Source organism: Chelonus insularis, unplaced genomic scaffold (assembly GCF_013357705.1).
Source record: "Chelonus insularis isolate UGA/USDA-ARS -01 unplaced genomic scaffold, ASM1335770v1 contig_95_pilon, whole genome shotgun sequence".
Classification (NCBI taxonomy): Eukaryota; Metazoa; Arthropoda; class Insecta; order Hymenoptera; family Braconidae; genus Chelonus; species Chelonus insularis.
In genome coordinates this window covers 18,131-162,309 of record NW_023276784.1, presented here as the reverse complement: position 1 = coordinate 162,309, position 144,179 = coordinate 18,131, and the positions used below count along the sequence as shown (strand labels likewise).

The 144,179-nt window shown below is 28.9% G+C and overlaps 8 protein-coding genes, 1 long non-coding RNA gene and 2 other non-coding genes across 16 annotated transcripts in view; 5 read left to right on the top strand and 6 right to left on the bottom strand.

Annotated features, from left to right (window-relative positions):
* Positions 1-44,402: 44,402 nt before the first annotated feature.
* On the bottom strand, positions 44,403-88,842 carry LOC118073055 (uncharacterized). The gene is made up of 3 exons (XR_004691067.1): positions 88,752-88,842; positions 88,383-88,660; positions 44,403-44,529 (listed from the first exon to the last, which is right to left on the bottom strand). It is a non-coding gene; the product is annotated as an uncharacterized lncRNA (long non-coding RNA).
* On the top strand, positions 86,122-86,194 carry TRNAF-GAA (transfer RNA phenylalanine (anticodon GAA)). The gene has a single exon. It is a non-coding gene; the product is annotated as a tRNA-Phe (tRNA).
* A 595-nt stretch (positions 88,843-89,437) lies between the features above and the next one.
* On the top strand, positions 89,438-94,170 carry rump (rumpelstiltskin). Of its 3 annotated transcripts, none has more exons than XM_035093367.1 (7): positions 89,438-89,680; positions 89,896-90,259; positions 90,531-91,209; positions 91,754-92,190; positions 92,689-92,824; positions 93,569-93,662; positions 93,800-94,170. In XM_035093367.1, exons 1-6 carry the CDS (start codon positions 89,667-89,669, stop codon positions 93,622-93,624), a joined length of 1,686 nt encoding a protein of 561 aa, XP_034949258.1. In that variant the 5' UTR covers positions 89,438-89,666; the 3' UTR covers positions 93,625-93,662; positions 93,800-94,170. The 3 variants fall into 3 exon arrangements, with proteins under 3 accessions (XP_034949258.1, XP_034949259.1, XP_034949260.1); XM_035093368.1 differs by having other exon boundaries at positions 93,756-94,170; XM_035093369.1 differs by having other exon boundaries at positions 93,724-94,170.
* A 6,491-nt stretch (positions 94,171-100,661) lies between these two features.
* Positions 100,662-100,733, bottom strand: TRNAD-GUC (transfer RNA aspartic acid (anticodon GUC)). The gene has a single exon. It is a non-coding gene; the product is annotated as a tRNA-Asp (tRNA).
* A 2,534-nt stretch (positions 100,734-103,267) lies between these two features.
* Positions 103,268-106,006, top strand: LOC118073075 (transforming growth factor beta regulator 1). Its single transcript, XM_035093371.1, has 5 exons — positions 103,268-103,677; positions 103,750-103,999; positions 104,080-104,356; positions 104,546-104,765; positions 105,768-106,006. The coding sequence occupies exons 1-5, from the start codon at positions 103,558-103,560 to the stop codon at positions 105,936-105,938; spliced, it is 1,038 nt and encodes a 345-aa protein (XP_034949262.1). The 5' UTR covers positions 103,268-103,557; the 3' UTR covers positions 105,939-106,006.
* A 920-nt stretch (positions 106,007-106,926) lies between these two features.
* tank (EI24 domain-containing protein tank) lies at positions 106,927-109,393 on the bottom strand. Of its 2 annotated transcripts, XM_035093373.1 has the most exons (7): positions 109,058-109,393; positions 108,832-108,963; positions 108,439-108,614; positions 108,107-108,362; positions 107,414-107,757; positions 107,209-107,283; positions 106,927-107,130 (listed from the first exon to the last, which is right to left on the bottom strand). In XM_035093373.1, the coding sequence occupies exons 2-7, from the start codon at positions 108,844-108,846 to the stop codon at positions 107,043-107,045; spliced, it is 954 nt and encodes a 317-aa protein (XP_034949264.1). In that variant the 5' UTR covers positions 108,847-108,963; positions 109,058-109,393; the 3' UTR covers positions 106,927-107,042. The 2 variants fall into 2 exon arrangements, with proteins under 2 accessions (XP_034949264.1, XP_034949263.1); XM_035093372.1 differs by having other exon boundaries at positions 108,832-109,393.
* A 1,294-nt stretch (positions 109,394-110,687) lies between these two features.
* Idh3a (isocitrate dehydrogenase [NAD] subunit alpha, mitochondrial) lies at positions 110,688-115,021 on the top strand. Its single transcript, XM_035093370.1, has 5 exons — positions 110,688-110,852; positions 111,025-111,150; positions 111,521-111,693; positions 112,522-112,756; positions 113,709-115,021. The coding sequence occupies exons 1-5, from the start codon at positions 110,826-110,828 to the stop codon at positions 114,225-114,227; spliced, it is 1,080 nt and encodes a 359-aa protein (XP_034949261.1). The 5' UTR covers positions 110,688-110,825; the 3' UTR covers positions 114,228-115,021.
* Positions 115,022-120,894: 5,873 nt separating this feature from the next.
* On the top strand, positions 120,895-121,548 carry LOC118073064 (uncharacterized). The gene is made up of 2 exons (XM_035093358.1): positions 120,895-121,152; positions 121,247-121,548. Exons 1-2 carry the CDS (start codon positions 120,958-120,960, stop codon positions 121,481-121,483), a joined length of 432 nt encoding a protein of 143 aa, XP_034949249.1. The 5' UTR covers positions 120,895-120,957; the 3' UTR covers positions 121,484-121,548.
* A 104-nt stretch (positions 121,549-121,652) lies between these two features.
* On the bottom strand, positions 121,653-136,483 carry LOC118073060 (uncharacterized). 3 transcript variants are annotated; one of them, XM_035093354.1, is made up of 3 exons: positions 136,432-136,483; positions 123,380-124,480; positions 121,653-122,128 (listed from the first exon to the last, which is right to left on the bottom strand). In XM_035093354.1, the coding sequence occupies exons 2-3, from the start codon at positions 124,458-124,460 to the stop codon at positions 121,956-121,958; spliced, it is 1,254 nt and encodes a 417-aa protein (XP_034949245.1). In that variant the 5' UTR covers positions 124,461-124,480; positions 136,432-136,483; the 3' UTR covers positions 121,653-121,955. The 3 variants fall into 3 exon arrangements, with proteins under 3 accessions (XP_034949245.1, XP_034949244.1, XP_034949246.1); XM_035093353.1 differs by lacking the exon at positions 136,432-136,483 and adding an exon at positions 131,775-131,960; XM_035093355.1 differs by lacking the exon at positions 136,432-136,483 and adding an exon at positions 129,231-129,319.
* LOC118073063 (uncharacterized) lies at positions 130,044-131,205 on the bottom strand. The gene has a single exon (XM_035093357.1). The coding sequence runs from the start codon at positions 131,091-131,093 to the stop codon at positions 130,452-130,454; it is 642 nt and encodes a 213-aa protein (XP_034949248.1). The 5' UTR covers positions 131,094-131,205; the 3' UTR covers positions 130,044-130,451.
* Positions 136,484-142,747: 6,264 nt separating the features above from the next.
* The window catches only part of LOC118073062 (G kinase-anchoring protein 1-like), a 1,753-nt gene continuing 321 nt past the window's right edge, over positions 142,748-144,179 (bottom strand). Inside the window, exons 1-5 of the mRNA XM_035093356.1 lie at positions 144,002-144,179; positions 143,825-143,890; positions 143,458-143,680; positions 143,098-143,355; positions 142,748-143,014 (exon numbers count right to left, since the gene is read on the bottom strand). The exon at positions 144,002-144,179 is cut by the window's right edge and continues 321 nt beyond it. Coding sequence (XP_034949247.1) covers positions 142,833-143,014; positions 143,098-143,355; positions 143,458-143,680; positions 143,825-143,890; positions 144,002-144,178 — 906 coding nt within the window. The 5' untranslated portion in view covers position 144,179 and the 3' untranslated portion in view covers positions 142,748-142,832. The remainder of the gene's footprint in view (positions 143,015-143,097; positions 143,356-143,457; positions 143,681-143,824; positions 143,891-144,001) is intronic.

Below are 144,179 nucleotides of genomic sequence, written 5' to 3'. Positions count from 1 at the left end.
AAAAAACAGATGTCTTTATTTTTAATAATATAACGTTTAGAAAAAAATACACATCCAAGCAAACAAAGCTCATAAGTTTCCTGGAATCAGAATTCCTTTAAAGATCGATGGAATTGAAATTGATTGATCGGTGTGTGATAGATCGAAAAATCGGTAAAAAGGAGTCAGAAGAATTTTTCCAAGGTTTTTTTATAAGTAACTTTCGATTTTTATCAAAATGATTTCTCTAGTGTCATTGAGAGATCTGACACACATCCACCCAATCTTTTGATTCCGGCTATTTTTCACGGTACTTTTGAATCTTAGAAAAACCTTTCAAGACCTTGAGTAATTTTCTATCATTAATTATGGTTATTGTTATTTTCCAGTAGCATAGAAGGCAACCACTATCAATAAAATGAGATTAAACGGTCGATTTAAAATATTAAAAGCCTCTAGAGTACTTTTCTTCTCTCAAATTTTCTTTAATAAAAATTCTATTAATTTTTTTTATATCGAGTAAAAATGATTAAATAAATTTCCTTTATGCTGATTTAATCCAATTAATATTATCAATTCACCCTAGATATCTGTCATCATTCATTAAGTCGATTACTTACAGGCCATTGGACTCTCGAAGCTTCTAGATATCATGGAGCATCTTATTCTAAGGTTTTATGATCGTTCGGATATGCTCCCTAGTCCTCTTGCCCTTTTTGTATAATTTTTAGAATAGATATCTTCACGCTCCCTCATCATTTCTTCACCGGTTATATGAATTGTTATGTTTTTCGATAAATTAAATGTTCTTCCGATACTTATCGGAGACAATAAATTTGATAAATCAATTTTGGCGGTAGGGAAAATGTTGTCAGTGTAATATTGATATCAGGAAATGTGTGAGAAAATAGTTGGATGTGTTTTAGAGATGATCAAATTGATTTTTATTGAATAATAAAGATATCAGTTAGCGTTTTGAAATTATTATTATTTGGAATTTAATAAGTTTGTTGAACTTCAGGGTAAAATAGAAAAACGACTTTGGGTACAGTAAAAGTTGCATGAAAAATTAATTTATTGAATAAATACAGCAGAGTCTATGTATTTTCAACTTTTCAGGATAAATTGATTTATGTATTCTCAAACTTCTCCTTTGCGTTATTATTATTAATTCTTTTCATTTTTAGGGATTTTTCTGAGTGATAAGTTGGTAATAAAGATAATGTAATTTTGTTTAGGCCTATTTTCACTAATTAAGAATAAAAAAATGTATTCATTTCATTTAGAAAAGGACATAACTAGTCAAAATAGAAGCAATGTATTTCTTATGGGATAAGTCTTTTTTTAGCGGTTAATTAAAAAAAATTTTTTTTTAAGACAAATATAGAATATCATTCATTTACTTTTTTTCTACTTTTGACATAAATTTTTAATTATTATTGTTTACATTATTATATATCATTATTATATAATTTTTTTTCAATATCATGTGTATAATAATGCAAATAAATAATTTCTTACGTTTTTCTAAAAAAAAATTAAAAAATCAATCTGATGATATTCTGACGTTGAAAAAATTAAAAATAGTCTATTGTAAAAAAAATATACCCACAAATAGAGCGAAGTGCCCTGTATTAACTGCACTAATTAGACTACTGGTTCAAAAATGTGCACGCAGAGAAATGTATAGTAAAAATTACCCTGAATTTTATAGTAATTTGATGACACTGCAGGGTGAGAGTAAAAATTACTATACACATTGTAATTTTTAGGGTAAAATTAGGGTAAAAATTACTATGCAATATGGTAATTTTTAAAATGTGCACAGCAATTTTTACAATGTGTATAGTAATTTTTACCCTCACCCTGTAGTGTCACCAAATTACTAGAAAATTCAGGGTAATTTTTACTATACATTTCTCTGCGTGTGTATTAATAGCAAATAATTAACAGTATTATTAATGTTCCAAGAAATCCAAATATTTTTTTTCGAAATGAGGCCCAAAAATGACAATCAACAAAACAAATTGTAAGACATTTCAAAAATTCCTAGATATTGTTCAAAAAAAATCTTAATGACCTTTGCGTAACATGTATGTTACTACAATTTTTAGATTAATAAAAATATATAAATAATTCTTCAACGTTTCAGAACAGCATTGAACAATATCAATATGTCGAGTATAAATACAATAAACCGTAATGAAAGTCTATAAATCATAACTCGTTCAATGGCGTCAATTAAAAACCCGCATCTGTTCACCTGCTTTTGATTCAAGGAAATTCAGACACGTAAGCGTAAATAATTCTAGTGTTTGATTATTTCCCTTTTGTGTTTTCCTGCTCGTAAGTCACATTACCGAGAAAGAAAAAGACGAAAACAAAAAAAAGTGAGAAGTAAATAGAGTATTACGCGTGAGTAAGCGAGACAAACATGGATTAGTCAAGGTTGTGTTTACTCCAGGTCTTCAGTCCGTTCTATACGTCAGCTTGAACTGGATCTCAATGCTTAGTTCAGTGTCTTGTCTCCACAATGTATTGGATCACAAAGGGTTCCGTAAAAGACATATGTAGGCTTTAAAGAATATGAAAAAAGACGCTTACACGTGCGTAAAAATATATGAGCCAAAGTATGGAGTAGATATCCGCAACGAATTTAACTGTGCTGGATTTAGCTGTCTATTCAAAGCGGTTTATGTTTGAAAAAAATTCCTATCCTCGAGAAATTTATCGATATTTTTGGGGAGAAAATGAATTCAATAATGACTAACTATAATAAAAAAAATAAAAATATTCATAATATTTATATCAGACAATAATTGTTTACATTTCAGATAAGAGATAACGGAGTGCAGATAGATAAGTGGTGTCAGTTACTTATTAATGTTTAGATATTTAAAAATTAATTTTGAGTAAACTAAGATAGATAGTAATAAGTATCTTATTAGAGCTTATAGAGAGGGAAATTTCTAAATAAAAAATGCGACATTTTTTCTTTTAATAAAATATGCAGGTATTTTAAAAAAAATTTTTATTATCATTCACTGCACGACTGCAATTGAATATTCCAAATGAATTGTCATCTCTTGAGGGAGGATTGAACTCACTTAATTATTCGACAGCCCTCTAGAGTTGGTCAATTTTTATACTTGACTCGTCATATTGTCCAACCCATTGTCAATGTGGCATCACACGAGCAATGAATCAACTATTCAGAAAGGTAAAAAAAAAAATTATGCAGGAATCTTTCGGTTCTCTTGACTCTTTCCTCGTCCCACGTATAAAATAATAAAAACTAAAAAAAAGCGTGGGCATAGGAAATTGGTACCGCATGCACTATGAAACAGATTCTTACTATTCCAGAGGAACAATGTCCCTATTCGTATGCAGATTTGATCGCGTTGTGGTTTTGGAGGGCGCTCGTATATACCTGACTCATAATAATTCACCGAATCTATATATACTGTGTGTATATATGCAAGAGAAAGTTGTGACAAAGATGAAAAACCCACAATATCTCATCATCACGCTAGTGCTCAATGTCGTTTGTTTAATTTTATCGTTCCTTTTGTTCCTTATCTTTTTTTAATCATTTTCTTCGAGTGTATTACTTGTTTTCAAGTGAATTTTTTTTTACATCTTTTTAACAATAACTGCATTGTTTTTTAGTTCTAGGGAATTTCTAGGACAACAGTACATTTTAATGTTGTGGAAATTTTATATTTACATCTTTTTAGAGTAAAGTGCATTTTTTTTTAGTTTGAAGATAATTTTTTTTCTTCGATTTCATTAACGAATGAAATTTTTTTTCATTTTTAGGGAATTTTCTGAATTAAATTTCACGGAAAAATGTACTATTGCATTTACTATACTTAGGGAATTTTTTAAAATATTTTCATAATAAATGATATACAGTTAATATTTTTAAGGGCTTTTGTTTGGATATTTAGAAGTAACTGAGAATTTTTATTACCTAGGGATTTTTCTATCCTTTAAAACCAATGAATTTGCGATTCTAGGAACTTTTTTGACGTGTATGTTGTCCACAACACATTTTTGATTTCTTGAGAATTTTTATTACTATCAAAATGAGTAAAATTTTTATATAGAGAGCTTTTTTATGTATTCCCACGATTGACAGTAGTAAATAATTGGTATTTTTATGATATTTTTACCATTAAATGCTTGGCAAAAATTCTTGTATAGGGAATTTTTTCATATCATTGTTACCAACTGTACATGCTTCTTGAAAAAACTATATTCTTAGACTTCTGGCACAATTATCATATTTCTTCTTATGTAGAGACTTATTTAATAAAAATGCACATAATTTAAAACTTTTCAATGAAACAAAAAATATTTATCAAAACATCTAGGCTTTCAGCATATTTTTGAGCTACATAAATTTTGAAGTCATGAAAAAAAAATATAAAACAAAATTTTTTTTATTGTTTTAAACTTTCAATTTAACGTTGTTATTATAAAACATTGAAATAGAATGAATAATTCACAGGTTTCATTAAATGCCTCTAGGGACTTTCTTTTATTTCAATAAATTTTTTTTTTTATTTTATACACTTTGATATGATTATTCATGAAAATTATGATTCTAGGGAAAAAATAAAAACTTTCTTCAACTTCATAATTAGAAATAAAACTCTTCTAATGTTACCAACAATGCAAAAAAAAACAATAATAAATATGATTACGTAGTTAATATTTAATGGACAATTTAAAAAGTCTTTTTATTCGTTGTTAATGTAAATTTGAAGGATCTAAGAGATATAATAATAAAATTAAAAGTGATATTAAAAATCCTTAGTGTCATTATCACCATTTCGAGGTCAAAATTCATAGATTCATTTAGAAATTCATTCATCATTATACGAAATAATTTGCCTATAAATATCAACGCTTGTAAGTCTAAGATGAATGATGAAAGCGTTAGGATAGTATTCAGGGTACATTGTTATGATGCATTATGAAGCGTCATCATCATAATTGATTCTAACGGCGCTTTCTAACGTTCTATTCTGATTGATCGAGATATATATAGTAGCTGAAGCAATTAGGATACCACAAGTCTTTGGGCTTTCAATACCTTTTACACTGTTTTTATTTACTTTGACCTTAAATAGTAAATCCAAGTGTGTGTGTGTGTTGAGCATGATCTAAAAATCATTATTTTTTTAACCTAATTTTTTTTTTCTTAAATGTAATTCTAACAGTCTACTATTTTTTATTTCAAGTGAAGAATTTTTAATCGATGAATCACAATTTTGTTTTTCAAACAATGATTTTTCATTTATTTATAATCGAAAAATACAAACAGTAAAAAATATTTACAATTTAGCTTTTATTATTAAACAATTATTTTTTATTATTGACATATTTATAGCTATTTTTTTAGATGATCAATATCTTAAAAAAATCATCTATTTATTCATTTAAATAGTTGTATACAAACCAACAGCATACGTCTAATAAAAGTCATACATATTGATACAAACAAATAAGAATACAACAAAAAAAATAGACAGATGACCCGCAAAGCACATTCAATATTTCGAGAATTAATAATCGTAGAGAATGGAGCTTATTTCTAAAACATGTTTCCAGTAATGCAATCCGAAGTCGATCCCGAATGCAAAGCCTGACAAACGGTAGCAAAGTGACAACGCGCTCGATGTACAAAATATGTTAACTTCATTATTTTTCTACAATTTTACGCAATTTTTGAGTAAAATGAAATAGGTGTCTAACATTGTGGGGAAAAGCATTAAGATCATCAAGAGCATTAATTTATGGGGCTCACAAAATCTTTACAATTAGTAAAAGTTTATCAAAAGGATTTATCTGTAATTTAAATAATGATAGAATTTACACTATCCGTAATTACTCCACGTGCTGTGAGGTAATGCTGGATACCAAGGTTTTGTATATTTATAAATACTTTATTCTTTATTGAAAATCCATCCACGTTGACTGTGAGATCTTAAGCCTTATTAATTCAAGTAAACTTTGAATAATAAAAAGCATTCATAACTTCAACTATTTTTGTTTTATTTCAGTTCTCCTTTATGTGTTTGCAATTACCCCACTCTCCTCTATCTGTTGTCACTAAAAATTTTTTTATCACGACAAATCGATCAATATTCAAAAATTCTGACACTCTTGAACCGTATTGACTGGACTAAGCGTTTGATTTTCACTAATAAGAGAAAACATCAATGCTTTCAGTTTTTTGGTAAATTATTTCTTGTTTAGTATTTATTAACTTACTTGGCTGTGCTAGAATCACTCTTGTGCTAAATTATAATTACAATAAAATATATTGGTAATAATATTAAAAACTGAATAAGTACCAATTTTTAAGTATGACTAATATTTGCCACATAATCTATCTAAAAATAATACTTAATTTTTCTTCTTTGATTGATTAAATTATTCACGACAGTGTGAAGATATTTTTCAGCAGTAAAAAACAACTCTGTACAAGTCCCCGAGGTGATTATGAATAAAGATAAAATCGCACTTTTGTAAAATGTCTGAAATTAATCGCTCGCAGTCAAGGTTTACTCTAAGTCGACACTTGCCAAGAATTAGCTGCTGAGTATTTTAAGCCAATTTTTCTCCCAAGTTTAAATCTCGCTCCTTGTTTCCTCAACACATCTTATAATTAATGACTAATTCAACATGAAAAGTACCCAAAATCTTGCATTTATTTATTCACTATATTTAATTATTTAAATTCAGAGAAATTTTATTTGAAGATACTTATACCTTTTGCAATAATAAAATGGATAAAATTTTTAGTGAATGTTTATAATCTATATTGATAAATTCATGCATGTTATTAATTATAAAAAACGATTTTAAAGTCGCTAAAATACTTGCTTTCATACTACCAAGGAATTAATTTAGTTCAGTCCACGACATGTTTATGAAGACTTAATTAACATTCTTTCATCTTTATTGTCATTTTACAGCTGAACTATAAAAGATAGAGGACATAGTGTAATGACCATTTTCATGTGAAATTAAAAAACCTTTAAATTTTATTCGAAACTTTTTTTCGTATCTTCCATAGCTTACGAGATATTTCAATAAGTAAAATCCATTTTGTCTTAAAAACCATACTTGATAATAAATATTATAGCTTATTTTTGTCATTTCTACTAGCCAATTTTAATTTTTTCATTCCTTTTATAAACAGATTTTTTAGGATCAAAGCTTATGTCTCTTTCATCTCATTTTCCAACTAAAATGAACCCAAAGAAACCAATAATGGAGACATAATCTCCAAGGCGGATTTCAAGATGATATAGAAGGATGTGTATTAGGTGGATATGTCTTTGCTACACATGTTTTCTCATATTGCTCGTCATATAGTCACATAGTCTTACGTTATTTTCGTTTTATCCTCTGCACATAAGAAAGATAAAATCCAAAAAAGAAAGGAAATAAGAGAGAAAAAAAAATTTTAGAAAGGTGAAAAGCTAAGATGTTCTGCAGGAGAGAAGTCGTGTGCACGAATTTTCCTTCATCTTTTTCTTATTGCGGCTTCAAAAAAGTACTTTGGGCTTGGGTTGGATCTTTTGTGATGAAAAGTGAGCAAAATGTTGGCCCGGATGTTGACAGAAAGACTTTTTGATAAAATATATTGATTTAAAATAAAGTAATAAGTTTTTTTACTCGATCACACTTTTAATAATGCCAAACACTGCGAAGAAATGATAATTGAACGATTTGTTGAACAAGTAAAGAATTTCTAAATCTTTTCCAAACTTGGAAATTTGTTTCGTAATCTCTCGAATTTTCAGAGCAAAGTATTTACAGGGATAATTTGACACGGCTGTTGCAGCTAGAAGTGATGTGGATCTCTTTCTGAGTGCCTAAAAGCACGTAAAATTAAGAGTGACAGCTCGCTAGTAGATTTGACGATTGGATGCGTTTGAAAAGTTTCCTCTAAAAGGATTTCAGCATCAACGCTGTGTCCTTAAATTTCATATGTGTTTGATTACCATGAAGTTTTGTTGGAAGTGTGCACTGCAGTTAAGAAACTCTTTCGAAAGTAAGCACAGATACTAGATAAGGATGAAACTGCAACCTCGTTGATTCCGTGCTTTTAATCAAGTTCTGCTGCTCCGGTAATTTTGTTGAGATAGTTTTCCTTACCAAATGGTTCAAGTTATCAAAATCTCAACATTTTATTGGTTTTACAACAAACTTTGGTGCAGTTAAAAAATTTTTAAAAGGATTAATTTTGTACTAGTTAACGAGTTACTTCGTGCTATTTGTTAACTTTTAATTATCAATGAGACTAGAGATGCTACTGCTGCATTTAATGAGAAAAATAAATTCTGACACAAACACGTCTTATTGGTACTTCATCTAGAGGTTTTCGCATGTTTATTTAAAGATTTGGTTTTCGAGGTGGAATTATTTTTAATTCACTAAGAGCTCAGTCCTTGATTTTAAACCCCTACATCTCGTGAAGGGGTTGTCAAAAATTGATTGTCTTGCACGAATAGAAGGATTTCTTTAAGTCTAACATAATTTATTAGCAGCTGGAAAAAAAATTAAATAAATATTTGTTAACAGTTAAGAAATTATTTATTAGAGCAGATTTATTTGGCTCAAATAAAGGATACCTTAGCTGGTAAAAAATATTTATTCCTCATCTAAATACTATGATTAAACTCGACGGTAAAGTAGAAAAACTGTTACGCATAATGAAATTTAAGGTGATGTTATAAAATAATTTTTATTTATTGAAAATTAAAGAATAAAAAATACAACTGTTTGGTAATTATTACTATTAACATTTTTTTTAAACAATAGTTAAGTGAGCAATTACATTGGAATCATTTGATGTCGTGTGAATTTTCAATGGTGTGTAACGCGTGTGCTGAGGATATTACAACAATGTCATCTTTCGATATTTCATGACATCAAACAGCTTTTTGAAGAAGATTTATTAGCTACAAATAAATTTTTATCTGAAGCTACAAAATATGCATTAGACATGAAAAAACTTTATTTACTATCACAAAATGTTTGTTTGATTGTAAATAATATTTATTTGTATCAAACGAATGGTGAAAAACAATTCTAATAAATTCATTTAGTCCCACCAAATAAATCCTCCTATCAGTGTGTAATGTTTGAGATCCGTCAGATTCGTATTCGAAAGATTATGATCTTAGATTTCGAAAGAATAATTTTTTATATTCTCAACAAAAGCCAATAACTATCAGGAAATCGAAAATTAGTGATTTTTCAAGTTACCCCTTTGTTTTAAGGCCCTGTCACTCGAGTATTTACTGACAAAGATGCTCTTAAATTGTGTGTTTAAGATCCATCTTTGCCTCAGTTTTAAGAGACATTTCTTTGATTGATTAAAAAAAAGTTTATTTATCCTCTAAAAAGCAACAAACCTTTTACTACTTCAAAAAAGGTAATTTTTCAACTTTCAACCCTGATAATTTTGGACGAGCGAATCAGCAACACTCTTTATTTATAGTCTAGAGTTGAAGGGCTTTCTATATTTATTATAGGGGCTTCATTTTTATGCCTGACAATGTGAAATTGAATCGAACATCAGAAAAATGAATTTTAAGCAATCACTTCTTTCATGGGTTAACCCTTTTACAATTCTCGAAGAGATGATACAGAAATGATCTTGACCATTTTTCAAATCATCTTGAATCCAGCTACAAGATACAATTTATAAATCCAATTGAAAATAAATCCCTTCACTCATAAAATGATTAAAAACTGTTGAAATTTTGAAAAATCAGAATTCTCCAAAACTCCTCCTTCTTTGGCAACTTTTGTAACGCTAATATTTCCCAATAAATATAAATCATTGATTACATCTTCATGGGAAATCAAACCAGCGATTGTAATAGATATCAATGTCAGCCTCATTGACGATCAATTTTAACACCATGAGAACTCATAAAACCAAAGAAATCTCAAAAGTTGGCATTTTATTGTCCGATTAATATCCTAGTGATTTCTGTTTCCTATTAAAACATAGCAAAAATAAATAAATCCTTGTTTGTAGTAAAAATAATGTAATTAACCATAACAATGTTTAAAGATAAAATTTTTCTCACATATTGCCACCGTTTGAGAATTTACGAAGCCCATACATATCCGGTAAAAATTAGTCACAGTTTAACACACGTGTTTGAACGTTATCCTTGACGAATCAACCTCATTTTCCCACCGGCGGACTCTTTTAAAGATCCAATAGTAATATATACCAGTAGTGCGGTCATCACTACAAAGCCCACACACTAGTCGTACGTTAAGTCTTAACAAAAAGTATACAGGTCGGCTTTTCTTTATGTATCTATATATATATAGATAGATAAATATATATACACACATTTATACATTGAGAAGAAGTTTTGAAATTTCCCCTAAGACGTACATTGTTCGTTACAAAAAGTCTTTGAACTAAACAGACCCTCAAAGCATCCCCGGAGGTCCGTAAAAAATTAATCCTTCTAACTTTTATAATAAAAATCTGCTTTTTTTTATTTATTTTTATCATTACTAAATACAAAAAGCATGAACTCATGTTCAGCCTCGTTCTATTCCATGCTCAATATGCTCTTCTTTCGATGCTTTGCATATACACTAGAGCATTGAAAAAAAACCCAATAAGTAATTTTTTTCCTTCAATTTATGTTAATATTAAGCAAAAACTATGAAATCAAAACAAAGATAAATATCGTTTGATCTAAAGGAAAAAATAAGATCAAAAAATTCCTATGGTTTTTTTTTCTTAATTTTTTTTTATCTACAATTATCATAAACCTGATTTGGGCGCGTTTTAGGCCTGCAAAATATTTTTGGGCTTCAATTGGGCTCCTTAAAAATTTAGGCCTGTAATGGGCTTGTTTTGGGCACTGAAAATTTCTCTAAGTCAAGATTAAGCTTCAATCGGGCCTGTATTGGGCTTATTTTTCATTTTCGGCGTGTTTTGGGCTTCTTTTGGGCCTATTTATTTTTACTCGGGTTGTTTTATATTATTTTCTCAATAAAAAAAATTTTGATTTTCTATTTTCCCAAACATATTCATACTTATTGTGGTCCGACAGAAATTTCGCCGTCCCTCGTACATCCTCAAATTTAAGTAAATTTAATGAATCGCTAAATTAGCACATAGAGACTGGGGTCATTAAGTACACAATTACCGTCAAATCAATTGATTTAACATTACATTAATGGAAGACTTCCGTATTTGGCCTACGTTAGTTATTTACGTATGTCTCTGTCGTTTTTCAAGAGCATACAAACGTGAGAAATTTAACGTATACGTAAATAATTCACCTGCTTATAAGTAGATGAATTGCAGTCTCGATGTTTTCATGGATTGTTTCCAGTACTTCTGGTTGTTAAAAAATGATTCCATTGTAGTGTTTGAAATCGAAAATTTCCCCGCCTATAAGATCCACTCATCGGTAGAGTTTCTTTATCAATAGTATGTACAAAATAAATTAAAAAAAAAAAAACAAAGGAACAATGTATATCATTAGCTTAAACTCAACTGAAACGTGATTCAAAGGAAAAATATAATCCACAAGGATTTATAGTGTTTATTAATAAATCATCAGCAAAATAATTGGATTAATCAAAACAAGGCAATTGATCAATTATCTCAGTCATAACAATAGTTTATATCATAGCGGGTTTCTATAACGATCGTTTACCTGTCCAATGAACCAACTTGTACAAATTCCAGCCGGCTTAGCAAAATACAATCCCATTGAGAGTTGGAATATACCCGGCATAGACAGAATAGACTAGCTGGTGGGACAGAGAAATGGGCTTTGATTTAATTGCCGTAAATAGGGGCACCATCGAGTGCCACCAGCAGATACTAATAATGACAAATGATAGCTAACCTTTCTGATCAACTAAATATACCCCTGCTTACCCTTTTTACTATTTTTTTTATTCCTTCTCTATTACCAACATATTTTTCAGAGCTTCCCTCAAGTTTTCAACATGAAAATAAATTTTTCATGGATTTGAGCTGAATTTTGTCTCAACTGCTGTCCCTTCGTCAACTCACCCATCCACTAGGAAAACTTTCTCGAATGCTCAGTTTGTCGCGACTGATGAAAAATCGGATATTTTCTCGGTATACACAAAACATCGACGAATTTACTCGACTTAGCAACAAAGTTTTTGGCAACTGATGTTGTCTATTGCAACTATAGTTACATTAAATTGATTATAAAGTTTGTGAATATTAGAGATTATTTAATCTCGTAGAGTGAAATTTTTTTTTCGATATTTCGAAAATGTTTAGCAAAGTATGATGTAATATCGACTGGGCTTATGGGTGAAGCAAAGTTTTCTGCAAAAAAAATCACGGTGAGATTTTCATAAAAATTTTAAAAGAAAACTTTGAAAACAAACCGATAAGTATTTTTCTCTAATTTTTGCACACTTCCGGATGTTAAAAGGATACTGTTGTAACATATGAGCTCGAAAATTTTCTTATCTATACCCGAATCAGAATTTTACTATTATTTTACTACTGAACCCTCAAAAAATCTATATTTTCCCACTGAACCCCCTAAAAAAATTTATTTTAGCTGCTGAACCTCCTGATAGAAATTATTTTGCCGCTGAACATCCAGATTCATTTGATATGGTTAGTTACTTCATTTCAGTAAAAGAAAAAATTGTGCCTTAGAAAAATTGAAATATACCTCATAGATCGTTTTTTCATTATTTATAACAAATTTCATTGTTATAAACGAAAAAAGTATGTTTTCATTTATGTCATACGGTTGGTAACATTGTTTTAGTAAAAGAAAAAATTATGCGTTGGAAGTACTCATATATATATAGCATGGATCCTTATTTTTATTGTTTATAACAATTTAAAACTTTTTATTTAAATATTACCATAATCAATAATCATTTGTTAGTAACAATGTTCAATTGTTATGGACACAATTCCATATTATTAAAAAGATCGGGGACGTACGCTATACGGATTCGGTGGTCAAACATCAATTCGCTCAAATAATCGGAAAAAAATAAAAGAAAATAATGAAGATCTTACAACACCAACATCTTATGCATAGCAACTGTATTAAAGTAAAAGTCTGAAATATTTTGAAAAATCAGCATAACATAAAACAAATCAGAATATAAAACAACAATATTCAGTGTTCATAATTGATAAATGCCTCTCAAACTGACAGAAAAAAACGTTGCTTTAGTTAAAATTATTTTTACTATTGACAACTGGTATTTACAACCGGGCTTTGCGTCGATATTACAATATTGCCTATGAATCTTTAATCATAAACCATACGCTTGGATTTATTGTTTAATAACAAACTAGCCTTTAATTGCAAAAAAATTGTTAAATTTGGTGTAGCAAAGTGTACCCTTATATACAATAGCTATTCACTAAAATTAAATTGATTATGAACTAGCAGATTCCCGCGACTTCGTCCGTGAATAAGCCAATTCCAGAAACCTATTGCTGTGTGATAAGATTAATAAGAAAATAATATATGCGTAAGTATTGATAATGAAAGGAAATGATTCGAATTCTATCGTAAAATTGAATTTCTGTTCCTTCACAACAAATTATATGTTACAAACAAAATAAGTCGGTTTATAATCATTTTACATGGTTTGTAACTTTATTTAAGTGAAAGAAAAAATTACGCGTTGGAAGAACTCAAATATCATGCATAGATTCCGTTTTTAATTGTTTATAACAAATTTAATTGTCATAAACAAAAAGAGTGAGTTTTCATTTATGTCATACGGTTGGTAACTTTTTTTCAGTAGAAAAAAGAATTACGCGTTGGAAGAATTCAAATATATTACATAGATTTCTATTTTTATTGTTTATAACAATTTAAAATTTGTTATTTAAATATTATCATGATTAATAATCATTTGTCATTAACAATGTTCAATTATTATAAACACAATTCCATATTATCAACAATCATTATTGACTATCATATTGTCTTTAATGCTATTCTTACCGTTTCAACACAAGTTTAAAATTTTTTTATTGCTGATTCTGTTTTTTAAAAATTTTTTTTTCTATGAAATATCGTTATCATTTTCCTATACAATTATTACAAACATTTAATATTCATATTTTCCAAAAGATCTCGTAATTTTGTCTAAAAAATGATATAATTTCTAAATTCCAAAATTCAGGTATACCATAGTATACTATAGTTTACCATTTTTTCCAGTTTTTTGATTCTGCATAAGAAACTATTGGACCGATTTTGCTGAAGACCTAATCAGTTCTAAGTTGCGCAATTACGTGTAAATGCAGTTGGTTCCACGTCGATATCATTTTTTGTTTTCGAAATAATCGAGGCGAAAAATAATTCCGAACGCACATACGTACATACGCACACACAGATGTCCACTGGAAAACGGTCTTATTCGACTCTGGGGACCTTAAAACGTGTGATCTATACATTTAATTGTTTATAACTTTTGAACCGGTGGTGCTAGATGAAAATAACCGACGGATTCAGATTCTACGACCAAAAATCTATAAAAATAACTCAAGTTATCAAGTCGACATATTATTTAAAAAATTGCATACAGCTCTTATGGCTGGCCAGTGGATATATGTCAAAATTCGGGATTTGTAAAATCGGACCCATTACTATAACTTCCCACTGCGATGTTAAAAATTGTTTCGATTATTTTAAGATTTGTTCATTGTTGACATATTATAGAGTGAACAACATTAGCTTGTGAAAACACTGCGAAAAATTCATTTTGTAGTAAAGCTTATCCTGGGAAAAATATAGATATGTCAAATGAACATATCAGAAGATATTTTGGTGATTAAAGAATTCATTGTTGGGATTCACAGAATACAATTACATCAGTTAGTCAAGATTGTGCAGAAATATCGACGAAAAACTCTCATGGTCAATAACTCACCGGCGTTAAGTGTATTTCAATGTGCACATTGAAAAATACTCAACACATATGTTGTAATGTAATTTTCAGTCAGTAAAAATGAATTTTCAATTTTATGAGTGAATTTCAATAAAATTTATTAAAGTACAACTAAAATATCAAATTTTACTCTACATCATTGACTATCCTTACGAAAAATAGAATTACCCTCTAGTTATTCATGAAATAAAAAGTCATTGACAGTGTTCAGCAAATTTTATGTACAGTTGTAAGTTAAAATCGTTGAATTTTCAATTTACTTCTTACAGTGTTACTTGATCCTACAAGTGATTTTTTTCAGTGTATTTTCAAAAATAAAATCTATTTTGAAGAAGAATTTTTCAAAGACCGATCTCATGAAGATTTATTTTAGATTAAGCTCCAGAAATATTTCAAGAATGACATGAAATCTGTCACATAGTTTTTTTTTTACCATCAACAATCCAAGCGTCAACGTCAACAGATCAATAGAGAACGGTACAGTAGGGTTTTGACAAAATTACGGTCAATTCTTGACCCAATAAACCCATGAAAAATTAGTGATCGGTGTAGTAGGCCAATTATAACTGAAAAAAACGGTATATTTTTGACTGGGAAAAATTTCTAATCCATGTAATACATAATGGAAGTTATGAAACGAGCGACGAAGGATTGAGAACATCACGCCAGTTACTGGAGAAACATTCGACTGACAAGAGCGTGACGATCTAATTTAGTATTCCATCGGATAAGTAGGCAGTCAAATTAAAAAGTGAACTGGGACAAAGATCAGAGTTTCTCGACAGAGATGAAGAAGGAAGCTGAGAGGATATAAAACGAGTTTGTAAAAACGCGTGACGTCCGGGAGATCCACCTATGTCGATGGGGGACCACCCGCATGTACAGTCCCTGTGTGTACAGTTGCTTACCTTATCGTATGGGACTTTATAAGTAAACAGACTCATTCTACACCACTGTTCTACCTTCTTCCCCTGACATAAATGCTATTTTAAAAACAATCACCCTTAGTTTATCATTTTTCATCAATTGTGTGCGTGATGGCTTCACTTATCAAGTTATTCTGATAAAAACACCGATTGATTAATCAAAGTGATATTAGGATCTCATAGACATGAAAATTTCCGATCTCAAAAACTACAACAGACACTACAAATCTTAGTGTTTTATTTTATACATTAAAAGTGTTTAAATATGATGTCACCTATTTGATTAACATTGTGTCGTTTTTAAAATGTTTTCAAATGTTTTAAAAACGATACAATGTTACACTTTTAATGTATAAAATAAAACACTAAGATTTGCAGTGAGAGTCGTAGTTAAACCATACACTGTCGAGAAAAAAATGAGAAAGTTTGGATTAATTATCCATCTCTGTGGTCCATTTACAAATAATTGACCCAGGATCTATGGGATTAAAGAAATTAGGCAAAAATGTTGTTTCAAGTATGCCCCACACATAGTTTTCATAACAAATGGTGAAAAATAAAAGGAAGTGTACAGAGTAAAGATGAAAGTTTCCGTAGCACAATGGGTGGTCGGGGAAATTAGTCGGCATTTAGTAGGAGAAAAGGCTCCAACTTTAGCTTCCGGATTAGAATAAGGTAAGTGAGTTAAGTGGTTTCGGTATCATTTTACAGACTAGATGGTCAAAATATGAGTACCAAACCAAGTACTCTGACGTAACAAAATTAACTAGACCACTAATTAGCTAATTCTACATCGAAATATGAGATAATAATGGCTGTTGTATTCAGCCACATTTGACTTTGTTGTATCTATGTATTAGCCTGCATTGACTAATATTACTTAATTATCTGGGAAATATCAACGTAATTTTCGTGTACATTTGTCGTAAATTTATGCTAATGGAATATTAACAACCTAGCCTCGATTACGACCACGAGCTTTTAAAATGCAATATGAATGCTACGATTATTCCTCAAGAGGGAACAATACATTTCTCATGGAACGTTATTGTCCATTATTGGAATTGAATTAGTTGATAGTAAATGAAGAGAAAGTTTCGATGATATTTTAATGAGATTAGGGTTATGAAATATTTTTTGCCAGTTGTCATTATTACGTCAATTTATATTCTTACATTTAACAACTTCTTAAAATGATTATTTGAGTCGTACTGAACTTCGGATATTTTTTATTGGCTTTTAAGAATCAAAAATTAACTCTTTAGTAATATTTTCAGAATAAATTAATAAGTGAAATCATTAAATCGAAAGACACCAAAAAATTAAAACCAATTTTCTAAATATATTTTTTTAACACTTCCGGTTGTTGAAAAATGATTTTATTTTACCCTTTGAGATCGGGAATTTTCTTAGTTATACAATAAACTTTTTCATTTATTTTTGCATCATTTAGTTCATTCAATAATATTTTTTTTTCATTATTTATCACAATCATATTTTGTCCAAAAGTTATTTATCTTTCCCTAAAAAAACCCAAATCATTATTTATATTTGAATCAAAAAGCTGCTTATTCAAAGTCCAACAGTGAAGAAAAAAAAGTCTCCCATATTTTTTTCATCAATTTACCCATCTGTACATAAGTAACTCTACATCTCTCTATAGTATCCCAGCCAATTTGCAGTTGCATGAATTATGAGAATAGCAAATGGCTACGAGTATAAAACAATCTCTTTTAACAAACGGCCTGTCAGGCATTTTTTCTCCTTTCATATTTCTTTACTGCCACAATGTCATTGAAATGCCAAGTGGACAATTGAGATTCATGGCGCTGATGTCATCGATACAAGTCTCATTTCCATTGCATTCAATTTAATCATACATTATATTCTCGGTAAATATAAAATATTTATTAGAATCAATTGGACTCAAATTACTCACAATAGTGGAAACGACCTGTTGACAAATAATTATTCACCTCACGTAGTCAACTAAAAACACTTCTAGGCATTACAATGATCAAGATGTAACATTGATGTTATTTAGTGTTTCATCAAAGTCTCGATCAAAGCAACAACAAGCACATCATTCCCTATTGAATACAGGTGGCGCTGCTCATCGTCAAGTAACATTTAACAGAAACTCTTCTATGCACATATTTGCCAAGCACCCGCACTAAAATACCGATCATACGTTGGTGTAAAGACACGCGTGTAGAAGGCCTTTATCATCGCTTGAATAAGCCCGGATGTACATCACACGCTCAACGTGCCATCGTCTATTGTCCACGTGAAACCTCACTAACAAAGACACCATGATCGAACCTGACAGAATTAAAACTTATCTTCCAATATTTTAGACAATATTTGGACAAAATATTGACACCTCTTAACTGATACATAGTGTTAATTTGGAAGTATAAGCTTCTATGAGCTTTATTTTTTTCAGTCCCAAAAAAATTCGAATTTGATTGAAGTGCCATCAGAGAAGAGCTTTCCTACAAATCCAAATAATTCGAGATAAGAGAAATTTTGAAACTTTCAAAAAGTTTTACTTATATCTGATACAATTATATGAATATTTTTTCAACTTGAAAATTTTCACTGAATTTGCTAAGGATGCAAAATTAAATTTAAAAGCTTAAAAAAGCTCTTGCTTCGTAAAAACGCCAAAAGCTTTCGCACGTCTTCCAATGAAATGATGAGTTTTTAAAAGACTTTTATAGATAGATCACCTTGAAGATAAAAATCTTTAAAATCTCTTTGAAGCTTTCTTAATATCTGCTGTGATGATTAGAAATATCTGTTCATTGGAACAATTATTTAAGAGTAAATTAGTGTCAATAACCATTTTTTCAGCTGCTAATATTAACTCAAAGTTTAAATTGGTCAAATAAAGAGGCAAATAGATTAATGAGACTGATTATAAAAGATCAAATAATCGCTAAAAATGGCGCTGTTGTCATTGGCCAATAGTTTAACCCTTCACCTCAATCGTGATACCATGTTTCAGGTTACATCATGCTCAAGTCATTTGGAACAATTAAATCAATGTTTGCATTATCAGAATCATAATTACCGACATTTCGGTTCAATGGACTTGAAAGAATGTTTTCGTATTTTTACTGGAGAAGTTATTTTTATTTATTTATTCTTAATACAAATTATGACCTGAAACTTGGTTAAATGTTAACCATAACGAAATATCGATGCTCAGTTTTCGAAAAAAATAACTCTGATGTATAATGCAGTGGATTAGAAGGGTGAGGAAGAGAAAAGTCTTTACATATATATTCAATTGCTGTGTTGCTATACTAGTGAATATATAAAGAAGCATAGGAAAGTGTTCTAGAAGCATTTAACTGCCATATATCACATGAGACAAAAGAAAGCTAACCTCGTGATATTTATAAATTTCATAATAATTTTTTTTTGTAGTTGTAAGGATTTCTTTCTACAAGAAAAAAGCCTTTTTCAATTACAGTAATGGTTAATCTTTACGGATTATCACTAGATATAAACTGAATTAATATTTTCCTGTTTTTTTAAATACGTTTTAATTATTCAAATGGTCCATTCCGAGATTGATTTAGATTATGGTGGTCTTATGCTTTTAGCCAAGTAGTAATTTTTCTTTTTTTTCAGTGGCTACACTTTTTTTGACAGTGATGTAATTGAAATAGAAACACAACAAAGTACTGTATTTTACCGAGTAGGAAAAAAGATATTTTTGAATTAATCTCACTGGAAAAGAGAACTGGATTTGGTTTTTATAATTTTATTTAAAGAAAAATTGTTATTAAATATTTTGTTGTCTAGAGACATTTATTTTTAGAAAAGAGATAATTTTAGTTAAAAATTTACCCTTAGAAAATAAGAAAAATTACTCCAATTTAATTTCATTGATTTTAGATTGTTGGTTTAGGAGTTGACCACAAAAGTGAACATCAAACTGAACTTTCGGAATTTTTTTCTAATCATTGAGTAATCAAAAAATAACTCCATTGTAGTGTTTTAAATCGAACATTTCTTGCTTTAAAATATAAAATAAATCGCTCATCAATGTTGCTAATCGTTTACCTGAAAAAAAATTGCTTTCTAAAATAACATACAATTATTTTCACCATCATTAGCTATTTTTTCTACTTAATGAACGATTAAATTTTTTTTATTAAATACACAACTTAAAAATTAACTTTTAATATTTATCATCTATCAAAAAGATAACGATGTCTAGTAATGTTTACGAAATCGATTTTATTTGACTCTGAAGCAGAACTCTTTGTTATATATATATATTCTCCCTTACAAGGCAGTAATTTTTATTAAAAAATTTATCCACTATTTTATGTCACAGTCATAAACATGTCTTTCGAAGGATTATGTACGCAACGGCCCAGCTGTTATGTTCATTGTCTTATTTATTTTCAATGCACTCCACCGGAAATAACAGGAAAAAAGATGTGACTCACATTTTCTTTAATAATTAGACCTAAAATTGTTCCTGATCCAATATATCTTGATTATAATCTACATCCGCTTAATTACCCTAAAAAAATTGAGTTCATTTCCACAAATATATAAAAAAAATTATAATCTTTATTCTTCTTTGTTTCTAACAAGACGTTCTTCAAAAAGTTTAATTGTTAGAAATGCAACATGGTAAATACACTTTTATTAAAGTTGTTAGCGCATTTGAAAGTGCAGCTAGGTTTTGTTAAAGAAAAAAGTTTATTAATTAGGTAATGATATCCCGAGCTAGGATTAAAAATATTTTTTTAACTTCAAAGTCTTCAATTACAACTTTGAAGTTGAAATTCGAATTACAAGTATATCATCATACATGCAATCTAAAAATGAAATGATATAAAAATTTATAATGACATGGATGACCAAAATAAGATTTGTACATCAGTTTAAGACATAAAAATCTTCAATAAAGTTGATAATTCCCAAAATAGAATTAAATTATAGGCGGCAATTGGAATATCGAAGAAATTGAAGATTTTTAAGGTTAAACTGAACTTTAAATTTAGTCTCGAAATAAGTATTACAGAGTATAATTTTTTTACACACATAATTGCTTTCTTTAGAGCAGTCTAATTGATATTAACTAATTGTACCTACTATTGATATATTTATGGTAATCATACGGTTTTAAGAATATTACTGATCGCGATAAATACAAAGTTTAATTGTATCTTATAATATTCGCACACACAATAATACGTAACCTATAGGTCAGCTAATTTCTTCTTACTTTTTATTAAAAAGCACTGAGAATTTTTGCAAACTTCCAATACGTCACTCTAAAAAATTTGGTCTGGGTGCAACCCCGAAGGTCTACACAACTAACTTCCCAGTGGAAAGCACCAAAAGAATTGGAAAAATATTTAATTATCTTAGAAAAAAAACGTTTACGCACGAAAAACATTTTATAGAATTTTAGACGAGTCAATTTAGAGTAAAATTTACTAGTGAACGAAATTAAAAATTATTAGTTTTTTTTTTAGTAAAAATAGCTAAAAAATTCAAAAAAAGGACTGTTCTGATTGGTAAAAATTTATAAAGTCAGAAATTCACTTTCTATTCAATATTTAATGTCAGTTTAAGTATTATTAATGGATGTATTGATCAGAAAATATATTTCTGAATTTATAAATTTTTATAATTAATTTTTCTGGTTACTACCCCGATAGCCATTCGTGATAATCATATATACATCACACGATTTAAGAAACGAATTTCAATCAAGTTTAACGCATATGTATTACATTTACTGAATAAAAATTCATATTGGTAAATTAATGATCAAATTTAGGGATTCATAATCGATAAATAATTTGGTGAATTATTGCAACAAAGTATTTACGCAAAGTTGCTCTTGTATTTACTAAATTTATTTCTTAATATATATGAGCGAAATATTGGATCATATTAACAACATTCAATGCGTCATCTATTTACAAAAATTATCAGTAATCTAATGACGACACTAAATGAATGAAAGTTGATTTAAAAGAAAAATTCAATTTTATCATATACAAAATTAAAGAGACGTGTCGTACGATTTACGTAAATCTATTTAGAAAGTTATGATCAAGTTTTATTAACAAATCTTTACATCAGATTTACATCATTACATCTGTAAATTTGTTGTAAATTTTTGGTAAATCCAAGGATTCAAATGATCTAATTTCGTACAAAAGCATGTATGACGTTGTAACGTCTTTTCAATATGGCTGCTAATAAGTTTAAGTTGAATGACATTTTTTCTGTTTGTAAAGAAAAACTATAAATTAGTGCATATAACCAGTGCTGGTAATTATTGGGTAAGTAATGTTATTAATAAATACATTGTATTGTGTATTTGACGATGTTTAGTTTAATATATGGATATAGCTATATGTATTTACGTTAATATTTTCAAATCTATAATAGCATTAACTATAATGTTTAACTTTCAGACATAATGGATCTGCTTCTTACTATGTTAATTATTCTTGTAACCATTGTCGTCTTTATGATTAGATATAGTTCAAAAAGGAAATCTAATAATTATTTAATTGAAGCTAGACGATCTCAACATTTACGTCAACTAAAAGAAAATTCTTTATTAAATGATCATTGTGCAGAACCAACTAGATCTCATAATCATAACATTGCCAATACAGCTAACATTCACAATAATGAAAATTTTGTAAATAATGATCATGATGAGGATTATTCGAAAAGGATATGACAGAAGTCCTTCGATCCTACAAGCAAAGTGCTCGGAATGTCCGAAGACCAGAAAGAAATGAAGGAGTTCGTTCCCGTAAAAAACAAAAAGCACAAGAATTATTCAGAAATGATGACAGTGAATGACTATTTTGAGGTTTATAACTATACTTATATATACATTTTTTTTATATTAATTATTAAGTGATATGAGTTTTTAACCTTAAGTTTGAAAATTCTTTTCTATTTGAATATTATTTTACGTTACATAATAATCAATGTTAGTTTTTAAAAAAATTATCATGATCAAGAAACTTGAATAATAATTATAATACATTATAGTACTTTGAAGTACTTTACATTGTATTTGACCAACTGGTTAAAGTGCGATTTATTAACATATTTAATATTAGTCAATAAATAGTAAAATGATTTCTAATTTAGTGGAATATTTTTTAATCGTTATTATAATGATTCTTACGAGCACCATGATTATATGTATTTGATAATAATTGATTAAAAATTTGTAATTCTAAATTTATTTAGTAAAAATTTTTAAATATGTACAAAATTTATTCAATGTACTTTCAAAACATTTTTACTATATAGATAGTACAATTAATAAATTTTTATCAATTATTATTAATTTTCAATTTTATTCCTAAATCTCAATTTTCTATCATCATATTATTAATTACAGTTTATATAAATATGACAACAAATATTGCCGATTTTAATGTTGTAAATTTCAACTTCATATGTTCCTCATGCGTTTCCTACATTTCAATCTTTTCAATAATACGTCTTATTTACGTATATGATGAAAGTAAATGAATTTACAAAGAATTGTCTTTTATCCTAATATTCATTTAACTTCATATAATGATGTGAATATGATTCAAATATTTTCGTTCACAAGCCAAACAACCTTTACGCATATGATGATGATACGAATCATCAACTTGAAGTAAATGTGATGTAAATGTGGCTATCGGGGTATAGTAACCAGAATTGTTCTTTTTGCTATTACGATTTTTTCGCTATTTTTACTAAAAAAAACTAGTAATTTTGAATTATTTTGACTAGTAAGTTTTACTCTAAATCGATTAGTCAAAATTCCGAGAAAATTTTTTCCGCGTGGTTTGTTAAAATCAACTAGTTTGCCATTTTTTAGTCTTTTGATTTTGCTCAAAAAACTACTCGATCCATATTGCTAAAAATTTATATTCATTAAATAAAACCGTTCCCATATCAATATCATTATGTTTTCTCGAAATACACGAGACAAAAATTGATAACAAACATACAACGGTACATGTGCACACCCAGACATCCTCTTAAAAACCATACCATTCGACTCTAGAGACCTTGAAAGATGAAAATATGTTAAAATTTGGACTTCTTAAAATCAAATTCACTGCAGTTACTTTTTACTCGAAAGTTAAAAATTAATAGCTAATATAAGTTCCATAGTTTCTACAGATCGTTAGATTTACAATTCTATGTTAATTTCTCATGCAACAAAAAAAGTTAAGTTTTCATCGAAGTAATAAAGGTAAATGCAACTATGTACTTCTTATAGTGGTCTTAGTTTAACTTGAACAGACTTACCATAACATTCATATTTTCAATGGACTGCTTAGAATTTTTTTTTTCAAATGTCATTCTCAACATAAATAAAAAAAACTCATTGAATTGCAAGCAAATGAATGAAAATTAACTTCACAACTGAAGTATGAGAGAGTGTTATAAAAATAATCATATCTTAATTGATGATTATAATCATCAATTATTTACTATATTTATTTATTTACTATAGTAATATATAATAAGAAATTATGTAATATTTATGTAAATAGTGGATAAAATGGCATTCACTTCCTTCTCGAAAACAAAAAATTTTCTTTTCAGTACATCCGATATGGAAAATTAATTCCTCCCTCGTGATGTCTATTTCCTCAATTCAATTGGGGTTCTCATTAACGTGGTATCATACTAATTAATCTCTTCTCGATCGTCCCCATAACACCCCCTCTCTATTCATAATGACATGAGGCTACTAATTCTTCTTCAATAATAAACCGCTTGGTGCGTATAGTAAAGCTGATAAAAAATATTTGAGAACAAAATTAATTATTATATCAATGATTGCCTTTGTCTTATTAATCATCAGAAATATGACATCCTCTTTAAGGATTTTTTTAATTTATAAAGAAACAAAATTTTGAATATTAATGATGTTTCATTATCAAAAACAATAATGTAATTGATTGAAAAAATCGGTAATAACTATTTATTATCACGGTTACCTACCTATTGGCCCAAGAAAAATTGAATTGTTGTTGTATCTTTAATTAAATGACGTAAAAAGAACGACGAAGTGTATGGATTTGATATTCCATTAAGTAGAGCCACTTCAGGATAAGTGCAGGCACGATTGATAGGAAAATTTACGCGAGTTTGGAATAGCTTAAGGGATAAAGCATCCAGCGCGTACATATTTTTGTGCTTCATGCACATTTTAGGTGTACTTTACAACTAAATTATCGAAAATATGTCAAAATTTCGTGGAACTTATTTACCGAAAATTAAATTCTCTGCTATTTTTATTTTAGATTTTTTTCATTTTCTTAACCATTCTGAAAATATTACAAAAAAGTCCATGTTGGAGATGGTCAAAATTACCACCCGAAATTGAATTTAAAGTTCAGTTCAAACTTCAATATTTTCAATTTTTTTGATCTTCGAATTGCCGCCTATAATTTAATTCCATTTCAGAAATTATCAACCTTACTGAAGATTTTTATGTCATCCATGTCATTATAAATTTTTATAATATTGCATATTGCATAATATTGCATACAAGCAAAATTTTTATAATATTGCTTGTATGCATACAAGCCATGGCATTGATACATTTTTGAGGTTCAAAATAAGTTTTGTAAAATCCATTTTTAACGTCAACTTTGTTAAAGCAGACCAAACAACCAAATTGAAGTCGAAAATGAACTTAGATTATATGTATGATGATATACTTGTAATTCGAATTTTAACTTCAAAGTTATAATTGAAGACTTTGAAGTTAAAAAAATATTTTTAACTCTGTCTCGGGCATGTACTTTAACTACACTTACGAGTGTACACAGGAAAAAAATATTACTGTAGGAACTACCTAAAATATTATTTCAAACGGATCGATGTTGAAGCAATACTGGATATCTACAATAGTTACCTACATCTCTGGTCATAAAATTTTAATATTAACGTCATTTGACATGAGCACTATTTTATTTAGTCTCATTTTTAAACAATACTAAAAAGACAATATTTAAAATAGCTGCGAAAAGTATTTTTTCATAACAACTATTTTAGATATCTTCAATCAACTATTTAGATAATTTCAATACTTATCTAATATGATAGTTGATTTAAAGGGAATAATATTGCTTCTGCAACTGCAAATATTTTCCAATTCAATATAGATAATTAATTGAAATACAAATTTCTGAAGTAATAGAATCAAATTTGACTTTAATTTATTATTTAATATCGAAAATTGATATTTATAATAAAAAATTAATGATTAAAAAAAATACAGTAATAAACAAAATTGTGTAAAAATAAAGAAAAAACTAAAAATTAGGAAATGACTTTTTTTAAAAAAAATGAAAAAATAATTTTTCACCTCATTTAATGCACTCGTTAAGTTAATGATACTGTAGACAGTTTTTCCATGTTATAAAGTTGTCTCTCGCATAATCAGTTATGACAAAATTGGCGTAGCTGATGTACACAAGTGGAATCAGTACACAGCAATAGTGCGAAGCTTTAACTGACGCTGAAGAACGGAAGCACCTGTCTGTTGGTTGGATAGCCCCTCGTTTATAAATCTAACATATAATCAGGTATCCCTTGGCAAAACGAGGCAAGACAGAAAGAGTGAGAGAGAGATGGAGAGATGAAGGTGGATCGTAAGACCCGCCTTATTACCGCCTTGTTAGTGCTCTTATTTAAGGCAGCTGCTCCATTTTACTTTAGACAATTAAATTGGCATCCATTGGAAGTCGTTGGTCACCCTTCTCCTCCTTCTTATTCAGTATACGCAACAGTCATTTTTACCCTGACTTGGCTTTTTTACACTCAGTTAAGCCTAAAATCATAAGACCTCCCAATCTCAATAACAGCCTTTTGACACTTAGCCTTTTTGAAAAAGTACATTCTTGTTAGCATCATATATAATTTAACTGCAATTCTCTAAAAGTGGTGTACTATGTCATCAATCTGTCAGAATTTTACCCTCTTCATTAACTCACAGCTTAGCATATGCAATTTACCACGAAAAATTCCAACTGAAACAATTAACCATTGCATGATGAGCTCAAATATAGATAAGTCAATAAGACTTTTTAAATTGTTTCGGAATCAGATTGTAATTACTGATTACCATCCAATGGTTAATTACACTTTTTTAACAATAAACATATAAGAAAGAATTTTTTTTGTTTTTATTTTAAGAAGCTCATAAGCTGTGTTAATGCTTAATCACTTTTTCCTTTATTTTTTCAATTATTTTTCATCAGGTCGTTCATTACTGAAAAGATTCTTCAACTATGTGCTGATCTAATAATTATTATTAACATGGTTGATAATATTAGCAAAAAATGATAAAATTATTGATTTCTTTTTTGATGTAAACACAAATATAATATGAAAGTAACTCGAATCAATATTATTTACATACAAAGAAATGATTGAGTGAAATTTTTCCTATCTTCGTAAAGAAAATTAGTTAATATTTACCGATTTGAGGGATAATAATACCACTGATTCAAACAGTACTAATTTTATTACTGTCAGTCAGTAAATGTGCACTATTTTTCAGTGACTTTTAAACTACACAAAACCGAATTCAATTTACTTTGCAAGATGGTATAATTTATCCTTTCATTTTACAAAAATTGTTATCTTGCAGGGTAAATGTAATTTTTCTCTTGGTGTAAATATTTTCAGCTAATTAAAAGACAATCACAGCAAGTGATCAGAATTTGTGGAAAATCGGATTATGTGATAAGCGAAATGAAGATCGTATTATCGGAGACATGGAGGATAAAATAAGTTTTACATGATTGAGGATAAAATGAGATTCATGGCGGATCAGTATTCTCTACTCTCTTACGATGAATCAGTGAATATTTACTATTTCCAGTTTTAATAGGAGCATTAATTCAATAAGTAATATTTTGATAACTGAAAAATAATAAAAATACACTGTTTCACTGCTAATCCCAGGGTTTCATAAACGCGTTAAAATAACACACGTAAAGCGTGTTTAAGGTAAACTGCCCGTAAACAAACTATACATGATTTGTAGACACTTTTTGCACGTTAAAAGTTTTTACAAGAATAACACACTTGGATTTGCAGTGTTAACACTGATTCATTTTTACTCCCTAAAAATAAATCAGTGAATATCACTGAAAAATTTCGTGTATTTGTTAATTTGCAGTGATAAAACTATGACTCTTTTAAACAAATCACTAAACGACTATTCTTTAATTTGCAGCATTTTGATGAAACACTGCTCAAATTTGTATTATTGTCATCACTGTAAAGAGTGGATATTTACTGATTTATTTTTCGAGAGTAAAAATAAGATTATACATAGCAATTGATTTTTTTCACAGAAAACGGAACAAAATAAATTATAGTTTCTCTACGTGGGTTTTATAAAATGATAAAAAATATTTAGTATCAATCAAAATGATTCCTGATAATTTTTCACTTAAACTTAGTGTAATTTTCATGGAAAATGCATTATGATAATTATATAGAGAGAAAGAAATTATAAATTTTACTCCAATAAATAGAAGTCGGTCATTTTGGGTACAAAAATGAGAATTAACAATTGATTAATTAGTAGAGAAGAAGGTCGAAGTATGGGTCACTTTTTGTTTTTATTCAATTGCATTTTACTTGGTTAAATTATCACCAATTGTCACTTTTCGAAGTTTCTATTGATTGATGGAATACTAAACGAATGGACCATATTAGAGTAAAAATTTTATTATGAATAAAAATTGTGAACTATATAAAAATAAATATAAAATAATATAATTGGAGAGCGTAATGAAATTTTTACGAGGAAAAATTGTAATGTATACTAATTAAATAATTGCTTATTGCCATTTTTGTACCCGAAACGACAGACTACTATTTATTGGAGTAAAATTTACAATTTTCTTCTCTTCGTGTAATATTTAAAATTTTTTCTGTGGCCACCATTTTCTTTAGAGGATAAATAATAATTCTAATAAACGATAAATATAAATCAATAAAAAAATGGAATCTTAAGCGTAAAAATAATCCGAAAAAGAAAGAAATAATTAAATCAATCAATGGTTTCAAAAATAATCTAAAAAATATGTATAATTATTATTAAATTGTTCAAGGAATATTTCAAAGAAATTATGATGAAAATAATCAATAATCCTATCAATCAAAAAGTACTTATGTACATAATGAATGTTTTAATTTATATATATAAATGATCACTTAAAAATTAGTAATAAATACTTAATCAATAATAACTTCATACTAAAATGAAAAATCCATTAGTCTAGCAATTACTTTAATGGATAATATCTACATAAAATGAAAAATAAACAATGTCATTCCACAATGACATTTTCTAAGTGATATAAATACTACGATAAATAAGAGAAGACCATAAACTTTCGTACAATCATATTCCTTTCTTAAAGGTAAATTGAAGGAAAAAAATTAACTATCTCAAATATATTGGCAGATACGTAAAGTATCTTACAACATTTTTGTTCAAGATTATTGTTGACTCTTGCTTGAGGCAATTGCTCTAAGGGATAGATGGAGGAGAGTAATCTAGTGTGCTGGAGAAAAAGAAAATTACCGACTTGAGCGCTATCGTGTATAATGAACCTCGTCACTTCTCAGAAAAAATCTACACATGCATTTATGTATTTTAGGATACACGTAGAACATATAAACATGTAAGTGAGTTCAGCCCTTGCTACAAATTTTTTTTCAAATAATCTTGAAAATCAAATATCCTCAAAAAAATTTTTTTGTTTATCAAATTTAATCGATTTTTCTCATATATTTTGAGTGATCACAAAATGGCTACTTACGTAAATAAAAAAAAAGAGATTATTTTTTTACTGCACACAATGTCCAGTATCTTATCGCTTACTGCTTGTACATGATTTTAACACCCATGTTACAAAAAAACTAATTTTTTAAAATTTTCATCAGAGTGCTTTTATTTTATTTTCTGTTTTCTCCCGTGTTCTACTTACACTTCCGGTAATCGAAACATGACATTATTGTAGTGTTTGAGATCGAAAATTTACCTGTCTTCAAAATGAGACCAATTGTAATTTCCCATTAAGAAGGTATTGTAATAAGGTCAATTTTTGAAATTCGTGATTTTATCATATCTTTACGTTTTGAGACATTTAGAAGCACATTAGAAGGTTTAAACATGGATGTATGTATATATGTATGCATGTGCGTACATGCGTATGTCAGGTCTTTTTGCGTTTTTGATATTTCCAGAATTACTGAAGATATCGACTCCGAACAAACTTCATTCTATAGATAAAACAATGAAAAAGATCTGAAAGAAATTTGAACAAATTTGGTCCAGCCGTTTCTTTTTTATAACACAGAGTGTGAAATAAGTTGAGTAAAGAAGAGATTTGAAATAAATTCTACTTATTAGATGATTGACATTATTGACAACTGAGGTCAACATAACATGGTTATTAATAACTTTATATGTCTCTAGGCAATTATGTGTTGTTTATAACAACAGTTATTTTTTACAGACAAAAAAACCAAAAAATGAGAAAATTACGGATTTCAATTAATGGGAAGTTCGTCGTCAGGGCACAAACTAAACCCAGACCCATTTTTTTTTAGTATTCTGACCAATATTTTAATTAAAATTAATTTTTTAATACTTCTATAAAAATAGTAAATTAATTGAAAATTAATATCTATCAAAGCATGACTGTCATTTATTTTCCTTTCAATATTTCTCGACTAAATAACTTCGATACATCATCTGAGACACCTTTCTCGAGATAAAAACGTAGTCACTGAAAAAAATCCCTTTTTTATATTGAAAAAAAGACTGTTAATATCTTGAATCAGCTGCATATTAGGTAACAAATTTATTTGAACATCAGTGCACGTGTGTACAAAGAAACAGACTACCGGGCAAAATTAGTAGTCATTTTGAAGTTATCTAGGTAATAATATACGCAAGAGTTGATTGCCTACAACATCACTATGTTTTTTTTTACTCATCTTAAGCCTTCTTTTCCCTTTAAACTCATCTTTCATGGGTACCTTTTTTCTTCGCGTATCGTTTGAGTAACCCGAAAAAATTAACTTCCAGAAGCGAAAGTTACCGACTAACGGCCATTATTATTTCGATCTTGTACCTGTAGCAGCCACAAGTGAGTCTCGAGGACTTAGTAAACACTAAACATCGGTTATAAAACTCAAGAGATATAAATATGGACCTTGTAAAACACAATTCCAACTTGAAAAAACTATTGCAACCACTAAGACGCCATCTAGGGTAAGAGAAGTCATTATTTTCTAATGTTCTGATTTTTAATATTAATTTATAATCTCACGCTTTCAAATATAATAATATAAAATCTATTAAAGAGTTCAATGACTCTTTGTATGTGGGTCTGGCGGATGGGAGGAGTTTAAAAATGATGGAAAAGGGGAAGTGTTGTGACAAGTCATTAAATGTTTCTAAATATTATTTTTAAATAGGAAATTATAGAAATTTTAACATCTTGACAGTATGATGATCATTATGTGTAAATTATTTTTAATAGAGTTATTTCAATTATTTAGTTTGTTCTTAAGTCTAGAAATATTTCCTTTATTCAATTTTAAACTTCCATCAAATTATATCCTTTTCACGTAAACTATTTAATTTGTCATAATCTCATGGGATATAATTGCATTTTTATTCATTAAAACACATATTCAGGTAGGTCTATCACTTGCGAAAAAACTGTAGAAAAGTGTAGACCGGATGCATTAGATAGAGCAGGATGAAACCACTTTCAAACACTAGCTACTGACCTCAATAGGATTCATAGATCACAAGTAATGCATACTTTTAGGTTTCGCAGTTTTTTGTGAATATTTTTTTGGGAAAATGTATACCGATAGACAGGTTTACATCATATTTGAAGCAAATTTACAACAATTTAGATCATTGAATGCTTAAATAGTATACTTCTTATGATTCATTATTTGTCGGGAAGATTTACATCATATATGAATAAAAATTGAATTACCCACGATCTTCACAATATTTATAAATTTGACACAACTTTTTATTCTGAAATGTGTTTGCAAAAATTTAATGAAAAATTAAAAGAAATATTTTTTCATCATTGTATGATATCATTCCTGTCTATCGGGAAATTTATCGATTGAGTTTAATGATGAATTAAATGAATGATTATTTATTAAGACTTAAGAAAATTAAATGTTCTTAAAATTTTAGACATCAATAGTTCAAGCATCACTAAGTCTTTGGATAAGGAATCATAGAACACATTTAAAACAGCAAGCAGCTAAAAGAGATGCAGAAGGGAATATTTTAAAAAAACCAGCTGCAAATGCAGTTCTGGTCACTACTAATGAGTGAGTATTAATACTACGTCCATCTAGAAATGGTAAAAACTATATATTAATACTATCAATTACTTGCTACTATTTATGTTTAATGTTCGAGATCTTAATCCTAACTATTTGTGTTGACATCTATTATTTAATTTAGATCCAGCACCATCACATACGAATATGACACCGATCTAAAAGAATTAAAAAAAAGCAACATGAAGGCAATACACCTCATATTCGTCATCTTTTGAAAAAAACTTTCACAGGACGACGAAAATGGATTGAGTCGGATCAAGCTAAAAGTATATCTGAAATCATTAGTGAATTTCCTCATCTCACAAATTATGATTTGGTAAATGTTTTGAATAATAACCATGTGGATATGTACATATAGATTGTATGATTAGTGAAATATTATTTGAATTCAACAATTTTCTGTGTGTGTTACAGCTGGTTTTCGAGTTTTTCAATATAAAAAATATAACAGAAGAAAAAATATCAAACAATATTTCCATTATGTTTGAAAAATTGAGAAAATTTTTTAACATTCAAGAAAATAATGATAAATCAAAGGCAGTTGTTGTGACAGTGCTGTATGATAAACTAACAAAAAAAAATAAGAATGCAAAACCACCATTTATTATTCGAAAGGTATGTTTCCAATACTCATAATATGAGTTCTAGATATATTTGTATAATATAATAATTTTGAAGAAAATTTATATATTCATTATAGGTGTGCTCTTCTACCAAAGTTTTAAATACAGAAGAAAATGAATCGCCACGATGCGTGATTTATACGGACGAAAAACAAATCGGTGTAGCGCATATTGTAGCTGGTCCAGATATAAATATACCAGTTTATAATCCATCAATGCAAAAAATCATTATAGGTATATTAGCAGCCTACTACGTATGGCATTGTGAATATCCAAAAGCTTACCGCAATATAATGCAATATTTAGATTATAATATTCTTGGAACTTCATTTGGGAAAAACTTAGTTGTGAGCAAATTTATACAAGATACTAATGTAGATGCTCAACAGACTGTTTAGGTCATATTACATTGAAGTTATGTAACAATAAAATTGATGTGGCATAAGTCTTTTCTTTTAAAAAAAAAAAGGCAATGATACTATTGACAGTCTTAAAAACTTAAATATGTTCATGTCTACAACAATGATTATGTTGAAAATGTTTGTTCATTCTTTGTAATAACAAAAAAATATAATAAATTATACAGAAAAATATACAATTATGCATTAAAGCGTTTGAATATTTTAAACAGTTAAAATACATGAAAATAAAACACATGTACTGTTTAAAGTAAAACGTTTAAAATGTTTTAATAATTTAAACATCTCCAAATGATTAAAAAATGAGCATCACTATTTAAGCACGTAAACGTTTTGAAAAGAAACACTTCAGCAAGTTATAATAAAACACTTAAATTTACAGTGAAGATCTTGGGTAATTCAATTTTTATTCATATATGATGTAAATCTTCACGACAAATAATGAATCATAAGAAGCATACTATTTAAGCATTCAATGATCTAAATTGTTGTAAATTTGCTTCAAATATGATGTAAACCTGTCTATCGGGGAAAATTTTCTTTAATGTTAGAAAATAATTTACTTAAAAGTAATAAATACATTGAATTCAATAAAAAAATAATAACAAACCAACACCACTGCAAATCGTAGTGTTTGAAAATAATGTTACTCATTTGATTAACATTGTAGTCATTTTTAATGCATTCAGGAGTGTTTAAAAGTGACTACAATATTAATAAAATAGGTGACGTCATTTCGAAACACTTCCAAATTTGAGGTTCACAGTGACTCTAGATGATTTTATCTGAAATAATTCGGATCCAATTTCCTAATGATAACTTTATTAACTTTCCGAACTTCATGTATGAGTTAGACATTGATTAGAAATTACTTATTAGAGCTAACTTGGAATTACTTAAACTAAAACCAAGTGAAGCACACTATACACTAGTAAATAGTAAATATATTAATAAATTTATATAAAAATATATATTTATATGTATTATATAAATATTTCTTTATTGAATGAATAGCCGGGTGGGTAAAGGCACTGGTTTAAGATGCATAATGCTACGATCATAATTTAATCGAAACACGTTTAATAAGTAAGTATTTCAACAATATAAAATCATAAAAAATGAGATAATCAAACGACATAGTTTTTATATTTAATTTGCCTTAATTAGGCTTTTCTCACTTGGTCTCAATAGGGACAAGCGTTATATTCCCAATATGGGCCTAGTGTGGTATCCCACTTGGTACTTAACTTGAATTTAGGAAATTCGAATTAGGTGCGAACTCTTTCCCAAAAATAAATTCTACTTGAGAAAAAGTTTTTGGACGATAAAATATTCCATTGTGGCTATTCAAAATTCGATTTTAATAATTAAATAAAATTATAATTCTATTTATTTATTTCCATAAAATACCCGAGGTTTGGTGGTGTCTCATAGAGTTGACAAGTCAACTATAAATAGGACTGGAAATTATAATATGTTGTTACACAAGAAAAAATCACAAATTAATATACAATAAATACACTGTATCCATTTCTACCACAGTAAACTTATACACGCATAGAACAATATAATTAATACTGTCAAAAAAGATATAAAAACAATTTAATCCGCAGAAACAGTAATAATTAAAAATCATAGATTATAAATGAAATTAAACGACTCGTCTACATAATTGCTTTTTTTAAAATCTTCTTGCTGCTAGGAAGAGATTCTTCAACGAAATAGGTACACGGAGAAAAAATTCCAATAAAAATTACCGTGCTCAGCACAACAATCCACGCGCAAATGTCAATTCCCTAAAAAATTAAGACAACCTTCAAAGAAAAATTAGTAATCCTTTTAAAATTTTTATTATAGATTCAATATTTATTAAGAAGAGTAAAAGTAAAAATTCTTATGCAGCACGGTAATATTCGATAAATATTAATTTTTATTCAAACTTTAAACAAAAATTAGTAAGTGACTAGAAAAAAATGAGAATCTGTATATAATTTATTATGATCCGTGTGGTAGGAAAAATTCGGATGCTCTCCTATAATTTTTTCTATTCTCGAGAGTTTCCGTGCTGGGTCGGGAATCTTCGAATTATCGGTCCAACACAATCTTTCTTTGTATTGTAAGACCGTTCACACAATCAAAAATATAAGCCGTAAAACGTACAATTTAAGACGTACGCGTGCATACTAACATCATAATAAGTTAAAAATTGGTTTGTACGCATGCGTACATCTTACGGCTTTTGTTTTTGATTGTGTGAACACCCTCAGTGCTATAGTTACTTTTTCCATATTGTAAACAAAGATGACATTCATATTTTTCGTTACGATTCAATATTGGCGGCAACACGTTATATCTTAACAATTTATGATAAGCTTAAACGGATTGACGCGGTGGACTCATGGGTAAGCGTCAGCTTGACACACGATGGGTCGCGGGTTCGAGTCCCGGCCGAGACAAAAGTCATTTATATGATTTTTCTCGGGCCACCGTGAGCGGGAGAGGAAGATCTCTTCGGAGAGCCGGGTGGTTGTATCGACGACACAGGTTTTCTGCGTAAGATCCCGATCGTAGGGATAGGGGGGGGCAGTATTGTAAAACGTGTGCCGTATTTCATTCCAACGAATTAATTAGTTAAGAAAGTTAATTATCAATGAACCTAATTTATTTATTTATTTGTTTATATAACCAAAAAAATTATCACTAAACTTAAATAAAATTGTTTGTCGGTTACGTAGTTATCACAGCTAACGTTACTAAATTTTCAGGTGCTGTGGAACACTAAATTTTCTGGTGCTGCCAAAGTAATTTTCAAAAAACTGAATGATACATTTTCTTATGTAACTTATAATTTTTGTATGTTGATCATTACTTTTCACTTTTCAGTAAGTTTGAACTCACATTCTTGAGCAGCACGGTAATTTTTGTATGGATTTTTAAATAAAAATTAACGGAATTTTTTCTCCGTGTAGTTGGTTATAATATTTGATTGCCGTATAGTACGCATTCTTTAACAATAAAAGATTTATCAATACTCATGACTGATTGGATCTTTTCACAATTCATTTTTTTTTGCAGTACAGTGTTTGAATATTGTCTCGTTTCACTCCGTTGAATAGAGCCCTCAACATTTTAGTTAAGTTTATAACGCAAAATATATAAGCTCTGTGAAAAAAATATGTTGAATTTCATAACGTATGTTCTATCAAACCGATCATAATTTAGAGGATTCTATTCGATAGAGTGGGATGAAATGGTTTTTACACATAAGAATTATTTAATAATAAAATACAAAAAACATTAATGCTAGTAACACCCTATCCCTAACAATTTGAAAAAAACATTCCAATAAGTTTTCCAATGATTTTGATGTATTTGAATTGGATGTATTTAACAATCCACAATCGCACAATCATTGAGTCTTTTAAAATAAACTGAAAAGCATTAGAAAAAGTTTTAATAGATTCCAAACCCTCTGGAATAATTCATTTTTTATCACCTGATGTCAAACAACAATCCAACAAATCAGAAAGGACATAATCACAAGATATTTTTGAATAATTCAAGAAAGAAGAAGAATAACATGAAGAAGTATATGTTTTTAATCGATCGACAAGGGGCGGACAAGCTTATTCGAGGGGAGGAGACAAAAGGCCATAAAAGTTGAAGGAAAGAGTTCTCTATGCTGAGAGAAAGAAAGAGAGAGAGAGAGTGCGTGAGAATGCTATCAGCGTATGAACCTACCTACTGCATCAAAGGAGAGACATGAAGAGTTAACAGAATAAGGGAAGAAGACCACACCGCGAGACCACCGTGCGTGGTACTTTTGGGATCCCACTTGGTTTGCTTGTTTTCCCCCAACCAACTTGATACTTACCTTCAGCCAATATATCCATGATTAAACATCCGTGTGAGTAACTACGTAATCACTGCACTCCATTCCATCGTCGAGCATCTTTAACTTTGAGGTACATACTCTCCAAGTGAATGAGTATCATCAAGCCACTGGAGTCGATTGGATGAACGGAATTGCAACCTGGAGGCAACCTAACGTACTCTCCTTCTCCCAATGAAACCAACCACATCTTGAGGGGTTTTTAATTGGCTTTAAAAACCAATTTTTTTGATATTTTCGTGCAGAAATGTAAAATTGATAGAGTTGAGGTAAAAGATGATATCCTAGTAACTGGAAGTAATGAAAAAAAAGAATTAATTGAGATTGAAGATTGATGAAAAACTTTATTTATACTATATTTAAACTATATTTATTAAAGACATTTCAGATGCTAACTTTTTTAAACTTGACATCTGTTTTTTTATATCCATTGAAAGAATAAACAATTAAATTATTTTTATCCCTCATTGTTCGAGATGTTTTATCTTAAAAATGCCAACAAGTGTACGCTAGAGGAGAAGGTAGGATTATGGACTAGTCTTTAATATGGTTCATTCATTTATTATGCGAGCACGGTGCGTCTTCCATCAATTAACCCACAAATATATTAAAAAACAACTCTTTGGCAATAAACAGAAACTTTGAAAAGTGACAATTGGTGATAATTTAACCAAGTAAAATGCAATTGAATACAAACAAAAAGTGACCCATACTCCTATCTTCTCCTCTATCATTTTAAATTAGGAAAAAAAATCATCACAACTAATAATAACATAAAAAACGCATCTGAGTGTACTTTAGAATGTCGACACGACGAACCTCTCATTGAGGCATTTCCGCTGGTGGTATGAGTGTAACACTCGGTGGATTTGAACAATGGAAATGATCCTTTTCTTTTAAAACGAAATAGAAATGTTATAAACAATATTCAACTGTATAAAGTCATGTGTACTTATTTGCAATAATATTTCAACTAATACTGACTCAATCTTTCATCAACGCTGATCATTTAATAGGTAAAATTCATTTTAAATTCTTTATCACCTAATTTATTCTATAGTTTTTTGGAAAAGGCTTTAATTCCATTCATTTTATCTTCTTTCAGATTTTCTTCGTAACAATGTCTTTCGACTGAAATTTGTTCGAAGTCATTATCTCTATCTGGTCTTAAACGTATAATAAATGAAGAAAAAATATTGACAGACAAATGTGTACGTACACACATACAATCTTTGCAAAAGAGTGTATATTCATTAATTTTTAGTTATAAAACTAACACTGATAGTGATGAATTTTAAATCATCAAAAATTATAAAAATGAAAACGAAATTGATATAATTAAAAAAAAAAAATGATAACTACCATTTCAAATCTTTAGAACGGAAAATGATCATTTCAGTGTCAAAAAAATGGGCAGCGCAATAAACTTTTATTTCTCATAAAATAAAAAATCAATAAATCAAGTGGAATGTCAACTATTGTTATTTAAAACCTGAGTATCAATGGATTTCTAATAAACGAGTAGATCGTTAACAGGCGCTAGTCTTGTAGTTGAGGATAAAAAAACAATCCATCTAAAAGCAGTTAAAATAATTGCAAATAACCTTGAGAACATACAGATATTCCTATACTATTTATTGTCACCCTTACTTATTCTCTATGCAAGCCATCCAAATAGATAATCATCTTGGCGTCGCTGAAACGCGTTTTGTTGCTTCTGCCAACACAGCCTGAAGCTTCAAGACTGTCGTGCTGTGATATAAATTGCCGTCTTATTTCTAACGACCACTTTACGTTTATTTATCACAGACACATTCGTCTAACGCAAATACTAGTAATTTCAAGATTCTTATTTTGATACGGAATTGGTCTGGAAGTTTAGACCTCATCTAGAGTTGCGACCGATCTTCTATTTCTTTATTCTTATCAATTGAAAATTCCTCCGTGAAAAAAAGGATTTAATGTTCATTTTAGAACAAAAACCCACGAGCGGCTACGAAATTTATAACATCAGGCTACAAACTATGAGATCAACTTTCGATGCGGAATCACATATCTTTTGAATGGCCAACTTTACGAGTTTAGTTGTAAGCAGTGTTTTTATAGAGAATTTAGCGTTCTACGACAAAGGTTTCATTATTGCTTGACATCTTTTATAGTTTTTAGCATACTTACTAAAATGAGATGACTTTTCTTGGAAATCAATTAATGAAATTTTTATTCTTGGATCCTTTAGGTTTTGAAGAAGTTTTTGCAAAAATGAATATTACTTTTAGAAGTATTTATTGTAAAAAAAAAAAAATGAACATAGTATGAATATTCATGAATGTCTTGATGATAAAAATCCTTATTTTTATGCTTAATATTTTCAAATTGAATACTTGCAAAGACTTAAGCAACAAATCAATAAAAAAAGTTCACTTAAGGATGAACGAGCAGGTGGCAGGGTGGGGATAGAGATCAACGTTTGCGGGATAAAGAGAATAATTTGATCACGTGTGACTACTAGTACATTTGGCATTATGTCGTAGTCATTTTCGTCATATTTTTCAAAATATTTGATATTTTTTTGCTAATAACTTTTTTATTAGTCTGAAAATGATATGGTTTTTTTCCATAATTACGTTTCTAAATATTTACACTTTCACTTCAATTGTTTTTTAAAAGTTAATTTTTGGTGAATCAATATAAAAAATGTGAGAATATGAACGTTACTGTTGGTTTTTCCATAAGTGTAATTCCAAAAGAAAGAAATCAATTTTGAAATCCAATATTTCAAAAATTTGTAAGTTAATCTCTTATGAAAGAGCGAAAATCAATTCGTGCATAGTAAATTTACTTATGAGAAAAAATTCAACTCTTTATCTTTGATTTTAAAAGTTGATCATACATCCTTAATATAAGACACTGTTAGATATAGCTAAATAGATATTAGTGTGTATATCGATATAATTTCAGACATTAATAGTATTTTACTATTATACGCAGAGAAATGTATAGTAAAAATTACCCTGAAATTTATGGTAATTTGGTGACACTACAAGGCGAGGGTAAAAATTACTATATACATGGTAAAAATTGCTTCAAAACAGTGTAAATTCTTTAATTTTCAGTTATAAAACTATTACCGTTTGTATCAGTGCTATTATTATCATTGTGAATAGTGATAACTGATTTATTATTAAATAGTACAATTGTTAATGATATTTTTTATCTCGTTAAATAAAGCTTGTTATTTGCTTTCCAAATTATTCAATAATTTTGATAATTACTACTTTGGAAAATCAACTTTAAAAATATCTATGACAATTAAACTTTTACAGATTTATCTATTTCTCTCTTTACCCTTCTATTAATTCGCGTCCTCATCAATCTCTCACAGAAAGGCACGCGCTCGACCACTTTCTCAACGAGATTTAAGTTGGGGAAAAAAGTTAAAAGATTGACTGAGTCTATTTACTTTACTTTTCGTAGCCCTTACGTAGCTTGATCCGTGGAACGTGCAATTAGGAGGTAAGTAAAGAAACGAGTCTTTCCTTTTTCTCGTTAAGAAATCCCTGACCACGTGGTCTTGATGCTAGTTTAGAAGGAAATTGAAAGGGCTTTTGATATTTTTTAATGATTATAAACAAAATTTATGGCTAATGAAACTAGTTATTAGGAGTGATTACCAGAAGAACTGAAGAAAATTAAAGAAAAATTATTAAGTAGTTAATTACAAGAATTGTTGAAATTTTTTTCATTTAATGGGTGGTCTTATTGATAAACATCAAAATTAGAGCATTATTAGTAATATTTAACTCCACTTCCTTCCATTAAACATCAGAATAAGTTTTTTTTCATTCAAAAAGATATAGTAATAACAATCTGAACATTTGCAATTTTATTTTTTCAAATTTATTGATTTTAGATTAATTGTACGCGATTATCAACAAGTAAATCAGTAAAACTTATTGGAAATTAGTGAAATTTTTTTTATTAATTACCACTATTTGTAGTTATAAATATAATACTGTCTTAAATGGTAATATATTTTCGCAGACAATCAGTGATGAATCATGTAAATCAATGAAAACTCATAGATAATTGATACTAAAACTTAACACTTGTTCAATCAATGATTGACTAAACAAAGGAAAAAAATATGTGATCACTGATTCATCTGAAGAGGCTATTGATTACGGAATATTAATAAAAAATCTTACGGATTGTTATCCTTCAATTAACTACGAAATAATTTTTTAGCGGTTCTATTCGTTGGTGAATTAAAAATTCTTCACTGATTATTAATAATAGGATTAATCTGTATACACGGAAAGGTGAATGACAGAATAAATGAATTATATAATTAGTAAAGCGTAAAAATGTGCAATTCCATAGAAAAAATAGTAAGGCTTTCGATACTTTTCTTAACAAGGAAAAATGTTGTTGTTAATTAAACTTTAAATATGTTTATACTGTTAGTATTTATTCTTCAAAATGGCCAGTTTAGTTATAAACAATTTAATTGTTTAAATGAGTTTTTAGCTGAACTATTATAGATATAAAAAAAGAAATAGTTTGAATAAAAAATGTTCCTTGTTCTGAAAGGAACAACTTTTATTTTAACCGTTCTTATAATAATTGTATTTATTAACTTCCCATTAGGAAGTTATTGTAATTGGGTCGATTGGTGAAATTGGAATTTTCATTAAATCTCCACGTTTCAAGATATTTGCAAGCATACTGACATATTTTTAGAATGATGTACACGGAGAAAAAATTCCAATAAAAATTACCGTGCTCAGCACAACAATCCACGCGCAAATGTCAATTCCCTAAAAAATTAAGACAACCTTCAAAGAAAAATTAGTAATCCTTTTAAAATTTTTATTATAGATTCAATATTTATTAAGAAGAGTAAAAGTAAAAATTCTTATGCAGCACGGTAATATTCGATAAATATTAATTTTTATTCAAACTTTAAACAAAAATTAGTAAGTGACTAGAAAAAAATGAGAATCTGTATATAATTTATTATGATCCGTGTGGTAGGAAAAATTCGGGTGCTCTCCTATAATTTTTTCTATTCTCGAGAGTTTCCGTGCTGGGTCGGGAATCTTCGAATTATCGGTCCAACACAATCTTTCTTTGTATTGTAAGACCGTTCACACAATCAAAAATATAAGCCGTAAAACGTACAATTTAAGACGTACGCGTGCATACTAACATCATAATAAGTTAAAAATTGGTTTGTACGCATGCGTACATCTTACGGCTTTTGTTTTTGATTGTGTGAACACCCTCAGTGCTATAGTTACTTTTTCCATATTGTAAACAAAGATGACATTCATATTTTTCGTTACGATTCAATATTGGCGGCAACACGTTATATCTTAACAATTTATGATAAGCTTAAACGAATTGACGCGGTGGACTCATGGGTAAGCGTCAGCTTGACACACGATGGGTCGCGGGTTCGAGTCCCGGCCGAGACAAAAGTCATTTATATGATTTTTCTCGGGCCACCGTGAGCGGGAGAGGAAGATCTCTTCGGAGAGCCGGGTGGTTGTATCGACGACACAGGTTTTCTGCGTAAGATCCCGATCGTAGGGATAGGGGGGGGCAGTATTGTAAAACGTGTGCCGTATTTCATTCCAACGAATTAATTAGTTAAGAAAGTTAATTATCAATGAACCTAATTTATTTATTTATTTGTTTATATAACCAAAAAAATTATCACTAAACTTAAATAAAATTGTTTGTCGGTTACGTAGTTATCACAGCTAACGTTACTAAATTTTCAGGTGCTGTGGAACACTAAATTTTCTGGTGCTGCCAAAGTAATTTTCAAAAAACTGAATGATACATTTTCTTATGTAACTTATAATTTTTGTATGTTGATCATTACTTTTCACTTTTCAGTAAGTTTGAACTCACATTCTTGAGCAGCACGGTAATTTTTGTATGGATTTTTAAATAAAAATTAACGGAATTTTTTCTCCGTGTATGTATGTAGGACGTCAGCATTTTTTTCGTTTTCGATATCTTAAGAACGAATCAAGATATCAACTTCAACCAAAATTAATTCGAAAGATATTATTATAAAAAAGATCTGAGAGAAATTTGAACGAATTTGATCGAGCCGTTTTTTTTATAACAAAATAACTAGTAAAAAAATGAAAAGATTAGCTATTTAAAATACTTTTAAGCCAAACAATAACAATTTCATTTGAAAATTAAGTCGATATTGACTATACATTATTGTTCACAACCAAATATGACTCTTAACAATTACGCATTGTTTATAACAATATGAATTTGTTATAAACAATTAAAAATTGTATCTATTGAGTAAGTAATGTATATATCACATGTATTTGGATGTTTTCAACAAACATTGATGACAACTATTTAAATTTGTTACAAACAATTACTAACGGGAAGTTCGTCGTGTTGGCACAAAGTTTGCTCAGACCTATTTTTTACATATATATACTAATATTTCGAAGTTATTGTTATTTTATTGCTAACAAATGTTGCAATAAAATATGTAATAAAAAAATGTATAATTTTCAATTGATACTAACTGTCTCGATATTCACTCGTTTACCCTATAATTATTACTATAATTTCAGTCATCTGTCCTTAACCTTTTTTTCGTGTAAGAAGTTGAAAATAAAAATGACAATTTTAATTGATTAAAAAAGATTTTTTAAAGAAATAGTGATTAATTATATACATCTTTCATTCTGTAACATCCAGAAAAATGAATAATGAAAATAAATAAATAATAATTTCCATATAATTTTATGTTACGACTTTAATAAGCCAGTAGTAGTAGTAGGGAATGATGTGACGACGAGGAAAAGGTACCAAAGAAATTTATCGATGAGATAATGAAAACACGAGGCCCAGTAATGACGGGTTGTCGTTCCATGTTTCGAGTGTAACCCAAGGACTTCGTGATGTTTTACCTCCTTCTCCGCTTCTCTATCCCAAGTCAAGAAGTTTGCTTACAAGTAAAACCCTCTAGCGAGCATTTGTGAGAAGGCTCTCCAGCAAGCCTGAATGTGATGGCGTGCTGGAGTTCGTGACGACGCCATTACTGCCTGGATGGATGCATTATCTTACCTTCATAACATCCTAGAATGCTGCACTGGATGTCCAATTATGTGTGGCTTAGTCTTTAGAAGGGATTTTGTGTATTCACTAGAGTCGTACATATTTTTGGTCATGTTTTATTCCTCTCAAAAGACCCATTGTGTCTGTAACAAAAATCATTATTATTCACTAATGATTTTATATGGTTATTACTTTGTTTAATAAATGTTGCCTATTAATTTCTAAATTCTATTTAAGCTATAATGATAATAATAATAATTATTATTATTATTATGCAATGTGCAGAGGATGTTGTTATTGGCAATTACTGTTGAATTCCAATAATTTTAAATAAATAAATAAATTACTTGTTAGACTGTGAACACCAAAATCCAACAGATATTAAATTTACGTTTTCAGTATGAATGATTCAACACCTTCATGTCTTTTGAAAATAAGTGAAAATCAGTTATAAAACCACAATGTAAATCTCAGTTTTCCAAAATACATTATTTTAATGCAGATAAGTGTGTTAAATATGACGTCACCCATTTGATTGACATTGTAGTTACTTTTAACGCATTTCTAAGTGTGTAAAAAGTGACTACAATGTTAATCAAATGGTTGACGTCATATTTAACACACTTATCCGCATTAAAATAATACATTTTGGAAAACTGAGAATTTACAGTGCAGCACTGTTTAAATTAGTATTATTTTTTTTACTGCCAACATTAGATATTTACTGCTATATTTTAGAATCTTTGATTAGATTTATTTGTACTCGACGATAGTTATTGTTGTCACTGAAATTTAATAAATATGATTTAAAAAATATTTGACTTCTAGACTGAAAAAAGGTGTATCTAAATGAATTTTATAAATTATGGTAAAATTATTTCGATTATAATTTCATTAAAAACGTCATTATGAATAAAAAACCATTAATTTATTTTTTTATGACAAAGATTATTCTAATGACTTTATTTAAAAAATCATTGCTAATAAACTATTATTATTGAAACATTTTTAATAAGATAATTTTATAGAAAACTAATTTTTTAATTTTGACCACTAACAAAAGATTGTTCTGAAACTTTTTTTACGCTTTTCTGTCTCTAGATAACAAACATTTATTTTTTTGCAAACATAACGTTGATTATTTTTTTCGAAAAATTTTTATGATGAAACAGTTTTAAGTGAAAATGCAAAAATTGTTGTATTTGGTAAAAAAACTTAATTTCTGATCTCAAACACTCCACTAGAAGGTTTTTAAAAAAGTTCCGAAAGTTTTTTGACGATTCCAAGCCTTCTAAAAATAAATCAGTAAAAATTATTGCAAAACAATGAAAATTCTCTAATTTTTAGTTATAAAACTATCACTGTTTGAATTAGTGCTATTCCCTAGTAGAATATATTTTAATCATGCTTGAATACCAAAGAAGCCCTTATTAGGAATTGAATAGGTTAACGTGAATTAAGAATTACCAATCTATGTTTGATAAATTTGTTTTTAGATGAAATAAGATTCGCTTAATTTCGCACTACCCAATAACTTCCCAATTACAACCTTATGAACATAACTGAAACGATGTCTTAGTTAGTCATTAATTAGGAAATGTTTATTTGGTCCTTATTAGGCTTACAAAAATTATTATCACTGAAAATAACGAATATTCACTAGTTAGTTTCTAAAAAGAGCACAAAGTAAAATCAATAATTAAAAGATACTTTGATATAATCAATCTAACATTGTAAATTTAAATCAAAAAAAATCATCTATTAATAGATTACTCTGATTCCAATCTCATTAAAAAGTCTGTTACGTATCGACTTAATATTTATAACACCATCGAAACATTATTTAAAAATTAATGAACAATTTAAATTTCTATTGACAAAACGTAAACCATTTTTTTTTATAAATCTAAATCACATCAACCTTTTTCTTTTTCTTGCTTTTCTCCTCTCACTTTACTTATTTATTCACTCTTTAATAAACCACAGTTACGCGCAAATAGAGGTAGTTACGATCAATCGAAATGACTTTTCAAGTGTGTTCCCACTTAACCGCACTACCCAGCATGGGACGTTTGATTTCCTACGGGAAATTTAAGGCTTTGCCGGCATTGCGATATACATTGGATTCATTTTTTTCGCTTTTCTATCTTAATTTGAAATTTATTATCCAAATACATTTTTAAACAAAGAATCATTTGACAGACATTAATAAAAAGAATAATTTAAATATTTTTTGCTTTATTTTTCTCCAACCATTTATCCACTATTTTTATCATTATTTAGTTTTAAACAAAAAAAAACATTCCAACCCTATCATATATTTGATTACTCCTAAAAAAATAGCCATCAAATAAATAACAATAAAAATAGTTTAAAGTTGATTTGAGTTACGAAAAAAAAATATCTAGGATATAAAAAAAGAAAAAGTACGTGACAATCGTATAATTGGGCATATGACAAATGGTATCACGATCTAGAGCATCAGTAACGAGTTTCTCTCCTTCCTCTTACGCGTTTACCACAGGTGGTCGTTGCTCGCTCTGATAGTGTATTAGGCACGTTCTGTAAACACCTCGTATTATCGTAGTTATTCTTAGATTCCCTCTAGCACAACGCTTTCACTCTACATGATGTTAGAAAATTGATTATTACAGTTTTACGACAGCTTTACCTATAAACTATTTGATCCGAGATTATTTTCTTAAATTTCCGTAACGAAGGTTTTATTCTATCGTTATTATTATCTTTTTTCTTAAATAACCGATCATTTATTGAGATAATTTTTAAGCAGGTTACTTGACTGTAAAAAAATCTCATAAACAAGAAATAATATTTCACTGAGTATCACTAATTATGTAACGAACTAGATGGTACAGTCTAAGAAATTAAAAAATTGTTTCACTAAAAATATACTCTGCTAGATATCACTGAATACTATAAAATAACTTTACATCTGAAAATAAATCAGTAAAAATTATTACAACAGTGTGAACTCACTGATTTGTTTTTATAAAAGTATCACTATTTGAATCAGTGTTATTATTATTACTGCAATTAGAAAATATTCACTGATTTATTTTCAGAAAGTGTAGAATTAAATTCGAGGAATTTATCACTAATTTATCAAAAATTTTGACACTGAATTTTACACTAATATCACTTTCTTTATGTTGAAATAATTTTACTGGCATTTACAATCAAATGTCGTACAGTTATTAGGATAATAAGATATTTTATTGCAACCACTAAGTATCACTGAATCTTAATAAAATGTTTCTGAGGCCATATTTGATATTTGAATGTGGCATTAAAAACTAAGTAAAAAAATAATATATTTATCAAGATAGATTGTAGAAATGCTTAATTAATGAAAACGATGTTTGCCAAGTGTGCGAAAAAAAATTACAAAACAATTTATTCGCTGACCTTGAGAAGATTTGATCTTAAAAGAATGAAGATTGATAGGACCGCATAATTAAAAAATCAATAATTAAATCCAAATTCAAAACCGAACAAATCAAGAAAACCAACGAGACCACCCAATGATGACCTAACGTCTAATTTTCTCCAATCTCAAAGCCTTATACCGTTCTCATCCGCAACCTACGTGATATATTGTATTCCGCGTGTCCTCAGGGGTAAAAGACTTGAACAACATACAGACTGAAGCCACGGTGGGTGATAATTAAGATGGACGCTGATTTGCCGATAGCAAGGTCCTCACGATGTCAGACCCACCCGGTTAGTTTGCGATGGCATAACCGTCGCGTTCCAAGTCCCAACACTCACGATTCAACATCATGGTCATATAATATAAAAGACCTACTACGGAAAAGCATCCTCTCACGCTTCACCATCACTTGAGCAATATGGCGGTACTTAGTGCACACCCTCTCTACATACGATTTATCAGCGTGAAGGAGTTTGGTTATACACAGGCATATAACGAAGCGCTACTGCAAGCTGATGTTTCTTTTAGTCATTTATTAACAGAATTTATCCCCTTGAGGCATAAAAGAACAAAGAAAGGTGGAGGCACGAGCTCAACCCGATGACTATTTTTCTACTATTGAGAATACGTGAATTATTATTATATCGTGCTCACAGTAACGGAGATCTCTCGTGCAATGCCCCATACTCAGTCCCAAGGTTTATAATGCCCGGTTTTATAATGATTATGACATTTATCAAGAGCGTGAGCAAGTTGTCGAGGCTTTATTGCAGGAGCTGCAGCATTGGATCATAGGTTAGTGTTTCTATTTTAAATTCGGCTTTTATGGATAACTGAATCCATTTTTTTTAAAACTCTTTAAGATCAGTAAATTTATTCTACTTAAAATCAATCAGTATGATACAATAATATTCTTATTAACAGCGTTGATTCGAATTATTGATAAAATGAATAAAATCAATTTTTCTCGAAATCAATATAAAAAAATAAGTGATAAACAAATGAATGGTGTTAATTTCTATGTTTGATTTGTTATATCATCACTTGTGGACTGGAATACAAAAAAAAACTCAATTACAATGATTTTCACTGATTCTTTTTCTATCTTTATCAGTTTAGAAATTAAGAGATTCACAGCATTTGTGAAGGCTTTATAGTGGATAAATAATCATATTTTAATTGATCAAAGAATGAAAGTAAATTTTTGAGTGTAAAAAACTGATTAGTGTTATCTATACTAATTTATAAATTCCAAGTGCCTGTCTGTCTGTTCACGCTAATCTCCAAACCGGCTAATTTGATGGCAACTAAACTTTGCAGACATGTAGAGGGGGTTGTCGGGAAGGTTACATGCTACTTCTTGTTCATATAAATAGTTCATAAAAATTGAATTTGTTAAAAACGGGATCCATGCAATATTATGGAATCCTTCAAATAAGTAATTATTTCTTTTACTGAAAAAAAGTTACTAACCGTGGAACATAAACTAACACAAACTCTATTTATTTATAACAATCGTATTTGTTATAGAAAATTGAAAACGGGATCTGTGCAATGGATTTAAGTTCTTTCAACAGAAAATTTCTTCTTATGTTAATAAAAGAGTTACCAACAACGTAACACGAATAAAAACGGGCTCTTATTGTTTTTAACAATTGAATTTGTTATATACATTTGAGAACAGGAGCTACGTAATGAATCAGACTTCTACCAACGAGATGTTTTTTTTTAACATAGCAAAGTTACTGACTATGTAACATGAATGGAAACGGATTTTTTTTATTATAACAATTAAATTGTTGTGAAGAAGCATTAATTGAATCAAACGATAGAATTCAAATTTTTTCTGTATTTTATCAATACTTACGAATTCATTACTATCCTTTTAATACTATCACAAAGCAATACGTATTTAGAATTGGCTTATTTGAACTGTGAACTTACTATTCAAAAATTTCCGAGCAATCCATTATTATGTAACGCGAGAATCAGCTAGTATAATTATATAAATCATAAACAAACTTGTCATAGTTATATAAATCTGCAAATAAACTGCAATAAAAAATAGCCTGATAAAATCCACTGTACCCCACGCAATCATGAATGCATTCAAGGGTTAAAAATGAGCTCACAGAAGAATTCTTTCATTCTTATATCAGCAGATGGGTCCATTTTAGTGCAACTTGAAGATACAGTCTTAAGCATGTGAAAAAAAATGCGAATATTAAATCAACCCCCTGCAGAATGGGACGTTAACGATGAAATCGTGAGCAAAGAATACACTGGAGATATGGCATAAATGTTGAAAAATGCCACATGAAGGTTCGTTTTCGATACCCGAATTAGATATGCGCGTTAATTCAATGAACAACAAGAAGACTTGGATGAGGAAGAAAAGGGAAGACAAAGAGTAAGAGGAGGAGGATTACAAAAAGGACACGACTGGCTTTTGTTATATACACTGAGCGTTCAAGCAAGAGTTGAGAATTCAGACAATAAGAGACTCTGGAAATTCTTCAGGACAAAGAGAGGACAAGAGAGAAAAGAGAATGAAGAGGACGAGAAAACTTTAAAGAAGCTCGAGGGCTCGTCGCATCGCATCATTAAGTGCCTGTTGAACCACATTGTACTCAGCTGTGAGTTTAGCACGATTTATCGCGTTATGGACCGCCGTGCAAGCCTGCCGTGTATCTAATAAGCTCGAGGAAGTAATAAAGACATTTAAAAATCAAGAAAAAATATCATGATCCCAGTTGAAGTTGTATCCTTAGAGTTGAATTACTTGAAAAGCTGACTAATTGAACTGTTTTAATCGATGATGGAGCCGAAATTTCCATCCAATTTTCCATTAGTCTTTATTAATAATGATGACTAAAAAATATTTCACAAGTATTTTTTATGAAACAAATTTCACTCTATTAAATACAGAAAAAAGTAAAATTATTTTCACAAAAAGATATTGCAAATTTATTTGGACTTAATTGATATTGAATTTATGGGCCACAATGTTATATTCAAATTGAATATAATGTACAAAAAAAAGTTTTCTCTCGATTATCTTATGTTTTAGACTCAATAGAATCTATAAAGTAATTTTGGGGTAAAATTTTCCCTTTATACAATAAGTGAATCGATATATAGAGAAAAAAATTGAGTAAAAAATACTTTCTTTCTCTCTATATAGAATAACTGCTGTTCATTGCACGAACAAAATCAAATTTACCTTTTAAGATAGCAACATTTACACTTCTCAAAGTTATAAAATCATTCAAATCAATATGACAATTATTCTTTATCGATTAAATTTTGTTTCACTGAAATAATTTTTTTACCTCAATTGAATATTTTTATTTCTCTTCTGACTTTTCAATTTTAACTTCAATATTTTGGTATTCTTCTTTTTTAGACAAAAAAAAATTTCAATATCTTTAAATACCGTCACATTAAAATTATTCAACTTCGCAACTTATTTTCTCTTTTCTAACGAGTTTATTACATTTTTACCCCGTATGAGTATTATTTTGCAATCATTTCAAATATGTATCATTGTCTAGTATATTAATTTTTATTAGAATGAATATTTACTATTTGCTTCTTTATTCCTTTCAACAACATCTCCCCCTCCCCTCTTCAGCATTATTTTACAACAGCCTAAAACAATAGCCATGAGGTTGAAATAACACTGGTGCATATTTGGGTGAAATATGCTCAGGGAAAATTAATGCTTGCTTTATGCAAATTGTCGTGGTAAAATGTACGAAAACTTGGACGTTAGAAGTAGTTATGTAGGTTAAATGAACAAAGGTTGTGCCTGGTGTGACAATTCTGGCTGCTAATTTAACATTAACATGTGTTAAGATGTATTTAAACAAGTGTTTTTAAATCATTTCAGTCAGAAGTATTATTAATTTCGTATTTAACAAAAAAAAAATATTCATTAAGAAATGAAGTTATTACTAGAGTACGACCATCATTTAGGATGATATATTATTAATTATTAAGATTTATTTATCCCACTTGAACCCTCTTACTTCAAATATGTATAAATACCAGTACAGGAACATCAGCGGAAACGCGTAGTTTGGTTGAAGGCTTCCTTAATCATCGCAAGCATCCTTTTCCACGAAAGATAGTTACATTCATTGGACGCCTCTTTCGTTACATTTAATGATATCCATTTACCATTTAAATTGAGATATTAACTTGAAAATTACAGTAGTAATTCTGCGTGATTACTTGACTCTACTGTAATTGACTGTTTATTTTACACAATATTTTTTTAATTACCTTTTTGTCTTTACTTTCAAACTAATTATTATAGTTGTCTTAGCATCTTAACCAACATGTTTACAATAAGCTCTTTTCTATCACCGGAATATTTTTCATTAATTTCTTTTTTTTCGTAATTAATTTAATACCTTTTTTTTTGAACTTACTCTCGAGTGGTGTTCACAATTATAATAACAATACGAATGTGCTTCGGAATATAGACTTACTTTTAAAATTTAACCAAGGTCATACTACCGGTTTTAGAATTCACGTTCAGAATTTAATGAAACTTGGCATATTGGTACATTATAACATCATAATTGATCACTTAAATTTTTGAAAGCCTGCAGAGAACTGGAAAACAAATTCCATAATAAAAATTCTAAAGTATTCTAGTAGTACAGTCATGATACCACGATCACAAACAAAATAAAGTCTGTACTTTCCCGTAAAGATCAATGGTGAAGGAAAAATTTTTAAAAATTAATGTATTTTTTCAGTTCTCTGTAGGCCTTCAAAAATTTAAGTGATCAATTATGATGTTATAATGTGCCGACATACCGAGTTTCATTAAATTCTGAACGTGAATTTTAAAACCGGTAGTACTACCCTAATTTTTGTTACAAAATCATCACTGAATCAGTGCTATAATTATCACTTCAATCACTTCACTGATTAATATTAAACTGTTTCTAATTAAATCAGTGACTATTCATTGATTCTTATTGTCTGAAACTGATTGACATATATACTGATTTTATTCAAAAAAGTATTGATTTTACAATACTAATGCAATTACTAATTTATCTAGTTTAAAAAATTTGATATTGATAATCAGTGAATGTCACTGATTTTCCAAAATTTCTATTGATTTTAAACAAACATTTTTTTAATATGGGAATTTAGACGAATAATAATGTATGTCAGAAGAACATTATTTTAAATAAAATAAAATAGCTATGAATATTTGAACAAAAAGTTGATAAATTAATAAAAAAAGTAACATCTAGGATGCATCAAATCTTCTAAAACGTGATTTAATTATTAGAGAAATGCACTTTATTTTAACTGCAATATATTCTCTTGAGACAAAATGTCAAGCTGCTCTGCTTTTTATGAAAATGAGTCTTGATGCTTATTTTAATTATTTACAAAAGAGAATAAAATTTTTCTCTTAGTTCGAATCACATTAAAATAAATAATGAAACCACCGAACAAAAATCTCTAGATTAACATAATTATACGCTATTTTTAAAAAGCAGTATACAAGTTGTGTAGAATGGAGAATGTTTTTCATTAAAATAAAGACATTGAAAAAATAAATTAATTATTGATAAGCTTCCTGTATTCATTTGATAAGGTAGTTAATAGTATGTAGTTTTATGTGACATGTGGATAAAAATGTATAAAAAATTTTAATGCACCTTCGCACGACGGCCTCATGAAATATCTGATGCATTCTTGTCGTTCTTTTCATTAATGCCACCACGACAGTTTTCAGCCTGAGTGATAAGCTCTTAGTTACCACCTTTTCAAACATTTCTGCACCCTTTTCACAATACAACCACAAACTATTACACATGCAAGTGATATTCTAAATTTATAAGTCAACATAATCTGATATATAGACCACAATAGAACTGAATTCTAGTGCGCTCGTCACCACACAAATTTTCGTCTAATCTCACTAACCTGAATGTGAGATGATAACATTCTATAAGTAATGCTTCCTGTAGATATATTCCTTAAGTAAAAAGAGAAAATTAAGACCGAGATTTCATGAATAATGATTAAGTTTTGCGTCTCAATTGATCAATATACGAAAAAAGTCTGGAAATAGATGAAAAAAAATTTTAGATTAAAAATCTCAAGATTAATCTCACCAAAAAGAAATACATTACAAATATACAAAATTGGCCTAAAATATTAAAAATTTTGATTGACTACGTAATAATAACCTGAAAGTTATTGCAATTTCTTCTTTTAAATTTATTCAGTCTCCATTCATAATTTTACTTTCCAAAGAAAATCAGGGAAAGCCACTGGGAAACAATGTATTTTCATTATTTAAATAAATAACTGAAAAAAATTAAATACTCATTAATTTTATCAATGAATTTCATAAAGTATTCTTTAACTTTTTCACTAAAATCATGTTATCATCAGTCGGTATTGTAGAGTTATCGAAAAATTACATTACAAAAATAAATTTTTTTTATATTATGTATGCAATTAGCTTTTTCTTTGCTGAACTAACATATTTTCTCTAACTTATCATCATTGTAATACTTCCAAACCTTCTCAAGACTTCATAAAGGTCTTGAAATATTCACAACAAATTATATGCATTTGTTATTATATTAGCCTGAACTGATTATTCAATCTGAAGATTTTTTCTTTGTAGTGTTAAATTGAAAAAAAAAAATTTGATTTTAATTCATTTCAAGTTTGAATTATCAATAAATGTACAAAAAAAATCTGTAAAGTTTTAAATTTGAAAATGAAATAATCAGTGAACGAATTGTATTCATAGAACTATTATCATCTGAATCGATCTAAGTCAACCCAACCGTTCATTCCCTTTTCAAAACTTTTATTGAATACGATGGCAACTAATTGATGATTGTTTCAAGACAATTACCTAGACTTAAAATCCATCAATGAATTAATAATCTAATTTTATTTCCTATTCTCTTTTAATAATTGTAAAAAAAAAAATTTTAATTCAATCGTTCAAATGAATCCATTATTACCACAACCCACATTTAAGTTATCCGGTCTATGAATAACTTGATTGTGTGAGTAAAACATGAACCAGAAAGTTTTTCATATCCATTTGTTTTATCAAGAAAATTTTTTAAGTTATTCATAAATAAGCCACGAAATACAATGAAGAAAAGGGCAAAGTAAAAAAGTCAAGTGAAGGAAAGAGAGAAGATTATTGTTAAAAGCAGGACAAGTTTCCCCTTTCTGTATTTTATTTATAAATATATTATATATTTTTATCAACATATATGAATATAAGTATAGTATGTGATGGTATGTGTTATTGCTAACAATAAGCTCAGTTACGATATCATGCGATGAAATGAAATATCATGATACGCTGTAAAACATTGTTAGCACACCACAACTACTTTAATAATATAACCTTAAGTATCACGCGATCATTTTAAAGATCCCTTATACGTCAGCTCTTCTTGTTATGATTATCTGCGATTTTTCTACGAATTATCTGGCTCATTGTTTGACATGAATTTAATTAATTCTCATAACTTTAAATCATTTTTATTATCTTTAATTTTGACATTGTTAAGTCTGAATGAAGAAAATGTAATTATTAATGAGACTTTACTTATTTTAAAAGTTTTAGAGAAAATTAATTATTAGGGCCAACTTATTTTGTTGCACAGCTTATACCTTCTATGCTGCATAACTTATTATAATTATGATAGTTCTATTCAATAAAGTAAGACGAGACGGCTTCCAAACACCGGTTTTCAACCTATTTAAGTTAAACATCAAAAATTTTGATATTTTTTTATGTTGATAGCCAGTAATTGAAAGTGGTCTTGTCCCGCCCAATCCAACTGATTGAATTACAACTAATATTAATATTAACATCTTATTGTTGGCAACCATCGATCGGCCAGCATGTTTCTGAAGTCCGGCAAGACCTGTATGAGAAGGTCTTCTCACCCTGTCTCTAATCGGTCTGTCAAAGCTCCGCTTGGTAGTCATAATAATTAAATCCTGATATTCAATCTTTAGTATATAAAAAATCGTATGCACTTCAGAGATTAAGCAAGCTATCATCACGTCGGACAGATGACGCCAGCACAAGACGTGTCGTTTAAATCAAATTTCCGCGAAAAATCATATTCACATCGCTCAATTAAACATGCATGTAAATATTAATGCAATGGCGGTCAGACAATTTTCAGTTATGAAACATTAAATCTTTATTTTTCACAAAAAATAATATGACAACGTTTTGTTCTTAAAATAGGCATTGAAGAAAAACAAATGGCCTAAACCTTGCACTATTGTTAATACAAGATTTTCTCTCAAAATATCTACATGTCCTTAAATGATACGTTGTATTTCCAAATTGTTATTAAACCAAACTCCTCTAATATTAATTGAATTTTTCATAAAAACTGATTTTTCATTTTGTTCAAAAATAATTTTTAAATGACAGGTAAGTTCAAAATAACAAAAATCACTTTTTACTAAAATGTAACAAAAAAATTAATTACGATTGGAACGTTGAATAATGACATATTTATTTATAAAAAAAAATAGTTATTTATTGCTTAATTTAAATCAATAAGTGACTAATTAGTCGTAAAAATAATAATTATATGAATCATTTTATATAATTTCTTCTTTCACTTTCGATTTATTTCTTTTTTGGAATTTCTGTGTATCGGAACGAAATACAGGTGTTACTCAACTTTCCTATAGAACTACATAACATCTATTTTTTTTTTTGATTAAATAACTAAGAAATAAAATAAAAACTAAAAGAAACAATTTTATTTTTTTTTATTTTTAGTAACATTAATATATATTAACGTTACTATATGGAAAATAATATAATACTTAATATTTTATTCCGTAAATAAAATGCGTAGATTAAATCTTCTTAGAAAAGTCTTATGATATTGCCTTGACACTTGAGAAAGCGTCCAAACTCATACTTACAACATGCCAACATCTTTACAAATGTACTACATAAGTTTCCCGTCATTGGATGACTTAATCCACCAAAGGTGCACGCAGTCTCGCCTTTCCCGTGTGTGCGTCTGCACGTGGGAGAGTCTGGGATTGTGGCGAGATAAATTACTTAGACAAGAAAGTGAGAAAGAGAGAGGTCGAATGACACACTAGAGATCCTTTCCAAGACCATGCAAGTGTTACTGTCTTAAGACCCCCAACCACTGTTCGCTCTGGTACTTAACGAATATGATGGCTACAGCAGCCAATATAACACTTAATACTAGCACGCGACTATTTCCGGAAAGCTTCGGCTTGAGTTGTGGGATTAATTCGTTCTTCGAAGAATAGAACATGACCCCTAAATACTTGAAACTTGCCATACTCACTGTGATTTATGGGAATGTCACTTTTTGGAATTAGAGTAAGTTTCCTTTTATCGTGAAATTATTCGCAGTATTTAACAGATTCGCTAAATATGTAGATTAATAGTTAACATTAGTTGTCAAGCTCTCAACATCATTTACAGAATCGGTGAAAAGAAATAATTAATAATGAAACTGGGCGAACTTTAGAGTGCTCACATATATGGAAAATCCGTCATATGACGGACTTTTCATTGGAACACGAAGAAATATCAGTGCTCTCCAGTGGTCTGGGACCCAAAATGTCCACACAACTTACTTCCCAGTGAAAAGAATAATAAGATTGAGCTTTTTTACAGTTTCTTGATTCTGCAAAAAAATGGCTGGTGATTCTAAGATTTAAATACTTGCGTACAATAATTTTAAGACTTTTTGTAGTTTCATCATTGTCATTATTTATGCTTGGCGCTCATTTTTGTACAGCCCAGAAGGAGAGGGCTGTTTTTGATGAGATCTTTATTTGTTTTCGAAATATTAGAGACAAAAAAATCTAGCATATTTACAGGGATGAGTACGATTTTCGTGGCGCCGCTAAACTACATTGAATTCAATAAAACTGCCGAAAATAAGACAAAAAGGAATGATACAATTTTTCGACATCTTGCTTAATTTTCGAGATATTGTTATTTTGAGTTTCGACCTTATATGAGCTTATACATAAAAACAATTTTAGAGTATAAAATTAGAAAGTTTATGTTGGTTTTACAAAAAATAACCCTTTATAAAAGTGTTTTAGAACAAGTTACAGAAATTTTGCCTTGAAAAAAAAAAATGTGGCGCAGCAGAAATCGTACTCTCCCTTACATACATACATACATCCTTGTAAAAACTTTTCAATATGCTTCAAAATGGCTTCAAACTTGAAGATGCGATAAAATTTTGAATTTCAAAAATCGACCCAATTACAATAACTTCCTAATGGTAATATAAAAGTAGTAGCTTTTTATCTTCAAGCAATATCTAGAACTTTCGAAGTAACAAGTTTGTAAATTTTTAACACAGACTTGAGTGATCAGAATTATTAACTTCCCAGTGGGTAATGGGTCCGATTTTGTGAATTCCGAATTTTAATATATTTCTACGTTTCAAGGTTCCTAGATTCGAATACGACAGTTCTCTAGTGGACTTCTGTGTGTGTATGTACATATGTGTGTTTGGAATTATTTTTCGCCTTGATTATCTCGAGCACAAAGGATGATATCGACGTGGAACCAATTGCATTCAATATATAATGACGCAGCTTAAAACTGATTGGGTTTTTAGCGAAATTAGTCTAGTCATTTTTTATTTTATTTAAATCTTATCATTCTTTCCACTGGGAAGTTAGTCGTGTGGACTTTTCGGGTCGCATTCAGATCATTGCAGAGCACTGATATTTTAGTCTTGGAGTATTTGAGATCGTCAATTAAGCCACCTGTAAGATAAGCATACGATAGTTTTTATAAATAAGTAATTTTATTAAAAAAAGTGAAGTTTCATAAATTGGCTTTCACCGGTGTTATCCTTCATTTTTGTTCCTTTTAGTGGCTATAATGTTTTTTAGATATTTTTATTTTCTGTAAGGATACATAAAGCATTCACAGCTACATGAGCTTCATTAAGGAAATGTTTGTGAAAAAAATTCAATCAGTTGAGCATTTGTTAGGTTTCATTATTATTCAATTCAAGACTGTTTTACCCTTTTCCATTCAGATTCTGGATCCTTTTGTTCTGAAATGGGTTGTCTAGCAACTCGGGATGCACCACAAACGTGTGAAGTCACGTGACCAGAATAATGACGAGATGCTAGAAAAGCACCTGACATAGACTCATCTACAACTAGACTTGTGAAATCATCTCCTGAGTAGTTTCATGAAGATTCACTTGCTTTTGAACTTCTTTAGAAAGTTAACCCCAAAAAAGCTGGACTTTTCATTTTAATTTCATGCAAATATGGAAGTTAAAAAAATTTTTTCCTTTATACCCTGGTCGAAAGTACGTGCTTTCGGCTTCAATTTTGAGGCAGAAAGCCTAACATCAGAGAAAAGGGATAATATATAGAAGAACCATCTCAATGAGAACTGTTGGACGGTAATTTTTACCTGCTGTTATATGAATGGGGATACAAAGCTAATGCTAAAATGCCATATGTATCCCCAAAAAATCGTTCAACGGATCCCTATGCGGTGGTTCTTCTATATTATTTCTTTTCTCTGCTAACATTCATGCTTCGCTAGAAATACTCGCGCGCCGTCTACAACCGCGGGCCGGAAAAAACTAACAGCAGGACAAAAGAGTTTTTTCATGCGTACTGATACGTGAAACTGCCGCCAGTCAGTAGTGGCTATAACAACTGTGATTGTGTATAACTTCAAAAGTGCCTACTTAAAAATTATCAGTCTTTTTTTTAATGATTAAAAAGATTTGAACCAGAACCCTAAAGGCAATAAATATGACAATTGTGTCTTCAATGATCATATGACAAACAATTTCTATTATTATTGTGCTCATCATATATATTTTTCACAGTTATTATAAAAACTGTGAAAAAGAAAATGTACAATAAGAAAGATTTATGTTTAATAATATGATAATTTTATTATACAACTACTTAATATTAAATAATGTAATTATATTTTATTCATAACGAAAGAAAGACACATTTGTATAATTAAAAGAATTATTCTATTCGTTTTTTTTATGAATTGATGCGATACATAATACAATACATATAATTGTTTCGTACTTTCGACCGGCTATGAAGAAAAATAGTATACACCACACGGGCAGAAGTTTGAAAGCCCTGACTTGAACAGATAATTTAATTTACGATCCTAAACAGTACAATTAAATATAATTTAACCAATAAAATCGTACATTACATTGTTTTTTAAAATATATTTTTAATCACAAAAAAGTGATGTTGCTATATTCTTATTTTTGATAATTTACACTAAAAATAAATGTCAAAACAATTTTTTTTTCCCCATTTTATTAACCCATTTTTTGTAATTACGCGTCACTCAACAAAAAAAAATAAACAAAAAGGGCTAAAAGATCGTCCAAAGTAGTTCAGAGTACTCGACTTCTCTTATCATCAACTACTCTACTACAAGGTATATATCGCAAAGCACGTTACGACACTCTTAAATTTTTCACTCTCTCTGCAGAGAAATGTTCCTGCATCCCAGGGGACTATCGTCGATTTGACCCACTAGGCCACTTCCGCAAGCCCTCGTGAATTTTATACATAAGTTACTCTTTCCTGGTTTTGCTTATCCGTCGTTGACATTTACTATCTCTCTCTCTTTTTCTGGTAGCATCTCTAGATTTTTTACATTTTTTTGATCATCCTGTTCACTATATTCTCAAGCTTTAAAGAAATTTCCAACAATTTATAAATTGTTGTTGTACACGACAAACAAAACATGTGTTACATATTTATGAACTGTAAAAAGTGAATTGAAAATTCAACGATTTTAACTTGCAACTGCACGCAGAGAAATGTATAGTAAAAATTACCCTGAATTTTATAGTAATTTGGTGATACTGCAGGGTGAGGGTAAAAATTACTATACACATTATAAAAACTACTGTGCACATTGTAAAAATTACTAAACTGCATAGTAATTTTTACTCTAATTTTATCTTAAAAATTACTATGCAGTTTAGTAATTTTTATAATGTGTATGGTAATTTTTACCCTCACCCTGCAGTATCACCAAATTACTATAAAATTCAGGGTAATTTTTACTATACATTTCTCTGCGTGTGTTCATGAAATATCCTAGACACTGTCAATGACTTTTTATTTAATGAACAACTGCAGGATAATTCTATGTCCCGTACGGATATCCAACGATGTAGCGTAAAATTCGATATTTTAGTTGAACTGTAATAAATTCTATTGAAATTCACTCATAAAATTGAAAATTCATCAATACTGACTGAAAATTACAACACATGTGTTAAGTATTTTTCAATGTGCACATTAAAAGACACTTAATATCGGTGGGTTGATAACTTTGAAAGTTTTTCGTCGATATTTCTACACAATTCTGAATAGAAATAGAATATTTATATTATAATTTAGACTAATAAATCGATAACCGAATGAGCTGAGGTACCAGATTTAGATTCACACGAGCTGGCGGTCATAAGTTCGAATCTTCCTCAAGATAAGCTTCAGTACAATATGCATTTTTCACAGTGTTTCCACAAGCTAATGTTGTTCACTCTATAATATGTCAACAATGAAAAAATATTAAAATAATCGAAATAATTTTTTATTATATTTTTAATAAATAAATATCGAGGTTACTTTCAACCTAAAACTTTCATCCCTTACACAGGGTACTTTTTCAATTTTCAATAGATGTTGAGTAAATTTCAATGTGTGTATAGGATGTACAGAAGTAAGTTTCAATGCTGAGTATATGAAATTTACTTCACAAATGTTTACTAAAATTACTATACAATTGTACATATAAAAAACTTCTATTGCATGCACTGAGAAAAAAATTTCGTTAAATGAAAAAATTTTTCATCCAATCAATAAAAAGAACTTGGAATATTCTCAAGATAATCTTTTATTCGGACTAATAGTAGTGTTATCAAAAACACATTTTGTCTTTTGTTTCAATGTTGCGACAAGTTTGAAAACAAATTTTCAAGGTTACGACAAGAATGAAAACAAATAACGAAATTTCGATGTTAATGATCGAATGAAATATTTTTTTGTATGAAGTCAATTTTTTTCTCAGTGTGTACATTCAAATTACTACCGAAATTTTTTACAGTGTGTTTTGCGCTAAAATTTAAAAGAGCAAAAAGTGTGTCTTAAAGTACCCAGATAGACTTGGTTGATCATCATAAAATCCATACAACGATTTCTGGAAATGTTATGTCAACTTTCTGTACTTTTTATTTAATATATTGAATTTACTTCGGATTTCCACTAAATTTACATCAATTTCGTACTTCAAATTTTCATCATTTGAAGCATTAACATATTTATGATTTAATACGCCAACGTTGATACGTTTGTTGTGCTCATTTAATTTACGATAAATGTAAGCTATGCATATTGTAAATAAGATGTCAAGTCTTAACGGAAAATAGGAGCCATATAATATAGGAAATGTTTAGCCTACATATATCAACAATATGACTTCTAATTATCAGAATAATTAGCATTCATAAAGTACCGTAAACTAATAGGAAATTCGAGAGAAATATATGCCGATGATAAATGATCCAGCATCCCTTAAAATCGAAAGTAACGCAGTGTTCATCGGAAGCCTTCGTATTCATTCGGATTTTTCCTAAAATGGTGGATTGTGCGTACGTACAACACGACTTCGTGCAGTGAATTAAATAATTAATAACATTGCAGTGGAATTATAAACTTTTATTGAATTAAAAGTGATAAATGAGATCTTTTGACGAACAATCGAGGTAAGTTCAGTTGCGTTATTTCCTAAATTAATGTGTATCGTTTTGAGAATGTTGAGAGCTTTGAAAGCCATGTTGACATGTCAACATAACGAAAGGAAACGTTGAAGGCAAAAGGATTTTATATAAAACTAAATTAGTTTCAATTTTTTTCAGTAAGTAATTTTTTTTTCCGTCAATTTTTATACACCAATATATATATATATATATATAAATTGTGATTGTACATCTACTAATATATTACAATTTTTTAATTGATTTAGATGTGGTCAAGAAAACCTCAAACATCAACCAACTTACTTCGGATGAATGGAGGTCGAGTTGCCAGGCAGTTTTAAAAAGCCACAAGCAAATTGTTTTAAATATGCGAAATGCTGCGAAAAAAAGTACTCAATCAAAGAAATCTCGTCGCAATAGACGTGAAGAAGAAAATTTACTTTTTCCAAATTTGGAAAATCCACAACCGGGCCCTAGTACCATTGCAGACAGTGAATCCGATAGCAGTAGTCATGTGAGTGATGATAATATGGACAGTGAGCAATAACATAAAATTATATTATCCTTTTTTTAAATGTAAAACCATACTGAACTAAATGTAAAGTTTAATACTCTAAATTATTAATTAATAATAATCAAGTATAGTATTTTCATTAAATATTGATTCTTAATCATTTCTTACTACCATAATGATCCCAACATGAGCCCAATAAACTCCCTTTTTATGCTCCTAAGTTTCCATCAAATTTCCATCAATCCTGTAGCTACGCTGAATTAATTATAAGATACAGTATGAACGAAAGTTGCCAGTAAATTTCCTCTTTCGCAGGCAGAGAACTTGTGCTTTCAAATTGACTGACACTAGACATCAATGTGTTTATAACATTTAATGACTAAACATTTATTCTTAATTTCGTATTCTAATTCCGTCATTTAAATCTGTCCAGTTGAAAAGCGATGGATCAGGAATAGGGTATTCCAATTAGCAATCAATTTTGATTATAAATTTGTGGAAATTTGAAGTAAATAATCCGGAATTTGTCTATCTGGGTATGGTAAAGTATATGGTTCTGCATTCAATATTTATATTGGCAATCAGTAAATTTGTTTACAGCAAAGTAACACTGATTTTTTTATTCTTAGTTTTCTGACTGAGACTTGAGCTATATAACTGAACATTAATGTTCTATGAATTGAGATATACTTTAAGATATTTAAAAATCCTTGTAATGAAGTATGTGTAAATCAATATACTTTGAACATATTCCAAAATGCACAGAATGTACTGTATGTAAAAATTTACACATGTTAGTGAATTAAGAAAAAAATGACCATAATAATGGTAATGCATTTGTCATTGTAACAAATTAATGGCCCTAAAGATATGATGAAATGGATGGTAGAAGTGTGTAAAAAATTGCCTATAGCAGATTAATTAGTATTATTTCCAATGTTTTAAAATTGAAGATACTTTGATGTTTTGTATTTTAATATACTTTGATGTACTCTACTGTCAAAAAACTGTCATAACTTTTAATTTAAAAAATATAATATTTAAGCCGGAAGAAAAATAGTAACAAAAAATCGATACAAAGGAACAAATGGTGAGTGCAAGAAAATATAAAATGAAAAGTTAATAAAAATAGGATAAAGGAAAACAAAAATGTATTTTCCCCATTTTTGTGACTCACAAAAATGCCGGCTGACGAAATAAAATAGGATACACTACCAATCAGACCTCTTTCGAGATACTAGAGTGAATTTTGAAAGAAGGTCCAGGTGTTGAACTCAATTCACATAGTAAATACATCCCTATGATGTCACAAATAAAGATTAAATGCCATATTTTTGGTTTTGAAATGATGCGTGGGTTCAAGTCATGATCTTGAATTGAAAATAACTTAACTATAAGTCACTTAGTTGGGTCAATTAATGAACAACATCGAATGAGACAGATGGAATGTGTTGATGACAAAGAAAAACTTGGGGTCTAAAATACGCGAGCCCTCACTTCCTTCCTGGATTAACCTCAGCCTTAGGTTGAGTCTCGGTAATATATAAGTCTTATTTAAATTTATTTCATGAGGGAGAACAAAATATAACTAGATTCCCAGATGTCATTAGGCAGTTTGTAGAACTAGAAAAATACGCAAGTGGATAAACTTTTGTTTTTATTAAAGGCTTAACATCACTTTTAAAATTACAAAAAAATTTATTTAGATCAAATTTACTTTTCTTAGATTTTATTTTTCAACTTCCTCAGTGACACCAGCTCTTGGAATGATAAAATAATTAAATCAAAAATATATTTATAATCTCTAGAGGTGAATTTAATGATGGCAAATTGACTAATAGGTTGATTAACTAGTGTTACCAATTTCTAAAAAAATTAATGTCTATTTTTAAAATCATAATCATTCTTGCATGTATTCAAAATTAAGGCTTCAACTTATTTCTTTTGAAAGAATATAAGAAACTATTTTACATTAAAGTTAAAGCCACAAGAAGAACAACGGAGTAGGAGAAGCCATGTTAAGACGAGTGCAAGTACGATTGATAGGAGAATTTACACGAGTTTAGGATAGATTAATCAGAAGAGCATCCAGCGCGTAACGGGAAGGTCCAGGTTCAATCTTCCAGTTCTAACAGTGTATTTTATCTATAGAAATCATCCTGTACAAGTCGTAAAGTCGTCTATTTATTCATTAGATTAGAATTTGAATTTTAAATAATATCTATAACTTTTATTAATTCATCTGCAACTTAAATTCGATTATTTAAAATCCATTTAATACAATTGAATACTAAGACCAATTGTAATAAAAGGTAGATGAATGTTTGGTGAAAAATGGGATACCTGAGATCATATTCATTGCGTAATAAAAACTAAATTGTTAAACAAAAAATATCGTTATGGAAAGTAAGGTATGTAGTTTTACTATGCTTCATTGATTTTAGACATTGCAATAACTTGTCTCCCTACTCTTCAGTTAAAGCGATTTCATACCATTTTTATTTGTACCTCTAACATACATTGTGTTAGTAATGTTAACGAATTACATATATATTTATCACTAACTCGTATCCTACCCCAAGGTTTGTTGTGACCTAGCTTTCTTTAATTAACATATCACGCTGTTGTACTATGGTCATCTTACCCTTAAAATCGTTATTTTGCTAGTAAATAAAGATATTTTAATCTAAATGATATTACTACTATATAATTAAACCCCAATTAGGATTTGAAATCAATAAAACTGTTTAAATAGTTTAATATCTGATGATAAAAAATATAAAACATTAGAATTATAGAGAATAAAATTCTAATGAATATGATTAATGACATTTGATTTTATTTGGGAATTTTTTTGACTCTGAGAGTGATATTGATTGCTAAAAATTAAATTCATTATTGAAAAGTTTTATTTATTTTTTGACAAAATACTCAATAAGAAATGAATTAAAGGTAATATTGATAATTATTGGAAAAATAATAAAAAGCAATGGTTTTAGTTTCTATATAACGACGTAATTTCCATGATTGAATGCATAAGTGACTTCTATTTCTATTTATTGTGACCTCATAAATCAATCTGGTAGACCTGAAGTGGTGATATAATGGCTACTGATGGCAAAGCCTGTCTCCGATAGCGTCTTTTAAGGTCTTTTATCGTTTTCTAACCTCGACGGTCAATCTCCGAAAATGGTCACGCGATATCAACCACACGCAAGTCACACTACCCATTAGCGTCAATCTTCCTTAAGAATAAGGTATTTCTCTTGCATTCTATCACGATTTACTCGCGACAATTTTATTAATACTAAATGATTGATTTGATCCCAACCCTGAATGTATATAAATGTATACACGACTATGGAGAATAGAAAATGAAGTTGTGTTTTAGGTGGCAGATAGTCACTTTTGAATAAGATACATTACGTTCTTAATTTAATGGTGAATTTATATTTTACAAATATTTTTTTGATTATTATTTATTGATAGACAACAGTCATGTTATTCTGCTTGGAATATTTTTCGTACTTTATTATTTTCAATTATTGCTCAATATTTTTAATATTCCTTAGATTCCTTTACACAATAATCCACTATATTTTTATATTTTTTGTAAAACATTTTGTTGAAGTACGACTCGTTTTTTTTTCTGTTTTTAATATAAAATATTTCCTAATAAATTCTTGAAATTTTGGGAAATTCCTAGATAAACAAAAGTCTCTGAGAAATTAATTATATTTTTTATTATTATTTATTGTAAAATACTTTCTAGAAAACTATTCTATTTTTATTATAATTTTTGTAGTGATTTTTTTCTAGTCCTTATTGATAATTAATTTTTGCTATATAAAATTTCCAGATTTAAATGATATATTGTATATATCATATTCTTAAGATCGACAATTATTTCTCTTTTCTCAATCCGCTGGTTATCCTTTTAGTTACTTTTTCCATGACTATAGTCATCAGAAATAAAGAAGTAATAAGTATACTTATTACTTCTTTATTTCTGATGTCATGAATTAATCTAATTATGTCCATTAATAAAAACTAGTGAAATTACCAGGTGATGAATAAAAAACTCTTCAAAACAATCATCTGCTATTTCAATTTTTAAAACTGTAAATTAACGAAAAAAAGCTAAACATAAAGAACTAATAAAGATACTAGTTTTGACAAAAATTTAACCTAAAAATCATCAATCAAACTTTTTTTCATTAACTTCAACTCAATATCCCTCTAATAATTCTCTCATCACTGAAATGATGAATTGCTCCAAAAAAAACAACAAAACTAACAAAAAAATCCTTATGAAAAAAACATACCGAACAAATAAAAATAATTCTTTCAGCCTCATTTATAACATTTACTCGTCATTAATTCTAAAATAAACTTTAACGTCGACAAAAAACCACCACGTATTATATCACGTTCGCTCATTACTCGTATAGTGTCAGAGATGTCGTTGAGACTATGGAACATAATATCTAGGCCATCGTCTCTCTTTTTTTTATACATCTTATTCTTCATGCTCTTCCGTTTTACTCGTTCATTTAACGTTTTTTTTCTGTTTAAATTTTCATTTTTTTTTCGTTTGTTTTTTCCATAATTAAAAATATACTTTATGGAACTTTTTTCAATAATCGTTGTTTTCCGTTCAATTGTCACTACTACAATTGATACGATTTATAGATTATTTTATTTATAATTATTTTTTAGTTTTTTGTTCTTACAAACTTACTAAAAGTGTCATCCTTACATATTTTTGTATTGAAATAAAAGTGTGAAGTCAAATTCAACAGTTCAACTGACTATGATTCATTATCAGGCATATATAACTCTTGGTAACGTGGACTGTTTTCTTACTTTCAATGAATATAAATGCCGTGACAAATATGTTAGACTGTGGGATATATTTCTTTTTTTTTCTACTTCTTCCTCCTTTCTTTTCAATTAAAAAAAATTTTTTAAATAAAGAATTCTTTTTTTCCATTTTTTTTTCATTCTAATTGTGAGACGATGACCTCACTCGCTGTTACTTATTTGAGAGGTTTATAACCTCATTATGAAAAAAATTGTTGTTGAAAGGATTCAGACTGTCATTTAAATGAGAAAATCGATTTTAAGAAGAGAAAAAAATTTTTTACGATTTGTTTGGAACTTTCGAATTAATTATAAACACATAAGCAATTGCGACTCACTGATACAAAAAATATTCTTGTGAGTAAAATGTTGAAAAAAAAGTATTTTTTTAATTAAAAATGATTTTGAAACTTAAAAATCCTTAGAAGAAAATTCAGTCTAAATAAAAATTAATGAAAATATCTTACTTAATAAATTTCTCAATTTGTCTCTAGAAAGAATCACCAGTTTAGAAAAAAGTCCTAGATAAAATTAAAAACTTTAAATGAAAAAATTATTATAAATAAATCTACGTCAGACGAAGAAGGAATTTTTTTATTTTTTCTAAAAAACTCAATATGTCCCTATAGAATTATTGTTAAAAATTTTTTACAGGAACATAGTGAACTGAAAAGTTCCTAGTTAACAACTACACCATTTTTTTTGCAATAAATCGACTTCCTGGCCTTTAAACAATCCTTCGCAAGATAAATTTTGAAAGAAACAACATTTTAAACAAAAAGTTCCTATTTAAGCATTATTTGGATTTTTATTGAGCAAAATTCGTCATTTTCTCTCTCATCAGTTATTGTTTTAAGCTCGATAATCCTCTTAGTAAAGTGATATACAAACTGAATAGCATCTCTAACTTTGCTATTGCATCTGAGTTGGTTTCATATTAACGAAAAATTCATAGAGATAATATAAAAAACAAATATACAAAATACGTATATAAGAGTACATGAAAACATAGGCATGAAATATAATTTTATAAGTGGATTTGATCATAAAACTTTGCAGACTGAATATGTAGGGCTTCTACAAGGACTTGAACTCGGACACTATGGTGGAAACCTACAGTTTTCCTCTTCATACACTATATTGCAAAGGATTGATTTAATCTGACGATACCTCACAAATTGTACTTTTTTTTGAAAATTCACTTTTTTTGTGGTATTAAAGAAAACCTTAAGAAAGACATTTAATTTATTTTTAAGGAAAAAAAAGAAATTGTTATGATAAACATTAGAGTAATTGTTCAATAAAATTTCAGTGAATATTTTTTTTGCCAATTGTTATTATAATGCATGCTTTGTAGTCGGCGTTATTATATATATTTTTCATCATTATATAGAAAATAAGATCAGTGGATTAATGGAAAAATGTTATTTAATGCATTCAAAAGCTCACGAATAGCTTAAAATCATGTCTAGAGTACTAACATAATAACTAACATACAGTTGAATTAGTTTTGCGAGATCAAAATGACAAACTTCCGTGAGTTAGAGTCTTTGTTAGCAGCATAACAAGTTTCGTCAAGTTTAACTGTACTTATGCGTATCCTTGGGTAACATTGTTTCGCCGCAGGACTTTTGGTGAGTGATTATGACATAATTATTGTTTAAAATGATAATACGAAATTATAATCTATGATTCACTATTATTTTTAGTGTATTTTCGTTTGTTTTAATTGCGTCAACAAAAATGTCAATAGATGACAAAAATTCCTGTAGTAAAACATAAAAATTCACAATGCACTTGGTTTTTCGTCTACACATGCGCATTTCAAATTTGGTCTTAATATGTCGACTGAACATGCGCAAAAGATTGAGTAGCTAAATGAACAATTATATTTGATTTTAATTATTACTGCCGTGAATGGATAAAAAAATGAATATTAGCATTCTTAAATTATAATAAAAAAAAAGTTAAAAGACTTATCTTTTATGATCTGATTATTTATTTTTCAAATAATAAATTTATCCTTGACAAATCTCAGCATTCAATAATAAGAGAGAAAAAATATGTTAAAATTTATTATAAAGAATTCTATCGTTGAAATAAAAATACAAGTCAACAAAATTCTTAACTTTATTCAAACTCAACAAAAATCTAAAACGACTTTTAAACAACGTCATTTCCTTTCCTGTCAACTTCCTCTAAAAAAAGTCAAATAAAATAACAAGAACAATACAGGACAAAATTCTCCAAGTATCGAATAACAATTTATTCCCAAGCATATTGTAAATTCTCCTGCAAAAGAGCACAAATACCGGAGTATCCTCTTTCTAAAAATCATGCGTTCATAGACAAAGATAACAACAAGTATGTCCTCTGTGCACACATCTTTTCATGCTATTTAAAAATGAACGGTAGATAGTTTGCTTCAAGTTCCTAAAGGTTTCAACGTCCGTAAGATGGTATCTATTCAGTGAGGGGAGAATAAAGACTCAGGACTGGGTCCAATCTAACAATTGTGTCTCATTCTTGTCGTTTGTGATCTAGTCTTTGATAAGACATCAACTGATCACAATTTGCCAGATCTTTTTGAGACTTTCAACATCTTCTTCCTCGTCTCTTTTTTTATTTTATTTCAATTTATATTATTCAGTCAATAGACATTTTTTTATTTCCCTTGCAATTGTTGATGTCTCAAGAAAAATTAGATACTTTTTTCTAGCCTATTAAATGGGTCAAAACTTCAGGGTCTAGATGGCGCTAATGCATATATACTTTTTTTTCATTACATTTTTTTCATTATATTGTTATTATTACAACACGTTTATAAAAAATATTGCTTTTAATATTTATAAAGTGGATTATATTTGCTTTTATTGCAAAGATAGCACAGTGTACCATTTACGGTTGCATGAGTTGAGAAAGAGAGGCTGACACCACGCAGCTGCTCCAGTTTTCCAACAATTCCCAAAGTGTCTCTTGGTGTAAACATCTTAAATGGAAGTAGTTTAGTAATTTAGAGTTTCTAGGATAAGTCGAGCAGAAATTATCGTTTATGATGAGTTTATTATAATGAAAAAACAAATTAAAGCAAATAATTAAAATAATTTAAGAAATATTGCAACAGAGAATGAAATATTGAAAATTCACTTCAAGAAAGCTTTTAAGAAATTATAAATTTTTTGTCAATTACAACGATTTTATCTTATTGGTCACCCGATCGGTAATCTTTACAATAGAAAATCATTTTGATGACTGAAAGATAGAATAAAAAAAATGTTAAAATGAATTCATTACTGAGTAAAACGTACTGTCTAGTAACCGTGTGAATTTATCGTACATTAATTTTAGAATGAAAATAAAAATTTTTGACAGTGGATTCTTGTGGAGATTAATTGAAGAAGAGTTTTTGTAAAAAATTTTAATTTAAGCCAACGAGGGGAAAGTTTGTTTATCTCCAGTATAGGACTGAGACTAGCTAACATTAGACGTCTTGTCTTGGATTCTGTATTTGTATCTGTCATTTTTAATAAACTAACTTTTAATAATAGTTGTTCTCATTCTATTATTTTACAATATCTATATTTTTCCGCTCAAAGCGCCTTAAAGTTTACGAAATGCCTTTTTCTAGCTTTCACTGCTTTTTTATCAAAAACTGATGACTTCAAGAGAGTTTTTACGTATTAAAAAATTTTCCTGTTAATTATGATAATTTTTTTCTATCAATCACCGATTGACGATTCTAAACAGTATAATCAGATGTCACTTGCATTCTTAAAAATAAGAAAAACAAATTCAAAAGAGTTGATTAAGACTTCTTGATATTTTTATTTGGAAAAATTGCTTATTGGTTTACTTATTACATTTTAATAAATATGGTAGGAAAGAAATAATTTATTTGATTCAAAACTTCCTTGAGAAGAACAGTAGTCGGAATACCTCCACACATATTTACCTAAAATTAGTACTTAAATTTCTGCCAGCAGGTGCTACTACCAACATTAATGTTGTACATTTAGAGATCTCAAAGTGCGTTTGACCAGTTTACACTGGCACATTCTTCTGTGGCTTCTTCAACAAATGAAATGTCGACAAAGAAAAGTAAGAAAAACAAATGAGGGAAAAAGTACCACGACCTGTACAAATATCCTCAAGCGTCTTTCAAGCTTGCATGTTAAATTCTCTTGTCTCTTTATAGTGAGTCTAACCTATGCTACACTATGTTCTCTCTAGTCCTATCAAAATATTAACATTTTATTGTATCTACATTTCATTTTAACATTTCAAACATTTATGAAGTTTAAATTTTAAACCTCAAAAAATTTTCACATTTTTTCCTATTCTTTAGATTCATTTTTTTTTCCATCCTCATTTTCACCTTTCGGTTATGATAATTTCTATTATTTTAAATTCTTTACTATTGTCGTAATAAATAAATAAATACTTTTGAATTTTTATTGATGGTTCAAAATAACAAATAAGAAAATGAATAGTGATTAAGAACAAAAGGATCACATTTTTACTTTTAACAAATAAAAGTTTATTATTTTTATTTGTTATTCTACAAATAAGTTCTTTTAACAAAATGAATGATTAAATACAATATAGCTATATAATAATTAATGGCAATGAAGAAAAATTAATTAATTTTAAATTGAGTTAAAATAATTAAGAGACAGGAAGACTGAGGTTTAGATAATATGTAAGAACTCCATTGAAACCAATAAGTAAAGTAAAATGTATGTAATAATATATACAATAATCAGAGGTTCGATACACTCAAGTGTTTGTACAAAACTTTACTGAAAATGTCGAACTGATTTAAAATAAATTAGACCAACGTTTGATGTACAGTAATAAAACAACATCAAAATAATTTGCTTTAGAAAAAAAAATTAATAAATAATAAAATAATTGATAAAAGTATTTTTGAAATAAGACAATTGAAAAAGAAAGATGTAAAAGAAACTTTTAGTTCAATAAAACAAATAAAATGTCTTGTTACGAAGTTAAGGATTGGCCTGGCTAGACTTTAATAACCAGATTATTACCATCAGACCGTGACTCGAAGGAGGAGTCACCGTTTTTAACAACATACACTGTCGACTGACTGATTATTTCATCATAATCATGAGTAAATCTTGGTAAGATTGTAATACATAATATGAGAATAATAATCCCCCATTTTTAAACATTTTTTTTTTTTTTTTAAATTAATTTACTTTCCAGGATTCATTTTTACTGGATAAATAACTTCAATTATTAATTGGAAGATCTTCTATCCCTTCTATAAACAAATAAAGACTTTTTCACTTTAGACCGGAAAATTAAAAACTTTTTCAATATAATGCTCCCTTTTCTTCCATTATATATTCCGATAGTATTGTTAACTCGTTAACTTTTAAGTATCAGAAACCCTTCAAGGGAACTTTATTAAACACTTTCTCAAGCCCTTTCAATACTTCATTCCTATTATTATCATAATTCGAACATTTTTTATCCTTAATTGCAATTTAATAACAATAAATTAATTTTTTCTTATAAAAAGATTTGTTTTTTATCATTAATACTGTCAAGCATTATTACTTATGGTCAATATTAATTATGACATGATACTTGAATATTTAAAAGAGAGATCTGGGCTTTACAAAGCATCCAGAGTAAAACGAGGTACTCCAGAAAGTAAAGCGGTACCCTATACAACAGAAATGTAATAATATTATATCTCCGTGTAATATAATTTTTGGGTTAGTTAAAGGCTAGGAAAAATCATTATTATGAAATGATAAAAAGTAAAGTAAGCAGTTTTTCGAGTCGCTATATTGTCCCAGTCTTTTTCAGTTCAGTAAGAGAATAAATAGAAATAGGAATAATAGAAAATCGAACCTCCAATTTTGAACCAAGGTTTTTTTTAAATGTACTCTTTTAAACTGAATCAGTAAAACCCGCCGCGAATTCACTGCAAGTTAATATTCACTGATTCGTCTAAAAGAGCAAAGTTATATGAAAATTACAAAAAAATCATTAACGAAATTGAAAACCACAAATCGGCTAAAATTATTTTGTCAATGATGTAGTGATACCTTTACAGGCATGAACAAATTATTTTATTAGTAATCAATTAGTTTTCTTATTTATTCTGCACTCAATTATTATTTTAAAAAATTACTTTTCATTTCACATTTTTGAAAAAAATCTATGCATAAAAATAATTATTTTATTCATCCTTCATTCATAGCAGAAATTTTTAAACCAGTAGCTCCATAAGCTCGTAAATTATTTTGTTGAAAAAAAAAACTATTCTTCATTAACTCACACTTAAAAATCTGTGTGTATGTTCCAAAGTGTAATAAAATAATAATTATAAATAAGAGTAATTAAATAATCATTTCAATTAATGAAAAAATAAATTCATTTAACAATTTGACGATGCAATAAAAATCCAGAAAAAATTTCCATCATAAATAATTATTATTAAAAAAAAAATAATTGTTTTCTAATGCCATTTTTAAAGATGTATACCACCATTGTGTATTTATATCTGAAATGAAATTTAGCATAATGCTGTCCTAAAAATTTTAATGGTCCTCCCGCCCACTTTTATTATCCTTATCCTCAACCACTATCATTAAAAGTTATTTATTTATTTACTCTTAAACAAAAAAAAACTTAGCAACAGAACCAAATGAAATGAAATAAGAACAAAAATACAAAATTAAAAATACAAAATCTTTCGATATTTTAAAACCCATTATTATCATAACCCGCCCTCCTCATTTTTCCCTTACTTAAGCACTATCTTCATTCGCCTCCGGGAACTCTGCAATTTTTTTCCGTTTATTTTTTCTCTTTTTTTTAAGTATGTATTCATGTTTCCCTTATATCAATTTTTATTGGCTAATTAATTTTGTTTCAGCGTTTTTGGATCCATTATAATTCAACACAACTTTCACATGCTTTTATTTAAACAACAGAAATATGTACAATTACTTTTTTCTACATTTTAATCTCAACATTTGATTCTTTAAAATTTTTTTTTTTTCTAAAAAACGAATTTTATTAAAAAATTTACAGTTTAGTTTTAAAGTGATTGATACTCACTTTTGAAATTTTATCTGTTATTTTTAGTTAAAAGAGAATTCATGAGGCTATTTGTATGATGTGATCAAAGATAGTTTGGTCATTTTTAGAGCTTTAAATCATACTTCATGTTTGATTTTAACATGACAATAGTCGTGTTGCTGATGACTAAGTAAACTTAGAGTTAAATTGAGAGTGACAGGTGTAGATTTTTAATAAGATTTTAGTTCTGATGTTTATTTTAAATGAGACACTTGTATTGTATTTATTCTTTTCATGATAGAGAAAATTTCAAAAATGTTTTTGTTCGATTTGTATTTAAATACTCTGCTCACAGTGAATTTACTTTTCGAATCTTTTTTAAATTAACTAAAAAATAGGTCTGAGCACACTTTGTGCTAACACGACGAACTTCCCGTTAGTAATTGTTTGTAACAAATTTAAATAGTTGTCATCAATGTTTGTTGAAAACATCCAAATACATGTGATATATACATTACTTACTCAATAGATACAATTTTTAATTGTTTATAACAAATTCATATTGTTATAAACAATGCGTAATTGTTAAGAGTCATATTTGGTTGTGAACAATAATGTCTATTTAGTCAATATCGACTTAATTTTCAAATGAAATTGTTATTGTTTGGCTTAAAAGTATTTTAAATAGCTAATCTTTTCATTTTTTTATTAGTTATTTTGTTATAAAAAAAGAACGGCTCTATCGAATTCGTTCAAATTTCTCTCAGATCTTCTTTATAATAATATCTTTCGAATTAATTTTGGTTGAAGTTGATATCTTGATCCGTTCTTAAGATATCGAAAACGAAAAAAATGCTGACGTCCGTACATACGTACGTACATACATACATACGTACACACACACACACATTATTCAAAAAATATGTCAGTATGCTTGCAAATATCTTGAAACGTGGAGATTTAATGAAAATTCAAATTTCACCAATCGACCCAATTACAATAACTTCCTAATGGGAAGTTAATAAAAATTCTTAGTATTTTTTATTTTTAAATCACGTTAATAATAATAAAATAAATAAATGATTAACTTGATATTTATTGTTTATAAATAAATTTAAAATCTAGAGATTTCTTATCTGTAATTAAATTTTTCATATTTGTTAACTACTGAGAACTTGATATTTGTAATAAATGACATAAAGAAAATTCTCGAAAAAGTTTCAAAGTTATTATTACTTCACGTAATCACTAGTAGCCAAATAACTAATTACACATCGACCTAGACTAAATTCCCAGAAGTCTAGTAGCATTAAATAAATAAGTATTTTCTCAACTCAGTACATTATTTAAAATAGTAGATATTTAACAATAATTGAAAGAAATTAAATCTGATATGTACGAATTAACTAAACATATATTCTACGATTTTTATAAAAAGGTAAATCACACATACCCAGAAGGTACATTGTGTTAACACAAAAACATATTGTGGGTAGTGTGCAGCCGGTCAAAGGCAATATAATATATACACACATCGTCGGAGTTTTCTGCTCATATGTATACATGTATGTAAAGGGGTTATACACAAGGGGTTATAGGGGCTTTAAGCTGTGCTTTAGGCAACTGACTATCCACCTTGGTTAATGTAACGGATTTACGTTCTAAATGGTCTTTAACCATACCGACTTCACAATAGTCCGCGGGTAGCTATTGTTCTCTTCAAGCTTACTTGTGATGATACACATAAAGAGACCTTTAGAAGACCTACTTGAAGCTCAGGACATACACACGACCATAAACCCATACTTTTAAAAAACTAGGTCATTAATAAATTAGCCTGACTTGGGTAGGCACACTGATAGGTTGATGCAGTTTTGAATGAATAAAAATCTTAAAACAGAAGTTGGAAACCTTTAACTTTTGTAGAATAACTTAACGCTAACGCTTATTAACATACCTGATAAGTAGAATGAACAAAGATTGATCCAGTTTTGACTCAAGTGCAAAGATTTCTAGATAGTCATTCAATGAGACCATGATTGAGCGATGAGTCATCATTGAACATGGTAGTCAATGATGATCTAATTGTCGAGAATGACTGGATGATACTATTAATTCAGAATGCTCGACATGAATTACCAGCTGGTCCAAACGTTGATTTGGACAACAATTAAGCGTAGGAATTCAAAACTGGTTCAATATCCAATAAGGTATTAACCATTCTTTGTTTCCAATAGAACATTTTTCGAAGAACTGAACGAAAATAACTTCAACCAGGTCATAGAAATGTTCAATATCCAACTTCATTATTATTACCATCATTAAGACTATCATCATCATGGTGTTTTTTCAATGACCCGATTGTTTCCTAGTCTTGCGCTAGAATCCTACACTGATAGAAGTATTTCTTTGTATCTAACATAATTTATTAGCAGCTAATAAATATGTTATTTGAAAGAGAAATCGAATGAACATTTGTTAACAGTTAAGAAATTATTTATTAGAGTAGATTGATTTGGCTCAATAAATGATTTCTTAGCTGCAAACAAATATTTATTTCTCATCTAAATACTATGATTGAGCTCGATGGTAAAGTAGAATGACGGTAAAGCATAATCAAATGTTAGGTTATATTATGAAATAACTTTGATTTATTGAAAATTTTTAAATAAAAAATAACAGTTTCGTAATGATTAAAATTAATATTTTCTTTTAAACAATAGCTCGACGAGCAATTACATTATAACCATTTAATTTCGTGTGAATTTTTAATGGTTTTATAAATATAATAATATCAGACAGCTAAGCAAAGAAGATTAATTACCTACAAATAAATCTTTATTTGTATCAAATAAATGCTGAAAAATAATTTTAATGAATTCGTTTAGTCCCACCAAATATATTCTTCTATCAGTGTAGTGATGTGCATTACATAGCAAGTTTAATGCATCAAGGTTAATAATTAACTCTGAATAAATATTAAAACAAAAGCCGATGTCCCTTTTAAGCCCTTTTTCCATCTCTACCTAACCAACCTATCTTGGTCTAAGAGCTTCTAATTAATGAATATGAATTATGACCCATGGCTTGGACGCCAGGGAATTGATCTTCTAAAATGCGAGCACAGCTGTAAGCTGACACCCTCTACTCTCTATACCCACATAAGTATTTCTCTATCGGATAGAGTGTATAGACTCAGTACTATTATATAGACGACCACACATCCGCCCTTAGTCCAAACCACGAAAAGCTGCAAAAGGGAAAGACAATGTAGACTACCGACCGACAATGCTTGAGAAAGACAGCCATACTTTGAGGAGAATTCAGCCGGATTAGGCTGAATGATTAAGGTGAAGAAACGTAACAATCATCAGTATGTATCACTGACCTGGACTATGGAGAACGCCTACCAAGCTTGCCTATCAACATCAATGAGATTCTTCGCTAAATATCAAAGACATCGTCTCAAGTTCTTGAAACTCATCCCACTTAAAACTCGGGGCGTTTCAATATCATCCAATGTTGCGTATTTTATTTTTCCTTTTCATTTCAACCTATTTTTTTCTTTCATTCATTGGATACATTTCTTGTATTTTTTTGCCTTGTAGATGTCGACAAACTGTCTAATGTCCCATTCAAATTGACAATATTGTGAGTAGATCGATTTGGAATTTATTCTTCTTCTGGTATTATTATACTAGTGATATGGTAGACTGCGGTTGATGTTTTTACGGTTTTATAGGGAGAAAAAAAAGGGAAGTTTATGATGTAAGATTCTTTTTATCTGTCAGGAATACTTTGAATAGTAAAAGATACAAAATCGTTTATATAAATAATATCATTGAATTTTCAATGAAAATACACTACACTAAAAACATTTTCGTTGATGTTTGGACATTTCTAAAATGTTTTTGATACGTTGAAAAATATTTCTTCATCTAAGTAATGATGTAAAAAATGACTTGGAATCGATCGCACATGAGCATTTGAAATTCACATTCATACTATGATATTCAAATTTTAATAGAAAAAAGTCGTCAGCATTTTTATTAAGAAAATATCTAGGAACTTTTATGTTTGAAAAATATCCTGAAGAATTTTATTAAATGATTATGAAATTATTCAGTACAGAGTAAATATTTATATTTTATTAATTTTTTTGGACCAGACAAATCAAATATGCAAAATTATCTAGGAATTTTTTTTTCTAAAAAACCCTAGATTTTGACTTTCATTAATCGATTATTAAATAATTTAACATCCAATTTAACGAATGTTGTTTTCTTTTATAATTTTTACTGAATTTTTTGATAAAAAATTGAAAAAAAAAATCTAAATGTATAAAATTATCTGAGAAATTTTTTCTAGTTCAATAAAACTGAGATCACTTCATTCACTAATCATCACATAACTTAATATTTAATCGGCGATTATTTTTTTGTTTTCAGTAATTTTTTTCCACTTTAATACTGTATTATGTTATTATTTTTAAACTTGAATATTAACATGCAAAATTTTAGTATAACAAAAAGATAATCGATATTATAATTTCGTTCAAAATCACTTGAATAAACAGTTTTAAAGAAAATCCCTAAAAGAGTAATAGTAAGAATAACGTCTTAAAATATTTTCCTACACATAAATTAACCGAATTATGTTGTGATTTAATTTTAAAAAGTTTCGAAAACCGTAGAAAAAAGCCTTGAAGTTTAAATTTTACCAAATAATCCATCAATCTTTCCATAACTAAAAATAAATGACCCGAATGTATTTTGTTCACACTTTAAAGTCAACTCTAATTTTTGACTCCTCTAGATGACTCTAAAGTGGCCAAAATTCCAAAAAATGATCGAGAATTAAACCCGTCATCAATTAGATCATGGAAAATTTGTTAAATGTCAATAGAAGTAGGTTGCATGGCGATCGATGAAAAACTATGATACCTGTTGAGCATCAGGTAACTGACCCCATGTGTCTTTTGTATATCGATGCCGCAGATGGTAGAGCAAGGTTTTCCTTGTTCTGTCTATCTTTAAAAGCGCCTGTAGACATTTTCTACAAGTTCACATCAATTATCACCCGATAAGGTTTCCAACATTGCGGCGTTCTTTCCATCTCGTATCCTTTGAATGCAGTAAATAAATAAAATACTTTTATATTATATTATAATCTACATTTTTCTTTATCTCAAGAGTTGTGTAAAAACGAAATAGAATGGGAAAAAATAATGAAATGTATTTTATATTGTGGTGAGGTTTTACTAGTAATTCCTAGTGTTATTTCTATGATCTTTACGACCACAGCAACATGAGTTGTTACATGACAGGCTATCAGCACGTGTGATAGGTTAGTAGATAACACAATTTTCGGCTTCAACTAACATCTGTAAGTGTCGAGTCAAGATGATAAAATTTATCTGAGAATAAACTAGTCATTCAAGTTGATAAGTAATCTTGTGGTATTTGGGAATGTTTTATTTCGTAGCTACAGTGTGGTAAAGGTCAAGATCGATTTTTTATTCATAAGAAAATTGTTTAATTAGAATATTTCACATATGTGAATTTTAAAATTTTTTTACGCTTACCAATATCTCATTTCTTATTATCAAGTTGTTTAATATTTTTTGAAATTTTTTTTTTCAAATTATTAAGGGTTCAAAATGATTGTCTTGAATTGTAATAAATTAATTGTTGTTTCAATTTATTACTTATACTATTTATTATATAATTTAAAAAGATTATTTAATCATTACTAGTTAATATTTACTAATTTATTTTCAAATTAAAATTTATTTTTTTAAATTTTTGCTCCACTTCCTTATAAAAATGGATATTTAAGGGAAAATTTATGGGTAATTAAAAAATACAATATTAAAATATATTTAAAATTAAGATTTTCCTTTCCCTGTAATATATGTATTGTAAAATAATGACAGGAGAAATGATTGAAAAGAAGTAAAAGCTTATTGAACATAATAAGAATAATGTTTATAATAAAGACAGACGTCTAATAGTTCTATAGTCTCTAGTCATATTTTATTCTATGCGAATACTTCTATATTACAAATAGTTTTTATGTATCTTTGGGTTGAATTTTTACCCTGCTTGTAATGATATTTTATACTCATGATGAAAATATTATATTTCCACTATAAGATTATAAGATCCTCCAATCGTACGTTAAAAAAATTTACCAGCTATCTATAACGTAATTTTCACTCTTTAATTTTTCGTATTATTATAATGTAAAAAAATTTCTAAAATAACAATAATAAATATATTATTCATTATTATAAACAAGATAATTAAAAATTTTGAAGTTTATTATAAAGTCATAATACATCAATTATTAAACCACATGACGTTTTTTCTCCACCCTCTCACCTTTCCTGACTGTTAATTAATTACTTTCATTCCACTGAAAACCATATTTTCCATTAAATAAAAGTCATATGACATCGTCCAACTGTTCTGGGATTTTGTTAAGCAAACAAACACCACAAAGTCACCGCCAATAGCAATTAAAAAAAGGTAACAGAACGTCGGTAATCAACAGAGGTAGAAAAAGAGAGAAGATAAAGAATTTGCTTAAGATAACTATTTTTCATCATCATGATGGGTCCAGAACAGGCCCTAAAACTTTATTTATTTCGAATACAATCTAAAAATCCTCCTTCACCTTGTGTATATGAATATATGTATATTTTAAGTTGTGTTCTTCCATTCGATATTATAAAACGAGGCCTTCGAAATGGTCTCTGCCACGCCTTAGCTATTTCTTTCCCCATTCTGTTATTCTTTACATACCCCTGGCCCAAAGACAAAGCGTCCTCAAGGCCCCGCTCCTCCCACTGAATACTTCTAATTATAGCCTATACACTGGTCTTATTTTTCTCTTAAGGTTGACTTTCGAATCGTTCTACATGATGAAATTGTTAGAACTGAACTTGACACTTTTAATAATATTTGAAAATTTTTATTGCACACTTATAATTTTTTAAAAATCACTGGCACTGTAGTGTTTGAGATTTTAAACTCAGGCACGTATTGTTATTTTACTTTTTTTTAAAATCAATTTTTGTTAAATTGGTGGAACATTTTTGATACATTGTTATATCAATTATCACTCATATATTTTATTTCTTTTTGAAGACATTCTTTTAATAACACATGTTTTTGACATAATTTTTTTTCAAATATTTTAGAATTAATTCCTCATTTATGTTTTAATTTGATTTTAATCACCTTTTCATTCGTTTATTTATTTTTAAATATTTTCAACAACCATTCACTTATCCCACCGATTGTTCTTAAAAATTCAATTTTAATAAAACTAAAACAAAAAAGAAAAAAAGTAACGAACTAAATATAAAATTTAAATTAAAAATTCTCTAAACAAGTCGATTTTTTACGTCACCTGGACTCGCCCGACAATAATATTAATATTCTTACCTCAAATCCATCATAAAAATGAAAAGGGAAAATAGAAAAGACAAAAAAAACCCATTAATTACCTGGATATTTACATAAACACGATAAAAGTTACGTTACGCATCGGAAATGATTTGAGATCTTCCAAAACACGTTTTTATACAATTCTCAAGCTCTTTATCTGCAAATGATAATTCGAGATCTTGGGTACACACGTGCTAGGCATATAGGCTAGATTTTTGTCGGACTCAAAGAATATGTAGCAAACTTTAAGAATATGTATTAGCTTACAATGATACTTCATTATAAATTCACGACCATGCGATACTTTTAACGCTATAGCGTTAAATATATATATATATATATATATATATATATATATGTATATATTTTCATTCGTTAACTCAACCCTCGAATTTATTCTTTTGATTTTTATTCTGATCAACATAACATAACGAGGCATTACGTAAAAAACTATGAAATATAGTTAGATCATAGCAATAATTATTTTCAGCGTTTCACGACAAAGTGCTATTGTTTTGTGTTATTTATAGTAAAATAGATTTATTTGTTTAAAATTATTTATGAGATAAATTAATAAGATAGATATTTTCAATTTTTTTGCATTTTCTAGAGAGAAAAAAAAGATGATTTAGAACACTGTAATACGAATTACTTTTAGTAACAAGAAGTGTGCAAAAAATCATAAACAAAAGAAACATAATTTCCATTGTTTTTATTATAACGACTTCTGTATATCATAAAATTAATTACAGGTAAACCAATAGAAGAAGACGTTAATAAATTGTCAGATTCTTTATACAGGAAAAAAGCTATCTGAAACACTACAATATTAATGATTTTTATTCATTAGAAGTGTGCAAAAAAAAAAATCATAAAATATCGTGTTTTTACCGTTTTCTTTAAAAACGTTAATTTCTGAGTATTATAAATTTCTTATAAGTTTAAATGAGTATAGATAGAATAAAAATAATTATATAAGTATTCTACAAATAGATATCAATACAAAAAAAGATGATAACATTGATCAGGGAATTTTCTGAAGATTTTGTAAGCAGAAAAAAAGATAAAAAAATGAATATATAAATAAATAAAATATAAATAAGTCTTCTTTGATCAACTGTTAAAGTTCTACTCCGCCCAAAAGTAAGCATGAAGGTTGGCATTTTAATGTCCGCCTTCGAATTATAGAAACAAACGGGATCTTTTGGGTTTGTGTTATATAGTAGCTAGAGCATCCATTTTATCTATTTTAGATTTAATTGTATGCTTCTAACTTAGTATTTTCTACTGACGTTGATCACCTGTTCTTATGTAAAGTTCTTTATTCCTAGCGTCAATCATGTCTAGTTGACTTTAAAAGCCTAGTAATCATTAAAATAACATATAAGATCGTTAGCCAAATTATTTACAATTTTGTACACAGAAATAAGATACGAATTTTTATTTATTTTCATACATTTATTTGCTTTTTTATTTCTTTTTAATTAAAATATTTCTATATATATTTATATTAGAATATAAAACGTTCCTTTTACAAAAAACAAAATCAATTTGCCATTTAGAACTTGAGTAATTTACAATTAAAGTCCTCCATTTTCTTCATTCAAATCAATGATAATTTACTACATAACTAGATATTTGTAACATTAATTTAAAAACTTTTTTTTAAATTTTCGTAGAACAACCATGTAGTGTAAATACATTTATGACAAACAATTTAGCAGAAATAGAAAATCCAGTTTCTAGGTGTCTTTTTTTAGAAAATTAACGATTAGTAATAATTTAACTTACAACTCTCCAATAAAAAGATATTAAATTTTTTTTCTTTTTGCTATTTAAAATAAAAAAAGGTGATTTAATCAATCTACAATACACAAATGTTGGTGTGAATATTCAATAAAAAAAATGTTGATTTTATTTCAACAGAGCTAAAATATCTGCAAAATAAACAATAATATAATATAATGTGGAATAGAAGACCGCAACCCGGCTAAAATCATTTTGTCAATGCTGTAGAGAAACCTCCATAGACATGAAAAAATTACTTTATTAGTAAACATGGAAATTGGTTTTATAATTCATCCGACTTTCAATTATCGTTAAATAAAAATTGAATTTCGTTATTTAATTCACTGAACACTAGTAGACGCATAAATTGCATTTGAAGAAATTTATATTGAATTGAATGTAAAGAAAATTGTTATTTGAAGTAAGTAGTACTGTTTTTGTAAAGTTTATTATTTTTGTGTATTTATGTATTTTTCGCGATCTTGGGTTACTCGATAATGTTGTTTATTTAGTTTCCAAGAAAGTTGGAAGATTTTATTAATTCTATTTTAGACATATTTACTAGTTATTCAGTTTTTTAATAAAGAATTATTTTTTATTAGCATGAAACAACTTTTATTTTAAAAAATTATAAAATACATTGTGAACGATGAAGTATTGATAATAATTAGTTCATACGCATAATTTTTTTCTTTCTAAGAAAAAGTGTATAAATTAATTGTGAAATATGATACAAGTTTTTGGCAATATATTAAAAAGCACCCACCTATCTCGTTGAAGTCATTAAAAATGTATCCTGTCTTTAAAACTCATATTTTCAATAACGAGGCGAACGGCCGGAAACTAGTTACACGTGTTCAGATTTATCTCTTCACTCTTGTTTTTTTACAGACAATTCTTCGACGATCCAATGTCATTGTTAATTACCGACTACAATTTTTACATCATTTTTTGTTTTTATTTTTTTCTACTTTGATCCTTAAGCTAAGAATATTTTTCATCGGTTATTATCTTATCCACAATTTAGATAGAATAGTATCTTTAGGCAAATAACAAAAATAAATACTGTTATTCTTTATTTCTACCTTTGTTTATAATAATAAGTAATAATAATAGTTATTATTTTACTTCAATTATGGCTGCGCGATCTATCACAGGTGACTGATACGTGATTGGTCAGTTTAAAATTTTGCTATTTCAGAAAATATTGATTGAACCCAATCTTCGTAAAGAAATTCTCTGTTCAGTTGTCGATACAGAATATGAGGTTGCAGTTAGAATATTCTATTATTTTTTCATCTTGAATAATTGTATTTCAAAATACACATAAATAGACATTTATAATTAATCAAAATTACTGAGATTGTAGTATTGGAGATCGCTCTTCTTTATGTCTACACAACTCAATTCATTTCTATTAGTGTATTATTATTAATTGACGAGTAATAAATTTTCAAATGCATGAAATTCATAGCAATAAAAATATCCATTTTTTTCTCCTTTTATTTTGTTATTAATTTCTTTGCGTAGTTTTAATTAATTAGAATCTTTTGTATTGTAGTGTTTGATATAGGTCTTGTTATAAGCTAAAAAATTTACACATCAATTAATTAATGTTTATGAACTCTCAGTCTTTTACTAATTTTTATTATTAATAATTTTCTAGTGATGAAAAGTATTATTTCCAATAATAATAATAAAAAAAATCATTTAAATCAAATATTTTCTTAATATTGTCATTAAATTAAATACATTTTTTATGTGCCGAAATAGCTCAGTTGGGAGAGCGTTAGACTGAAGATCTAAATGTCCCCGGTTCAATCCCGGGTTTCGGCAAGCATTATTTTTATTATCTTCACAGTTTGTCCTCCTTTTTTAATGTTTATAATAATTTTTTCATTATTCTTTAATTTAAATTCATTATTTGTTTTTTTCTTCAATTCTATTTTTCTCTTCTTGGTCCATTCGTCACACAAATAACCCATGAATTTAATTAATTAACAATCAAAGTTATTAACTAGAAATTTCGATATCAATTTTTTTCTGTACAAAATTTACTTCTATATACATTTTATGATTTTATAATACTTTTATGAAAGATGGATTAATAGAAATCAGTATTTTTCTCTGAATATTCCAATGGTTCAATATGGATTGAGAGGAAAAATTATCGTTGTTGAGAGAAAAAGAAAAAAAAAACAATAACAAATTATTTTCTTAAAAATCCTAACATTTCAATTCAACTTAAATTACGATTTAGTCGTACTACATCAATTTTATTGATGATACGGATACACCTTTTGCGACTATATACTAGTCGGCTTCCAGCTGTTTTCTGAAAATCACTAGAATCTATAAAACTATTAAAACATCCCAGAATTACTAGAATTTTTTAAGAAGAATTTTTTTTTACTTTAATTTACTTTTTTTTCAGTGTTGTTAGATCTTTGAGTTCCGTGTAACTTAATACCGTTGTCTTTTGGATGATGACTATGAAGTAATGCATCTGGTGGAATGACTTGAAGATGAATGAATTTTTAAATTAAAATTGGAAAAAAGTAGGCGGAAACGTAAGATAAATAGATAGATATTTTTTGTGTTGATAAACATGTGGGTTTTTTAAATGGAGATGAATTAGAGTAATTAATGGTAATGTATAGTTATATTTTTTTATCTCAAGTTTACTTCTCTTCGCGGCACGCAACCTTGTTTTACGCACGCTGCTTTACATCGTCCGCCCCTCACCCGGTAACCTTATGTGTCCTTTTGGCCTGTCCAGTGCTATTTTTTACCTCCTTCTTTCACAGCAGCCTATCTGCTTCTGACTTTTGATCGCTGCGTCTCTTGCGTCACTAGCCTGACATCGATACCTAAGTGTCCCCATCCTTCTCCCTCCACTCACTTACTGTTTGCTATTCCCCTATCGTCACTAGCTCGTTCTTCCCCTCCCTCCTCCTCTTTTTCCACTATCGTGCCCCCTTTTGCCCGGAAGTTCTGCGCGATTCCGTGCTTGGGCGTGCGCATTGCCCTGTGTCTCACTTTCACATTTCTCAGCACCTCACGCGCGCTCGTCATTCTCGTCCTCCATGACAGCACAGACGGCTGAACATCACACAGCGACACCACGGTCTCCTGGGTGTGCTTTCCGCCACTCTATGTGGCGGGCCACCTGCCACAGTCGGGCTCCTATGGGATGCCGCCTTGCGCAACTCATGCCGACTCTGGCATCTCTTCTCTCTCCCCGTCCCCTCCGCGCCACCGCGCTTTTGGCCTCTTTGTAACGAACCCATTGCCATCACCCGCCCCTCATCCTTCCGAGGGGTTGGCAAAGCGTATTTGTTGTCCGGACGAATGTTGCGTTTTATTTCGGCTCCGCCTCTTGAGCGCGCATCTCGTGCCACAACGTTGTTTCCAACATCATCCTGTCTCTAAGCATCTCCTGAACTGATACCATCTACATTAGAAAATTTTTTTAACTACAGTCGACTCTTGTTCATTCAAACCTGCGATAATTCGAACCTCTCTATAATTTAAAGTTATTACGAGTTCCCTACAAAATTTTTTTATATTCCACAATGTTGACATATATTTTTGCTATTTTTTTTGTAGAATTTATTGCATGTATTGATGTCAAAATAATTCAATTAAATCAACCTCTCTGATGATGTCATTTCATAGTAAAAATGAAATCTTAAAATTTCTGTCAATCATGGCAATAGCAATTGGACTTTCTACAAATGAAACAGTGAAAATAATGAAATAGACTGCAAAATCAGTAAATATTTATGATTTTGCAGTGTATTTCATTATTTTCACTGTTCCATTTTTAGAGAGAGGATAATTAATTAGATATAAATGTTAAGATGATTTTTTAAATTATTATTACAAAAAAAATAAATAGTAGATATTAGCTGTAGAGGTATATAAGTCGTGAAAGTAATAAAAAAACTAAAACCGCATACGACCTTATTACGTTGAAAACGTGGTATGGTGTAGACCGGAAGAAATAAATTTTTAACGATACCTATTATCCAGCGAAGGATGGAGATTTTACGGTCCATTGATTGTACAATGAGTCATGTCAAAATTTGTTGTCAAAATTACAATGTTAAACTTAAACAACAAAAACAAAGTGAACAGTAATAATTGTTTACTCACAAACTCTATCATTGTATACTTTTATGTTTTCACTTCATTTTACTTTACCTATTTTATTCAATCACACTTTCCTGTCTTGATTCACTTACAATATCACTCACCTGAATTTAATAGGTGTTTTATAAACTAAACTTCGCGTCCTTTCTGAAAAAAAAATTAATTACAATAAGGTATCAATGACAGTCATAAATTACATAAATGTCAACAAAATTTAGTTGATAAAAAAACTTTCTACATTTTTTCCAGCTGTTAGTATAGTATCGATAATCACTTCAATTACCACCTATCAGTTTAATAGGGAATCATGAGAGCAAGTGCCATTTCACGTGTACTTTTCCACCACCATCTTGAAAATGAACTTTAATTTCTCCGTTTTTTAAACTTTCCGAAAGTATCATCTCTGTAAAATCAAAAATTTTTTATCTCACTCTATTTTTATATATTCAATCTATGAATTTATTTTGATTTTATTCAACGCTATTTTTTTGTTGTTACATTACTATTGTTCCTTTTGCTATTACATTGACAGCATTTTTCCGATAGATATGCTATTTCAGATAAATGTTCTCCATTAAAAAAAAAAATTTTATTTACATTTTATTTGCATGTTCTAAATTTTTTTTTCATTCAATCCTTTCCAGTTAGTTTCTTCTGCTTTTGTAAGGCTCATGTTTTTGATCGTGTGAACGGACTAATCCATACATATAATATCTGCGATGACAATCAAGACACGGATGCGGTCTCACGACGATGCACAGGGCGTATGCGCAATGATCATCTAGTGCTGTTATCTAGTGACGGATTGTGCAACTAATTTAATGAATAATTTTTATGACAAATGACATTTTGACGCTAAATATAAATCAAATGTATCATTCACATAAATCAAAATATTATTTTTTATCTCTTTTAAAAATGTAACGCATTTGTCACGGTCTAATAAAATTCTTGAATATTCCGGACTACATTTTGACCAATAGTGTCACTTCCGGTATAACATTAAAGCCCTAACCCGACGCCATTTTACGGGACGCGTCCTAAAGTGTTATCAACCTAAGTCGATTCATTTTTTATTATCGTTTATCTCTTTTACTACATAAAAGTGGTGTTGTTTTCTACAAAAACCGGATAAATTGTCTATCAACTTACCATGAAAGCTGAAGAGTAAGTAAAAGAATTGTATACTCTAGTAAATATTTAATTTACATCAAAGTCGGCATTCTAAGTATTTTTATTTGCCTCTTAAAAGTTTATTTTTAAAGTATATGTTTCTGTAAATAAATAAATAAATAAAATCAATAAATAAATAAATACATCTAAAAATACATGATATTTTTTATTAAGTATAATAAGATTAATAAGCCATTTGTTTTATCTAGATCACCAATGCAAAATGATGACCGTGAACGAAGCCGTGAAAGAGACCGAAATCGTCGTTCAGATCGCCAACGTATGAATTCAGCGAGCCGAGATCGTAGTAGAGAACGGACTGATCGAGGACGAAGGATATCTGAACGTCGTATTTATGTATCTAATATTCCTTATGACTTCAGATGGCAAGACTTGAAGGACTTGTTCAGGACAGAAGTAGGAAAGGTAGCTCATGTTGAGTTATTTACTGACGAAAACGACAAACCTCGGGGTTGTGGTATCGTTGAATTCGAAGACTCAGAATCTGTTAAGATTGCTGTAGAAAAAATGCATCGATTTGATATTAAAGGACGAAAACTCGTTGTTAAAGAGGTAAAATATTTATTAACATTTCTAACACATCAGCAGCATATGTAGGTATTTAATGGTTCAGCTATAAATTTTAAGGCTTCAGACAAAGTTTTAAAGATCAATTTTTTGATGTATTCATTTCTTTTTTTATTCATAACAACGGCTGTTTATCAATAAGTTAGTATGCTAGTGAAGTGTTGGCAAAAAAATTATTGTCATGTATTTGAATGACAAAAAAAGTAATGTTTTGAGATATCAAAGTGTTAAAACCTTTTTTTTGCACATTGTCTAGGACTATGATGTTGAGCGTGACAAGTATGGACGATTACAAACCTCTCGAGACCACGACAGATCCCGAGAAGACCGATTTCGTGATGTTCCTCGAGGTAATTCCGGGCGACAAAGCATGTCAGTATCATCAGTGGGTGGTGGTGGCGGTAATGCTGGTAATGACAACAAATTTGGAAATACTTACGGTCTAAGTACTCCATTTCTTGAGTCACTTGGAATCAATGGCCCGCTGGTCACTAGAGTGTTTGTCGCAAACTTGGACTACAAAGTTGATGAGAAGAAACTCCTCGAAGTCTTCAAGTTAGCTGGAAAAGTCATAAATGTTGAATTGGGTAAAGATAAGGATGGTAAATCACGTGGATTTGGTGTTGTTGAATATGATCATCCAGTTGAATCAGTTCAAGCTATTTCCATGCTTCACAATCAGCAGTTGTACGACAGGAGAATGACTGTAAGAATGGATCGTGCTAATGATCCTGATCTTCCTCCAAAACTTCCTGAAGGATTGAAGAGCATTGGAATGGGCCTTGGTGCTGGTGGTAATCGTTTATTAGATGTTGCTAGAAATCTCCCTAATCTTCATCCTAATAACTCACCGGTTGTAAACTCCATTCCAACACCAGTCATTGCTACTGGTGCTTTTGGAGCTGGATTAAACAATGTTGTACCTGCGCAACTTGGTAAATAATCATTTCATTTTTAAGAAGTTGACATCTTAAAACATAACGAAGAGAGCTTAATGAAACTTTCAAAAGATATTGGTAATATTAAGTAATTTAAATCAATGTGGCCTTTTTTTTAATTAATATAAAATAATTTTTTGAAGATAATGGCGATTAAAATTGATATGCAATTATAGTTGAAGCTTTTATTGGACTATGAAATGTTAGAAAATCATAGATTACATTAGAAGATGGAATCAACTTTCATGAAAAGTAATACGATGACTGAAAAGATAATTTAGAAAAATCAATTTTAATTTTTAATATTTATAGATGAACATAAAAAACATCATACTAAGTTAAATAATCCAATATTATCAACATATTTAATTATTTATAAATATTCATGCATTGATATAATTGATTAATATTAAATCAATATAGTTCTTCATTTAAAAATCTTTAAAAAATTTAATGATCTTTTTTCATTATGCTGCAGGATGTCAAATTCAATAATTTTATCTATACTTATTATGTTGATTATAATTATTATTTATTTTAGCAACAGCCTTAAGTAACACTAATGCAGCAGCTCTCCAAGCGAGTTTAGCTGGAGGATTGGGAGCGAATCTGACCACGAACTCACTCTTAAATCCATCGTTGACATCAGAGTTAGCTTCAAATTTAAACAATTTCAGTGGTAGCGTTGGTGGATTGTCTAGTCTTCAAGCTTCGTTAGCTAGTGGACAAGCTAATAATTCTTTTACACCTCGTGGATTAGGGAAATTAGACGCTGACGTACCTTTTGGAAGCAACAGTGCTTTTGGTAACTCTAATTATGGTGGCAGTCGGGATTTTGATGCCTTTAGTCGAGGTGATGCTGACCGTATCACTGGTGCTGGTGGAATCTTCGCGGGAAGTCAAAGTCAACAGGGTGGTGGAAGTAGACAGAATACTAATGGCACTCGTCAAGGATCTGATACCATTCTTATTACAAACGTAATTCATCTTTTTTGTTTTCATTATTTAAATTTATTATGATCGAATAGTCTATTCATTCCAATTGTGAAATCGGGATTTTTCAGCATGCTTGAAAACTTCAGGTAATATTGTTGAAAGTTGATTTTTAAGATTTTTTTTTCTTTATCATAATATTTTAACAAAACTATCAAAAATAAAAGGGAAAGTCTAGGGATCTTTTTTGTATAAAATCGGAAGAGCTACAATTTTTGTTCAAAGCTTCTTCGCGACTCTTCAATAGCTTATTAGATAATCATGAAAAAGTAAATTTTAAGGTAGTTTTTCGATCATTTCACCCTTTGTCTGGGGCTGTAACACTATTTTTACGATAATTTAGTATTTTTAATCACTTAAAGAATATTTTCTAAAGCTTTTCATTCATGTTGAAAATTTTTGATTCCATCACTCAGAAAACAATACCTTATTGATAATTATTTATTTGTTGCTCACTGATATTTAATGTTTTTATTGAAACAGTTGCCCCAAAACACCACGTGGCAGATGTTGAGAGATAAATTCCAAGATGTTGGTGAAGTGAAGTTTGTTGAGATGAGAGGCAATGATGTTGGAATGGTTCGATTTGCTTCTGAATGGGATGCTGAGAGAGCAGTCTGTATCCTTTAACATAAAAATTAAATTGAAAAATTAGTCCCTATTCAATGTCACTTCAAACTATGAGCTCTCTAGTAACTCAAAATCTATATAAAAATTTTTTTATTCATTAAAGTTGGAGCTAACGCTACAGTCTTATTAAAATTCTCCATTACTTTAACAACTGAAATGCTCAACTATTTTATTTATTTTTTAACTTCCTAGTGGAAAGTTACTGTAATGAGCCCGATTTTACGAATCCCAAATTTGGAAATATCTTCACATCATAAAATCCCTAGAGTCGAATATGACGAAATTGCTTTTGTCATTTTTCGTGCAGAATCAAAAAACTAAAAAAAATGCCAACTATAGTATAGGGAAAACCTATGTTAAAATTAAATTTGAAGATAAATGACAATATTTGATATTTAATATTTATTTATGCCATTGGGTTTAGTGCTTAATCTAACTTTTAACTGGACTTTATACATTTATTATTTCTAAACTAAACGGTGAAATTTATTGATAAAGCAAACTTGATTTCTTTGAATTATTACCTATCACTTTTGAAATTATTATAGATTAATCTTTAAATTCGCTTAATGATCGAACAACCTTAAATTGATTTATTTTAACAAAACTTTACTAAAAATTGTCTCCAACTTCTTTAATCAATTAATCACTTCTTTATATATTTAATGAAAAATGTTTTGTCCATTCAGCAAAGTCAAAAACAAGGAAGTATTTTCCTTAACAAAATAAACAGCATTGATGAACCGAGCTCGTATTGACGGCAGAGCAATAGAAGTGCGTTTATATTAAAATTTTCACCAATCGAAGAAAAAAAAAGGGAAAGAAAGGTAAAACAATTGGCAAATAATTAACAATTAATTATTAATAATTACATGATGTTTTTATCAGCGAAAATTAATCAACTAATCGATGTCTCGAAGGTTTCAATGCATTAATCAGGGTCTCGATTTCTTGTGATTTCAAGATATCTGACGATTCTGTTGGGTGATGATGATTCTTGAAGCCGTTGGTTTTGTCTCTTCGACACTTCAACTTCATTCATTCTTCCCCCTCAATTTTTGTCTACATTTTATTCTCTACATGGCAAGCAGCAAATTTTTGAGATTTACAAGATAATCCTTCGACCAATTGATTGAGTTTACAGTATATTATTCGTAAATCGTTTAATCGTTTTTTCTTTAGTCTACATTTCAATTCATTATGTCTTTAGGTTTGTAAGTCGTAAGCTTTTCAACTTAACTTGTATATTGAATCCATAGAATTTAGTAGATTTTAAGATTTAAGAGCATTGTCATGGAGCTGTTTTTTTTATTTGATTAAAAAATAATAATGGAACAACTGGGGCTCGATTTTTTGATATTTAAGTTATTATTATTAATTATTTTTTTTTATTTTTAAATGTTTAATTAACGTCGAATAATTAATCACGCTCTGCTCATACGTAGCTCATCTGTAATATTTTTTACTCGTCTAATTTTGTTCATTCATCATTCGTCAATTATTTTTCAATATATTCTTGTGACTTTAATTGATAAGTCTATTTTCGCTTTGAGAAGATCATCATTTTGTTTAAATATCATTCGATGATTCTTCAGAAGAATAAATTATGTTTCTCGATAAATGTTGATAACTCTTAGTGCAATTTAAGAGCAAAGTATTTTTTTATAATGACATACATTTGAATTAATTTTTTTTGTTTAACACTTCAAGTGACACACTGTCCTAATAATAGTTGGCCATATTTGTCAGTAAAAAAATTAATTTTGTGTTATAAAATAGTTTTATGTAAATAATTGGTAATTTTTCTAGGAAAATTATCTCTTAATAAGCAAAACTTGATCAAATTAAAAGTATAATTTATTTTCTTTAACTTTTATCATTAGAAAGATCAGTAAATTTCAATTTTGAAACACTACAACATGAGTAAAACAAAATTTACAGTTTGTGAGATATGATTGTTCATTTAGAAGAAGAAATAATTTTCTTTAATTTTTCAAAATAATTTTTGATTTCTATAATTAATATAGATAATAATTTCTCATATGTGGTCTAAAAACTAGAAAGTACAAACTTTGAAATGATGTACATAAAATTATTCCACAATTATTAGAAAGCTTTACAGTTTGTAATTAATATATTTTTGATCCATTATTTTGGGACAGTGTGACGTGTTTTTGACCCAGGTAAATTTACACAAATATTCATGTGTGTTTGATGAAGTGTAAAGTTGAGTAAATAATATTGCCGGTAATATAACTTTTTTTTTCATCAACGAAACAGCTCTCGACATTTTTTTACATTAACAATTTATTCTTTGTGAATTGTGTAAGAATTATTACTAAACAAAAAAAAGATACACCTCTTGTATAATGATGGTAAAACAATTTCGTAGTAAATAAATTATTCATTTCGATTTCACAATTAATTCACGAAAAAAAAAATCAATAAAATGAATTATTGCTGTGTTTTATTTTGTCAACAGACCATAAAAAAGATTATCAGAAAAAATGTTTGAAATGACTTAGTTAAAAGAAGTTTTTTTTTTCTTAATTTTTAGAAAGATGTAATGTCATGTAAATTGATTATGTTATTGAGTAGATTGATTGTTGAGAAGGCTTTTTTCATCGTAAGGTGAGAGATTTAAATCCTTCCTTGATGTGAATTTGAATCTTTCTCGTGGAATTTATTGTCTCGAAGCCTGGAATACCTTTTTTCATATATTATAATGTTTTTTTCATTAACCATTGATAAATACTTCTAAAAACATTAGTAATCAATTGATTTCTAAAAAATTGATTTTTTTATTACTATCTTTATTATTTATACTTTTTAATTATTTACTTTTTTTAATCTTATCTTTAATACAAAACGAGTTAATTATTCTAAAAACCATATTTTCTTATATACTTCGGTTAGTTAATCCTTGAAATAACTAATTAACATTTCCTTCATTGTTGATAATCAATAAAACATTAAAGAAATTACTATAAATATATATGTATATATTTCTTCAATTTAATGATAAAGAAAATGGGCTAATTGATGAACAAAGTTTAAAAATTCACATTTAATATTTTAGCATAGAGAAGTACTTACGTAAGTTATTTTGCTGGGATTAAATAACAAAATAATGAATCATTCTCTAAACGCCGCAACTTGTCTTTTGCAGTAAAAGTTATCGAATTTCGCGATAACTTTTACTACAAAATAATTCAAACGAGGATCAGATCCAATAGAGTTTAATTAAATTTTGAATTAAGGGGCCTCGAACGAAAAAATATAGATATATAAAAGTATATGGACCTTTGCGTACTAGTTTTAGGCAAATAAATAGATAAAATAAGAAAATACCTATAGGAAAAGATTCGCGCAACAACAATTTATGGAATGAAACGAGATGAGGACGATTAGCTGAAGAATAAGTAAAATATCCGAAATTAAAAATCTAAAGCGATTTGACAGATTTTGGTCGGCCATATGTAAACAAGTGAGAGTTAGAAATATGAAAAACAATGTCAAATCGCTTTAGATTTTTAATTTCGGATATTTTACTTATTCTTCAGCTAATCGTCCTCATCTCGTTTCATTCCATAAATTGTTGTTGCGCGAATCTTTTCCTATAGGTATTTTTTTATTTTATCTATTTATTTGCCTAAAACTAGTACGCAAAGGTCCATATACTTTTATATATCTATATTTTTTCGTTCGAGGCCCCTTAAAAGATCAAAATATGATGTCTAGCTAGATTCAGTCTCAATCATGAACTTCCAAATAAATTAATCAAACGTTCAAATATAAACTAATACAGTTGACAGTTGAGTGTACAGATTCAAATGTTCAACATATATATGTTTTACAGTCGATTGACTTGCTATTAATAACTTCATTTAGGTTTGATTAGTTTGTTTATGTTTCGTTTGTGACTGAGATTAGAGTTAATCAACTGTATTTATATTATTCAATATTGGTGTCAAAAATAGGATAGAGTAAGATGTAGAATATTGGAATAGTTGATTAATATTTTGAACAATTGACAATGATTTGATAAATCAATAAATCATTAAAATTTATTTAATAATCAATCACATTCTTCTTTATTTAAATAAACTTGATATTTTACTTATATCGTTTTCTCAATTGTGGTGTCAGTTAAAATTGTTCCATCATAGTGTCAATTATTTTATAATGTCCTATTGGATCTGATTTGATTTAATTCAATATCTTGTTAGAGATTTATTTTAATTTCATTGCATCTACTAAGATGCGATTATTTTTAAAATTAGAATCAATCTAGATATCTTATTTAAATCGATTTCATCACAGAACAAGAATTGTTTACAAGGTAAAAATAAAATAATCAAATTTTTTGATTATTATTTAATATTAATGTTAATTTGCGCAAAAAAATCAATTTTTTTGAATCAATTGATACACAACAATTTTAATAAACAATATTAATTGATAATTTTTTAAGAAAAAAAAGATATAATACATAAATGTAATAATAAATAATAAAATTTCCTGAGACAACTACTCTTCGTATCATCATTAATGGTAAGTTGGTTTTCTTCACTTATAAATCAACTGTTCATTCTTAATGAGTTTGTTAAGTTTTGTCAAAATAGTCTATTAAATTTAGGAATGGTGAAAAAAAAATAAATTTTGCGACATAATTTGATACCTAAAATCTGGAGAGTTTCATTTCTTATCTCGCATAACACATGATACATTCAATAGTCTGTTTATTTTTTAAATGCAGTGGCAAACATTTACCGTATTGTCTTTAACAATAATTTGACAATCGCAGTTGGTTTCAATATTTAGTGCCGTTTTTTCCATTGTTTATTTCTGGGTTTATTGGTGATGGCAAAATTGGATCAGTAATTTTCTAACTATGGGAAGTTGTTTTGTTGTTAGAGTTTTTATTCAGGATGTAAATTCTGAGATTGTTTCAAGTTGAAAATTTCATGAATTCATCAACAAAATGATAAACTTGGTATTGAAAGGGTATTAATTTATTTTTATGGTGTAAATTAAATAATATTTGTTGTTGAACCTTGATACCAACATTGGTAATCAATATTTCTAGTAGCATTAGCTGTGATGATGATTTTAGTAAAATTCAACTAAAATCTTGCGAAAGTTTATCGCTTAATTGAGAATATTCAGAGTAGATTTAAGCACATTAAGTATCAAACAAAAAACAATACGGCTTTTATCCTAATAGTTCGGTTCATTTGCAAGACCAAGTTATTCTAATGAATTACGAAATCTTTCGATTATTTTATGCAAAAACTGCAGATATCATCAACAGCACCAGTGGCATCTGCTTCCGTTTTTATGTACGGATCGTGCGACAGAATATCACAGCAGAATCTAACTTAAAACCTTATTGTAGATTTGATAAAGAAGTCAATAGTAAAATTAGCAGATCTTCAACAGAAATATGAAAGGCATCATGACTTCGGCCAGTAGTTTTTGTTGGAATATATGGAAGGAGTCGATACTTTCCATATTTTTACTGGTTTTTTTGATGAAAGTTTTTGCATTAAATCTACTGCAAGATTGAAAAATAAATTTTGTAATAACATTCTGTCGTGAGATCCATATGTAAATGCAAGAGTAGATACTTATAGTAACTTATAGTACTACTGTAGAGTTGAAAATTTTATACATGATCACCATAGAAGATTTTTGCCAGATGTGTGAAAGCCAGCTATCAACGTAGAAATGGTATGGGCAAAGTGATTACAGTAGACGATGCTCAGGATACTAGTAGAGTATACAGAACGATAGAAATCAGTGAATAGTTAGGTAAAAGTGATTACATAAAATTGGTTCTGATAATAATACTTCCATTCATTTAATACTTGAATCAGATCTTTTTCGACTTGATGAATTTAGATATTTTGTGATCTATTTATATCTAGTTTAACATTGAGAAGTATAACATCAGACTAGATTAGATCGACCAAATCATATGAAATAAGATATTAGATCTGCTTGAATCAAATAGAAAACACTTAGATTAATCAACAATGTTATAGAAAGGCTTGATAAAATTTCTAAATATTTTCATCAACACTATTGCTAAAGATTTAAGTTATAAGTATTTAAGAACAAAATTTTTTTTATGAACAAAAACTTCAAAATGAATATTATTGATGGTAACTGAGTAACTAATCATTAAAAAAAATCATGTCTTGTAAATGAAGTTTATTTAATTACTTCGTCCATACCAACTAATATATAATTTTACATTTATTCCATATAAATAATAACAAAGGTAAGTCAACGTCTCTAGTAACCACCCCTGACGTCAGAGTTTTCGTCAGACTTACGTATGTTTGTTTTCTTTTTGAGTTGAATTGTCATTCGTTTGTGATGTTAAATTTTCTGACAACAATTTTAGGTTTGTCTGATTCAGATAAACGGCAGATACATACGTAAATGACAAACTTAGGCCAATATACGTGGGTCTGTCGTCAGTCTTACGTTGATTTGGCTACTAGAAAATTAGATGATAATTTTAATGTCATTGTTTTTTAAGAGAACAATGAATTAATATTTCTATTAATTTAGCTTTAAGTTATCGACATAAATAAATTATTCTTTCAGGACATATCAACATATACAACTATCACTAATTCAATTACAAATGTACATTTTATAAATAAGCAATAAATATATTTATCTAGAAAAAATAAAAAATTTTTGATAGAGTTTTTTTTTATTTCTCTAGAACAATCCCTTGTTAATTTTCCATTAGGAAGTTATTGTAATGAGGTTGATTTGTGAAATTCGTAATCTTGCCACATTGTTACGTTTTAAGACATTTGAAAACACATTTATTAAATGTAAAGGTATATGTAGATTGTCGTTAATTATGTATTATAAATAAAAGTTTCCACATGACTACTGTCAACATCGCATTCAGCATGTCGGACCATTCATTGTTCCATTTTTTCCAAGTTTTTATCTAATTTTTGACAAATAAACCTAGTAACATATTTTTTGCATAAACAAATAAAAAAACGTTCAAATTTTATAGAAGTATATTCTTTTCCATAAAAATGAATGAAACATAGCAAATTTTGTAATTTGCTTCCAATTTCATATACTTCCGGTACAAATAACATGTAGTTTGAAAAGATCATAAAGTTCAATTATTCCATAAAATATATCACAAACGATATATTTTTTTGATGAAAATTAATAAAGTGTTATTGGATTTATTGTATATTTCAAATTCAAGCTTTAAAAATGAAATGTATAAAAGTGTTATAAATCCTTATACGGTGCTGTTTACTGATAGATTCGAACACTGCTAATAAAATTTACAATATTGTCATTAATGACTTTATATAACTCATTACAGGCACATGCTGTTTATAACAATTTGAGTTTTATTAAACTATTCAGGAAAAAATGATAATATGATAAAATTACAAATCTCAATAAATATATAAAACCTAAATAGATAAAATTTTCATACAATTGGATTTTATATTCGTTTTGTGAGCATAAAGTTAGTCCAGACTTTTTTTTTATATTTATAATCATCACTATAAAAAGTATTATTATAATAATATCTAAAAACTACGATAGTTTTTGGTTTATTGTACAAGAAATTTCGATCGTAATTAGACTGAAAATTGAACTCGAATATTTACTCACATCTCTTGATGCATCTTCAGTTATTGTTTTTATTAAAAAAATATTTTTAACAATAAAACATTCGATGAAAATAAGAATTTTTTTTATTAAATACTAGCTTTGGATGGTTAAACTTCTATGTTACTATTTAAAAAAATAAAAAAAAAATCCTCCCCGGCGGGGAATCGAACCCCGGTCTCCCGCGTGACAGGCGGGGATACTTACCACTATACTACCGAGGACTTGTGTTAAAGATGATTTTATATTAAACAAATGTTGTCATCTGTGAAATAAATTTCAGACTATCAACCAAGCCACAATTCTTTTTAAACGTTATGTATTCATTAATTTTCCATTTAGAAGTTACTGTAATGCATCCGATTCTAAAAATTAACAATTTAGACATATCTTTACGTTTTGAGGTCTTCAGAGTCTAATATGAATCCATTGGGTGCAAAAAGATACCTGTGTGCGTATATACAACATATACATATATTAGTCGAATCAATAGAAGGTTTAAATCACTATTTTGGACGGGGAGAATGAAACCAACGCGAAAATGTGCGTAAGGGTCGTAGGAATGTTAATGCAAAAGATCAGGGCCCTGAATAAAAGTATGATTTCCTTTTTATCGACTTCATTTGTGTTTAGGGAGCGTGACATCCGTCCCCAATAAGATGTCAGTCAAAGGCATTTTTACAATCTTTTAAATTTAAATTTTTAAATGTATAATCTTACTGATTGTCAATCAAATTCTATGATACCCAGATTTTTCATCTAATGATCATTTTAAAAATAAGCTTTATTCTTTTAATCTTTTAAAATTGGTTTTTTTTATTTTCAATCATTTAATATTCAATCAAATTATAAAAATTCTTCTTTTTTTAATGTTTATCATTTCGTTGAACAGTCAACTTAAGAAATTAGGACTGGTAAGTTATCTTGCGTCGGTATAGTAGAAAAAAAAATTCAACTAGTGTCACTGTTTTCTGATAGATGACAGTAATTGCACTGTTTTCAATCAAAAATTCAAAATGCTTATAGAAAGAAAAGTCTTCTTTCTGGCTCATGTAATGTCATGCAATTCCTACTACATAAATAAGGATGTTTAGACTTATAATCTAATGATAATAACATTTTTATCTTAATGTTAACGTAATTCAAGTGAAAAAAATTTGAAAACTGAATTATTAAAAAGTTGAAAAACTTCAAAAATAATGTCTGTCAGTATTATTCTCTTCTTTAATAAACATAAACAATTTTTGTGCAACGAAAAAAAAAAGTTTTATTACTTAAGTTTTTATAAAAATAAATCAGTTTGTAATGAATAGCTCAATTTACCTGAATTTGAATATAAATATAATATGAATATAAATTTATTAATAAATTTTAATATAAATCACTAGTCAGCTTTGAGTAAATAAATTGTGGCCATCAATGTTGGTAGTAAATGAGTACACCCTTCCTGTTGAATGATATTATTTTTTATGAAAAATTGTATATATGAGTTATATCTTATTCTATCTTACCATTGAAATACGTTATCAACGATAATAAATACTGAATTTTTTTACTACAGTGAGACAGAAATGAATATATTACTTGTAGACATAATCCGTGATGAAGTTTGAACTCTATTGAGTTTGATACAATCATTGGATATCCAAAAATAAAATTATAAATGAATTACCACTCTTCCTACGTTAATGATAAGAATAATGATGAATACTTCATCAATATCATTTTTTAACAAGCTTTCTTGTACAATTTATAAATTACTTCTAAATTTAATGTATCCAAACCAATGTTATCTATGCTTCATAATGCAGGATATTTTCCATTTATACATTCTTTGTTAAATTTATCTAATATAGATGATATTTTTGTTCGATTATATAAAAAAATGCTCCTTCTTTATTACTGATAACTTTTTTATCAGTTCAGGATTTTCTGCTATAATAACTGGATGACTTGGTTTCTTTCTTGTAACTTCACGTATAATCTTCATTGAAGTTACATGGCTATTTTAAATTATCATTCATTATTATCATTAGATTATAAGTCTAAACATCCTTATTTATGTAGTAGGAATTGCATGACATTACATGAGCCAGAAAGAAGACTTTTCTTTCTATAAGCATTTTGAATTTTTGATTGAAAACAGTGCAATTACTGTCATCTATCAGAAAACAGTGACACTAGTTGAATTTTTTTTTCTACTATACCGACGCAAGATAACTTACCAGTCCTAATTTCTTAAGTTGACTGTTCAACGAAATGATAAACATTAAAAAAAGAAGAATTTTTATAATTTGATTGAATATTAAATGATTGAAAATAAAAAAAACCAATTTTAAAAGATTAAAAGAATAAAGCTTATTTTTAAAATGATCATTAGATGAAAAATCTGGGTATCATAGAATTTGATTGACAATCAGTAAGATTATACATTTAAAAATTTAAATTTAAAAGATTGTAAAAATGCCTTTGACTGACATCTTATTGGGGACGGATGTCACGCTCCCCCGACATGTTGACCGAAACTTCGTCCGGATTTTTAACACAGCATTGGACTTCTATACTGGTCTCTCTTCTCTGGCTCAGCCTAAGAATTTAGTCATGGAATTTAAAAAAAAATGTAGATATGAAACTTTTTTTAAAAAAAAAAAAAACCCTCAGTCGATAATTATTTGGAGGACATAGGCAGAGAAAAGTCTTCTCTTTGTCGTAGACTAAAAGATGGCAGTGATTCATAATTCACGCACAAGAAATAGGCCCGTCTCTTGTTTTCTATAAAACGAAATAAATATAAAACTCTTATAAAATTATTTTGTTTATTCGATAATCATTCAATAATTGTTGGAATACTAGTGTTCAACAGAATTAGTTTAAAAGAACCATTTTTCAATTCAACAATCTAGTACAAATAGTGCAATGATTGAATAGAAAAAACAATAACAGCAATGTTAACCTAAAATAAAATGTCAAAACAGTTAACGAATGGTGTTATTGAAAAAATGAAACTAGTGATAAGAATATTAAAATAATTTCAATTAATCTTAAAAAATGGCTCATTTGTATATGAACTATTGTGGTAATTATAACAAAAATGAAGAAGTAGATGAGAACACAATTTACAAGAAAAAATATAAAAAATTGAAGAAATTAGTTAAAGATACTGTGTTTGTAAGTTGGTTAAGTAATAAGAAACAAAAATATTTACAATAAATAATAATTAATTTTAACTTTGTATATCAGGAAAATGCAGCTTTGTGTGATCAAGTAGCTCAAACACAAGAAACTTTAGTAATAGCAAAAGAAGAGAGATTATTTTTATTAAGGAAATTACTCCAACTTCAAGGAGAACCACAAGACTCTTCATCATTATCAAATAGAATTCAAATAAATCATGTAAATAACTTTCACATTAATTCTGATGTGTCTACACCTAAAAGAAGTACAAAAAAGCGCAATTCACTAGATACTTTAAATCTAAGTGGAGAAATCAGTAAGACTTCTTTCAATTGTTATCAATAACTACATCAGCTTTTCTTTTTTCTAAATCTAACAACACTTTAATTTTTTCAGACCCTAAAACCAAGGCAAAAAGATCTAATAAAGCAACTAGAAGAGTAGTACAATTAATTCCGCTAGACATACACGGTAGACCATTGTTCCCAATTTCTCTTGGTGATCTCACTGTTTATTCACTTGGAGAAGTAGTATCGGATCGTATTCATTATCATGCTGAAGATGTTATCTATCCAGTGGGCTTTTGCAGCACAAGATTATATGCTAGTCTTAAAGATGTTCATTCACAAAGTCTTTATACCTGTAAAATACTGGATGGAGGATCAAAACCGAGGTAAAATAATATGTAATGAAACAATAGTGGATTTTAATTATGATATTCAATTAATACTCAAATAGTATGAAGTTGTTTACTAGATATCCTAAGCACAACAGTTTCGTTTTTAACTGTCTGAAAAGTCATTAAAAAATACCTTGGATAATTTATTCATTTATTTTAAAATGAAAATAAATTATTTTTCAGGTTTGAAATTGTCTCAGACACTGACTTAGATCAACCACTAGTCGGTTCCAATCCAGACGAATGTCATTCACGATTATTAACTGCAATTTCGCCAATTCTTGGAAACATTATGCCAAAGGGCGCTTGCTTTTTTGGTCTTTCGCATCCGACAATACAAAATCTGATCCAAAGTTCACCAGGAACACGAAAACTTGTTTTGTATAAACCTCAGAAATTCGAAGTGAGTAATAGATTACTGTTCTAACATAACCAACTCATGAACAAAGCTTTCCACTGAGGAAGAATATTGATATTTATCTAAATACATGTGCTTTTAAAAAAACTTTAGTTACGACGCAAACTTACTCAGCTCAAGAGCAAAGTTAGTTTGTGTATTGATTTATATAGTCTCTAGCTTAAATAAAAACATTGTTTGGGCAGCTTTGGGTCTCCTTGTGTTTTTCTCACTGGGAAGCTTTCAAAGTAGTCTAATCAAATTAAGATTGAAAACGAAATTGTTTCGATTCTCAAAATAATTTGTAATCACTATAATTCTACATAAAAGAGATTATTACTCTTTGATTTCTAGTTCTACTAGTTAAGCTCTAAAATGACATTGTATGTTGTAAAGTTAATCTTAATTAATTTTATTCTCTAGAATATTTTTTTTTTGTAAAATGTCAGAGAAAAAGTTTTGTAACAAGATCTCTTAAATTTTTCTTACTTTTTTATTTTAAAGGCTTTAAAGAAGTGTTTGAGAACTTTTATTCTTCAAATGTTATCAGTCAAAATATTGCAAATAGTAAAATAAATTGTTTTATTATGCAATCTTCATTATCGTTTTGCAGCTTATCTATGAGAGATAAAAGATAAAGTCTAAAGATCTTAACCTTCTTTGTGTCAAATTGTCGCCTTTAAAAGTTTTACTTGAAACTTTTCCTTATCTTTCAAAGTTTTTGAGGAAATCATAAAAAAAAAAGTTAAGGCAGTTTTACTGATATATTACTCTTTACCCAGAGTGAAAGCACTTTTATTAATATTTTTATGTATTTTTAAGAATCTCAAAAATATTTTCTGTACATTTTAACTAGACTGCAAAATGTTAATTTCAAAGCAATCAAGACAGGTTTAAAAATAATGAATTTTTATAAAATAAATTTTACACATTTTTGTTTTAATAAGACAACCACATTGCTATTTATTAAATATTTTAATTAAAGTTAATTCATTGTCTCTCTTAAAGGTCAGTAAAAATTCGATAAATGAAAATGGATTCAACTCCATACCAGAAGAGGAAAATGATCCAAGCATTAATTTTACAGCTTTACATCGTGCATTTGTGTTAAATTCAGGATATGGAATCAAAGAAGAACCTATGGAACATGAGCTCTGTGCTGTTCAAGATCTAGCATAATATTTAAATTAATATAAATTAAATACCTTATTGTATATATTTTTATAAACGAATATTTTGTTTCATGATACCACTATTTTTATTTATTTAATGTGGAATATTATGAAAGGTAAAAATGTTGATGTGAGTGTGTTTGTGAAGATTCTAAGAAAATTACATTGAGATATTTTGAAAAATAGATCAATTAAAATATCAGTTTCGTTAAATTTTAATAAAATAAAAAAATTTATTACACAACGATAATTGTAAAATTTTAAATGAGACTTTCGCGTATAAAATAAAACAATCATTTATAAAAAAAGTAATTATTTCAATTAAATTTTTTTGTAAATTAATTTATGTAGTGTAAATATGTAAAAATCATGATATTTTGACTCGGTTGAGCATTCTTGTGTTAAACGCCAAAAATTAGGAATTAAGTTCAAGAAGTTTATGCTTCCAAAAAAAATTTTATAACATTTTTAGATATTTATACTAGTAATTAAAATCAGTATAATTCTGTTTCACATTTTTTTTAGAAATTCTTTTTCAAGGTACAGTGAAATCACCACAATGTAAATAGCTTAGGACTCTGAATTGAGAAAATGACCATTTTACAGAACACCCCATTTTCATTGTCGAAGACAGCCGAATAATTGATTGTTACTTCAACTATTTATTTTATGGAAAACCAAATTATGGAGACTTCTGTATTGGCAATTAAAATTGATTTATGTACATAAACTTGGATCTATATCATAAGTGTATGTCTCTAGTTTCCTCAAAGATAATGTTTAAAAAAATATTATTATTCAACATCAATTGTTTATTTTACTGCATATTATTTTAAAAAATGAATTATAAAGTTGACTTTGTGGCATTCGACACATAAATGCTTAACAGATTTCATTAAATTATCAAGTATTTTGTATATTTATATTTACATTTTACATTATTTCTAAATCAGAAGACCCCTATTTTTACACATATTTCCTTAATAATTATTTACACATCCATTCTCTCTTAAAAGTACTTTTTGAATAAAAAAGCTTCCTCATGTGGATAAAATTCATCATTTCATAATCCAATTTAATTATTATTTACTTAAGACAAACGACTAGGATGTCATCGTCTCTGAGCTGGTCCAATAGTTTTGTTGAAAAGGGTATTGGCTATGGCAATTACTGGCGAAAAAAGCTTTAATGGGCAGTCACTGAAATTAAAATAAAATTATTTTTATAATTACTAAAAATAATTATTAAGTATTTTTTGATATAATCAAAAAACATACCAGACACCAGTAACAGGCTGAGCTTCGTTTCCACTCACGATAAACAACGGAAACAGAATAGAAAAAACACAGCCACTGTAAGAAAGGTCAAATGTTAATTATTGTAAACAATTCATTAATTAATCTTTACACTTAATTTTTAATAAGTCTTATTCTCTCTAATATCATCGTTTAAAATTAAATATCTATAAATAGTTCCATTTACCTGATAACATAAGAATTCGGTAATTGAGTAAGCACAGCTAGTGGCAATCCAAAGCCCACGAAATACGGCCAATTGCCTTCAATAAAAGTAAGTCGTCGATGAAGCTCCCAGCCCATGTTACACCATTTGTATTCAAAAGCATAGAGAGCATAAAGAAGGCACATGTGGACAAGCGCAAGAAGTTCTCCAATTGGAGGTAGCGGCACTCGTGAAACAAGCATTCCTTGGCCAAGGAAAAGCGCTTGGACTAAGATACTGAATAATGTATCAGCCACTAGTTTGCTTACACTTGAAAGCAATAATGGTCTGCCTTGTCTGTGACGATACGCACTGTTGGCAATATCCTAAGAATAAACAATTGTAATGAGTTTGGGATTTCTAATAAATAAAATTTTTTCAGCATGAATACATTGTTTACACATAAACATGATTAAAATTGATTATCTTTCACATAAGAAATAGGGAATAAAGTCTGAGGACTTTTTTAATGTAAAATTAAAAGATCTTCAACTCTCATCTAAAACTTTTTTCGGTATTTTTCATAGTTAAGTTAAGTAAAAATTGGCGTTTTAAGTGATATTTTCAGTATTCAGAGTACTGTTCATGCTATCACGAAGTACTAAAAAGTTTAGATTACATAAAATCAATAAATAGACTATCCAGAACACTAGTGGCTGATGGATCAACATTTACCTGAAACCATAAGCTGTTGACAATTCTGCTCAGCAGAAAAAGTGGTAAAACCCAAACAGTTCCAAAGGTCCAGGAGAGAAAAGGTTTAGTCCATGACCAAACCGTCATTCCCATTCCTGGTGAATGACCAAAAATGATAGTAAGTAAATATTTTAAAAATGGTAGCAGTCCACATTCAAATATTAATATGCTTGCCCAAAATACACCGCCATTTAATGCACAACATTGAACGGTTCTTTTTAATATTTTAGATTCTCTAGAAAAATTATGTAACTAATAATTATGTTCAGGTAAAAAAATATTTTAATAATACATTAATAAAAAAAAAATACCCGTTATCTTTTGATAATCTAGAACTGTAATTTGTTGCTGAATCTTTTCTATGATGATCAGTTTTAGCTGGAGAAGTTTTAAGTACTTTTTCGTTTATTTGTTTATCCATATAAAAAAGTACTATTGCCCCTTTCAGGCTATCAATAAATCCACAATATACTGCTCTAATTATTCCCTAAAAGAAAAAACAATAAATCGATAAAATAATTTTTCTTATTAAAATTCATGTAAATGAGAAGAATTTTCAATTATTATTTTTGAAATCGCTCCAAAAACTTGCAAAAATATTTGGGAGAATAGCCAATATAAGTTGTTATATTATTAGACAATAATGCAGTTAAATATGCAAGAGATCATGACTTAATAAAACCAGCAATTCTTTCAATACGTACCGTTAGATTTTCCATGATTATCAGCTTTATTTATATTAACAGAAAGTAAGATAAAAATTTCAATCTGATTCCCTATAGTATGATTGATCAGTTTCACATGAAAACATAGTTGTCATATCATACTAAACATTACTGCATGTAAAGTCAAATAAAAAGACATACATATTGTACAATTAATGATAATTTTGATAGCTTGATAATTTTGTACTTATAATTAATCACTCACTTTATTTATAATTTTGTTCAAAAAATATTTTGAGAATTGTTAACTCTTTCACATTATAAAGTAATATGTTTAAAAGTATGCATTTTTATACAAATAAAATTGCAACAATTACAAACGGCAGAATTTTTTTTGCTCTAACACACACCAAGTCCATCGGAACAATAACATTAGACACATCGCCATCTACAATTTTTTTTCAAGAAAATTGTGTCGTAATTTCAAGTAGGGTCATGAAGGAAAAACACTGATATTAGAGATTTATATCGATAGTGAAAATTCTAATTTTGTGAAAATCTGTTGTTTGCTCCGGCTCTCAGAACAGAGATAAGTAGAGAGAAATGGTGGTAAAAAAGATTCTTATATACCAAAAAAATTAGTATAATTAAAAAGCAGGAGATGACGTTATAAATAAAGAATAATTCCTAAACGCGTCGAATGAATTGTGGAATTGAAATCTGTTGAAAACGACCGCAAATCGATCAATGCCAGTAATTATGAGTGTAAAATACATGTTAGCAAATAATATTAATATGATAATAATTTAAATATTCGTCCGTAAGAATCGATGGTAAATTAATGGCAAGCCAGACATGATAATTAGACCAGCTTGTCGTTGTATTCTTCTTTTATCTTTCGATTATTTTTTTCGGATTCCAAATTATACGCAAATATGCATTTTACCGAAACTCAATTAGCAGAATCCGGAGAAAAAACGTTGATAGAAATTGCCATTTTTAATGTGCATTTTTATAGAGTTATGAATTATTTGTTTAAAAAGCGTATGTCATAATTCGTCTGGGTTTCCCAGGACATGTCCTTTTTTTGACTGGGAGAGCTTTCCGGGGTACTTTTTTTGAAATTTCTGGATTTTTTATTTTAATTTTTTTATCAAAAAGTTAAAAAATTATTTAAAAAATGGTTTTATGAATATATTTTCATTGTTTTACGCGTATCTGAAAATATTCTCTCCGTATACGATTAAGTTTGTGAATAACATTAGTGTGATAAGAACAATATCGAATATATGTATGAGCACTAACGAAAATGAAAATTATATTGTATTGATGATCTTACCTTCCATCCTTCTTTAAAAAGTGTCTCCCTCACCTTTACACGGAGAGAAACGAATTGTAAATTTTACTGCAATAAATAGTAGCTTGTCGCTTCGAGTACAAAAATAACAATAAGTAATTATTTAATTAGTACATATTACAATTTTTTCTTGTAAAAATGTTATTACACGACCCGATTGTAATATTTTATGTTTATTTTTGCAAAATTCACCATTTTAAATCATAATAAAAATTTTAATTAAAATAATTGAAAGAAAATTTTCAAATGATCCACACGGCTTGCTGCTAATTCATTATTACTCTTGATTGTTTGACAAACAATTAATTGAATTTTTATATTTGACATAAACATTACTCGCAGGCAAATAACAATTGACATTTTTTTTATTCGAAAAAATTTACAAAATTACCTATTCTATATATAAAAAATGAGTGCGACGAGAGTGGGTATGATAAATATTTGAGCCTTCCTTGAATAATTTTAAAAAGTTTTGAATTCATTAAAGAACATACATCCTACGCTTTCAATTTAAACTATAGCTATAGTTAGTACATTACACTCAGCCCGTCCTATAGCATCCGACTAGCAACTGAGGCAAAAGAATTGACCAATTGTGAACGTGGGTTACATCTTTCTTGACATACGTAATTTTATCTTAATATCTTTCAACTATTTAATCAGCACTCCTCGGGAAATGGCAGCCCAATGGATTCGCAAGACAGTAAGTTTTTTATTTTTACACAAACTATCATACAACAATCATAAAAATCCTCTCAACTGACATCATTCCTTATCTTTCGAAGGTTAGATTTTTCTTCCATCTTTTGAATGAAAACGTGATAAAAATGTTTTAATTTGAATCGATTTAAATATTAATTATTATTATCCTTTAGATTACCCCTAAATTAACGGGAGTCAGATTATACAGTGGTGGTTTAAGAAAGTGTACTTTAATTCCTGGAGATGGAATTGGACCTGAAATTTCAGCAGCCGTTCAAAAAATTTTTGATGCTGCCAAGGTAAATTATTTTTATCTTTTATGCTCTCCTTACCTCGTTCCTATCAAATTATCACTTAAAATTTATTCTCCAAACATAAGAACAAATCATCATTACATTTTATCTCAATCATCAAGCACATTTTATCCCTGAAAATGTTTGATGCTTACATAATTGTCAAGAATTGCTGTTTTTACTAAAAATTATTATAACTTATTTGAAAAAACAATTATAATCTTTCAATGTACTCTTATTGATCCAATTTTAACATTATCTTAATACTCATTTTATCAGTTTTACTGTAAAAAGTCTGCAAACATGATTTCATAATAATTATCAGGGCATTGATGCCATTGATGTGTGTTAATAATTCATTTGTTTGACATAACAGGTACCAATTGAATGGGAATCTGTAGACGTAACACCAGTTAAAGGTCCAGATGGTAAATTTGGAATTCCTCAAGCTGCCATTGACTCAGTGAATAGGAATAAAATAGGCCTAAAAGGACCATTGATGACTCCTATTGGTAAAGGTCATCGATCTCTCAACTTGGCATTGAGAAAGTGAGGGTCTTTATCTCATTATTCTTTCGAAAATGTTAATTTATCACTTACATAATACTTTAGCATACGTTCAATATTAATGAAACAATCTAATTTGCATTTCAGTATATTCTAATGCCAACAAATCTTCTTTTATTAGTAAATGAAAACTAAAGAAGTATCCTTTTCAGTCTAAAATGGTTCATTGATACGAGTAATCATTTTTATTTTTATAAATATGATGACAGCCTGATCATTTTAATTGACTACATTTATTATACTTTATTCAAACTGATGTTTTTGTGTTAATTATTATCATGTTCAGATTAACAATTATCTTGTTAATCTATTTTTATTTCGTATTCGCGTCTAGTTGTTGAAGGAAATTGGACTAACTTTTCTCAATCCTAAAATTAAAGAAAAAAAATAATAGATAGAAGAACCATCTAAATGGGAGCAGTTGGAAGAAAATTTTCATCTGCTATTGTATGACAGGGAAGAATTAATCTAACGTATCTCCACGTGGTGATCCTTCTATATTATTTTTTTTTTTCTCAAATTAATTTAAATAAATCTACATTCAAGTGATATGATCAAATTAACTTCTTATAAATAAATTTACAGTCATTATGTACTTTAACAAATTGAGGTATCAATTAACATTAATGATGACTTGCAATGAAATATAAACGTAGTCAGTCTTTTTTACTTAAATTGGAGTTTTTTAAAACAATTTTTTTATCTTTCTATAAAGTACACCATCTACACAATGATTATTCTCGATGTTATATAATCAATTGAAGTTGGTGTCACGCAAGATAATACAGTTTAGAATTCTATTTTTTCCAGGGAATTCAATCTCTACGCTAATGTCAGACCTTGTAGATCATTAGAAGGATATAAAACGCTTTATGATAACGTAGATGTGGTAACAATTCGTGAAAATACTGAGGGAGAGTACTCGGGTATTGAACATGAAATTGTTGATGGTGTTGTACAGTCGATTAAGTTGATTACTGAAGAAGCTTCCCGCAGAGTCGCTGAATTTGCTTTTCAGTATGCTACTGATAATAATAGGAAAAAGGTATTAAATAAAAAATGTAACATGGCCAGTAAGTTAAGATCACTGTCCCAATTATCATTCAGTAAACTAGGCAGTAATTTTTTTATTTATATAGAAACAATTTGATTCTATTTCTTAATTTTTTAGATACTTATGTGATTATAAAAACTATAAGAGCATTATTCGTGATAAGCATGTACACAAAATAATATTTTTTAATAACAAAATAAAATTTACTGAGTCAGAGTAGATTTACTGGCGATAATTGTGACATTGACATTAATTGCTGCATTGCCAATATAATAACTATATCTCTTATCCTGATCTAAGTATTACAATTATCTAAGAGATAATTCGAAATTATTAATCAATATTTTTTTTTGAGAAATCAAAGATATTGGTGTAGAAGTAATCCAAAGTATAGCTGAAGTAGATTGCTGTTACAGCAATCTTTATGCTTACTCTAATTATTTAAATAGCTATTAGAACTATCTAGATAGCTGTCACAACTACCGTAACCGTACGAACAAATGAAGTATTGCTACAGTAGCAATAATATGGATCTTAAGGGTTACAGTTATTTAATCTAAGGGGTACAGTATTGTTCTTACGATTATAAATTTTTTCAATGTATCTTATATTGCTCACACAAAATGCGTGCCGATCATCGAATAATAATTTGAATTTTTTAACTAATAAGGGATTAGTCAATTATTCATATATGTTGATTACTGATTAACTTCATAGGTCCATGTAAATTCATAAATAGAATTACTACTTCTTTAACAAGAAACAAGACTGGCTAATCTATGGCTAAACATTGGGTGATGCCATGGCCACCACGGCTAATTTAGACTGGTACAGTGTTGGGTTAGAAATAGGCCGGTCTGTCTTCTGTTAAAGTTATTCATATATTTCAAGTCAATGTTTTCGAAAATGTATTGATAAAATTAAAACTTACCTTCATTTTTAGGTCACTGCCGTTCACAAAGCAAACATAATGCGTATGTCAGACGGTCTTTTTCTCCGGTGCTGTCGTGAGGCTGCTAAAAAATTCCCCAATATCAAATTTGAGGAGCGATATTTGGACACAGTATGCCTAAACATGGTCCAGGATCCTAGTCAATACGATGTGTTGGTGATGCCGAATTTGTACGGAGATATTTTGTCTGATATGTGTGCTGGTTTAGTAGGAGGACTGGGTTTGACTCCTAGTGGAAATATTGGTCTAAATGGTGCATTATTCGAATCAGTTCACGGTACAGCTCCAGACATTGCTGGACAAGACAAAGCAAATCCAACAGCTTTGCTTCTTTCTGCTGTTATGATGCTTAAATACATGGGATTGAATGATCATGCACGAATCATTGAACATTCAGCTTATGATACTATTAAAGAAGCTAAATATCTCACTGGAGATCTTGGTGGTTTAGCAAAATGCAGTGAATACACTAATGAAATTTGTAAAAAAGTTCTTGCTCAGTCTAAGTAGGAGAGACCTATTTCTCGGGAATTTTCCAGCAAATTCTTTTCATGAATTTAATGATCAATTGTTATCATTTAATCATCAGTAATTCATGCTAAAATAATCTGCCAATATATTTATTATGAACATGATAATCATGTAAGTTATTCTATTTATGATTTAGTTAAAAGAATCATTATAAAATAAATTGATCGTCAACTTCATGATTGATTGTTAAAAAAAAATTCCTAAAAAGAGATGAGAATATTTGTCTGATCGTAACTCACCAAATACTCGTAGTTAGAGATTCCTGTGATAAGAAAAAATTTTGTCTCACGGGTTTATTGTAATTTTTTTCGCTGCCAATTTGAATTTCTAAAAATTATATATCAGCAAACAGTGTTACAATGTATGAGAATAATTTTTTAATGCCAATTATTGAAATCAAATAATTAATTGTTGAGTATACAATTATTTAAGGCATTTAGGAATGTATTTTGAACATTGTAATTAACCAGAAACAGTTGTGGGAAACTATTTAACGTCCGTTTCGTAGTAAAAGAATCACTTTTAAAGTCATCAAGTGAAGCTTCATTGCGTTTTTAGTGAACTTTTTAATAAATTACTTTTTGTCGCGTTTTGTGATAATTATCACTTATTATTGGCAATTATTTAATTAATTGATTATTGATAATTGTTAATAACCATAGAATCAGAGTTGTATCATATTTTAAAGTCGTTGTCAGTGAAGATACTGAACTAGGTACGAACGTGTTTGTGCAGTATTAAAGTTCAATAAAGATAAAATAATTAAAAAAAAAGTCTAAGTGTTTTATTTAACAATTATCCATTAGAAATTATATAATTTATTAAAGTCAATTTTACATGCAACGTTTACAAATAGCAAATGGTATTTTGAATACTTTTACTCAAATACTTTACTAGTTTAATTGACTCCATATTGATTCTTTGAATGTAAGTAATTTATTTATCTACCTGAACATAATTTTTTTCTGCTTAATATACCTTATGTGCAGCGGAAAAATTTTCAAAAAATAAAGTGAAGCCAAATTCTACGGTACAATAAGTTTACAGTTCCGTTTGTGATTAAAATCCATTCTAAGATGCTATAGAAAAGTGATCAGTGGGAAGTTATTGTAATGGGTCCGATTTGGCAAATCCCGAATTTTGACATATCTCTACGTTTCAAGGTTCCTAGAGTCGAACATGACAGTTTTCCAGTGTACGTCTGTGTGTGTATGTACGTATACGTATGTATGTGTTCGTACGTGCATTCGGAATTTTTTTTTTGTCTCGATTATCTTGAGAACAAAAAATGATATTGACTTTAGTCGTGTGGACCTTTCGGGTCGCGCTCTGACCATTGCAGAACACTGATATTTTTCAAGTGTCCGAAAAAAAATAAGGGTGTTGGTGGGTCGCACGAATAAATTTGTTATTTTCAAATATCGAAGCGTCGTTAGCGCAAACTGCTGTATGTTGAAAAATTCTGTCTGTGATTACAATTAACTTGAGTGGACTTTTATTCGTACATAAAATATAACTTTGATTGTTTTTACTATTTTTTTTTAACTTAAGGGTTAAAAATAATTAAAGTTACATTGGTCAATACTTGTGGCTCATTTAATCAACACGTAAATACAACAATTTTTACGTTTGAGTACAAAAATACACTGTTAATTTTTATAAAAAATTATTCAATTACGGTAAGTTTAATTTATCCGACTAGAGTCAATGCACCAATAAATAAGCGATTAAGAATATCGATCATTTTATGATTAATTGCTAAAAATTAAATGATCAGTAAAACAAGAGTATTTGATAACGACAAATACATAAAATATAAAAAAAAACACAACTTTAGTGATCTATCTGTTACAGTTAATGTGGAAAGGAATAGTTGAATAAGGTGTTAAATAAACTTTAGAATACGCACGTAACATTAACAAGTAGAATGTATTGATTAACAGAAAAATGGAAATTACAGTTACTTAATAGAATAATAACTGACCAAAAGCTTTCTTGTTTACAAATCGACTTTATCTTTCAAACAGATTTATTACAAAACTGTTGAGTTATTCTAAGGACGACCTAATCACTCATACACTGATATAAAGTATTGATGAGCTTCATCCCTCTCCAAATTACCTTACATTTGAATTTGGCAGTCACTTGAAGTACGAAAACTCATGTATCAAAACTATCTTCAAAATACTAAAAGTAATTATTAAATCTTTGGAAAAGTAAAACATTCACGTGTTAAGTGCTACTGAATCAGTTTCGAAACAATTCATCCCAAAACTTTTTTTCATTACTCCAGAAATAATCTTGAGGATAGCATTACTTCAGAATAGATCTAAAGCAGTCAATTTGAAATCATTTGGAAACTTTATTAATTTACACAAAATATGGTCCTTCGGGCAAGGATGTTCTCGTCAAACTGAAAACTGTTAACATATTTCAAATAGAACGAGGAATTAAGCTGCACGTTAGAGTGTGTGTAAATATGTTCATTATAATATATCTCTAACAGATAATAATACTTATAATAATTTGATTTCTTAAGTAAATTTAGATATTCCCTTCAAGTAATATACAAAAAAATGATTTGGCGAATATGATAAATTATAATATTTTTCACAAGATTACATTTTTAATACGATTTGTAATTTTTTCGTACATATTATTCAAATACTTATCACATTAGATACGTTTAGTACAGCCATTATATTAATCAGAACGAAACCGACTGTCGAAGAATGGAAAAAGGGAAAAATTAGACAACTTAGGAATTCTTAGGTTGTTTAATTTTTTAGGAATAATATTTAATATTAACTTATTCAATTTCAATAAATGTATAAAATATAATCACTTTTAATGCACTTGGAAGTGTTTTCAAAGTGTCTACAAATATTAATCAAATGGGTGACGTCATTTTAAAACACTTTAAGTGTTTCAAATTAAAAAATTTTCACATTTGAAATTTGCATAAAATTATCACAAAAAAAAACTTGTGATAATAAACGATAAATGAGAATAGGAAGTTTGTCATGTGGGCACAAAGTGCACTCAGACTTACGTTCTAATTTAAATATTGAACTTTGACTTATTATTTTTTTATAATGATGAAGAAAATCCATGTTTTAATGAATTACTTATTGCAATTATTTATGATGATCCAGATTATGAACAATGAAGATCTGAAACAAAGAACAAAACTAGAAAATGTATGAAATTTTATATCTGAGGACATAAAAAATGAAATAAAAGGTGAGTATAAAGTGTTATAACTGTAGAAAAAAAAGTTTCTCGGTGATTTGAATGGGCTCTTCATGCCTCCCCTGACGTTTATATTAGACTACCCTTGTGGTCCTTACTACCCTCTGTATACTCAAGCATATCTTGGTTGCTTCTCTCTCCCCACTCTTCTAGAAAACTCTTAAGTATGAGAAAAGTTGTCGGCTATATTTTACAGCTTGTGCAAACTGCCAAGCATCTTGGATGACGACAATAAAAGAGAAGAAAAGATGAAGCTCCAGTGTCATCTAACATCTTCCTCATTCCTCATTAATTCTACTGAGATTTATCGATATTTTTCTTATGAATAATGACCTATCATAAATTTTGTATATTGAAATGAAGATTTAATAGCTTATTAAATTTTTTCTTTCTCTACAGTCTAAATATTGTTATTATTATTATTTAATAAAGCTTAAAAATAAGCCATCATCTTTTAAAAAAAATATTAAATATCAGTGCTCTGCAGGGGTCTGGGTGCGACCCGAAAGGTCTATACGACCAACTTCCCAGTGGAAAAAATGAAAAAACAATTCGAATAGAACCCGTTTCCATTCTTTATAACAAATGGAATTGTTATAAACGAAATGAGTGTGTTTTTATTCATTTGATATCGTTAGTTACTTCATTTCAGTAAAAGAAAAAATTGTGCGTTAGAAGAATTCGAATATACCTTATAGATCCTTTTTTTCATTATTTACAACAAATTTCGTTGTTATACACGAAAAAAGTATGTTTTCATTTATCTGAGACGGTTGGTAATATTTTTTTAGTAAAAGAAAAAATTATGCGTTAAAAGTACTCATATATATAGGAAGGGTCCCTATTTTTATTGTTTATAACAATTTAAAACTTATTATTTGAATATTACTATGATCAATAATCACTTGTTAGTAACAATTTTCAATTATTATGAACACAATTCCATATTATTGACAATTATTATTGACTATTATAGCGTCTTTAATGCTGTTTTTTCAATCCTGACACGAGTTCAAAATTCTTTCATTGCTGATTTTGTTTTTTAAAATTTTTTTTTCGATGAAATATTGTCATCATATTTTCATACAAGTATTCTAATCATTTAATATTCATATTTTTTAAAAGATTTTGAAATTTTGTCTAAAAAATGGTATAATTTATAAATTGAGTAATTCAGGTCATTTTCCATTTTTGCTAGTTTTTTGGTTCTGCAACAAAAATGGCTGGACCGATTTTGCTGAAAATCTAATCAGTTCTAAGTTGCATAATTACGCGTCGAATGCAATTGGTCCCACATCGATATCATTCTTTGTTCTCGAGATAATCGAGGCGAAAAATAATTCCGAACGCACATACGTACATACAGACACACAGACGTCCACTGGAAAACGATCGCATTCGACTCTGGGGACCTTAAAACGTGGAGATATGTCAAAAATCGGGATTCGCAAAATCGGACCCATTACTATAACTTCCCACTGGGAAGTTAAATATAAAAATGGAGTACTATGATGGTGAATTAACTAAAACAGTATGTTGATTAAATTCGGCAATATTTTTAAAAATGAATATTGTAGTAATTTTAATTAATGTAAAATAGTTGATAATAACTTTCTTCAGCATAAAATTGAAGAAAGCTATACGGAGAGTAAAATAAATAGTGTGAATTAATAATCCACATATATATCCAACTATGTACATGCATATTCAACGAATATTAGAGCATTGGAACAATGAAAAAATTCACAGGCTAAAATTATTTAGATTTATGCTTGTGCTTCTGTCGTCATAGTGTCAGTGACGACGAGCTATTCGATTTCCGACGACAAATTTCATGAATTATTCAACGACTGCTGCAATGTATCCCAGTCAATAGAAATAATCGCTAGGAATAAATAAAAATATGTACTGTTGATTGTGGGTACTTTTTTTTATTCTTCAAACAATTGTCATCACTTTTCTTTATTATAAAATGAATTTTTGGTTGAAAAGTGTATTATGTAAAAACAGAAAAACAATTTTAGTCGAGCTACGGTTTCTTATTTCAAGTGAGGAGATCAGTACATATTGATAATCCAGGGGTAATGTTTTTAAATGATTCTCTTCTTTTATAATTAAATATAGAAATGTTGTAGATATAAAACTGCATATAAAAGATATAAAATGATAGATTGAAAAATGGTGGTCAATTGAAAAAAATCAATAAATAATAATTTTATTGTAACTGAACTGGATTCCACTGCGAAATAATTACCAAATTTATTATTTTTTAATTTTAGAATAAAAATAAAAATTTTTTGACAAGATGGTAATTTCATACTTTCGCGGTCCCCTCGTTTTATCGACAAGATTAATGAGAAAATATTTTGTAAGAATTTCTATTATCAACAAATCATTGCAACTATTATTATGATTAAAATAATTTCAAAATAGCGATTTTTTCTTGTTTTCAAAAATAATACATTTCACACGTAGAGAGGAAAAGTAGACTAGCTCAAACCACGTGGCTTAAGCTAGTCTAATTGTCCCCCTTAAGGCTGAATATGATTTTTCGTCATACCTATGTGGAAAGTTCAACCCCTCGCTGATGAAAAAGTGAACTTTCCGCGCGGGTGTGACGAAAAATCATATTCAGCCCTAGAGAAGACAATTAGACTAGCTTAAACCATGTGTTTACTACCCTCGCCTTCGGCTCGGGTTGTAATTTTATACGTGGTTTAAGCTAGTCTACTTTTCCTCCCTAGGTGTGAAATGTACTATTTTGTCTTCAACGAGCAGAGTACAGGGGCGCTGTGAGTGCTCAGTATCGTATTAAATACGTGAATAAGCAAAGAAAATTCAATATATTTTATTGAAGACGTCCTATATACAGGACGTATATAGGATATGTACAGATATTCAAAATACGCAAGTGATCAAGTACTATTGGTGAGGTCTCTTACCTTACCCTTATAATTAATCCGACAAATGATATCTCATACAAATTAAAGATATACTTCTGATTGAAAATTAAATATCTCAAAAACTATTCATCGTAGTACACGGAGAAAATATTGAATAAAAATTACTCTGGCATGGCAAGTAATCGTGGACATTGCACAAAAAAAATAAAATGCATCCTGAAAAGTAGTATAATTGCCCTTCCATTCTGTAAAACCCTCTATCTCGTAGCCAAATTGCCATATAAAGTACTCTTGTTCCAGTGTTATTATTTCAATCATGTTCCACGACTAGACTAGTATTCGTTGCTTTGTCAATGATACTCCAGTGGACAAATTCATTATCATAAAAAAATTATTTACAACAAATGTTTAATTACTTTCATCTGGCAATAAATCTCCTTAGTTGGAAGATTAAAAACCATCTTCTGAGACTTAAGAGTATGCCTTTTAACATCATATTGCAAACTCACGGACTTCAGTCATATTTTATACTCAAACAAGAGAAACGAACGAAAATGTTTTATTCAAATATTTATGGTATTTTGGTGATACTGACAATTGTTAACGCACGAATTGTTTACGTGGATCCGTCTAGAGATTATTACTCAAATAAACATGAGGAACAAGCCTCCAAGGATTTGGATATGACCTTTTTTGCTGGAGATCCTAGTGAATTTGACGAGAAAGAGTATATTTATCCTTTCAAAAAGGTAACATACTCTTATTAATAATAAAAATAATGATGTATAATTTTTTTGAAATGATAAAGCATGTGTTTTTGATGATCACTTTTCGTTTCTTAAGGTTTATTTTTCACCTGAACGACCTATTGTTGACATGACACATGAGATGGATTACCCAGTTTATTACAAAATGTCAGAAGTAACAGCTCCGAAGCGAAAAATAATCTACTCTGATGTGTCACCATGGCAAAGAACTCCTAAAGTCATGTACTTAAATAATCCGAAGGGTGAAATCGTTCTAGAACTTCGTGTTTCTGCAAATAGTAATAATAATAATTATAGCCCTAAGTTTGTCTGAAAGAAGAAATTCTTTAAAAAAAATTTTATAATTCCTTTAATAATATACAAAATAATTTTCTGGTGCATTGACTTACAGTGAAAATAATTCATTAGGCTCTATTAATACTTTTATTGAATTTATAATCAACCAGGATTGATTTTCACTTCATTATTAAAAGCTTATTAGAGATGATAAAGATGACGGATTTCAGTAAAGGAAATTAATCTCATCCATTTAATTAAATTTATTAATCGCATTTTTTCCACTTGTTTATTCATTTTAACACATTATTTCATATTATTAATACATTCTTAAATATACAGAAGTATCGGTAATGTGCTATTGTTAATTAATCTTTTTTTTTTGAAGATTATCTAGTTGATAAAACGAAAATGTCTTAATTTTAATGCCATTATTGTTTATATTAATAGAATAGTTATTTACAAAGATATATCACAAATAAGATTTATTGGATAGTTAAGTAAAAAGATTATTCTCGTTCTAAATTTTGTGGTGATTGCTGACCAATCGATTCTTCCTTGGGTTCTTTCACGTAATCGACAACTAATTCCAACCCGATGAGTGCTCGAAGGTCTTTCTCATTTTTATTAACACTATTTGATTCAGAGGGAGTTTTTTCATCTTCTTTGGTGCTTTTGTCACCTAAATAATATGAAAACATTTAGAATACAATTAATTTTACTTTTTTAGGTATAAGAAGGTGGAGAATTTAGTTATAATTACAATTTTATGATATTTAGGCATTTTTATGAACTTAGAAAAATTAAAATGCCTTCTTTAGGGTCAAATTACAATTAAAAGTCCTTTTCTAAATTCCAAGAGAAATTATGGGGACCCTTTTTAAGGTATGTGACGAGGACTTTTTAGGACAAATTGAAAATTTGTTTTTAGAGTTTAAGGTAGTACTATCGATTTTAGAATTCACGTTCAGAATTTAATGAAACTTGGTATATTGGGACCTTATAATATCATAATTGATCGGTTAAATTTTTAAAGGCCTACAGAAAACTGAAAAAAAATTTCCACAGTCAAAATTCTGAAGTATTCTTACAGTACAGTCATTTTTTTTTTAATTTTATTTAAATAGTTTAATTACAATCTGTTTGTGAATCTTTTTGTTTTTTTTTTAGTATAAAAAAACAAAAAGAAAACAATGAGTAATTCGGATGTTTGGATTTTAGGTACTGGAAAGTTTAAAGTAGAGTAAGAGAAAACCTTTGGTTTTCACTCTATGTATCTCTGTGGTAGGTTTAGCGGTTTGAACTTCTTTTGGAGTCTCCGAGTTTCTTTACTTCTGTCAAGAATGTTTGTTGCTAGTTGATTGAGATGGTTATTGAGTCTTTGGATGGATCGTTCGCTGAATCTTGCTATTTATTCTTTGATTGTTGACATACCGAGGTCTTCATGTATGACGTCATTCTTCACGAACCATGGGGCATTTACTAGTGTTCTGAGGATTTTCGATTGCGGTATTTGTATGATTTCAATGGAGCTGTTGCATGCTGACCCCCATAGTTGGATGGCGTAGGATAGTACAGTTATGACACCATTATTATAGAAATCTGAACGTCTAGTTTTGTGAAACAAAATAAAATCTGTGATTTACCGTAAGGATGAATGGTGAAGGTAAAAATTTTTCAAGATTAATTTTTTTATCAGTTCTCTGTAGACCTTCAAAAATTTAACTGATCAATTATGATGTTATAATATCCCAATATGCCACGTTTTATTAAATTCTCCACGTGAATCCTAAAACCGGTAGTACTACCTTAAAGAACAATCAGAAAATCTTTTTAGGTCCACATCAAGTTATCAATAATAAAGAACCTTACAAGAGCTGGTAAATGAAAATGGAATCATTCACAAGGTAATGAAGAAATAAAAGTTACTTACATTCCTGATTTTTCTTCTCTTCGTCTTTATTATCCTGTTCCTTTTTGAAGCTCTTTTCAATACCTTTATAAGTTTTAGTAAGATTTTTTAAAATGAAATTAGTTCCTTGTGCATTTTCATCACTTTTTCTCGAGCTTCCTGCTTCATCTCTCGTTAAATTAAGTGGTCGATTGTTAAATTCTTTAGACTGAGGAACACTGAATGCTGAACAATGTTTACTCTTGAAAGGTAATTGTCTTTCATTTATTTTCCGATCCCAAATGTGTCCTGAGACTCTCAGGTCGATAAAAAAATGCAGTGGATCAATCCCAGGATACGATTGATGCATGGGATAAGGTGGATACCACAGAGGATTTGGAATAAATTCAGGATTTGCTGAAAGACTATTGGGAATTCCAAAATTCTTGCTTTGTACATCTTCTAACTTAGTTGGAACACTAGATAAAATATTTTTTGTGCTAAAATCAATTTTATTCTTTGATTCACTCATGAAATTCACTTCTGATCCAACTTTTATCCTCTCTTCGTAATTCTTTCTTTCAATGTCTTGTTGAGTTATCGACTCTTCTGCTAAAGTGCGTGATGAGTCGTCGAAGAAATGTCGGCTGTGTTTCGAAAAATCTGTACGATTTTCATCAAGAGACTTCAACACTTCTGCCCCAAAGTGACCATTCTTTTCATCAAAATTTGTCGTAGGATTTTTGCCGTCATCAAAAGATTCACTTTTATATCGATTTTCACTGATATCACTGTGAAAATATTTTTCCTGGATACTTGTAGAGTTTATTTGATGTTGAGGTTTATCTTTGGTCGTCAATTCGAGTGGCCGATCTCGTGCTTCCTTCCATGACCTCTTGCGACGTCTTCCAATACTTGGAGATGGTACAGGTATCGATGATCCTGCCTCGGACTTGGCTTGTACAAAAGAACGAAGCATCTCACTGAAGAAAAAACTATGTGGTGTCAATGGTACGTTGTACAAATATGGTGGTGTTGCTGCGAGTAATCTGGATACTAGATCTCCACCTGATAGAGATGCAGGGGTCTTGAGTGTTGATGGGTCTCCAGTTGTTGTTGTCATGGCTATCGCCAATTAATTATCTGGAAAAGAAGTGAAACAAAGTTATGAGTGAAGAAAATTCAATGTAATTTCTTATACACTGATAGAAGTAATTGTTTACCCTGGTAGCATAGCCCACTATCAAGCAGTATTCATTTAAAATGTTATAAAATCTATCATGATTTTTAAAAAATTAGACCTATATCAACAAAATATTATTGTTGACTACTAAATCTCATCAAAAACAGCCCCCTTCTTCTGGGCTGTACAAAAATGTGCGCCAAACATAAATAACCCCAATGATGAAATTACAAAAAGTCCTAAAATCATTAAACGCTAATTATTTAAATCTACAAATCAACAATACATAAAATGAATTATTTCTTTCAGTTTTTTTTTTTTTTTGAAAAAAAATTTAGAACGTTTAATGACACAATAAACATAACAAAAAAAACTTGGCGTGACTATTAAGATTTTATAGAAGCATGAAATTGTGAAAATATTGAAAATATTTGGCGTGACTGTTATTTATTAATTGGCTTAAATATTTCCACAATTTCATGCTTCTATAAAATCTTAACAGTTTTTCAATTTCGTATATTATGAATGAAGCAATGATAATACTTCATTTCATTTTAAAGATAATATAATGGAGGAGATTATTCATAACTTTATATGATTCTAGATAATTATGTATTATTTAGAACAACAGTTACTTTTCATAAACAAAAAAACCAAAAGATAACAAAATTATGAATTTCGATTGATAGGAACCCGAGTAAAAATGATAGGCGTGTCCAAACGAAGTCCGATTCAAGCCCAAATCATTTTTCAGGCTCACAGAAAATATTTTTAGGTTTCAATTTGGCTCGTTTTGGGCACTGGAAATTTCTTCAAGTCAAGATTGGGCTTCAATTAGGTCAAGTTAGAGCTCAAATGGCAATTTTTCAACCTCGCTCAAACTTGGCTGGAATTTTCCTAGGCACGCTAAATTTGACTAGGGGTAGTTTTAAGAGGGTTGTGAACCCAGTGTCAGGGTGAAAAAGAGATAAGATTGCTCTAAAAGCTGGGTTTTCTCATTTTTCGCGTAAACAATTATGGAAATAAAAATATGTTTCAAATAAATGTTGTAGAGAATGTTAAAATCTACAACTTTTGTCTGGAACATTTTTTGCATTTATTGCAGTTTTCGCGAAAGATGCATTTAATGTTCGGAATTTTCGAAAATAAAATTTTTTTTCAATAAACTTAAGAAGTATGAAATTTAGAAACAAAAAGTCTTTAGCCATTTTAAGATTGTTTATTGGGCTTGTTTTAGGTTTTTTAAAGTAAATTTGATCTAAGTAAATCTATGTGTGTCTAGTGAGATCAATGTTATTTTGTCCCGGGATGCTATGAAACAACCTTTTTATAATTTTGTGAGCTATGGTTCATAAAGTGATGTAATGAATAACCAATAATTGTAATTTTATTATCTTATTAATTACTCATCCAATCATAGTATTTCGGTTTAAAAATAAAATTTATTAATTATTAAAAAATGATTCTTATTGAAACACAAATCCTTCTATTAGTATCAAAAAATTCTTGAAAAATATCTGTCAAATATTGTTAACCCATTTTTTTACCAGTTTACTATTTTCTACGTAAAGAAAGTATCTTTGTGGATTAATAAAACACCGAAAATGGCAACTTTTTCATTAAAAATATTTTTGCTGAATCAATATTGATGAAAAACTAGCAGAATAACAGAAAGCGATTTTTCAAACTCTCGAATCTGGATGTTAATTCTTGAAGAAGAGTATACAGAGTATACATGACAAAGTCTAGGTTTGTGTTGGTGAATGAGAGCAAAGAGATGGAGGCATGAGCATTGTTTCGAGGACCATTGTTTTCTCCAAACAAATGACGTCCACACTGTTCCGTCAGGAGATATTATGTTCCCGAGCAGACAGACAGGATGAACGGGAAATGGACTGCTGTCAGTATACTTCGTAATAAATAAAAGGGGAGGAGGACAGTCAATAAGTATTACAATATTTGTTTGGTTATTTTACATTTTTTCTAGTTGTTGTTTTACTTTTTTTTATGTGTGGCTAAAATTTTGTGACACAACAATTATGTTGGAAAACAAACTATAACTATTTGTTTTTGATTTTTTGATAAAAAGGATGGTCGTAATAATTTTTGCAAACCTCAAATAGAACTGCTGTAGTTGACGTCTTTAAATACGTAATGGAGGGGTAAAACAATTGAGAGATTGGACTCCTTAGAGGATTCTAATACCCCAGGACTGTCTCCTTGGAAATCAAGCACTCAAGAATAGTATTCAATTAATTCTACCTAACAATGGAACCCATCTACAACACTCTCTTCAACCAACTCTCTCCATGTCTTAGCATTTTATTCTTTAGCAAATTATAATCAAGTCTGGTGGAAATATTTCTTGAATACAATTTCGAGTAAAATAGTATTTTTAACATCATTCAGATGAATATAACATAAAATAAAATCTGAGATATAATTATAAAATTATAATAAAGTGAGGTAGAAAAAACTAATAAATGGAGAATAAGTGAATAAGCAGAATTTAAAATCGTTTCATTTCATAAATTCATGAGTTCAGAAAAAGCTAAAAATTTTGATTAAATCGATTAATGTATAAATTGTGTCAATTCTGCTTTAAAATAATTACAGGAGTAAATTTGTGTAATGCATTGCTTAAGTAAACATAAACATATAAAAACTACACTGAACAAAGAATAGATGTGAGAGCGATATTGTCGTGAGTAATTATTTTCCTACAACACCTGGTAAGTATTAAGTTTACTTATAAGAATTCAAAATTCACTGCTGGATAAAAATAATTTGACTTTCCGATTTCTAAACGTATTTGTTGGGAAATGGGCTTTTTTTTGGAAGGTGTCTTAGAATGTCCCGCCTTCCCCTACACTGAGCCTCGGGGCCATTGTACAGGGTCTGTTTGCACAGTAAAGTCTTATGTCTTAGGCCTGCAGGTTCCCTAAGTTCCCAAGTTGCTTTGGTTCCCTTCTGAGCCCCGGAACAGTCCCTGTCGATTTCCAATATATGGTGGTACGAAAGAACGTTATTTTTGCTTTCGGAGATTCCGCTAAGCCACATGGGCCCCCCCGGTTTCCTCAGCCTTAGGTAGACAAGATCTATAGAGGCCTGATGGTGTCAACCTTAAGAGGTCGTCCCAGTTCCACAAGAAATCGTCCTACCTTCGAAAATTCTACCGGTTACCTCAAGGGTCCTGGTTTCAGACTCAGCATCAGCAAGACTATACTACAATGGGGTGTCGCCTGGTTCCCCAAGGGCATCGTAGCGGAAATAACACTTTTTTTTTTTTAGGTCACGATGTCAGTATTGGGAAATGGGTTACTAAATAATATTTTAGAATTAATATTTTAATTGAAATGAAGAATATTTCAATGAAGAGTATTTATTTTTATTTAGAACTTTAGGAAGATGATCATTCAGTAGTTTTATCTGTTTGCTATGATGTTCTCTTTAGGAGAATCTACAAAAGTCTGGCCAACAATTATCTTAAAGTACTTATCCTAATTAAAAATATGAAGTATAGTCCACAGATGTCTAGTGGGACTCTAAGATTTATTTATTATTCTAAACAGATTCATTTCATCTCTATTTCATTTTTAAAGAGTAATAAGAATTTTGGCAGCGAGTATTTTTGATAGAATAGTGGAGCTAATGTTTAAAATTAAGAATTTCGACGAAGTGGAAGGGTAAATTTTACTCTTTCTGTCTAGTGTGCTACAACCACGCTGTATGACAGGATAATTTTTACTTAATCCTTCTCTCCTTGTGTTGATTGAAAAAAGTAAGCCTTTTGATCACATTGTCTATTTTTGGGATACACCATATGTAGAATATTATAAATTATTTGCATGGAAATGAGTAAAAATTACTCTGAAATTAATTGTAATTTGGATGTAGAATAATATTTACACTGTCAGACAGTAAAATTGACTCTTTCGAAATAATTTTTCGCAGAGTAGAAGAAAAATTATTGCCATCTTGCAGAGTAAATGTTACTATTCTGCGGGATAAATTTCACTCTGTCTGCACCGTAAATCGTAGTGTTTTAATTTAAAACACTTAAAGTGTTTTAAAATGACGTCATCCATTTGATTAACATTGTAGTCATTTTTTAAACACTTCCAAACACATTAAAAGTTACTACAATGTTAATCAAATGGGTGACGTAATTTTAAAACACTACGATTTGCAGTGTGTGCAGGGTACCTGGCTTACCTCACATTGCAGAATATTTTTTATGCAAACCTTCTTTTTCTGCGTATTTATGTATTAGACAAATCACGAGTTTTATTTATTGCAATGAACAATTGATTAATCTACTAAGTTTGTCACTATTCAACATTATGCCACATACTGCAGATATCTATAAATATGAACAAAGAAGAGAGGATTGGTTACCTTTACCATAAAGTAATGTTTAAGAAAATTTTGTAGTTAGTCTCAAGAAAATCTCTGAAGGATCAGATGCACTTTTCAGCACAATCCGTTATTTTTAAATAAAGTATCAATACTTTTAATATAACGGAATAATTTCAGTCTATATTTAATTAATGTTTCTTCACCATAATCCTGAATTTCTAACATAAGCTCTGATATTCATTAGCCTATCATTTAAATCATAGAAACTATAATGCACAGTTACTTGTATAAATGAATGTATTATAATTATGATCGTCTGAATTTTATAGCATTTAACTAATTCATATTTACTAATTCAATTTTTCGACGTCAAATATTTTTTTTCATCTCCTAGAGCATTTGCACTCACATTATAATGATAATTTTTATACAGAAAATTGAATTATACTTTTTAGCAAATATTACAGTTTATTGAATAAAAAATAATCTGCAAATGATTTTCATAGAGGTTTCATACATTTTAAAACACTTTATGCATAATAGAAGAGAATAAAGACAAATCTACTTAGTGGTAGAATATAAATGAAGCAAAGATAAATGTAGAAAAGAGATTATGTCTATATATATAATGATAATATATAATCTACAGACTTGGTTTACGATTCATAAGACAACTTGCAGATTGAATTAAGCTGTGCGCCAGCTGCCAGTTCGTATCACGCGTCTATTTCTATTCCGAGAAATCTGCATAATTCCGTCACGTCGACCACCCTAATTGGCGGATTGTTTCAATTTCTCAGCATTCTCGCTCTTATTTGCATTCACTTTGAGCTTGGAAAAAATTTTTTTAACCGAATTCTGAAATAATAAATCCATCATCAACTATTTCAGTAATTTTGTCCAATAAATTTTTGACTGTTATTAATTTTTTAAAATTAACCTCTATTGATGATCATCATTATTTTTATTTAGAAAATCATTTTAACGCCATCTATATGAACATATTTTTTTAATGAGATGTAGAGTGATAACACTTTTAAGAAGATCGATTCGTGTCAGGAATCAAAAATTAATTTATTAAATTCTCCCAAGTGATAGTAAACAATTATCAGAAATCAAATTCAGTCTTCCAACAGATTTCATCGATTAGTCTAGCATTGATGAATGTATATAGCTTAGCTAGAAGTTAGACTAAACACTAAACTTAATAGCACAAAAATATTGCACCTATGTAACAAGCAAATTCGAATGGTCAAGTTTTAGTTCGTTTTCGTCATTATTATTATTTATCTCCAAATTTATTGTTAACATAGGTTATTGCCATACTACTAGTCGTGCAAGAACAATGTTCAATTCTGCTAACAAACTATAGCATTTGTGTCGCCGAAATGTAGACATTTTGAGGTATGTCTAAAATGTTATGGTTTTTTTATGGCATTACCGTTATGAATTTCCGAATATTCTATTGTAGAAATCAACACTTGGGTTGTCTTTAGATTTGCAGTGTAGTGATTAAAAAATAATATTAATTTATAAATTTTACATCAATTAAATTTCATTAATTATTGATGGTCAAGTTTGGCCATTGAAGCATATTTTAAAATTAGACTTTTGTTCGTCGGTCTCATGCGAATGTAATTTCGACTGAATTCTGAAATTTATACATTTTTTATTACTAACATAGTAACTACGTTCACATGATTTCTCGCGCGGGCGTTTAAGTCTTTCGATTCGGCATTTAAGCCAGTGATACATGTGCTTGCTATTATCAGTGGTACAATAATTATTGTCACGATCATCATGATACTGACAATATGTTTTCATCACTTTTCCATCATATCCGAGTTCTTCTTCTAAGGCAATAACCTTCACTGTGGGATTGATGGCAATTAATCTGTTTAAAATATTCTCATTTAGAGTGTTTCTAACATAAATGACATCAGCTGATACTAAATGATCGCTAATAATTGCCTTTTGACTTTTCACTTTCAAATTTCCCGCCTCCCATGGAATCCCATATTTTGCTTGTTTTTCTTTATAATGCTCTTTTACTTCGTTTTCTAGCAGAGTGTAATCATAGGGAGGTAGAAAAACACCGTGAATCAGTGAAATGTCTTCATCAGTTGATTTAGTGATATATAAAATAGTGAATTCTTTTATGCGGTATTTCCATGGAGGCATTACATACACCCAGAAATCAAAAATAACTTCCATATATTGTGTGTGTGTTGATAAACAGTAATTTTTCAAAAAGTATTAAAATTTATTAGTAATTAAGCAAGTTGTTGTTCAGTGGAAATATGTCAATTGCTGATAAAAGTAGCAAGATAGCAATTACAGCTAATAATACTAGAACTATTTTATAATTAGAAAAAAAAATTCAAGGAGAAATTTTTTTTTTCATGTAATGTTGCTGATATATTTATTCAGTGAAACATCTAGTGATTTAGTTCAATAAGTATCAAATCAATTTTTAACTTTTTTTTTACACTTTTTTTTCTAAAATAAATCATCAGTAACACTAAGTTTAGTGAAAATGTCATTTAAATTGACGCTGATGAATATTTGAACAATTCTTTCGATCTTTTTGATAGTTCAGTGTCAAATTAAAATATACACGAAACATTTTTCAAAATTTTTTTATTCACTAGTCTCAATAGACGATTTTTTTTTTGTGTATTGATAAAAAAAAAAACAGTTTCTTTCACTGATTAAAAACAAATAAGTTCATTTACGGTTTCAAACAAAAAAACGTTAACACGAAAAAATGTTTACCCCAAGGGAAATAGAACGTTACCTAAATAAATGAAATATCGAATCAGTGAAACATAAAAGTTCTAATTTTTAATCAGAAAGAAAAGAATGCAAGCGTTGAAAAAATTTTTTGCTACTTACCAAATATTGTAGTCGATTATCACGTGGTGTGTCACGTTCTCGACCGCTTCACCGTATTTTACAATCCTTAAAGGATCCCCAAAGCCTACTAGCGACACGTGTGCACCTAGTGCTAGCAAATGAGATAATAATCGAGGAACGGGTGAGTTTGTGGTCCGAATACGATCGAGTCCACAGGGAGAGAAAGAGCACAGATCGTTGGAGAATGACAACGACTGAAAGAGCTTGAGAAATACTCGCAGTGGGGGTTGGATTCCACTCCCAACACTACAACTGAGTCAAGCAAGTTTGTGTGTAAGAGAGATGCCATACTGTATGGGGGTAGTGGTTTTTGAAATGATCCGGCCAATCTGCGCATCATTTCCCTTCTCTGTTGTTCCCTCGTCATATCATCCCTCTCACCCCCTCCTCCTACCCCCCTTACAGTCACCCGCCGTCACAGCCCCTGTTGAATGCCACATTCACCGCCAAGTGAGTTAGGATGAATCTGAGACATTGCAGTTGGTGATTTTTTTTTATTCTCTTTCCAAACACTTTCTAAATCATTAAGTTTTAATTCCATTCTAATGATAGTTTTTTATTTGATTTTTCTTGAAGTTCTATGTCTTTTTTATCATTTTATTATTTCCCGCCTTTTTTATCTTGACAAATCAACATTTGGCTGATTTTTTTAATTACTAAATTTTTTAAGGCTGACTTAAGAGCTACTATACTACTTAATTAGGACTATTTTTTGAATAGAGTAATTTAAGTTTAGGCTGACATTTTTTGTTTTCATTTCAAACTCTAATTCTTGTCAATTTTAATTCGTTCAGAATGTTTGTCTTCAATTAGAATGCAAAATTATTATAAAAATTTGACAGATTTTATTTAAAAAAAAATGATTATTGAATATGGTAAAAGCTTGAAATGTTTAATATTTTTTTCCAATTTCTGCTGAAGATTCTAAAATATCAACTCGTGGCTCAAATCACGTGAATTGAGAAGTTTATTCACGTCTTCTTGAAAATATCTATTTCTTAAACTTTTCGCCTGAATATCTCCACAGCTCCACCCTACGATTTACATAATATCGTATATACAAGCTTAGCATCCACGCGCGACTTATTTTGTTCGTTCAATCCTTACAAAAGCTCATCTAAATCTCGACTAATATATCTTCATTTCGAGCCATAACAAGACTGATTCAAAATATGTTGTACTACTGATTCCAAGAATTTTAGTGAGTGAAACAATCAGAGTGTAGTCCGATATTTTTTTTTTGTTATCTGAAAAAATTTATACGGTAAAACGATCTACATATGATATTCGAATACATTTTTTATTACATTTTTTATGCGTTGAAATATTTCTCTCAATCTATCTAATGATTTATTCACATTCCCACTACCAACCATAAATCTTTAGACACAAAATTGGTATGTTTATATTTTCAGTGGAATTTTTAATTCAAATAAAATTATCAAATATATCAACCGCTTAAAAATCATTGCCAATCTCATGAAAATATTTTTTCCTAGTAATTCATATCACCGTCTAATTTATCTAGTACTTTTTTACGATGACAACCTACGCATCGGAAATTCCTTACACGCAGAGAAATGTATAGTAATAATTATTTTGAATTTTAACGTAATTTGGTGACACTGCAGTGTGAGGGTAAAAATTACCATACACATTGTAAAAATTACTAAACTGCATAGTAATTTTTTCTGATTTTACCCTAAAAATTACTTTGCAATTTAGTAATTTCACAATGTGGATAGTAATTTTTACCCTCACACTGCAGTGTCACCAAATTACCATAAAATTCAAAATAATTATTAATATACATTTTTCTGCGTGTAGTACTTTTTTATGATGACAACTTACGAACCAGAAATTCCCTAGAACAAAAAAATTAGTCTTGATACAGTTTTTTTTTCTTTCATCAAAAATCGAATATTCAATAGATTCGATCGTCTTTCAATACTCTCGCAGTCAAACCAATAAGTAATTTAATTGGTTTACAAAGTTTGTCATCAAAATGGCTATTAAATAACCAACCTCAAATACGTAACAAGTTAAATTGACATTTCCAGACGAAACCCGCTTAAAAACACAAACTCGACCGACTTACGATGGAGATAATGTCAGGACGGTAGAGGGGATTACTGTCGAAGGAGGACACTGAAGAAGGGTAGATGTAGACGAATCGTCGGTGTTTAAAATTCCCGTATGACTCGATGGTGACGACAGAATGGTTTAGAGGGAGCAGGTCGTTGGAAACGAAGCAAACGAGGTGGGACAGACGAATGTCGGTTTTACACCCAGGGATAGACATTTGGCTCGCGCGAGACGACACTATGGGTAAGGGGTGAAGAGAGTACAGGCGAAAAGAGGGAGGGGGTAAAAGGGGCTAAATCGAGAGCTGACAGATTGCCGCGAGGACAAATAAGTGTATCCATAGTCACGAAAAGCAGTCGCGTAGATTTTTGAGTGAATTGTTTTCTACCTCTTTCACTTTCCCTCCACTGTACTCACCACTTTTGTCCTTTTTCTTTTTTATACCCTCAGGCACATTTTTTTTCACATGGGTATCACCCCCTAAGATACTTATGCTAACGTCTCTTTACACCTCGCTATTTTTATTTCAATTTTATTTGACTCAGTGAAAAATTTCAACAACTTTTAAGCAATCTTCTCAAATAAAAAAATTTTTGAATAATCTTTTATTCCCTCCATCTTTTTTTCTTCTTATTCATCAGAACTTAAAATATAAAATGCTATCAGTCTTCAAAGTACAAGGAAAATCATGATTTGCAATGCTTTGATGTAATAAAAATTCTTCTGTATTTAAATCATTAATATTCTAGAATAGTAGTAGTAAAGTCAAGTTTTGGTCAGACTTCCTCAGGGTCTCAGAAATGAACAGTGTATAACTTTCAAAAAGTATAGAGGGATGAAATGTACTCCCTGCTTATAAAGAGTAGATCAGAGATTAATTTTTTATCAAAAATCCGGACAAAAAAGGGTAATAATCTGTTATGATAGAGTAAGAATCCCGAAAGCTAAAAAACATCAAGAATTTTTGAATGATTACTATTTAAATTTTCTGCTATTGTATTTAAATTTAATTCACTATCATTAATAATAATAACACTAAAATTATAGTAAAAAATAAATGACTTCACTGAAAATAATGAGAAGAATGAAAAAAAAACCAGAGTCAAATGCAACGACTATTTATCCGAAAAACTAGAATTCAAATTCCAGTGGTACAGTTGTCTACATTATATGGTTACGATTATAGAAAGAGCGAAGATATTTGAATAAAATTTTTCCATCATTTCTAAAGTATATTTGAAAGAGCTCCCTCTACTTGGCTAAGTACTCTCCTCTCTTGTAATATTCCCAGGGTAGCAGCGGAGTATTTCTGTCGTCTCTATAGTCCCTTCCAAGAGATGCAAATAACTGGTGATAACAACAGATATCTGCGTCGTTGGAGTAGAGTAAAGAGAGAAAGAGAGAAAGGGGTATGAGGCAGATGTAGATAGTGACGAGTAAAGAAGAGGTAGGAGTATAAGGGGGTTTGGTGGCATTGGTTAGCAGAACTGGTGGGGTTTTAGTGATATCAAAAGCCGCGAGGTGGCGCGTGCGGGGCAAGAAGTAGCACGAGTAGTGGTGGGGAGAAAGTTAACGGTTACGCGGGATGAAGAGTAGGAGAAACATCAACGTCAGTGGAACGGGAGACGAGCTCTAGGTGACAACAGAGTAAAGGAGTGCAGAGGATGAGTTAACGCAGGGATAGGCGCACAGTTAGGGGTTGGATTCTGACTGAAATTGAGGGAGGGAAAACGTCACTGTCGCATCGAGCGCTCAACGATGAGTGGCGCGTGCTCGTTCGTCTTTTGTTTGCAATCTGTTGTCTTTCCCTCGCACTTCCTATTTTCTATCTCTTTCTCTCTCACTCTCTTATGCTTCTTTAGATTCTACTCTGCAGTATCAGAACTTTTTTGTACTCTCTTTTATCCTTTTTCGTTCTTACATTTCCTTATTTTATTTTTCAACGTAAACTTAGGGAATATCTTTTTACTGCCATAAGTAATAAAATTCATTCTTTAGGGATTTTTCTTTTCCACTAAAAATTATTGAATTTATTTTAAAAATAATTCTTGTATTTTATTAACTTCCCATTCGGAGTGTTAATATAATGAGTCTGAATTGAAAATTTGGACATATCTTTACATTCCAAAGTCCCTAGAATAATAATCCATCATTTCTAGATATATCTCTGTATGGAAACATGTTTATAAACTTTTTTCGTCTCAGATATTTCGAGAATAAATAATCGAATCAATTCCAGGCCAATTTCATTTAAGCCATAAATGTATAATGAAGTGGACGATCGAATTTGCGTCGAGACCTCTTTTTTTATTATTAAATTAAATTCAATGACTGCAAATCAAAGTGCGTAAAAACTAAACACTTAAATTGTTTACAATGTTTAGGGCCATAAACAATGCATATCAGATTTATAGACGAATTTTGAGCACTTAAGTGTTTAATTATTAAACATGTTGAGAGTTGTATTATTGAACACTCGAATTATCCTGGATTCGCAGTGGATAAATAAATTTATTAGACATTGAAAAATAAAATGATCTGTTTGATATACCTTTAACTTTCTGGACAACCCTCGGGTCTCTGAGTCCTGAACTAAGTTGGCGATGGCACGACAAAGGTGAGAGTATAACGGAGGTCTTGACCGGAATGTCCCTTTGACACAAATACATTTATAAAGTCTTGAATACACAAACTCTACTCATATGTTTGTAAATACATGTTCTACTTTTTTTTCGTATTAAAAATAAAATATAGATCTAAAAAATTGAATTAACATTAAAATAATTATTTTTAATGATTTATTTAAAATGGTGATTCATTAATTTTCAAGATAATTACCTACAGGAAAGTACTACCAAGCTCATTGGAACTTGTTTCCGAACTCAAATGGCATCCGGCACAATTAAATGGCTACGTAAGTTATCCCCTAAGTTTCTCAATTGTTAGAAGATGAGTCTGAGAGAGACAGTAGGGTCGCAAACAACTCTGATTAAATATCTCGTTCTGAGAAATAATTGATGTAGATAATCTACATTTTGTTTTCACTTATGAAGTTTATTTTTATATTCAATTTTATCATTGAAAAATTTCAAAAATTTTACGGTTCATTTATTAGTTATTTTATAAGAATTTTTTATTGCTAAAAATGAGTACTTCTAGAGATTTTTCACAATAACAAAAAGAATTTCGAGGATTTTTAACTAGTGCAAAAATTCCTTGGAAATTTTATTATTTTTCGGCAATAAATTTGTTAACATATTTACTGAATAGTGTAATGTTGGGTTCAAAATATAGGACTTTTGTTAAAAATTTAAAAATTATTAGTTGTCATCTATTGATTTGTCAAAAGTGTCACGGTTTTTCAGGGATTCGACCCTAAGGTTATTATGATTTCTTTCTTCTTTTGTCATTTATAATTGTTGCATTCTCTGAACAAAAATGAATCTCAATTTATTTGAGTCTTTTATTTGTTTATTTAAAAATTTAGTTTTAAGTTCAGGAAATATAAACATGTGTATTTTTGATACACATCTGTAAGGACTCCAAACCATTCCTATTTTAAAAAATTTTTTTTTTAATATATAACCTCAAGTACGTGGGTCAGTCAAAGGACCCTTTAATTTTATTCAACATTATGCCACATACTGCAGATATCTATAAATATGAACAAAGAAGAGAGGATTGGTTACCTTTACCATAAAGTAATGTTTAAGAAAATTTTGTAGTTAGTCTCAAGAAAATCTCTGAAGGATCAGATGCACTTTTCAGCACAATCCGTTATTTTTAAATAAAGTATCAATACTTTTAATATAACGGAACAATTTCAGTCTATATTTAATTAATGTTTCTTCACCATAATCCTGAATTTCCAACAATAATCATTATTATCATTACTATTATTATTTACTTAATTATTACTAAGTTTAAATTTAAGTTTAAGAATACAAAGACTCTATTCTAGATCGATTTAGGCATAAAAATAAAAGAATTCAAGAGTTTTATGCTTTTGTATTTATTTTTAAATTAATAATTTTATAAAATTATTTGTTCTTGATCAATGTGAATTTTCACAACGTCATTTCCCTTAGGGAAAAATAACCCGACATATCACTAGATATAGTAATTATAATAGCACTAATTCAGTGATACTTGACAATTACAAATCAGTAAATATAAATTGATTTTACAGTAATTTTTACTCATTCATTTTCAAAGATTAAGAAAATAATGTGTCCCAAATCCTCGCATTAAATAATTTTGCTCTCTATTATCAATGTTGTAGGGTATTTTATAGTTCATCAGAGAAAACCCAGTAACTTTTACTCCAGGGATTATATAAATATTTAAAGACATTTATTATAAATTTGGTAAACTGATTGAAATGACGAATACTTTTAATAAAAAATTAAATATTCAAAGTAAGAAACAATAAATCAGACAGAAATAAAATTATTCAGAAATAATTTAGAGCAAAAATAATGAAGAGGAATAATTAGGAGGAAAAAAGATGTATATAAATACAATAAATGAAAAAAGGAATTTTTTTTGACTGAAAAAAGATGGATGGCAAAAGCGCGAGAGATTAAAGTTTTAGAGGTATCGATTCGTCGACACGACTGTTGACAGGCGGGGAAGATCGTCAAAGAGCATAATAATTACTACGCCCGCAGAGAAGAGGCTCAACCCTTTGTTCTATAGTCACTTTGCTACGAGCGATGGAATACGAGTGGGGAAAAGACTCTTTCACGACGAGTAGTAGTATATAGCGAGAAGGGGGCCTCAACATAACGGCATCGAGAAAGCATCCGTTTCAGTAACGCGGCCATTATGTAATTGATCTGGGCTTCCTATTCATAATCATTGCAATATTGTATGATACATTACTTCAGCACTTCATCATCACCATGTCGATATCCCTACCAATGTGTCTGTCATTCTATTTCCTCGGAATATTCAATCCCACCACTAACTCTCACAACAAACGTCTGTCATCTTCCTCTGAGATAAGAAAATACGACATAGATACGATTGTCAAAATCATTTCTATCTCAATTAATTTTTTATAAATATCAATCGCTAGTTTGACGAGAGACAATAGATGGATAAGGGGCAAAATGTGCAGGTGACGTGGCGCCGAGTATCTACCGCTACTCTAGATTCTTTATCAACGAATTTTCATACCAAGTTGAATGATTTTTTTAAAACTTTCGAAATTTGAGTTTTTAATATTTATGAATAACTTATTTAAGAGCAGAGAATATTTTAATTATTTTAATGTCTTGGTGGTGGTTTGACTTTAAATTTTAATTGAGATTCCGGATGAGTCCAGTTTTTAAAATGACAAGAGTATGAATACATACAGGAACTACTTGAGAGAATAAGTGGAAGGTGAGTCAAGCGAGTGATGAAAATAAAATAAAAAAAGAAACCATCACAAATGACATGGTTATTAGTGAGGGTGCATTTGAATTATCAACATCTCATATGAGAATAGCAGTCATTTAATGATTTTTTTGAAACTGAATTTTAATTGTCGAACAAACAAATTCAATTTTTTTTCTCAAGAGCTAAGGAGATATGATATTCGGAAATGGAGATACTTTTACAGTTTTATTCTGTGAATCGATGATAAATATTAAATGTCATAATTTTTCAACGAATACTTCAAAACTGAGCTCACGGTTTCTCTAAAAAAATTAAGATGATTAATAAATACATAGAGAATGCACCAACACTATTTTAAAATTTGTTTTTCTGAAAATTATTATAATTCTTTCAAATACGAAAAATATTCCTATTCCTCTTATTTCTTATTACGAATAAAAGTTAAAAATAATTGAAATAATTCTACATCTCAAAATACCATCATGAAATTGTAAAATAAATTTTAGTGCAAAAATATTCAGCAATAATAACAATCAGCTCTGAAATTCAACAAATTAATTTCAATAAACAGTTTATAAAAAAAACTACCATTACTTGATAACAACACTTATATTATGTAGATAACTAAAAGGATAAATTGATGATGTTTTAGTATTATTTAAAATCAACCTTATGTTTCTACTACACTTCTCCAAGAATTCCACGTAGTAAAGAAAGAACCCCTTGTTAAGTTAAGGGTAAGTTAAGTACCTCTCAACATTACTATCCTCTTTTTCTATTAACATAAAAAAAGAACTCCATTTTTAGCTGATAATTATTTAAAACTATCATTTAATAATAATAAAGAATTTCCAGACCTGCAAAATTACTGAAATCATTCTCTCGTATATTCAATAGTGCAAAGTAAATATAAGATCTCCATACATGCAGTTTTGTATTTAGAAATACTGACAGGCACCTGTATCGAATAACGTGAATTGAGTGAATAAAATTGTACATGCGTGTAAATCTCGATAAAAGAAGAAAATGTGGAATGATACAAAAAAAAGAATGAAGTGAAAGGTAGAAAAAATTTTTTTAAAAAATTTGAGTTGTAATCCGGATAAGGATTAACGGATATCTGCATTCACAAAAAATTATCAAAGGATTAAAAATAGAATTATAAATAAATAACAATATGAAAAAGTAAAAATGGATATTGAAGCTTTATTTTAACTACAAGATTAAAACTAGATAACTAAACTTATTAAACTGCAATGATATTTATGCAACTATTAATATAAATGTAAAAAAAGAATATTAATCATAACATTGAATTTAGTTTAGTTTAAAATTTTGATACCTTGTGATAACTTACCTACGGATAGCTAAGTTTACTTATATAGATAGGAAAGTAACAGAAAATCTACCTGCCAAATCTTTGCAATCCAACTTCTTGATTCCCTATCCCACCTAACTTCCTTTTTAATTGGAATTCCAGAAATAAATCCATATTATTCGTTAATAATATAGCAATAATGTTTAGCTCAACTTATTTAGTTCATCTGAGGATAACTCTTTATCAACAAAGATTGAGTTTTTCTTTAATCCTTTAGTTAAATGAAACTAAGATAAAATTGCTTGTTTAATTTTCAAAAATTTATTCAACCTATCCCATTTTTAGAATCAGGTAGTAAGATACTTAAACGATTGATTAATGTGTTAGATGAAGACGTCTAGTTAACAATTAATATTCGATGAAAAAATAAAATATCAGATTGAGTTAGAATCTCATTAAGTAAAGCCGTACTCACTATTGATCTCTAATTAGATTTGGTTGCTAAATAAAGAACAGTACACTGGCCAGTGATAATTAGAATTAGAATGTAAGCAGAATAAATTGATTTATATTGTTAACATAGTGATTATCCTATACCATTTTTTAAAATTAAAATTATGCTGAAATTAATGATATTACATTATTGCTTGAAGACTTAGAACTTCTGTTTAGCTAATTTTTCTCAAGCTTAGTAATAATTCAGTAAAGAACTATTTTTGTATTGTGATCTTTTTAAATCAGTCGATAAAAAAAACCTCAATATAAGATACAGCAAATTATCACGAAATTAAGAATACTTGAACACAGACAGATCAGTTCTGATATTTCATTGCAAACATTATTTTTTCTAGATATTTTAAGTATTTTATTTTATGTATGAGACTCATTTAACATTCGTTGACATCACACAACACTAGTTAGTGCACTGTTTTTCATTTAGGATGATTACTTGAGCTTGGATCAATGCAATTATTATCCAATTAATTTAAATAAACCTTAAGATCCCAATTATTCATTGCTATAAAACAAAAGTAACAAAAATTAATATAAGAAATGGTGATATAAAGCTTCTTATGATCGTGTAAATTTTACTCTTCTTTTATTGGAATATTTTCAATTATTTATTTAAAAAAATCAATCTCTTGAAAGTATAAGGAATGACATGAAGATGTCGTCATAAATACATTCTTTTTCCAAAGTGGATGAGTAATAAAATAAGATTGGAAAATTTAACTCTTATAAAAATTTACATAGCGATAAAATCTGTGAAATATATAGAATAAAGTATGCATTAAAATCCTTTAAACATCTGCATGATAGACGTAGACTTTTCAAAAGGATAATTAGTTAAGATAAGTTCATGGTTTATGTTTTTGTTCATTTTTCTGATTGAGCTTATAGAGTAAAGATTACCTTCTGAATGCCTTTTTTTAAAAAAAAAAAAAAAAAAAAAAATTTCTTAATTTAAATTTAATATATTTACAAATATTTGTTTCTGATTATTTCCTGATCCTTTTTTCTAATATCTTTTCTTCGCGGACGATAATTGCAATCTTTTCATATCATCCATTATTTAAGAATCTTCTCCATTCAATAGACAGTACAAATTTACTAATGATGATAATAGAAATGGGTGACATTGAATTGGATTTATGGTTTTTGAAAAAATTTAGTTTTGAATACTTATTGCAATAAAAAACATTGGAAAAGAAAATACAAAAAAATTGAAAAATATTAATGACCGCCTAGATAATTAGCTTACTGAAATATATATTTATTACAAAATATTTGCAATAATATTGAAAGATACACAAATTACATTTCATTAGGCGTCTACATTTTTTTTTTTAAATATATTTTCATACATTTTTGATTTATATGAAACCATGATAATTTAATAATCAACTATCATATCTTTAGTAATTGAATTCTTAGTTTATTTCATAAACAATACTAAGTAATCATAAAGTAATCAGCCTTTTTAAGCATTACTTATTTATGCTCATAATCTCACATGGAATAATGTAGAATGATATCTTTGTATTTTATAAACAATCAAAATAAATAAGTATTTTCAACTAAATAGAACATGTTTAAAATATTGAAGATAGATTTTGTAACAAAAAGAAAAACAGAACAAAAATATTTATGATGATTAAATGCAAGTAAAAAAAAGTATTATCTTATTTGGTTGTGATTAATTTCACTTTTATATTGTTTAATACATACTTGAAGAGTAATTTTTTCATTTAGACATTTTCACTGGCCGGTCTTTTTTTGTTTTTTGAAGTTTTCACGTCAGCACTTGATGCTCGTGTTTTTGATCGTTCTTGCTCCAATTGGATGTGTAAAGAAGCTACTTCTGATGTTAATTCATCACGAATTTCTTGAAGTTTTGCTACTTCTTGTAATACTAGTGCTTTTTCTTTCACTACAACAAGCAAACATAATATAAAAATATTCTTAAATTTATCATAAACATCGTGATTGATAATTAAATTTATTTTTACTTACTTTCACCATCAGCTAAAATTCGGCAGAGCTTTTTATTTCTTTCTTTTACATGCATTAATTCAACTTTAAGTGACTGAATGTCTTTCTTTAACTGTACTATTTCATTATCTCGCTTCTCGACCTCTACTTTTAATTGTGCCGACGTTATATCGGCATCTAGAGTATTAAATCTCGATCGTAATATATCTCTTTCTCTTGCTTTTATCAGCTCTTCTTTGGCATCTTTTTCTACTCGATCGAAAAATTGAGTATCTGCCCCTACAATATATTTTTAAAATAATTACAATATTTTAAATTGAATAATTACAATTTGTTAATTGATAAGAAAATAGTATAATATAATATCAATATCTGTTTTACCTCGAGAATTGTCTTCAGGAATTACTGTTTCTATATGAGGTAGTGGTGAAGCACCTAAATTATTAAACTCTTCTAAAGACATTGTCGATTTTTTTGATTTTCTATTCCCTTGATTCTTCTTAACTTCATTTTCTTTCACACCGTTTTGTACTTCAGACTCGTAAGTCAATTTTGAAAGTAAAATTGCTTCGTGAAGTTCTTGTTTATAAGCTTTCTCGACTGCCTAAAATTCATTGAATTAAATTCAATTAAACTGTCATTTCAAAATTTATCACAAATACTGTCATTTATATTTTTTCTAGTTTTAGTTATAATTAAAAATTACTGTATATTTGAATAAAAGCATCACGAATTGAATAGCATTTACCATTGAATCTTTTTTCTTCCATTGTTCCCATCCTTGGTTATCATCATCACTTTTCTTTTTTTTGTTCTAAAAAATGCATAATTTTAAAGTTAATAAATTCTCAACAATAAAACATGTGTTTTGTTTATTTAGAATGTATTTCACATATAAAAATAAATGAAGTAACAAATGGCGTACCTTATTAGGTTTCTTCTTTTCATCTTTTTTCGCATTTGTTGGCTGCTTAGATTTATCATTCTTGGCTTTTGTCGTCGGCTTAACATTCACTGATGGTTTTTGGCTTTTTTTCGGTTTAAAATCGTCGTCATCATCGATCGCAAGAACTGCAAAACGCGAAGGCACAGCGGTAGCCATT

What these genes read in the sequence shown, in the direction of transcription:
- rump (XM_035093367.1), top strand. An exon ending in GAAAACTCGTTGTTAAAGAG is followed by an intron (nt 90,260 to 90,530) that starts GTAAAATATTTA and finishes CACATTGTCTAG; the next exon opens with GACTATGATGTTGAGCGTGA. An exon ending in ATACCATTCTTATTACAAAC is followed by an intron (nt 92,191 to 92,688) that starts GTAATTCATCTT and finishes TTATTGAAACAG; the next exon opens with TTGCCCCAAAACACCACGTG.
- LOC118073075 (XM_035093371.1), top strand. Translation starts at nt 103,558, where the DNA reads ATGGCTCATTTGTATATGAACTATTGTGGTAATTATAACAAAAATGAA. An exon ending in AAATCTAAGTGGAGAAATCA is followed by an intron (nt 104,000 to 104,079) that starts GTAAGACTTCTT and finishes TAATTTTTTCAG; the next exon opens with ACCCTAAAACCAAGGCAAAA. An exon ending in ATAAACCTCAGAAATTCGAA is followed by an intron (nt 104,766 to 105,767) that starts GTGAGTAATAGA and finishes TCTCTCTTAAAG; the next exon opens with GTCAGTAAAAATTCGATAAA.
- tank (XM_035093372.1), bottom strand. An exon ending in TCAACAGCTTATGGTTTCAG is followed by an intron (nt 107,758 to 108,106) that starts GTAAATGTTGAT and finishes GTTTATTCTTAG; the next exon opens with GATATTGCCAACAGTGCGTA. An exon ending in CCGAATTCTTATGTTATCAG is followed by an intron (nt 107,284 to 107,413) that starts GTAAATGGAACT and finishes CCTTTCTTACAG; the next exon opens with TGGCTGTGTTTTTTCTATTC.
- Idh3a (XM_035093370.1), top strand. Translation starts at nt 110,826, where the DNA reads ATGGCAGCCCAATGGATTCGCAAGACA. An exon ending in CCCAATGGATTCGCAAGACA is followed by an intron (nt 110,853 to 111,024) that starts GTAAGTTTTTTA and finishes ATTATCCTTTAG; the next exon opens with ATTACCCCTAAATTAACGGG. An exon ending in AAATTTTTGATGCTGCCAAG is followed by an intron (nt 111,151 to 111,520) that starts GTAAATTATTTT and finishes TTGACATAACAG; the next exon opens with GTACCAATTGAATGGGAATC.
- LOC118073064 (XM_035093358.1), top strand. Translation starts at nt 120,958, where the DNA reads ATGTTTTATTCAAATATTTATGGTATTTTGGTGATACTGACAATTGTT. An exon ending in ATATTTATCCTTTCAAAAAG is followed by an intron (nt 121,153 to 121,246) that starts GTAACATACTCT and finishes TCGTTTCTTAAG; the next exon opens with GTTTATTTTTCACCTGAACG.
- LOC118073060 (XM_035093354.1), bottom strand. Translation starts at nt 124,460, where the DNA reads ATGACAACAACAACTGGAGACCCATCAACACTCAAGACCCCTGCATCT. An exon ending in AGAGAAGAAAAATCAGGAAT is followed by an intron (nt 122,129 to 123,379) that starts GTAAGTAACTTT and finishes CATATTATTTAG; the next exon opens with GTGACAAAAGCACCAAAGAA.
- LOC118073063 (XM_035093357.1), bottom strand. Translation starts at nt 131,093, where the DNA reads ATGGAAGTTATTTTTGATTTCTGGGTGTATGTAATGCCTCCATGGAAA.